Source organism: Lissotriton vulgaris, chromosome 4_1 (genome assembly GCF_964263255.1).
Source record: "Lissotriton vulgaris chromosome 4_1, aLisVul1.2, whole genome shotgun sequence".
NCBI lineage: Eukaryota > Metazoa > Chordata > Amphibia > Caudata > Salamandridae > Lissotriton > Lissotriton vulgaris.
In genome coordinates, this window is record NC_141691.1 from 685628655 (window position 1) to 685772833 (window position 144179).

The window sequence follows — 144179 nt, forward strand, 5'->3', positions numbered from 1 at the left end:
GGTGGGTGAGGGCTTCATAAAAAAAAAACAATAGGTGCCTGCTGACAATACAGTTCCGAGTCCTATAATATGGTCACATTTAACTAGTCCTTGTTGATAAATATATAAATCCCAGGGGATACGGACTAGCTTTCTAGTCCTCTCTCTCTCTCTCTTGATATGCCAATTTATTTAAATTACACACCACCATAAAATGATTAGAAAAAGTTGCATAGGCTGTCAAACTCATTTCTAGTTTGTTTTTGTGAAAAGTATGCCATTTTGCATTAACCTATAAAATATAGCACACTTACCTGATGGCTGGACGATAGAGGGCATAATTGCTGCAGTCAGTATGTCTACTCAAACAAGAGATGTGGTATTTTCAGTACTCATGATGAATGCCTTGGTCCTTACAGCAGCTGTAATCAAGCTGACACATACATATTTGAGCAAATAAATTTAAGTGTTAAAATAAGTTTAAGTGTTAATAGAAGACACTCTAAAAAAGTTTGAGCTACTCCTCTCTAGAAAACACAACATGAATTATTTTGATTGAAAAAATGAAATTTAAATAGAAAAGTTGGGTCATACACACACATTAAATAACATCTTAAAAAGGCTTCCAATCTATTAAACCAAAATCATGCATATTGAGATTGGTTACAACAAGAATGTTTGCTAAAATACATACTGCTAATATGTCATATAATAAATCAGAAGATTAGCCATTTGTGAAGTCATAAATATGTGAACTTACCAGTGCCACAATCTGCCAGTTGTGTGCTGCTTGACCAGTTGTGATGTCATTGCAAGGAGCAGACGTCACTCTTGCCTGAGACGGGAACTAGGGTGACAACACAGGACATATAAGAATATGGGAGGAATTCTCATTAAATACAACATTGACCATGTAAAACACATATACGCTAGTAACTGTTATGTTGAAAACCAAGTAATTGACATAAGAAACAATCTACTGAATGAATACAATTATGAGACAACAATGACAAAAATTCTTATTGGCATATTTGCTTACAAATTCTCGCTGGTGGTTGTGGGTGAACTGTCTATTGATGTTGACCTCCTGCGGCCGCATGGACTTCTGCCCAGTGGAAGAATTCACTCTGGCTGGATGAGAAAAATGAAGTGAAAATATTAAAAACAGTCACAACTATTTATGCCTTATTTTATAAATGAATTATGGAACACAAACAAGAGAAATTCAATGAGCCATTAATTACTGATATATCAAGTGACAGTTAGAAGACAGAGACATTTCACGGAACTTTGGGGCATATTATCAAGGGGGTTTATCTCCGCTTTTTTGGCTTTAAAAGCCAAGAAAGCGGAGATAAAATTATCTCCCTATTACCAAGCTGTCGCTAACACCAGTTAGCGACAGCTAGTAGGAGATAGCGACCATCTTGGGCCCCACTTTGCATGTCAGTGATATTTATCACTAATGAGATGCAAAGTGGGCGTGCCAAGATGTTAGAGACTGAAAACAGTCGCTAACATCGCTATCTCCTATTACCAACTTTTGGAGATATTCGCGCTAAGCGGGAATATCTCCAAAAGCTAACACCTGCCCTGAGCAGTTCTTAGCCATGTTATCCAATGGGAGGTGGATAACATGGCTAAGAGCATTTGCTCGATAATGCATGAATATCGCTGACTTTTCAGCGATATTCATGCATTTCGGCCGTTTTTTATCGCATTTGCGATAAACCTTGTTAATAGCAAGGTTTATCTGCGATAAAAATCGCCGATGTGCGGCGATAATTTTTGTCTCTAAACAAGTTAGAGACAAAAATTATCGCTAGTTGTTGGTAATATGCCCCTCTGTTTTTTCTTTCCAAAGAATGCTGGGACTCGTAGTGTGATAGAGAAAATGGACAACATAAGATAACCATTCACTAAAAAGTAAAGAACAAACATGGGCTGGCTTTGATAGTCACATATGCTACAATGAAAATTGTTATTTACATATAGAATGGAGTTTGGTCCCTAATGTATTACCTGGCACCACGCTACAGTCTTCTCTAGGAGGCAGCGCATGCAGCACGTGGGTGTGTGCACAGGAGGGGACATCCCTCTCAAGTGGGTAGATACGTAGTCGGGATCCAGTTTGTCCCTCAGGAAGTGCTCTAGTTACCTCTATCCTAGTGAACTTCTCTTTCACCCATCTCCTTTTATCTTGTCACTTTTTTTGATTTCACACACATTCTGGCTGTCATCCCCCAATGCAGTGACTCTATATGCCAACTACTGCCACAAGACTGCCTTCTGGGGCGCACTAGTAATAAATGTGGGCAGCAGACGTTTGCCACTACAAATCTGTCTCTTCTGCCATAAAATTTCTCTTCCTCCTTAGAGCAGGCAGCACCTTGGTAGGAAAATAGCAAGAGAGCGGACAGGTAGGAAAGGAGCAGACAGTTAGTGAACTGAGGGTGGAAGAAACAGAAGTTTAGTTGTGGGCTGCTTTTATGTGTTTTTTAATGTAAATATTTTCAGGTGCCAATAATTAATTTCAGGTGTATGTACTTACTAATTGAAATGAAATGAAAAACAATTTTTATCGCGCAACTAAGCCCGGTGGGCGTCAAGGCGCATAACCAAACAATACCAGCTATCAGAGTATACTCCTAATTACGGGTAGGCCTTGACAAAACACCAGGTCTTGAGCGCTTTTTTAAAAGAAGACAGTTTGCCATGTGTAGGTCTTACCTTCTCCGCCATGCGGAGCATCCACCCCGAGTGCCGAGCCTCTGTTCGATTGCAGTACATCTGCCCCAAATACAGAGCCTCCGCCTCGAGTGCAGAGATTCGACAGTCATAAAGATACTACCCGTACATGCCTTTCTGAATGCCAAAAAATCGTAAACTTACACATAAGTGTGAATCAGACCCTCAGACAGTTTTTCACTTTGGCTTTTTAAATTGAGTTCCTCTGTTCAGTTCTTTTTCAGCTTACTTTGCAGTTACTCCATAAGCTCCAAGATGTACTGCTCTGGGTGACAATGTGCTATATAAAGTTATTAGCATTAACATTAACATTGGCAAAGATAGAGTTGAATATTAGCACCAGGCTTCCCGAAAACCTCTTTCAATATATCTCAACTCTAATCTATGATATCAATAACTAAATCATCGTGTACAGCTCTGCTAAGTTAACTTGGACATGCAATAGCAGTTTCTGTTTTGGGACTGAATATATATATACATTTACCATTGTACAATCCACCTGACAGAATAGATGGAGCCCTGGATATTCAGAGCGAGAGGTCCCACATAATCAGAGTGAAAAAAGGGCCAGAGGAGACCTGCACCCATCACCAAGTAAAACCATTTCGAGATTACATGCTTCTTAGCAAAAACAGCAAAAATGCAGTGCCCTCTTCTGGCTCACCTGCATTCCTTATTTTCGTTACATATCTTATATCAATCTGGTTTCTAGAACACCTTTTTCTTTCTCTTGTTTGCTCACTTTCTCTATCTCTTACTCACTCACTCTTTCTCTCTCCCTGTCTCTTGTTTCCCCCTCAGCACTAAAGTTTCTTTCTTGCCAGCGTCTTAATGAAGCATAAATGTTAGATGACGCTTGCCTCTATCTTTTCTCAATTATAAAAGAGATTACGTAAATTATTTCTCGGTGAAAACATGAAAACCAGGAGCTGAAAAACATGAAATGTCAAACTGCATCCTAAAAGCATGTAAAAGTGTTTTTTTTAATATGAAAACAACAAAATGTAAACAAGAGAGAGAAGAAACAATAAAATTCACTGTGCATGTAAACACATTATAAAAAACAAACTTTAGTTAATATAGACATTGTGGTGACAATAACTGCTAATATGTGTTAAAATGAAATTATGTTGCATAATAAAGCTTCTGAAATGATTAAAATGCTAATTCCAATTATAAACTTGAGCTTTCTCTAACGTTGTATGCTAAAACGCACATTTCAGAGTGACAAGTTAATGTTTGCTTTGGAAAATGATGGATATGTAAAATATATTATACATTTTTCTTAGCAGTGCCTAATACTGACATGTAACTGCATAAGAAAAATATTGGTTTAATCAAGAGAAAACAAAATACATTTGTTAATGTGTGATTTTTAAATCTCATAACGTGGTAATGATTTAGTGATATTGTCATGTAGGCCTCAGATGCTTTTTCTTTCCTGCTCAAAAGGCAGAATCAGGATGGAGTAGTCACTTTAAATGCTGTGATAACTTTTCGTGAAGTTTCTATTTGTACTCAAATAAAATAGGTTCACTTTTGATTCTTCAACATTCTTGACAGAAATGTATCAATATGATTGCAAACCCAGAGAAAGCACCTGGGAAAGGATAGACTGTGAGTAAATGAAGTTTTGTACTTCTGTGGAAAGGATGAACATTTGGAACTTATTGACTAAGCAAAGGATTACTTAATGCTTCCGGATTTCTTAGTGAGGTATTGATCACACTATGAGCAGCCCACTGTGTGCAACCAATAGAAACCATATGGGTCAACAGAAAAGATATTTTGTGGGTGTGAACTATGAACTTTTGGAAGTATAATTGCCACTTGGAGGAGGTGCTGGTGTGGGCTATCATTTTCCCACTTTTCTGCCTGTGGGACTGAACTTCGATTTCCCTACAATGTCACATCCCTTGATCTGAACTTCCTGACTGTCCTGAACCTGCACTTTGCCAGCTGCTAAAATTGAGCAGGAAATAACCTTTAGGCTGAAGGTTTTAACTGCCTCCTTCGGTGATACAGTTCTGATTTGTCCAGACTCTTATTGAAGATGGACTACATCTTAACCATATTTGGTTTGTATGCTATAAAAACTGAATCTCGATTTTCTACTGTCTCTCTCCCTCTCTCTCTCTCTCTGTCTCTCTCTCTCTTTCTCTCTCTCTCTCTGCAACCAGCAAATGTTTATTTTTGAATCTGCCTTTTAATGTGCGGCTATTTGCACCAATTACTTATTATTCAAATTTAAAAGAAATATGATTTCATGTTCTATTCATTCAAATTGAGGCTTTCGATAAATGTTTTTGTGAAGAAATATTATCGAATGTGTGTCATTTGTATGTGACGTATCTTTTTGGCTCAAATTAGGTGGTTTTGAAATAACCAGAGAAAGGTGATGGAATAGATATATATTTGACATTTCATTATTTCAGGTCCTCATAAGGAAATTGTCTTGCGTTCTCTAAATATCCAAGTCCCTGTTAGCTCAACAAAAAGATCCACTGAAGGACCAAGGTTTGGTAATCATGACAGTGAATAAATTGTAATGCATTGATTAGTTTTGTTATGGGCCCTATTGAGATAAATGATGAAAATATGGGCCCGATGTAGGTAAACGCGATTTTCCGATTTTAAAATACCGAGGCGGGCCGAATCGGTATTCTGAAATCGGAAAACGAGATGTAGGGAAAAAAAAGCGAAAGAAAACCGAATCGGTCGGCATCGGTAATGAGAATCGGTACGTTCCGATTCGGCACCGTCCGAATCGGAAAGTACCGAATCGGCTAACAACGATTCGGAATTTACCGAATCGGCTACCACCGAATCGGATAGTCCCGAATGGGCGAACACCGATTCGGTAAAAGCCGAATCGGCTAACAACGATTCGGAATTTACCGAATCGGCTACCACCGAATCGGATAGTCCCGAATCGGCGAACACCGATTGGATAAAAGCCGAATCGGTAAAATCCGATTCGGCAATCAGAGATTCGTAGCCATGAAAACACACCCATGGCGAAAAAGCCCATAGGAATGCATTGAAGGAACCGAATCGGCTTTTACCGAATCGGATAATACCGAATCGGATTTTACCGAATCGGATATTACCGATTCGGTAAAAGCCGATTCGGCAAACGCCGATTCAGCCAATGAGGTGGCTCCCCCTCCCCCACCCAAACAGGGAGTGGCAACACTGGCAGGTGCAGCTAATTAAGAAGTTTCTGGAGAGCCAGCCTGAGCTCAACACTCACAGTTAGCAGCAGTGGAAGTAGGAGGTTGCCAACTGAACTGGAGAACATGGCAGAGCAGTCAGAAAGCCAGAAGTCCTCCCAGAAGAGGAAGCCGAAGTTCACCACCACCGAACTTCAGGTGCTGGTCGAGGAGGTGGTGAGGGTGCACCGCCAGCTGTTTGGCAAGCTGTCCCTCAACGTGCCAGACAGCACCAAGAGGAGAATCTGGGCCGACATCGCCCAGAAGGTGAATGCTGCGGGTGTCACCCCCAGGTCTGTAGAAGAACTGAAAAAGAGATTCTACGACATCCGCAGCCTCACTAAGAGGAAGATGGCTGAGCTACAGAGGCAGGCTGGAGGCACTGGAGGAGGCAGGAACCCGGCGCCACCCCTCACCGAGCTGGAGGACCTGGTCTCCAGCACCATTGAGAGGGAGAGTGTCAGTGGAATCGGGACCCTGGACAGCTCTGCGAGAGCAACAGCTACAGGTAAGAAGCATGCGCATCATGACACACCCTACCAGACACCTCCCCATTAGACACAATGCATAGGCAAACCCCAGCACAGTACTGTCACCAACATACAAGAGACAAGCATCATGGTACATGTAGTCAGCAGAAGTTAGCTAAATATGGCAGTGCAGAATCACAAGACAGGAAACAGTGTGACACAGTGTAAGGAGATGCAAGGACATGTGGAATGCTAAAATTTTACTGACTGTAATACATCGGCACTCAGTTTACAAATGCTTCTTTGTACCTAGGGGCCCCATCAGGCGGAACAACAGTGGCATCAGAGGGAGCAGCACCGTCCGACACTGCAGTCGCAGGGCCGAGCACCAGCCAGGCTGGCCAGGAGGAGGAGGAGGAAGGAGACACCCCAGGGCTAGGAATGGAGGGAGTCCTGGTCATTGACTTCGATGCACTGCACTCCCCAGTAATGGCCAGCACACCCCCCTTGCAGTTCTCCCCAGAGAACTCCCCTACAAGGGACACCATTCCGCCTACACCAGCTCCTGCCACAACCGTGGCCTTGCCACCTGTTCAACCTGTCCTGGGAGCAGGGGCTCAGAGACCGGCCAGCTTCACACCCCCACCAGTGGCACCCCAGCCCACTCAGCAGGCCGGAAGCAGCAGTGCCCGGCGCCGTACCATCACCACCACTGCTGCACCAGCACGGGAGGGCAGTGTATTCCTGGGCCTGGAGGGACAGATGGTGAAAATTCAGAGGCAACAGGCAAGATCCACTATGGCCTGCCAACGCCAGCTCCTGCAGCACAACATGCAGATGGGAGAGTTGGTCAAGGGATTCCAGGCCGTCGTGGAATCGAACAAGGAGGTGGCAGCAGGGTTAGGCAGGCTGACCACTGCCATCACCCACTCATGTAGCAGACAGGAGGAGCATGAGCTGGTGCGCAGGCGGGATGCCCGGGTGCTGAACCGCGCCATGGGCCGCCTTGCAGCGGCGACGGCACAACTGTGCCATCGCAGCGCCAACCAGGAATCTGTCCTTAGTCAGCATACGGCTGAGCTTACTAGGGGGATGGCCCGGATCACCACGGCTATGGAGGCCATGATTATTTCAAACACCGCCTCCAATCCTGCCCTGGACCTGGGTGATGCTGGGGACAGCAGCAGCCGCAGCAGCCCGGCCAGCGCTGCGTCTGAGCCACGGAGGAGCACCAGGCGCTCCGCTGATGCTGCTGGGCATTCAGAGGGGGCTGAGGGACACCCCAGTGGGTCTGGCAAGCGGGCAAAGAAGTAGCCTTGCAAGGGCGGGTGAGGCAACCAGTACCTTGGACTTTATTTCATTTACCATACACCATTTTTTGTTGCACATCAGTGCTGTAACTGTGTTGCAACACTATTAAAATTAGTTTTTTCCAATCAACATTTAGCTGTCTTTGCATCTGTACTCAGTCAGAAATAGTTCTCAGTGATCTCCTCACGTCTGTATCTGCCATCACTTGGTGTACACACCTGTTGGCTGTGTCAGTGGCACAGCTTCGTCGTCGTCATGGTCCTCGTAGTCAGACAACTCCACCTCAGTGCCCTTCTTCACCGCAAGGTTGTGTAACATTGCACATACAGCTATGATCTTGCAGCAGGTGATGGGGGTATACTGCCTTGCACCTCCACTCTTGTGCAGGCATCTGAATCTACTTTTCCAGATGCCAAAGGTCCGTTCGACAACATTCCTTGTGCGTATGTGGGCCCGGTTATACCTCCTTTGGCTGGGTGTGGAGGGGTTGAGGTAGGGGGTGAGTATGAATGAGCGGAGGGCACATGCACTGTCGCCTGGAAGAGAAAGGGGTCACATTAGACACATGCATACATGTATTCCACCTACCTACTATGTGTTATGGGGGTCTGATGATGTGTCTCACCTAGGAGGTATCCTTCTCCAAATTCGCCAGCCATCAGCCGTGCATATATGCCGCTTCGTTGGAATATATAGGAGTCATGGGTACTCCCTGGAAATTTTGCTACCAGGTCTGTGATGGTGCACTTTGCATTGCAGATCACCTGCACGTTGATGGTGTGTGTAGACTTGCGATTGCGGTAAATGTATTCGGTGTCCGCTGGTGGGCAAATCGGAATGTGCGTGCCATCTATGCAACCGATGATTTGGGGAAATTGTGCCATCTGGTAGAAGTCAGCTTTGGTTTGTAGCAGTTCTGCGTGGGTTGCAGGGAAAGAGATGTATTGGTCCATCCTGTCTATCATGGCGTCAAGGAATGTGTGGAAGAACCTTGACAGGCTGCTCTGGCTCACCCCTCCTGCTGCTGCAACTCCACTTTGATAGCTGCCAGACGCTAGCAGGTGTAGGCTGCATAGCACCTGGACGTGCGCAGGGATGGCGTGTGCCCTTGGGGTGTGGTGGTCCAAGAATGGTTTGAGATCCCTGATGAGCTCAAGTATGGTGTCAGAGTCCAGCCTGTATCTCTGTAGTATCTCTGCCTCTGTGAGCATGAACAGGGTTATCCTCTGTCTGTAGACCTGTTCATTTCTTAGCCATTCCCTCTGTCCTTCCTGCTGTAGCCGTAGCCGCCTTGCAATGACATAGAAAGCTGCCATCCTGCAAGTTGCAATGCATTTTGGGACTGTTTATATGGGTTGGAGTTGGTTACCACCTGATTGCAATCCATGGTAAATACCGAGTGAATTCTACCGATTATGAGCCGATTTCGGTGTTTCTGTGCCTCCCTACCTCTCCCCAACTGTCGGAATCGGGGAATTTCCCGATCGGCGATTCATACGAATCGGCATGTTTTCCGATTCGGCTCATGTCCGAATCGGTCTTTGTACCGATTCGGTACATGGACCGAATCGGTGATTTTCCGATTCGGTCTTTGTACCGATTCGGTACATGGACCGATTCGGTGATTTTCCGAATCGGTGTCACTTACGATTCGGTACATGGACCGAATCGGTGATTTTCCGATTCGGTGTCACTAACGATTCGGTACATGGACCGATTCGGTCTTTGCATCCGAATCGGTGTTTTTCCGAATCGTTACATATCCGATTTTGGGTATGTACGTATCGGATTCTTTCCCATTCGGTACTCATTCTGATTCGGTTTTCTATCCGATTCTTTATGTTTTTGGTTCCCTACATCTCGATGGCTGTTTACCGATCGGTAAGGGCCAAAAATCGGTATTTTCGGCCGTTACCGATCGGTAACACCCTACCTACATCGGGCCCTAAGTGTTATGCTGTTGTCAATCCAATCTCTGTCTTATAAACTTCTCTCTTTTTTTCATTTATTTCTTTCTGATCTCACTTTTCACTGCCTTCTCTTGCCCTTACCACTATTATATTCTCTCTCCTGCCTACCTTTCTCTCACCATCTTCTCCTACCATGCCTTGTCACACAACTAATTTCCACGTTTTGTTCTCATTATCCACATTTTTTCATATTGCTTGTCCGTTGCTACGTTTCTGCCTGTCTCCAACTCCTAACTTTTTGTTATCTTCCAATTGTGTGTGCAAAGTTTTCTTACCAACGTATGTGCACAAGTATGTTACAGTATCACTGAAACCATTATTGGTGAGTCGTTTGATGCTTGTAGGGACAATAAGACACCGCTGATCAAACTAGTATTCCCACCCAGAAGTTATGGACCTTCCTCTGCTATCTCACTCACCATCCACACTTTCTCAGGCATCCATGATTTGTAACTCCTGTCCGTCATTTATCATCATTTCCCCTTTCACACAGAAATTCCCCACAATCCCGTTTTGATGTCTTGCCCGAGACAGCTTTATCTGTCTGAAGACCTCAAGTCAACAATTCTTCAAAAAAGTACAATAAGAAGTACACTCCTAGGGTGAACTTTGGATCAGCCACTTTCCGTTATTGGCTTTCCTGTGTTTACATGATTTGCCACTGTTTAAGGGCTGCCCATCAAGGCCATGTCATTTCATTTATGGTTACATTGTTTCATTTATGTTGTCATTATCAGTGATGACGAGGTATTCAGCGGTCCTTCAGTTAGACTGCAGAACTGACATAACATGGAGCATGTAACTGAGAGTCAGTATGTGTTTTTGATATTTGTACATTTGTAACTTGCTCACTCAATATTTTTAAATGCTTATTTACATATTTTTTGTTTAGGACATGTGTGCTCTTTGGATGTCATAACCTTCCCAAAGACAAAGTTCTTTCGCTAATCGTCTTTTGTTTAACTTTGCTGTCATGATAACATGTTGGATTTACTGATTTTTTGTACCCAGAGTTAGGATATCTGCATAGACAAGGGGGCATATTTACAAGCCCATATCGCAACAGGGACGTCACTTTTTAGGGCGTTCCTGTGGCGATATGGGCTTCACCTTATTTGCAAGGCAACGTTAAGCTACTTAACGTGGCTTAAAGCTGCCTTGTAAATAACACAATAACACCCATTGATTTTGACTCAGCGTCCTATTTACAATGGAGGGGTAAATAGGAGGCAGTACCAGAATTAAGACTAGGGAAAACCTGGTTTTACCCTGGCGCACCGAGGAGAAATGTTTCATTCCTCCTCGTTTTTGCTGTTTTCATGTGTCCTCTGTTGTGTAGCACACATGAAAACAGCAAAAGGTCAATGATTGTTTATGTACATAAACAATAACTTTAAAAAATTGTTGTTTTGCAACTTCTGTGTGTGCAGCATTAAGCACAGCATTGAAAGATTGCTTATGTGCAGGAAGGGGAACCTTCCTGCACATAAACAATCTTCCCCTGCACGCAGTGCCTGTGTTGGCGCTAGGCTGCAAAATTTAGCAACAACGCAAGCGGAAACACAATGCTGCGCCATATTCTTGTAAATATGCAGCTCTGCTTTTCAGAAGTGGTGGACCGTGTTGTAAGTCAAAGAGGCTAACAACACCCTCCACCACTTTTTTAACATATGCCCCTGGATTTCTTAAGGATGGAAGAAGAATACTTTCCCTTGAAAATGAGACAGAAAGAAATATAAGGGGGAGAAGCAAAAAGAAGAGAGTTAGAAAAGGAGAAAGCAGAAAAGTTAGGGACAGAGAAAACGAGAAAGGATAAGAACACGGACAAAGGGCTGAGAGAGATATGGTGTGTGGGGATATAAGAGATGGACGAAGAGATCGATATGGCAAACCAAGAAAGGAGAAGAAGAAATAGTTTGATACAAAATGGGAAAGAGAGAGGGAGAGAAAGAGAAAGATGTGAGAAGAGAGGGAGAATGAAGGGGACGGGTGGGAAAAAAAGACAGAAAGAAATATAGGGAAAGGAGTTACCCACTTGCTGTTTCTTTCTTACATTTACATCTCTTTAAGTCTGGGAAAAATTAATGGGGAGCAGTTAAGAGATCCAAAGATAACTTTATGTTGGGCCATTAGAACAGATAAAGAGGACGCTGTCCGTGGAATAAAACATCCTAAAGGTGCGGGGAATGAGATTTTGATATCTTTTCTGATCCCCTAGATACCTATCTCATTCATCCAATTTTGGATCGATTATTGACTGTCATTGAGTAAAAGGCAAACCCACATAAGTTAAATCAACCCCATAGACTGACGCAACTCTGAAGAACCACTTACGACTGGTAAAGTTTAAAAAGTTTAATATAAAACCAGAGTCAATTGCAAATACAAGCCTCTCAATATAAGATTCAACAAGTATACAGGTACTAAAAGGAACATAAATTCCCTAAAGAATCTCAATCTACAAAAGAAAACAATCAAAACCAATTCTAAAATCAGCAAATTGAATAGCATAGACACAAAATGGATCTGATGCGTCATTTACAGAAAAAGAATGAAAACAAGTTAAAACTGTCCCTACTCTATACTAGATGACATCCCTACTCAGCAAGTCCTTTTACCTAAAAAGGTGTCAGCCGCTTGACTTCCAAAGAAGTTCAAACTCTCTTAGTCTCTGATGGAAACCTATGTCGAGAAACAGTACCCTTTCTGCCTACCCATCCGCTCTCTAAGGGTCCTCGGCCTACTGCTCTCGCTCCCTTGCTCTCAGGCCATCTGCTCTCTTCCGCTTTCTGCTCTCTGCTCTCTCTCCCCGGGGTGCTGTCCCTAAATACAAAATCACAGTATGGGTGGAACGCCCCTTTGAGACGCCCACCATGTGCTCATTTCACGTAGTCCCGCTTCTGGGTTTTTCCATAGTTTCGTCTTCTCCGAGTCGTCTGTTAAGTTGACTTTGCTTCTCGGCGCCGTCTCCATCATCGTGCGGGTAACCCCATGACATTCCAGTTGACACCTCCAGACCAAAGTCTATCACCTCAACAGAGCTCTATTCATTACAATTGTGATTGTAACCCCTTTTGGTCCTGTGAACAGACACTTCGAAACAAGACCCCAAATTCCAAGCGTCCCTTATCTCACTAGGCCATAAACTTCGTCCAGCATTGTCACTTTAATTTAACGAGACCTTTGACTCTTAGCTCGCATGTACAGATCAAAGCTATCCCCCTATTCCTGTGAGCCCACTAAATTATATGCAGTGAACTACTCTCTTGCGAACCCTTGGCCCGTTAGGTTAGAATCACATATGAACACATCATGCTAAAATTCCTACAAACTCTTCTACGCGGTATGACTTTTAACACACATGTATATATAATCGAATTAGCAAATCATTGATTATAATCGAATCCATATTACATAAAAGTACAACGCTATACTCTCGTTCTTACACAATGCTATATGGTCTGCACATTTCTTCGATTTACATTTCATCTCTTTCTCCGTTTAATTAATTGCATACATACATGAATTCTGTTTAGCACGTTCTACTGTTCTTAAACATTTTCACATATTTCTACTTTAGCCCATCCTATATACAGGTCTTTCTAATTCTAATGCACTCTCCAGAGTAAATACATATACATTTCCTATTACTTAAGTTACATATGCTAACTTTACGCTACAGTCTTGTAAATATGGTACGGACATATTTTTCATTCAAATTGCGCTCTCTCAGTTCCCCCCTTTGATGACCTCTAGGGGTCATCACTAACACCTCAATTTGAATGTTACTTTACACAGAACTAGTTACAAGGCTCCCTCTTTTTATCGTCTCGAGAGCTCTCAAACTCCTATACTGCTGATCTTGCAAAGCAGCTAATCTCCTTTCTTGCTCTCTCATGGACCTTTGCAACCGGTTTGTCCTATACCATTTGTACAGTCTCACTAAACCCCACAATATGATTATGCAAATCAATATTATTAAGACAGGTTTCAAGATGTACCAAACAACACTTTTACCGAGATTGGCAAACCAATCTCCAACCTTTCCCATTCCATGACCTACTTTTTCCCAAACATTTACTTTTGTTAAATCTTCGATTTCTTTATGTATCTCAGTTATGTTCTGTATAACCTTCTCAAGTGGTTTTGAATTGTCTGGAATGTAAGTACAACATTCGTGGACCTTCAGAGCCTTGCAGACTCCGCCCTCTTTTGCTAGCAGAACATCTAAAGCAAGACGGTTCTGAAGAACCATTGCCCTAATCGACTGCATCTCTCCTTCCACTAGCATCAATGACCTTGCAGTACTGGCAGACAGTCTATCCACAACTGTAGCTAGTCTCCTGATCTTAACATCGTTAAGTATCAAACCTAAAAGAGGAAACATGGCTCCAAATACGTCTCCAACTACCTCAGCATCTCCTACTTCTCTTTTCCCTCTTGTCGAAGCCTTTCCCTCTATGATCCCTAAATCTTTCGCATGATATATTTTGGGGAAGACAATTGCCAAATAACATGAACCATACCAATTGTCAGGCAATTTTACATAGGCATTTCTTCCACATACAAAATATACATTAGGAATCGCTTGCATCTCTTTCATGAAATCCTTCGTATAGAATTCTAACCTGAAAGCATGTTCACAACTAACTTCACCTACAAATACACTCTCGTAATATGTCTTGCTTCGAGTCAAGCATAACTTTCCTTTCTGCGTTCTATCCAAAGCTATTGGACCATTACTACCCTTCCTTTTGTGTGCCTTTTCCTCTTCGGTCCAATCTGTTTTCCATTGTCCTGACATTTTTAGAATCTTCTGCCTCCTGTACCGGTCATCTACTTGTCCAATGAATTTCTTCTCAATCTCTGACACTTTGCAAGTCAGATTATTTCGGCGTGCATATGAAGTATCTAATGTATCCCAAGGAAGAAAGAATTTTGCCAATCTATCTTCCATTTTGTAATAGTCCCACTTATTCATTTGTTTATAATTCGGGACTTCAGGCAGTACCGAATCATAATTTGAAAAGTAGTACTCAAACCCTTCTCGACCATAAAATATACTGAGCAATAAACTACATGTTATCCCATATGTCAGTGGAAGGTGATGATATCTGATGCCTTCATCTACAGAAGCCGGCAATTGCATGCAAACATAACAATCTTTGGCCTCCATGGCATCAATATACTCGTATAATAACTTAGCATATGCGTTTGATCTAAAATTTCCCTGCGACTCGTCTACGTGTAACCTACGGGCTTCATCTGCCAGTAACGCCTTTTCACGGATTTCATTGCTCTCCTCCTTCTTCCCAACAAGAGCAGGTTTCAAAGTCGTTACAGGCTTTACATCTGTTGTCTCCCTTACACTTGCATGTCCTACTATGTATGATATGGTAACTACTGTGATGATAAGAGAAATTACTACTGCTATTAGTGTGCCTATTATGCATTTGGCTTTTCGGTTTGGGTTGCCAGTCTCCATGTTATCAAATAACTTGGCTCTTTATTTTTCGAGGAAAAGTTTTCTTTTTCAAGTCTTTATTTGCCTTATTTGATTTCTCAGTCTGTGAAGCACTCTTAACCAAAAAAAAGTCTCTTTTATCCAACAATGTCTTTTTATCTTCAGCAACAGACAACCCTAACCCTTCTCCGTCCTCTAAATGTAATCCCTAATTTTATTCTTCTTTCCACTCGGCGCTAGGTTATCTTCTTCTTTATAACTTAATCACAAAGTCTTTATGCATCTACAATGATTCTAGTACCAGCAGCTCTAATGGCATATTCCAACAGTTCTAAACGAATGACTTTTTCTTCCTGTGCTGGTATTGGATGACCCAAAGTTGGAAACTCTAATCGATTCAGCACTAGGTCTTTGATCCGACTTAGGTAAAGGGGAACGGGGAGTGTGAAGGTCAGTAACCCCTCAGTCTCGATTCCAGGCGTCAACATCCATACCTCCACCGTCACAATTGGATCGAGATTGGTCACCTGCACCTCTCTCACTCTCCCAGATCTCTGTCCCCAAGACATCTGCTGCTAGATAGGTCCACTCAGGGGTGGCGTATCTTCTGCAGGGCACACATACTCTCCTTGATCTTCTCGGACTCTCAGAGCCTGAGTCCGTAACTCCTTCGTCTAGATCTGAATCTTCAGAGATCGGGACAAGGGTTCTCTCTGGATTTGCTCTCAAGGTTGACCTTCTCCTTCTTTCCGGCCAACTAGCTTCTCCATTCCTTGTCCTCCTGCTCCTTGTTCTTGGACTCATTTCTTGACCACTTACAGCTTGTTCGGTGTCTGACTTGAACTCCCAGCTACTTCCCTCTTCCGAGGCCGCTTCGGTCTCACTGGTGTCCTGACCGTCATCAGCCTGTTCCGACACAGGCTCAGCCTCTTCGATCACCTCTACAGCTTGACTTTCCCTCTCTGTGGCTTCTCCGCTTTCCGCTGGATTTTCATCCGAGAGAGGAGCTGTTTCTTCCAGAGGTGCTGGAACTCTTCGGGTGTGTGAGGCGTGTATCCAGTTGGGCAAGCCTCCACACTTTACTGCAGTGTTCGTAACTAGTATGACTTGGAATGGTCCACGCCAGCGCACATCTAGACAGTTCTTCCTGACATGCTTCTTCACCAGGACCCAGTCCCCTGGACACAGGTCATGGCACAGGTCCTGAGCTGATGGAACCTCTGCAGCCTGCACCTGAAGGGACACAGAATGAATGGCGTCAGATAGTCCCTTGCAATAGTCCAGGATCAAATCGTCTGTGATGTTCAACAGTGCTGCAGTCGGAACCGATGGCAGTCTCATAGCTCTCCCCATTAGCACTTCGTGTGGAGAGAGACCTGTCCTTCTATCTGGTGTGCTACGTATACTCATAAGGACCAGTGGAAGTGCATCAGGCCAACTCAAGGACGTCGATGAACAAACTTTGGCGAGTCTGGATTTAATGGTGCTGTTGATTTGCTCTACAATCCCCGAAGCTTCTGGTCGATAACTACAGTGGAGCTTTTGGTCTATACTTAAGGCTGAACATAGCATCTTCACTATTTCGCTGTTGAAATGTGTTCCTCTGTCCGATTCCAAAGAGGCCGGCACCCCAAACCTCGGTATCAGTTCTCTAAGCAACAATTTTGCTACTGTAAGTGTGTCGCACCTACGTGTAGGGTAAGCCTCAACCCATCTGGAAAATATACAGACAATCACTAAGACGTATCTGAGTCGATTGCACTTGGGCATTTCAATAAAATCCAGCTGCATTCTATTGAAAGGCCCCCCAGACCTCCCTATGTGGCTCAAAGTAACTGGTGTTCTCTTTCCTACGTTTAGCTGCTGACAGATCACACAACGCTGACATACTGCTTCTGCCGCTACTCTAAACTTCGGATTGTACCACGTTTGTCTGAATACTCTCACCATGGCATCTCTACCTATGTGTGCTGGTCCATGCAATCTCCTTGCCATTGGACTAACAAGTTCGTTTGGTAAAACTGCTCTCCCATCTGCAGAGATCCAAAAATCCATCTCACTTTTGGTACAACCTGCTGTTTCCCATGCCTTTTTCTCAAAATCAGGTGCATTCTCCTGGACACATTTCAGTTCATCCCACGTGTCTACAGTTTCTAACAACATAGTCAAATCAGTTCTTTCCTGTATTCCCCCCACTTCTACCTTGGTGAGAGAATACCCTTGTTCCGCACAGTAACGTGCAACTTCATCTGCGTATCGGTTACCTTGCGACACAAAATCTGTATTTTTTGTGTGCGCGGTACATTTAACAACCGCTATAGCTGCTGGACCTTGTAATGCCTCTAACAATAATCTCACGAATTCTCCATTCCTAATGGGAGAACCCGAGGAGGTCATGTAACCTCTTTGAGACCACAACTGCCCATAGTCATGAACTACCCCGAAACCATACTGGCTATCGGTGTAAATGGTGACTCGAATTTTATTGCCTGCCAAACAGGCACGGGTCAAGGCAATGATTTCAGCTACCTGAGCGGAATGTACTCCTTCCAGGCAGGCGGCTTCCACTACTCCGGTAATGGTACAAACTGCATATGCTGCTCTCAGCTGACCGATATCGTCTCTTACGCATGAACCATCAACAAAGAATATTTCATCAGGGTCAGCCAATGGCTCATCTACGATATCTGGTCTTGGTTTGGTGCATAGTTCAGTCACATCAAGGCAGTCATGATCTGTACAAACTTCATCATCAATTTCATTAGGAAGTGGCATCAAAGTAGCAGGATTCAAGACAGAGCATCTTTTTAGGGTCACATTCTCAGCAGCCAATATGACTTGCTCATAGCGTGTGAGCCTGCTATTCGTCAGATGCTGAGTCTTGGTCCTGGTCATTAACAATTCCACAGAATGCGTACATGCACCACTAACTGGTGTCCCATAACCACATTTTCACACCTTTCAATGCTGACACCCGTTGCAGCAACGGATTTGAGACATCCGGGCAACGCTGCGGCTACTGGATCTAAGGTAGCCGAAAAGTATGCAACTGGTCTACGGGCATTTCCGTGTATCTGGGCCAAAACTGACAAAGCACAACCTTCCCTTTCACAGCAATAAAGCAAGAATGGTTTCTCGTAATCAGGCATTCCCAAAGCCGGGGCACGACACAAGTCCTCCCTCAGCTGCAAAAACGCCATCAAACAATCTTTGTCCCATGGTACCGGATAACTCACCCCCTTGTGCGTCAGTTTTTGTAAAGGTTTTGCCTTCAGTGAAAAGTTGGCTATCCACTGCCGACAATAACCAACCATGCCTAGAAACATCCTGACTTCTCTTTGTGTTTTGGGCGCACTCATTTTCATGATCGCCTCTATTCTGTCTGGAGACACCTTCCGTTTTCCCTTTTCAATCCTGTGGCCCAAGTACTGCACTTCTGTCAGACAATACTGCAATTTACTTGGAGACACCTTGTGTCCGTTCTCGGCCAAGTGATTTAGTAAGGTGATGGTGTCTACTTTGCAAGCTTCCTCAGTTTCTGACGCCACAAGTAGGTCGTCTATGTACTGGACCAGAACTGAGTTCATGGGTAGTACTAGACTTTCGAGATTTTTCTTCAACAGCTGGTTAAAAATCGATGGGCTTTCTGTATACCCCTGGGGAATACAACACCAGGCTAAAACGCGATTTTCCAGCCTAAAAGCGAAAAGATATTGGCTTTCCTCATCTAAGGGGATTGAAAAGAAAGCCTGGCACAGATCTATCACTGTGAACCATTCAGCTTGGAACGGTATCTGAAACAATATCACTGATGGATTCGGTACCACTGGACAACATGAAACAACGATATTATTAATCTTTCGAAGATCCTGCACTATTCTGTATTTCCCACTAGGCTTCTGCAAACCCATAATCGGGGAGTTACATGGACTTCCCACGATTTCCTTCAGTATTCCCTGTTTAATCATGGATTCGATCACAGGCTTTATTCCTGCAATCGTCTCCGGTGTCAACTTATATTGTGGTGTTCTTGGATACTCGGCATTGGGTTTTACCATGATCTTTACCAGTTCTACCCCTTTGATCAGTCCTATTTCTTCTCCAGTAAAATCCCACACCTCAGCCGACACCATCTCCTTCAAGTCCTGTGGAAGCTCCTCCACCGTTAAGGTAGGGTATAGTTCCACGCATCCCTGCGAGTTTACAACCTTAAAGTCAGCATCATCATCGTTAGTCTGCACTTCTACTCCTTCAGGTGTGCAATATATGGTGCAGTTTAGTTTGCACAACAAATCTCTTCCTAACAGACACACAGGGCTTGAATCACAAATCACAAACTGGTGTTCATCGCTATATTTCTCTATCTTCACTGATACTGGTTCTGTCAGAGGATTCGTCATTCTCCTATTTGCGACTCCTACCACCTGGATCGTTTCTCCCGACATTGGCAGACCTGGGACTACCGCCGATCTCAAAGTGGATCGAGTGGCCCCCGTATCCACCAAAAAGGTCGTAGGACATCCAGCTACTTCAGCTTCCACGTATGGTCCTCTCTGATCCACCTCCAGGGCTGCTCCTAGGGTACAGTCTTCTTCCCTATTCACTCGTTGTCCCGTAAGGGGATCAACGTAGTAGCATTCCTCTCCTCCTATGAACAGTGGCAGTTGTCTATAGGATTTCCCTCCATTTGCAATTCGCGGCGGTTGAGGGAACTGAGCTCGAGGAGTCTGAGTCCCCCCTTTGATCAACTTTCCCTTCGGGACCACTGTTCCCTTTACCAGGCTGTTCTGAACCTCATCCTCCTCCTGTTCTAATTCCCCCATCTCGACATTATAGGGACACTCGCGTCTCCAGTGTCCCACCTCGTTACACTGGTGGCACCTAGTCGTCTTTTTCAGTGTCGCGATATCTACCCTAGGTCTCGGTCTTTCCTCCTCATCTCTGCTTTGATTATTCTGTTTCTTCCCTAGGGTTCCTGTTCCCTGTTGCCGCTGTCCACCCTTTCCAGCTGATTGCATCTGCACCAACATCAGCTTCTCCTTAAGTTTCTTTGCTTTCGTATCTATTGGATCGCTGCAATACCTCGCATACCTCAGGATCTCATCTAAAGGTTTGTTTTGCCAACAGATCAAATGCTGTTGTATCATTAGGCTTATGTCTGATCTCAATCCCAGGACGAACTTCGACACAAACTGTCCTATGTCTTTAGGATCCATCACGTCCAATCCACTATACTGTTTGAATGCTTTCAGCAATCTCTCATAGTACTCGTGAACGGTCTCTTTAGGTTCCTGAGTTGTTCGATCTATCTTAACCCAGTCTATGTCCTGCAACGGCACTTTCTCTTTCAACCATGCCATTACCCTCTCGTACTTCTCCATGACTTTCTCTGATGGTCCATTCGTCTGGGCATCCCTCTCTGGCTCACAAATGGGCCATTCAACGCTAAGCTTGCATGCCGTCCACAAATCTCCGGGTACTACAATGTCAAACAGGGTGTTCAAGTCGACCCACAGCACTTTAGAGATCTTCACGAACCTCTCTACCTGTTTGTACCATTCTACGGGATTCTTCTTAGCTTTGGGAAGGAATTGGTAAATGCCGCTAGATCCCCCCTACTCCAGGGCACATGCACGTAGTTTCCGTTCGCGATTTCTCACAAAGGGAAAGCTTCCATTCGCATTAGCCCTCCCTCCGGGGACCCCGCAAGTATACTCCTTCTGACGGTTCCCCTCTTGGACCATCTTTCCTCCCATTTATCCAGATCCCTCCACAATCTGATACTCAAGATCAGTTCCTTTATGTGTATCTTCAGCCCAATCGTCCTACGCTCATCTAGATCCTGATCCGTGCAATTTAGCCTATGGTTACCCTGTAAAGCTTTAGTTCGTGATAAGTCTATCATATACCTGTTTGCCAACTCAGATAATTTTTCATGAACTGACCTCGCTTTCCGAGTAACATCCTTAGCCATAAACAGTATTTCGTCCTGTTCATACAGATCGATCCTTTCCATTGGCAATGTGCCGTCTATTATTTCCTCCAAATCTGATTTTAAACTAATTACATCGAGCCGTTTTGCTTTTATCTCAGCTCTCAGTACTTCACTCCTAGGTGGTTCGTTTACATCCCTCTCACCCCCACTACGAGTCCTACGTCTAGGCACAGGTGAGTTATGAGGAGTCCTTCTTGCCTCTCTTTGTTCCCACCTCTCTAGATCCCAAGCTTTCCCATCTTCCCTAGGGGTATGGTGGAACAATGTTCTATTCCCCATTACTGCATTCTGTCTTTTTGGCTCGGTCTCTCTAGATGCAAGATAGGATCCTCCGTTCTGTTCTAAATCACTGCAATTCCCTTGCTGTCTGGTGTCACTCAATAAACGATAAGGTCCCTCACGGCCCTCCATGTTCCCGCGATCACGTCCGTGATCACCGGATACTTGGCGAGACCTTTCGCGACTCCCCATACTCTCGTGACTCCAATGTCGCACATTTTCGTCCGGGGTATGGTGAGGGCACCTGTAACTATCTCGGTACTCCTGTGTCCTTCGTTCTCCCTCACTAAGGATGGGGCGAGGCACTCCCCCACATCCTGTACTCTTGTCTTCACACATTTGTCTATTGCCACCGATGGTATGGCAAGTATCTCCTTTGCTTCCTTGACTCCCTCTCTCCCACTCCGGACTGCTTTCGCCAGCTCCGCAGTGAGAGAGGATCCTATCCTCTTGATCTTTCCATTCGGTTCCTGTTTCTATTCTTTTGTTCTGAGTCTCTACGGCAGCATCCCATTCTTTCAAGTACTCTCTTAACTCCTTAAAGGATTTCGGTTTCGGTCCCCTCAGGTCCATCTGTCCTCTCGGACCCCCCTGTTCTATCCAGGGATCCGTTACTGGATCCAATGGGGTACTCCGACTCCTTGGTCCTAGCAACTGCCTTTGGGAATTGATCGTATTGTTCCTACTTTCCATCTCTATCCTTTCCCTGTCCCACCGTGCCTGTTCCTCCTGCTGGGCTCCCTCCGGGTTATAAATTGACACTATAGGACCTATGGTGACAGGTACTTGTAGAGCATCGGGCAGTTGATACGACCTTGCACACTCCGTTTCTGGCACCTTCTGTACCACAAATCTTCCTACTACTCTCTGTACGGGACTAGATTGAGGTATTTCCTCACCTTTCTTGGGTTCCCACTCTGATGTGGGGAGCGGTTTATATTCCCCCTTCCTAGCCCCGTCCCCCTGCTGTAGTTCGGGACTTTCGGCTTCTCTGTTGTACGGAGGTGGTCTGTCTAATAATAGCCTATCTATCAGCATATCATCCGTCTCGCTGTCCTCATCCTCTTCTGGAGGTTTCTTTTCTCCCGTAGCCTCTAGCATTGGGTATAGTTTGTCTGCTTCTATTCTTTGCACCCTCCACTTTTTAGCTTCATCATCCCATTTAGCATCCTGCACTGCTCTTACCGATCGTCTCACTCTTTCTTGGCGCCTATTCAAGCTCCTATCGTGTGCCGCCTTGAACCATGCATTGAGGGCTTCGAACTGTGTTGCCTCGGTAGAGGTCTTGTTGCGAGCATTACCGCTTTCAGTTGATTCAATGCTTCTAACCTAAACGTCCCGTATCTCGGGAACGTCAGTTCCTCATTTCCTTCTGTTAGCTTACTCCACTCGGAGATCCATAGTATTGAGTGTAACCCAACATTCACAGCCATATAATAAGCTGGTGTGCCTTCCGGTGGGGCTTCTTCCCCTGCATACGAGTTTCCTCTATCTCTCTTAAAGATCGCCCTTAAACGTTTAAAACACTTCATTTTCAAGAATCTACGATTTCCCTTAATTCTCTTCCTTATTTACTTCTCGATGGCGAACCACCAATCCCTGCGCGGCTCTCGCTGACCAGCCTATCCCAGCGCGGCTCTACGCTGACGTCACTTGTCCCCTCTGCAGCAGTTCCCCTCCTTTCTCAGCTTGCCTCGCGGTCTTGCATGCGTCTCATTCATACACCGAAAAATGACTACTTCCGACCAAGCGATCACTTTTCTTGACTGTACGTCCACAGTCTAACTGTAATTGTCACCTCAACTGGCGAGACGTCTTCCTCTCACGTTCAGACGCTCGCCTTAACTGATAGGTTACTTACACACAGTAAACGTCCGACCAGCGTCCGTTACTCATACACTCACTCTGTCATTCCCCCTATCTCGGTCCTACGGGCGATCAATGGTACCTAATGACCCCCTTTACAATGGTAGACAATTACTCTGGATGTTCGATACACCCGAACCACTTAAGCCCTCTCTGGACTTAAGATTGTCCCCGGTTGCGCGCGCTCACAACCTTCGCACAATCACACTACAGGCATTCAACTCCGCTTGACATTACGACACAGGTACAACACAAAACACCGCAATCTGGCAACGCATGACCCTTATACTCACTCTCGACCGACTCTGCTGCTTTTCTCTCTCGCACCGTCAGCACCTTCTTCGGTAGGGACTCTTCTTCTGGTCGTCGATGACTAGGGGCCTTGGGGTAATCTAGACCTAACCTAGGTTGCCTTCCTCAAGAAGCCAACAATGAGATTTTGATATCTTTTCTGATCACCTAGATACCTATCTCATTCATCCAATTTTGGATCGATTATTGACTGTCATTGAGTAAAAGGCAAACCCACATAAGTTAAATCAACCCCATAGACTGACGCAACTCTGAAGAACCACTTACGACTGGTAAAGTTTAAAAAGTTTAATATAAAACCAGAGTCAATTGCAAATACAAGCCTCTCAATATAAGATTCAACAAGTATACAGGTACTAAAAGGAACATAAATTCCCTAAAGAATCTCAATCTACAAAAGAAAACAATCAAAACCAATTCTAAAAATCAGCAAATTGAATAGCATAGACACAAAATGGATCTGATGCGTCATTTACAGAAAAAGAATGAAAACAAGTTAAAACTGTCCCTACTCTATACTAGATGACATCCCTACTCAGCAAGTCCTTTTACCTAAAAAGGTGTCAGCCGCTTGACTTCCAAAGAAGTTCAAACTCTCTTAGTCTCTGATGGAAACCTATGTCGAGAAACAGTACCCTTTCTGCCTACCCATCCGCTCTCTAAGGGTCCTCGGCCTACTGCTCTCGCTCCCTTGCTCTCAGGCCATCTGCTCTCTTCCGCTTTCTGCTCTCTGCTCTCTCTCCCCGGGGTGCTGTCCCTAAATACAAAATCACAGTATGGGTGGAACGCCCCTTTGAGACGCCCACCATGTGCTCATTTCACGTAGTCCCGCTTCTGGGTTTTTCCATAGTTTCGTCTTCTCCGAGTCGTCTGTTAAGTTGACTTTGCTTCTCGGCGCCGTCTCCATCATCGTGCGGGTAACCCCATGACATTCCAGTTGACACCTCCAGACCAAAGTCTATCACCTCAACAGAGCTCTATTCATTACAATTGTGATTGTAACCCCTTTTGGTCCTGTGAACAGACACTTCGAAACAAGACCCCAAATTCCAAGCGTCCCTTATCTCACTAGGCCATAAACTTTGTCCAGCATTGTCACTTTAATTTAACGAGACCTTTGACTCTTAGCTCGCATGTACAGATCAAAGCTATCCCCCTATTCCTGTGAGCCCACTAAATTATATGCAGTGAACTACTCTCTTGCGAACCCTTGGTCCGTTAGGTTAAAATCACATATGAACACATCATGCTAAAATTCCTACAAACTCTTCTACGCGGTATGACTTTTAACACACATGTATATATAATCGAATTAGCAAATCATTGATTATAATCGAATCCATATTACATAAAAGTACAACGCTATACTCTCGTTCTTACACAATGCTATATGGTCTGCACATTTCTTCGATTTACATTTCATCTCTTTCTCCGTTTAATTAATTGCATACATACATGAATTCTGTTTAGCACGTTCTACTGTTCTTAAACATTTTCACATATTTCTACTTTAGCCCATCCTATATACGGGTCTTTCTAATTCTAATGCACTCTCTAGAGTAAATACAGATACATTTCCTATTACTTAAGTTACATATGCTAACTTTACGCTACAGTCTTGTAAATATGGTACGGACATATTTTTCATTCAAATTGCGCTCTCTCAAAGGCATATTACAAGTGATGCCATACACTGTTTGAAAAGAAAATATGAGCAGGCACGTAGTGGGGCACAAGGTGACGACACAAATTCCTCTCTCGTCGCCTCAGGCTAAGATGGCCTGAGCCCACCCTCTAAAAATAGTGGGCGGGAGTCCATGCATACAGGGGACCCTCAACTTGTGCCCTGATATCAGGTTTGTTTGTATGTGTAAGTAAAAGATTAATCATTGACACATCACGTGATAACACGAGAATGATATTGACCCGTAGGCTTTTATTATGGGTACCAAGAGTACAAATACTGCACACAATTCCATTCTAACTGATCATGAGGGGATCAGTGTCCCTGCACTCGGTATACCCGAGCGTTGGGACACAGGAGCAAATTTTACAGGTTGGCAATTCTGCCCAGAAAGAAAATATCGCATGAGGTTTTGACTACAGGAATGGTCAATCCTCATCCTCGAGTTTTTTTTTCTGGCCGGGGGAAAATGCAATGCTGGGCATTGCCATAACTAATCTGGCCCTTTCCTATTCTGATCTCTACCTCCACTCCCACTCCCCCCACCGCAGACAGAATGACTGCACAATATTACCACCTGCACACAGCAGGTGGTAAATATCTGGTAAATATGTGCATTAAACCCCACTTTGTTGGAAATTCTGCATGACTTTACGCCTGGTAAATCCACATCGAAATTCTCAATTCACAGGGTTGAATTCCTAATTGCACCGTACTTGTGTGTGGTGGTATTGCACAGTAACATACATTTTGGTTATGGATTTACCACTGCACCAGTACTGTGCAACTCAGAATAAGGTATTATTTGGAAAAGCCTGCACACCGGGTTATGTGTACTGATAGTTCATGAGTAACTTAGACAAGATAATTATAATAACAAATCATTCTCAACTCATAGAAATCTGATCAAGCTTGTTTATTTTTTGTGTGTGTTTGATATTTTAGTCGTTATTACTTATAATCATTTTTTTCTTCCTTTCTTTCTTTTGTTCTTTTTTTTCCTTTTTTTTCTTTTCTTATATCTACTCTTACTTATCTCATTACAAAAAACATGCTATACATACAAAACATAACAGATAATTTCACATTAAAACACTTTTTAAAACATCATCATCACTATTTAATATCACAGCAGAGTTGATTCCTTCCACTATTTAATATCACTGCAGAGTTAATTCCTTCAACGCGTTTCGGCCCGTTGCCTTCCTCAGGAAATCTGCCTTGTTTGCTGTTATGATACCCGTAGCTGTTTTAGTCTGTATTGGAGCGCCGTAACTATAATGGGTGTATTTCTGTACTTGTGTCCGAATTTTCAAGATCAGAACGAGAGGCATATCGCAAGGGCACCGCAGAGGATACATCAGACACACACGCTCAGAAGAATCACCAGGAGGTTAGAAAAGAGTCGCACCTAGGAGTCGACATTTAGAGTAAACAGTAAAATACTCTGAAGACTTGTTTCAGGTCACAAGCGACAGCCATCAAGGGTACACACTACCTAAATTAAAACATCGTGGTTTATCGGCAAGCGCAACGGAGCATATTGATAATCTGCAGGAAAAAGCATCTTTATCGGCTACAGTGGCCCGGATCTAAAAGTATCAGACGTTACATCTGCGGATAAAGACAGACAGACTTTTAAACACTGTCAAAGATACCCATAATCGAAGGTACTAACATCCAGTTCCTCGAAAATTCGGACACAAGTACAGAAATACACCCATTATAGTTACGGCGCTCCAATACAGACTAAAACAGCTACGGGTATCATAACAGCAAACAAGGCAGATTTCCTGAGGAAGGCAACGGGCCGAAACGCGTTGAAGGAATTAACTCTGCAGTGATATTAAATAGTGGAAGGAATCTACTCTGCTGTGATATTAAATAGTGATGATGATGTTTTAAAAAGTGTTTTAATGTGAAATTATCTGTTATGTTTTGTATGTATAGCATGTTTTTTGTAATGAGATAAGTAAGAGTAGATATAAGAAAAGAAAAAAAAGGAAAAAAAAGAACAAAAGAAAGAAAGGAAGAAAAAAATGATTATAAGTAATAACGACTAAAATATCAAACACACACAAAAAATAAACAAGCTTGATCAGATTTCTATGAGTTGAGAATGATTTGTTATTATAATTATCTTGTCTAAGTTACTCATGAACTATCAGTACACATAACCCGGTGTGCAGGCTTTTCCAAATAATACTTTACCTTGCTAGGGTTTATCCAATTAGGCAGGGGCCCCTATTTTTCCAGAAAGCAACTCAGAATAAGGCACTTAGGGGCAGATTTATGTTAACTGGCGCATCCCGAGGGATGCGCCAGTTAACATGCGCCACAGTGCGCCACAGCTACGCCACCCATGGTGCGCCGCATTTATGATGCGGCGCACCATGGGGCAAAAACGGCACAGATGCGTGACGCATCTGTGCCGGAAATGTGGCGCATTGCTGGAGTTGCGTCGCAAGCGTGACGCAGCTCCAGCAATGCTCTGAGGGGGCCTATTCTTTCAATGCTGCCTCAAGCCTTACGCCTGCTTCAAGCAGGCGCAGGGTTTTGACGCAGCATTGCCCTGAAAGTGACTGAGAGAAATCTCATAGATTTCACTCAGCCACTTTCAGGAGGCGTTCCTGCGCCGGAACGCCCCCCCTGCGCAGGAACGCCTCCTCATGGCGCAGTGCTGTACAACGTGACGCATCTCCTAGATGCGTCACGTTGTAAATAGGGTGCAGGGATGCGCCACGTTTCCGTGCCGTTGCGTCACGCAACGGCTGCGTAAACGTGGCGCAAGCCCTTCATAAATCTGCCCCTTAAAAAGTAAGCAGTTATCAGTACGAAACCGAACCCTTTTTATAAACCTAAAATAAAAGGAAAGATTGTGTTAAAACCTACAAGGATTAGAAGGTGATGCCTAGCAGGTTACATGCATACTTTTCAGTGAGTTGATTGCTCAGATAGGCTTTTTTAACTTGTGACATTAAGGTGAAATAAGAAACTCAGCAACGTGTGTGGATGTGTGCACAATAGGATACATGTCAACTACTGTTACCTTCTCTGAAAATTAGTACGGCACCTTCTCATTTCAATGGTTCCGAAATACTGAATCTAAATCCATCTACGTCAGAATTGAGGAGTTAATTTCAAAACCTTTGAAATAAAGATGTCCGGAGTTGACCCTTTTCTGAGTGTGGTAAATATCAAGTTTTGGACAAGGATATGTGGTATAACATATGCTTGTAATTTCTTGCACCAAATGTCACATATTTTGCTTTTTTTTACCAGGTATTATACCTGCTAGAGCTCACCTGATTTTAACTGGAAAAATATTTGAGTTGGGAGGGGTGGGGAAGGGGCAGCAGGGGTGCAATCTTTTTTGTACAACTCAGATTTCCGATCTCTACAAAAATGTAAAGAGATCAGAATCTAACCTCCTGGTTCTAGTCATCGGCTTGGTGTTTGTGTGTATACCCCCAGGTGCTGGTATTCTTGCAGCACACGCATTACGAATGAGTTGTTATTCTCTAAGTAACAAGAGGTTAGTCCAGTGTTTACAGGCATTTGCTTCCGCGCAGCTGTGATAGTCTGCTTTAAAATCAAAACAAAACAATGACACATAACCACAATCTCAGAAAATATATGCGCCGTCATGCTAGTGACCAGACCACATTTTCTTAAAGTCTGCAAGTAAAAGTAATATTCTCAGCCCCGCCGTTCCTCAATGCTCAAACATGTTGTAGACGATGAAGGTGTATTAAATTGTTTGTGGAAGGAAGTAAGTCACAAAGCTACCGAAGAAAAGGAAAGTTAACTGCCTTCCATTGTTGTTTTACCAGAAGCGAGGATTTAAGGTAGGATAGTACACTTACTATGCTGTCCTTTTTCGTTGCAACAGTACACATAGCAAGAGGAGTAATGTTCTCTATTTTGAAACCCTATTCAGCCGACCCCGCTCGGGATACAAATAAGACCACACACCACTCCACAAATAGTCCCTTCACTTGTCTGTCTCTACTGATGGATACCAAGTGGAACTTTGATTGATTTATTACAAATATGTGTAAAGTGCCTAACCCGCCAGGGTCTCTTGGTGCAGGTCTTAACTAAAGCATAACCAAATGAGTAGCACTTCAGCTTTTTGCTGGAATAAGCTTAAAAAGTGAGGTAAAGTGTTCAGGACTGAGAGATCTCTAGTTGGCTGTGCAGATAATTAACCTCACCACCTATACTGTTAGAAGGAAGCTGGAAACAGAATTTTGTTTGCCTGGTGCATTCTCTGCACCAGGGTATACTTAATACAACAACTTTAGGGTTCTGTAGCTGGAGACTTGCAGCCTGTGCAGCAGAATATTAAGGGCCTCTTTTCCAGAGCCCAATGATGATAGTGATGGCATTATTCTGGGTACATTGGAGCAGTGTATAAAGGTCCTTGGCCATGCCATCGTAGAGGGCCCTGCATTGTAGTCGTAGTGTATTAATAGCAGCAACGATCAATCGAGTTCTGTTGTTTTCAGAAAGGAATGAATAAACTGCAGGGGTCCCCCATATAACCCATAGGCTTTTGGGTATCAAACAAAGGAAAAACAAGGTGAAGCCTACGGACCACTATTATGTCTGTCTAGTTATAAGACTGGATACCATCAATTGTCCAATCTTAAGTTAATCATTCACAAAACAAATTAATTGCAATCATTTTTGACAAAGAGTATCTCCAAGCAGATAGCCAAATGCACAGAACAATCAAATGTGTAATTCAACTTATTTTTTATTTAAACCACATTAAACCTTGATTATTGGTATCTTACATTAAACAAAACTGTACACAATTCATATATACAAACAAAACACATATACATTTGTTTTACATATATACACTTCTTTTAGGAACCAAACTCACGGTTCTAATGCCCCACTTCTTTAAACAAGGATGTCAATGTATCATTCTTTAACATAACATTCCTTCACTTTAGATCACCAAAACAAAGCAAAACCTAAACCAAAAGGAGTGTGTGAGGTTTAACCACTTTTGACCTCTCTCAAAGATAGCACTCTCTTAAATAGATTTTTTTATATACAGTGTTCCACAATTTTTTGTTTTGGAGTCTTCCAAAGAGTGTGTCGATGCATTTCAGCCTCTGTTCAATCCAGGCCTCATCAGGACTACGAGGGCAAACATACTAGAACCCTAAAACAAACAAACTCAATTTGTATTGACCAAAAATAAATAAAGGAATGGCACAACAGATTTTAGCTTTTTCATTTGATTTGTGTTATATATGTTGTGGTAAATAAATATTTACAGTCGGAATTTCTATGCAGTAAAGTTCAATAAAATAACTCAATCGGAAATAAGAGGCAAAATCCGTGATATCTGAGTTTATAAGGGTTTTATTCCATAAAATGGAATGGTTCGAACCAGGGTATCATGTTCCTTTCACCATTAAGGATCAGGAAGGGATAGAGCAATACTTTATTGACAGAGTACAATATTTATAGTAAATGCATATAATGGTGATGGATACAGAAGGCGTAACAGCTGAGAGAAACGAGATAAGAACACATGTGCGTAACAGAAAGGCGTGCACGAGGGCGTACACAGAGGTGTGTGCTAGAAACGTCACATGAAAGTGTCACAAGTGGGTGGATACATAGTGGGATCTTGCAGTGTCAGCAGAAATCTGTAGCAAGGATGCGCGCGCAGCAGCATGACGTGTGACTGACGTGAGGCTGGAGGGTGCAGGGGTCTTGACATTTAGCACTAGAAGAAAGAGACAGAAGTCTGGCATGTCAGATCGACTCGTTCCTAAATCATATCTGATATCTTGTGTTTGGGGAACTATATTATCTAGGAGGAAAGGTCTCTTGGGCAGAGGCTACTCTATACTGACTATTAATGCGTGCATATGTGACTACGTGTCTGCGTGTAATGCGAGGGGCCATGGGCCTACCATGGTAACAGGAGCAATGAATTACTTGCATGGAGACAGAGAGGCCGGGCCCTTTGCTCTGCAGCCGGGGAAATGTTTATCTATTCTGCTAGACTGGAATGTGTTTTCGAGGAGCTGAACTCGGCTATACTGATAACTTGAAGGCAAAATACTGTCTTTGGCAGGCAAGCAGGCCGAACCGGGCACCGCTCGCCGCGCAGGGAGTAGGACAGAGGTCAGGGAGGCATCCCACGTTGCAGCTTTCAGGAGGCAGAGAACAGAAAGGGCTCGATGGCAGAAATCAGGGCCTAGCTCTGCAGGGCTAGGAAAACGTGGAAGTGCACCATGAAAAGACGTTGGCAAGGCATACTTAAGAACTGAATTATCGATCCATTCATGGTGGATCTGAAAGAGGACATGTTAATGTTGGACGCAAATGTATTTGCGTCTTCATAGCAGGTCGAGGAGGGAAGTTACATGCACTTTAAGCTCGTACATGGAGACGGTGGGGTTCACGTTAGGGGACACAATTGACCATAAAAATTCATATTACCTCATTCCCTCCTTGTCCCCTACGGACCCTTCATGATATATCTATCTTCATTAGTCCATCTATTTGTTCATATAACATCATTTGCTCTTCCTTTTTCAGGGAGGAATTTAGAACGTGGACTTGGATGAGGAAAACATGATGTGGCGCACAAGCCGCAAATCGCTGGCCCACATTGCATACATAGGCAACAACTGAATACTATGAGAAGGGCTATTCCGAGGAAGGATAGGACTTTTCATCCCCAGGCTGATAACACGCTCCAGAACCAACCGGACCAAGTCCAGGTACCTGGATTCTGATGTATCTGACTTACAATCTTATGGAGACGCGTTATGGCTCTATATACTGACGGTGCGTTTTCTGGAATGAAAACACAGCAACTCGATCCGATGACTCTACAGGCTCCGCCCCTATCGGCCAAGATGACGTCAAGAACAAGACGATTTTGAAGGACAACAAGTCTCATAGCGGACTGTTCCTCTGTTAAGTTGCCTAGGGCGGAAGTAGTTTCATTTACCACTGCTTCAAGGGTTCTGGTCAAATGACGTATTGATTTGCTATTGAAGATAGCTCCTAAATAGGGAAAGAAACCTTTATTGAAATCTGTATATTGTTCCCATGCCGTTTCAGTATAGTCGACAATCGGGAGTTCTCTCTTGGGTCTATTAAGTACTAGACGGGAGTTCTTATGATAATCAGGTGGAGCTAGAAAAACAGGTGGCAGAAGGAATGCAATGTAACATGTCCCATCCCAATCTAGTGGCAAACGTATATAGGCTGTATGACCACAAATGAAATAGGAATGGCGGGTAGCTTTGAATGTAGACTTGCCTTTATCACTGAAATCGATCACAGTAGTACATTTACTATGACCTAGGGGTACTGAACCATTCTTTCTGACACATAATTCGCCTTTGACTGGTAACACTGACATAGAGGGTAAGTCTGGTCCTGTATCGGACTGAACATTCAGAATCATGAAGTTAAGTGTATAATTACCTAATCCATATACTTCATTTTCTAGATCGGTCCCTGTCCTTTGCGGAAGACCCTCCTTGTTAGGGTAACATGCTTTATGCAGAACTGTGTTCAGATTTCCCCATACCCAACTGCCTTTGTAGACTATGGAATCAGAGTCTAAAGAATTTATTAAACTAAACCAGGCACCACAGGAACCATTATGTGTGAAAGGATACGGGAAGAGGGGCAGGACTCCCTTGTATTTCTGATAGGGAGGAAGTCGGCCACATATCCAACAATTGGTAGCATTGCTGGTCTGATGGGAATGATGTAACATACTAATAAAAGTATTGTTGCGCAGCGCAAGCCGGTAGGATAACTCGTGCGGGGGTAGTTCGCTGAAAGTATGCTCGACAGTGCTATTTGGAAAGAAATGTGCATGTATGGAAATAGGGAAATACATGTGTAGCAGTAAACTGGCAGCAATAATCGTAAGACTCAGAAAAAACATAATCAATAATGTCACTATACAGTGACTACGAAGAGATTTACAATATTCTCGTTTCTTGAGCTGTTTCTGTCTATCTCTCTCTCTATTGGGATCTAGCTTGTACATGTCAGGAACCTGTCTAACCGCTTCACCTAGGGGAGGACTTAAACAATTAAACTGTCTGACTTGCTAGACCTCAACTTTAAACGGTACTCCTGTTGAGGAGTTTTCTCTACCAGTGGGAGTTTAGATTCAGTCTCTGGGACGGGGCTGGGCTGAGAGTCTGATTTTGGCTGAAGTCCATTATATTTTTTTATATGACTTGAGTGGAGCCAGCCCTTGCGGCCCTCCACTTTCACGGCTGTCCTTGTAGTTAATAAAACAAGCTTCGGCTCCTGCCAGCTCCAGCGGACTCCTCCTGTCGAAGTTCCTCACAAAGACGAGGTCCCCCGGTGTAATCTCGTGCGGCTTCACCTCGGTGTTGTCGGGAAAGGCTGCAGCTACCTGTGAACGACAAGATTGTAGTGCAGACATCAAGGAGGCAAGGTAATCTGTCAACATGTTACTATCAACATCGGTTATTTTACGAGGCAGAGGCGTCCCCCACATATTCGGTGGCCTCCCAAAGACCACCTCATACGGGGATAGCCCTGTTCTAGAGTGTGCAACCATTCTCATGTAAAACAATGCAACTGGCAAGGCGACTATCCAGTCTACCCCTTTCTCGGCACAAATCTTAGCAAGACGTGTTTTCAGTGTCTGATTGTGGCGTTCCATGAGACCTGCTGCCTCGGGATGTCGGACGCAGTGGAATTTCCACTGATATCCTAGCAGGAGTGATACCTGCTTCATTAACTCGGACGAGAATGGTTGGCCATTATCTGAATACACGACACGAGGCAAACCGTACCGTGGGAAGAATTCACGAACCAACTGTTTGGCAGTGGTCGGAGCAGTGTAATCTGGGACTGGATATGCTTCTGTCCAACGGGAAAGTGCACATACAACTACGAGGACATATTTGAATCCTCGACATCGTTCCATCTGGATATAATCCATCTGGAGGACTTCAAAAGGGTGATCGGGAGGATTGAATCCACCTTGCTCTACAGGAATGCTTTTACCTGGGTTGAACTGACAACAGATCATGCAAGTACGCACTTTCTGTTTTGCTGCTGCTCGTAAATGTTTATTGTACCAGAGATTCTGTAAACTGTCTAACATGGCCTTTTCTCCCAAGTGTGCTGGACTGTGTGCAGTGTTGATCATAACTTGAACCATAGAGTCGGGGAGAAACCATGTGGCTTTTCCCTTCGTCATCCATCCCTGATCTGTCTGGATCCCTCCTAGTTCAGTCCATTTCTTAATTTCATCTGGGGTAGCATGTGTCTGTATGTCAATTACATCTAGTGCGGGATCCTTAACTGTCATGCAATGTGTTGGTGTCGGAACTATTGTCTTTGTCATGTCAGCTGCATGTGTATGAGTCAGAGCTGTGTGTTTCGCGATTCGATCGGCCAGGTCGTTACCCAGGGAAATAGTATCCTTAACTTTAGTATGTGCCTTGCACTTCACGATAGCTATGGCTGATGGCAAATGTATTGCTTCCAATAATTCTTGAATGAGGGGACCATGTTGGATTTTGGCTCCGTGAGAGGTCAAGAAACCTCTTTCCTGCCAGAGTACTCCAAAGTCTTGTACGACTCCAAATGCATAACGTGAATCTGTGTATATGTTAACGTTCCTGTTTTTGGCTACTATACAGGCTCGGGTCAGAGCAATGAGCTCTGCAGCTTGAGCAGACAGAGTATCAATACGGTGTGTTTCTTTGACTTCAGTTTCAGTGGTCACTGCATATGCGGCCACTAATTCTCCTGTGCTTGTTCTCATACATGAACCATCCACGTAAAGTGTCAGGTCTGGGTTAGTTAGTGCAACATCTGTCAAATCTCGTCGGGGCTTTGTTACTGCATTAATGATCTCTATACAGTCATGGGGAGTTGGTTCTGTAATGTTCGAGGGTAACAATGTGGCAGGATTGAGTATATTACAGCGTCTGATTTCTATGTGTGGCTGGAACAATGTCAATTCATAACCTGTCAATCGTGCTATAGTCAGGTGTTGAGTCTGTGTTCTGTTTAAAAGAACTTCCACAGAGTGTGGAACTTGTACTGTCAGGGGATGTCCTAACACTATGGAATCACTTTGTCGGATCGCTAAGGCTGCTGCTGCAACTGATTTTAAGCACGCAGGCAGAGCCTGGGCTACTGGGTCTAATGTACTCGAAAAATAAGCACACGGCTTATGTGATTCTGCTTGGTCTTGCGTGAGGACAGATAATGCTGTGCCATCACGTTCTGTAACAAAAAGTTTAAAAGGTTTGCTGTAACATGGTGTTGCTAAAACTGGTGCTTGACATAATGCTTTCTTTAATGCATCAAAAGCCTGTGTGTGTTCCTGAGTCCAAGGGAGGACAGTCGAAGTCACTGCCTCCTGTGTTGTCAACTGTATAAGTGGCTTGGCTAGAAATGCGTACTGGGGAATCCATTGTCTGCAGTAAGAGGTGAGGCCAATGAAGGCCCGCACTTCCTTTTGTGTCTTGGGTTGCGGTAAGTGTGCAATTAACTCAATGCGGTCAGGTGTTAGCTGTCTCCCCCACTTGGACAGCAAGTGCCCAAGGTACACCACTTGCTGAACACAGAATTGTAACTTTGAAGGGGACACCTTGTGTCCCTTGTTAGCCAAGAAATGCAAAACCGTCAGTGATGCATGTTCACATTCAGGTTCGCTACGAGCGGTGATCAACAGATCATCGACGTACTGCAGTAGGGCAGTGTTAACTGGCATTAGGATACTGTCAAGTTGTCTTTTCAATGCTTGGCTGTAGATGCTGGGGCTTTCCGTGAATCCTTGAGGTGCGCGTGCAAATTTGAAGCTACGGCCATTTAAACAGAATCCGAAAAGGTATTGGCTTTCCGGATCAATGGGGACACTGAAGAAGGCGTTCTTGAGGTCAATTACAGTAAAGAACGTCGCTTCTGAATCAATAGCAGTCAATAATGATGAGATGTCGGGGACCACAGGATACTGTGGCACAATGCATTTATTTATTTCTCGTAGATCAATCACCAACCGATAAACTGGTGGTGCATTCGGGTCAGTACGTTTAAGAATCGGAATGATAGGGGAATTACATAGATTGGATTCGGTTTCTACAACCACTCCCTGTGCAATGAGCTCTTCAATGATTTCCAGTAAAGCCACTACAGCATGGGGTGGTAACTTGTATTGTCGGATTAGGGGCAGTACAACTCCTGGCTTGAGTGTCACTCGGTATGGTGTAATGTGCATACAACCTACATCAGTTGGGCCTTTCGCCCACAAATGTTCTGGTACATTTTTCAATCTGACATCAAAATCTCGTAATACATAGTGACCTTTAAAGTCACGCAAAAACAGTCTAACTCCTTCCGGAGAACAACATATTACAGTTCCTAGAGCTTTCAGTGTCTTGATACCTAACAGGTTTTCTGGACATGACTTCGTGAGCAATAAGTCTGTAGTACGTGACAATGGACCAACTGCTAGGGGAACAGGTTTTGACACTTCATTAACAATGGGCTGTCCCAAAAATCCAAGGGAAACATTCTGTGAGCCTGAGAGGGGTGCCCCTGGAACCTCGTCGTGACTTATTGTTGTTCGACTTGCCCCTGTGTCAATCAAAAACTTTCTATCCCTTCCTAATACTTGACTATGTACATAAGGACCCTCTTGATCCACAGGAACCTCAATGAGAGGCAAGCCAACCTCCCTCTCTAGGCTGTTTCATGAGTATCGCTGATAGTCGGGGTAATCAGATTGTGCATACTGGTACATCTGCTGTGAAACTTGCTGTGTCGCGGCAATGGGCTGTGCATGTGGTACCGCTACTGTCTGTCCTGTCTGTTGTGGAGCAGTCATCGACTGTACGTTCTGTGGAATATGTTGCTGAACTTGGTGTTGGACCTGGTCTTGTCTAGGCTGACGTGGTCTCTCTTTAGTTTTTCCTGTTGCTATATTGTATTTCAGAACCGTACATTCATTCACATAGTGACCTGGCTACTTACAATAGTTGCATGTCCCTTTAACGGGAGCCGCCGTATTCTTTGACTGTGTCATACCCTTTTTCTGACCGTCTGCTGGAACTGACTGAGCAACTAACATCTTCATTTTCGTATCTTTCATACGTCTCTGTTCGTGATCTTGTTCTTCCCTAATTCTATTCTGGTGGTACTGTAACATCTGTAACATTTGGGATGGCGTATTTGCTTGCCATGTACTTTCTACTTTCAAAACACGGTTCTTAACTTGAGGCAGGGAATTCTCTACTAATTTTGATACAAAGAGGTGTGAGTATGACTCGCTACTTGTTTTCAGGCCACTATTAATAATAAAACATTTCTCGAATCTAGAATAAAAATCACTAGTGTCTTCATCGTGTTTCTGTTTACAGGCTGAGATTGCGTCCCAGTCTTCCTTTTTAGTTGCTAACAGTCTAGGCAGAACCTGTACTAATAAACCTGGTAATGCTTTAGCTTTATCCCCAAGGCCTAAACCTGCGGTACGACCATTTTCTTCAACTTCTAATGCAGCCCAATCAATCTTTGTGTCTCCCACCTCCCATTCTTTCTCCTTCAGTTTCTCGTAAATTCCAGCAGGCAGCAGTTCTTTTAACATTTTCATTATATCTGTATACGTGTAATCGCCCATGAGTAACATATCTTTAATCTCTCGGTGATAACCTGCGGGGTCTTTATCATGACTAGGCACTATTTTCTTCATTTCCAATAATTCCATTTTAGTGATGGGTGTATATACAAATACACGTTCTAGCGTATTATCGTCTTTTCTGACCGGATGTACTTCCCGTAAGGGATTCTGTCTGTCAAAGTAAAACATTTTTCTTTCTGAGGGTGGTGGAGCTGACATAAACTGAGGTTTCAGAAAAGCACTATATTTGTGTCTATGTTCTAGAATTACTTTAATTAAACCAGTACCTAGGCCTCTCCATCTATTAGAGAGCAGTTCTACTAATATGTCCGGTAAGGGACCTGGATCAGAATGTTGGCTTTTAAACAACGTAATGAGATGCTGAATCATGTATACACTAGCTAATTTCTGTTCATCAGGGGAAAGGTTCAAAAACGTCTGAGCCACTGCATCATCATTATATGTACTGGAATCGTTAGCCCATTGTACTGCGGACCGGGCTAATTCTTGCTCATCCATGGAATTGAGTACGTGGTACCCCATTCGATCTTGAAGTATTTTATCGGTAGCCTGAAACATATGTTCAGGAGAGCTTGGGTTTGATATAGCAGAGAGAAAAATTCTTTTGCTTTCTGGACGTATTTTTTTCTTAAGGTATTTTCCCTTACCTACATATGCTATCAGCTCTTTGTCTGACTGTTGTGATGTTTCTGCTACATTCTCTGTTTCCGCCTCCTCTTGCGAGGAAAGTGGATCGTCTAATTCAAAATCTTCCTCAGGTTCTCGCTGGGCATGTATGTCTATTATTTCTTTACGGATCTTTTTAACCATAATATGTATACTGTTCTCCTTCTCATGTTTACCCTCCGCCATGTTCTGGCTCCATTTAATCAGTCTTTTCATCTCAGTTTGCGGAAAGCCTGCCTGATCTTGTTCTCTTATTAAACAATTAACCAAAAATCGCATTATAAAACCTTTAGTCTCAACTTTCTGACGTGACATGGCGTCACCAACAGACTCCGGTCCTTCTCCTGTTCTGATAAAATAATACAATTTGTCTAGATGTTCTGGCATTTCTGGTAGTAGCATCAAATAATCTGTAACGCGTCTCAAACGTATGGACGCTAACAACATGGGTCCTGACGTACCAGGCACTGAGTCATATCTGCAGTCTGTAAGTTCTCTTCTAAGTTGTTCGGTCGAAGCCGTTTTCGGTGTCCGAGCCTTTGCTAAATCTCTCATTGTAACTCGGTGTATCTGTGGGGGGGTTTGATAACCTCCTGTAGCACCTCCTGAACCGGAGGCTTGAGCATAACCTGGCTGTAGGGTCGGTACTTGCTGTAGCTGGGTTGGACCCTGGACCACGCCAGTCCCAAAAGGATTTAATGGAGGCAGTTGTTGGATACCAGGGGGGACAACGGGAACGGGTGCGGGTAGCGGAACTGGAGGGATCTGGTGTTGCGGACCTGGGGGCGGGTGATCTTGGGGTAGGAGGCCGTCAGCAGGTGCAGGTGATACGGGTACATGGGCAGGTGCAGTAGTATATGTAGGAGCTACATCGTCTAAATAGGAAGAAAGAAAAATGTCTGCTGCAGTCTTGTGACGTAATTTAGTCGGAACCAATGGAGGGGGCAGATCTTTTGGTATTTCCGGAGTGGCCTTAGGTAAACCCTCGGCCAAAAGAGGATACATACCATTCACAAGGGTGTTTCGTTGTCGGTCTACTTGCTCTGCTTTAACTCGTATTCCTTCTTCAACTAGTACGTTTTCTCGGGCTTTTTCTGGATCTTCTCTATGTTTCTCTGCTTTTCTAAGTTCTTTCTCTGTACGTCTATGCGATTCTTTACGCCACAATTCTATGGCGTCTTTCTGAGATTGTCTGGCCTTCTTTTTCCATAGCGCTTCTTCTACTCTAATGATGCAATCTGCATCCCATGTCCCTGTAACGGGCCATCTATATTTCTCGTCTAGGTTCTTAGTATAATCGGCCCATAAATCTAGATATAAGATGGCATCTAAGCCATGCTTATGGTACATAAAATTTCCGGGAGTGTCCCTAGGTGGGACAGGAATCGCTTCCTCTAGTATCCCTTTCCTAGTTCCTATCTGTCTTAATTTGGAAAACAATGGCATCTTGATATTTGGTACTTGATACTTACTCGAACCTGAACACACTTCTGACACAGAAACACGGTAATGTATATCAAACAGTCACTCACACCACGACATTAATCACATAGAAACATTTTGCACACATATTAACTATACTTGAATTCTAAAATGAGAACATAAAATCGGACTCTTGAAGACACTAATTACTTGATATACTGCTAAACAGTACAGATACACTGCTAAAACAGTGCAGACCGGGTCTGTGTACCCAAACCCGTCTTGACCGGATACATAGTAATGCACCCGTCTAGATGCGTCCCCAGCAACGGTACTCACCGGGAAGCACGGAACGGAAGGCCTCGGAAAACTCGTCTGGACTGGACCGGACTGGACTGGACTCGACTCGTGACGTCACAGGCACGTCGGAACTGGTGGGCCTCTAAACACCTCGGATCTTGCTCTCTTGGCTAGGCTCTGGTCGGGATCCTCCGCACTCCTTACCGCCTCGTCTGGGTGTCGATCGCAGTCTCAGTCACCTCCGTTGGCCAGAGGGAGATACAGGAAATCCTGCGGGTACGCGTAATTGTCCGTCTCGGCTGTGGCAGGGGGCTAGGCTTGCAACGCACCGCCGGCGCGTAAGGTGGGGGAGGGGTCCCTGTTCGGGCGCCAAATCATTGTGGTAAATAAATATTTACCGTCGGAATTTCTATGCAGTAAAGTTCAATAAAATAACTCAATCGGAAATAAGAGGCAAAATCCGTGATATCTGAGTTTATAAGGGTTTTATTCCATAAAATGGAATGGTTCGAACCAGGGTATCATGTTCCTTTCACCATTAAGGATCAGGAAGGGATAGAGCAATACTTTATTGACAGAGTACAATATTTATAGTAAATGCATATAATGGTGATGGATACAGAAGGCGTAACAGCTGAGAGAAACGAGATAAGAACACATGTGCGTAACAGAAAGGCGTGCACGAGGGCGTACACAGAGGTGTGTGCTAGAAACGTCACATGAAAGTGTCACAAGTGGGTGGATACATAGTGGGATCTTGCAGTGTCAGCAGAAATCTGTAGCAAGGATGCGCGCGCAGCAGCATGACGTGTGACTGACGTGAGGCTGGAGGGTGCAGGGGTCTTGACATTTAGCACTAGAAGAAAGAGACAGAAGTCTGGCATGTCAGATCGACTCGTTCCTAAATCATATCTGATATCTTGTGTTTGGGGAACTATATTATCTAGGAGGAAAGGTCTCTTGGGCAGAGGCTACTCTATACTGACTATTAATGCGTGCATATGTGACTACGTGTCTGCGTGTATTGCGAGGGGCCATGGGCCTACCATGGTAACAGGAGCAATGAATTACTTGCATGGAGACAGAGAGGCCGGGCCCTTTGCTCTGCAGCCGGGGAAATGTTTATCTATTCTGCTAGACTGGAATGTGTTTTCGAGGAGCTGAACTCGGCTATACTGATAACTTGAAGGCAAAATACTGTCTTTGGCAGGCAAGCAGCCCAAACCGGGCACCGCTCGCCGCACAGGGAGTAGGACAGAGGTCAGGGAGGCATCCCACGTTGCAGCTTTCAGGAGGCAGAGAACAGAAAGGGCTCGATGGCAGAAATCAGGGCCTAGCTCTGCAGGGCTAGGAAAACGTGGAAGTGCACCATGAAAAGACGTTGGCAAGGCATACTTAAGAACTGAATTATCGATCCATTCATGGTGGATCTGAAAGAGGACATGTTAATGTTGGACGCAAATGTATTTGCGTCTTCATAGCAGGTCGAGGAGGGAAGTTACATGCACTTTAAGCTCGAGACGGTGGGGTTCACGTTAGGGGACACAATTGACCATAAAAATTCATATTACCTCAATGTAATGCACATAACAAGCAGCCAAATGGCTGCCCGCGTGTAATGTAACACTGAAAGATATATGTCATTCATAGGGTAAAAACACAGCGTTAACTGTTTTGTAGAGCATAGCGTTTATCGGATGTCAATGAAGAACATCACATTTAAAACCCAGTTATTCACTACCTTGACATAAGACCAGTGAAAAACTGCTTTTAAGCCGGAGAAGTGCAGAGGGGTGTAGGAAATGACCATCTCTATTATGATTTCCACCATTGTCATCTCTATCTGTTTTGCTGGACTTGGAACTCTGTGCATGGTGACTGAGTACCCTGACCCCCAAACTCTCAGTCCGCCCGCCAATTTGGAGGTGTGCACACCTCCAGATATGCACCAATGGGCTAAAATTTCAATAAACATTTCACCAATGAACGAATAAGGGCTGAATGTTTGCAACACACTAAGCCTGAAAGGGTATTGTTTTGAACTATTATTTGTGCTCTCTGTGTCTGGAGAAGGTTGCACCTCTTTGAAGAGCTACAATGATAGCGAAACATGTGCACAATTCACTTTTATTAATTCCAGGTAGGCTTGGGTGGTATTTTACCAATTCAAAGATGTAATACTATGCCTGGAGTGGTAAAAGGCGTTTGTCATTTTACAGCTCAACATGAATGGTACTGTGCTAATCCTGTGCTTAAAGGATTCGCTGTAGAAGTGTCCAAAGACTATGGCTCTTTCTATCTCAGCGTGGATTGGATGGTACTCTGCTAATCCTATGGCTAAAATCCTTGCTGAATTGTGTAGAAGGAGCAGACTTAGAGTGTCACTGGTTTTGTATGGTGCTCTATATAGGAGCTTCTCTCCACCTAAACTTTGCAACTACCCAGAGGTCTCCGCATCTTTTTTTGTATAATTTACGAGGCACTCTCAGCCTGAAACAGTAATGTTTGGACTTATAATGGGTGTGCCCTTGTGTCTGGACAAAGCTAAACCTCTCTGAAAAGCTAGAATGATAGCGAAACACGTGTCTGGGGTTGCTGTTAATCATTTCAGGTTGACGTGGATGGTATTTTACCAATCCAAAGCTGTAATACTGTGCCTGGAGTAATAAAAGGCATTCGTCATTTTACAGCTCGGCGTGGATGGCACTGTGCCAATCCTATGCTTAAAAACAATGCTGAAAAAAACAGACCATTGAGGTCAGCAGATTTAGAGTGTCACTACTGCTGAAGGCTGCTATATACCGGAGCTGCTCTACACATAAATTTAGGAACTACCCAGAGATGAGACACTCAAAGCTATATATATATATATATATATATATATATATATATATATATATATATATATATATATATATATATATAAATATATATATATATATATTACGGAGGTATTCGAAACGCGTCTGACAACTTAAAATAAAGACCTGCTAAATCCACGTGAATTGGAGTCTGTATTTCGTTCCTTTGGCTGTGTTCCGGCTGGGCACTGCAGAGGGGATTCGGAGATATTCTTATATATATATTTATATATATATATATATATATATATATATATATATATATATATATATATATATATATATATATATATATATATATATATATATATATATATATATATATTCACTGAAAAAACCATAGGTTTCCCACCAGTTATAGTTAGCTGGAAATTTTACTGACATAAAACCATTGAAATTCCCACGTTATAGTTAGTTGAACTCACTATAACTTGCACGTGCAATGCACTGCTGATGACGTCACATATTACATCACTCATGACATGGTCAGTGACATCACTGATGACATCACTGATGACACCATCCAGTGAATGTGTGTCTTTCTGAAAAATAAATATTAGTGAGTAATGTTTAAATTTTTAAATATATGTATTAGTGTTTCACTTTGTGTATAAGTGGCTGCATGGGTTGGTGAGTAGCTACATGTGTATGTACATGGGTTATTAGATGTTTTTCTTAGTATAAGTATGAGTGTCTATATGGTTTGGTGGGGGTGTTACTTAGCACATAGATGCATGATTGGCTGACTCTCTGTTTGTATGTGTTTTGAAGACAGCATATGTGCAGGACTATGAGTGAATGAGTGTGTATATGTGTGTGTTACTGAGTGAATGACTGTCTCACTAGTGTCTTTATCAGTAACTACATATGTTTTAATCTAGTATATGTGAATATTGATGTATATAAGTGAGTATATGTGAGAGTAAGAGATTGTAAGAGTTCCTGTTTAAATAAGTATGTGTTTCTATAAGGGATTGTTTAAGAGAATAAATATGTTTAAATTTCAATAGAAGTAAGGTGGTAGTGTGTGTATAGCTCTATATGCAAATAAACGGATGTTCAATTGTTTATTTGCATGTGTGAGTAACTTTTGGATGACTGTCGGTGTGTAACAGGATGTATAGGTGTATCACTACATATGATGAGTAAGTATATGTATGAGTGAGTATATTGAACTGTTTGTGAATGAGTAGATGTGTATATAGATAGTGGAATTACTGAATTGGTTGTTGAAACTGATATGGTTATCTCAATTTTTTTATAAATTTTAGTTTCTATTTTGAATATGTGTTTCAAGGGTTACATTACAGTGAAAGGAGGTCTGTCACTCTGTCACAAGGACGGTGTCATCAGTGATGTCATGAGTGATGTCACTGACCATGTCATGAGTGATGTAATATGTGACGTCATCAGCAGTGCATTGCACGCGCAAGTTATAGTGAGTCCAACTAACTATAACGTGGGAATTTCAATGGTTTTATGTCAGTAAAATTTCCAGCTAACTATAACTGGTGTGAAACCTATGGTTTTTTCAGTGAATTTCAAAGGTTTTTTAAATGCTAATTCCTAACTATAAGTCTCAGTTTATAAGTAAGACTGTTAGCGCTCTAGTTGTTCTTTAGAACACTCTGGGACATTCTGTCATTGGGCTATATTTGGGCTACATCTGGCTGATATTTGGGCTACATTTGTTTTTTTTGTCTCTGGTGGCCAATATATATTTTTTCAAAGTTAATTTTCGTAAAAACCACCTGAGCATATATCTTGAGACATAGCAAAGGCACATCGGAATACCAGTCCCTACAATTTTGCCCAAATTTTTTTTTTTATAGTTTTTTTTTTTTTTTTTGCCTTGGAGCGCTCCCGGTGCGCGCCTCGGTGAGCGCCCCGGAAAGCGTAGTTTTATGAAGCGCCCCAGGACACGCACCGGGGAGCGTCCCATAAGCGCCAATTTCGCGAACGAAAACATGATTGTGACGTATCTCTTAGCCGCGATCGCGTGTTTTCGCACGGCGTAAACGCACCCGGAAGCACTCGAGCGAATACGATCGCGCAATGTAGGCGTCTGACGCGCTTACGCGATGTACCCTTTGCCGTGCCCCGGGCGCGCCCCGGGGCGCGTAGCGTAAGCGCGTCGGGTCATGTGACCTGAAAATAACACTTTTCATTGGTTCATAACAGTTTTGGTTTCATAATGATGGAGCCCCTGGTCATGTGACCTGAAAATAACACTTTTCATTGGTTCAATACATTTTTTTTTTCAAAAGGATGAAAGACCCCACCTTTTTTCCTTATTCTGACTTTGTCCTTTGACTTAGGAAGACCTGTTTGTACCTCTCTGTACCTTTTTGATCTTTATAATGGCTTCTGTAGCAGCAGCAGCTGGTGCATCTGCACCACCACCACCACCACCACAACCACCAAGAGGACCACCACAAGATATCATTGGTGGTCAACAAGAGGAGGAAGAGGAGGAGGAGGAAGAGGGGAGGAGAAGATGGCTTGAAGAACAAAATACCCATACCAGCCAAGACCACACATTATATGGGAGTTTTTTTCGATCCCACAGGGGAAGAGAAAAGTAAATGCAGCCAAGGTGACTTGCAACATCTGTGGCGTGGAACTTTCCAGGGGAAACCCAAATAAGAAATATTCATTTGGAAACAACACGATGATACGCCACATGCAGCACAAGCATCCAATAAATGATTCTGCTGCAGAAATGAGGGAACTGGCCAGTAACCCTCCCCAATCCGCAAGCACCACCTCAAAAAGGAAGCAACCTACTCCGTCAGCACCAGAGGAAAGTGAGACGATGCCTTGCATTCAGCCACGATTTACAGATTTCCGAATTATCTGTAAATATTGTGGGAAGACCATCTCCTACGGAGAACAGAGCGTAAAGCTCATCGTCCTTGCTGGGGACAACCACAAATGCCCCAATAAACCCTAATTATTTCTTTTCTTTTTTTTTTTGCTCCAGTTGAGCCATTTTCAATTCCCTGTTTTTTAATTTCTCCCCATGAAAAATAAAAAAAAAACAGTTCAGAAAACCCAAAAAAGCAAAAAATGTTAAAAAAAAACAATAAAAAAATATAAAACAACAAAAAGAAGAAAAAAAACAGTTCTTTTTAGAACTACCTCCAATTTATAAAAAAAGGCTACATTTTTAAAAACTCTATTATTCATTTTCCCCATGGGACGCTCCCCGGTCCGCTCCCCGGTGCGCGTACCGGGCGCTCCCCCCGCGCAAATCAAAAAAAATTTTTTTTTTGCCCTGCTGGGCCCTTTTATGGCCCCCACATCAAACCTAGTGGGTCAGGGGGGGTCTATCCCTGCCCCCTTATGGTCATTTCCCCCTTTGATTTGTCCACCTCTTATGTCTCGATTTTACCGAGACACAAGATGGCGGCCGCTCCGGACTGTTTCGAATGTTTACAGACACCCGAGAGCCAATCAGCTTTCTGTGCGCAAGTCACTTGGCGCGCCCGGAGCGCGTACCCGAGCGCGTACCGGGGCGCTGCCATAGATATATATATATTTTTTTAACCTAAATTACTCAAAATCCACTGGAGCACATATCTTGAGACATAGCAAAGGCACATCGGGCTACCAGTCCCTACAATTTTGCCATGTTTGGTGGAAATCCATTCAGCCGTTCCGGCTAAAAGTGAAACCGACCGCCCTATGGAAATGAACATGGGGAAAACACGTTTTGGGACCCCCCTTTTATCTCGGCCCCCACTTGACGAATCCCCCCCAAACTTTCAGGGAAGGAGCGGAGCAGAGCGGGCCATTTTCTTGGAGAAATTCGTGAAGATTCGTCCACCGGCGCCAGTTATTCCCAATAGAATGTTGTGGATTTCCTATGGAAAGTAGATCCTAACTATAACTACCTACTGGCGACCGCCAGTAGGTAATATATATATATATATATATATATATATATATATATATATATTCACTGAAAAAACCATAGGTTCTAGACCATATATAGTTAGGGATTAGCATTTACAAAACCTTATTTTACTCGCACAAAACCATTGAAATTCGCATATATAGTTAGTTGCGCTAACTATATATCGCGCACCCGCAATCCACTGCTGATGATGTCACATATTACATCATTCATGACATGGTCAGTGACATCACTGATGACATCACTGATGACATCTCAAATGACATCACTGATGACATCTCATTTGACATTACTCATCACATCACTGATGATATCCTTCATGTGATAATACGATGAACCTCTTCAGATTCTAATATAACCTTAGATACAATCAGTGTAAACAGACACTCACAGACTGTCACTCATCCATGGAGTTACTCACACACCTAGTCACTCATGCAGAAAATCAATCACACCTCCATTACCTCAACTATACAGTTATACACACCTTACTTATTCAAACATATACTAACACATATTTACTCTCTTATACAATCCCTGATACAAGTTTACAATGATCCATACAGCCACTCACACATTCACTGGCTCTTATGCACAGTCATTTATATATGACAACTCTCACATGTACTGTGTTTTACATATGTACTTACTTTGACATGGTAGCACTGAGATATCCATTCACTCACCAATACACTCATGCACACAGTTAACCGCCCATACAGCTGTTTCCACATGCACTTTTGAACCCATACATCTAGTGAATCAACTGCTCACACATCTATGCACAGAGTCATACACCTCCCAGCCACCCACACACACACTCAGTCTCCCATACAAATACTTGGGCAACCAATCAATAACCCATATAGTTACTCATATAGCTACTGATCAACACATGCAGCAGTTTACAGAACAACAGACATAATGATGCACAAATTAAGACAGTTTAGTCACCAACTCATGCTCTCAGTGAGACACATTTAATCACTCACTCATACAGTCAGTCATGCACCTACTAAATCCTTCATCCAGACACTTATACATCCACTCATTCTTCAATATGTAAGACATATTTTAACTTTACAGAAACATACAGTCACTGGATGTTGTCATCAGTGATGTCATCAGTGATGTCACTGACCATGTCATGAATGATGTAATATGTGACATCATCAGCAGTGGATTGCGGGTGCGCGATATATAGTTAGCGCAACTAACTGTATATGCGAATTTCAATGGTTTTGTGCGAGTAAAATAAGCTTTTGTAAATGCTAATCCCTAACTATATATGGTCTATAACCTATGGTTTTTTCAGTAAATTTTCAAGGTTTTGTAAATGCTAATTCCTAACTATATATGGTCTATAACCTATGGTTTTTTCAGTGAATTTCAATGGTTTTTTAATAGCAAATATCAAAAGCTGTCAAATGTCAAGTATGTGATAGGTAAAAACATTTTCGTGTTTATGCACGCTGATGTGCTTTGAACGCTGCCCCCCCTCCCCCCCCCTCTTTTCTCTTAGGAGTACTCTCTCTTTGCAGATAGTGAAGGGTAGTTAACGCAGGCCTTTGCCCCCGTTGTAATCCGTCGTGCCTGCTTCTCTCTCCATTTGATTGATTGTTATCCAAGCATTTACTGTTTTAGAATTGGTTCTCTTTGGTTCATTCTCTATTTACAAACAAGCACAGAGTCGCAATAATCTGTTTAGTCTTTGCAGATAGTGAAAAATCGTTTAAAAAAACAAAAGGAATCGAGCAAAATCAGTAGGCCACTAATGGGATCTCTTTTTGACCTCGCTAAAATAGAAACATTAACAACAACCCCTCATGAGAAATACGAAACTAGTGAGATGAACTGAGCTCCACACCATGATGGCTGCAAGACAGCTCGGCTCCGCCACCCACCCCACCCAAAATAACGACAAACCCTATGCAAATATTATAAATATATACAACACACCAGCAAAGTAACAGGGTAAAACATTTTATTAAATAACTATTTACATAACTATTTTATACTTTTTGTTGCCCGATCCGGCTAGCTCAATTGATCGAGCATGAGACTCATGCACTCTGATCTCCTTGGCCTCAGTCAAGCATCAATAGTAAGATTTTCATACATGAGTGTACGTTCATGGTTTTGGTCCCTGAGTTGCTTCGATGTCACTGCCTTGCACAAATGGCATAAGTCCTGGATGTTGGTTGCCATAGTTCAGAGTTCTGAGCAGCGCTTGTAACACTGTCTGAAGCTTGTTTGCACCTGCTGCAGCTTCACTATTCTCAAAGTAAGTGGGGGCCGTTTGTGGACCTGACTGCATTTGAAAACAATGTGATGCAGTGCCTCCCTAAACCGCTCAACGGAGGCCCCCGAGGGGCGGTGTGTTGGCGCGGACTCGGAGGGGGCGCTTGGCTCCGACCCCCTCCCCAAGTCTTGTTGCCCTGGTGTGGCCTGAGATCGCCCCCGACATAGGCGGCCGGCTCCCGGGGTCAAGCGGAACTTTTTGCCTTTTGGTGACTCTTCCATTCTGGACCTTGTCCCACAATCCGTTCGACCTGAAGACACGTCCTGCGGTGCCCTAGTCCGACCATCACATATTCCTGCGCCAGGAAACGGCGTGGGATGCACTAGAAGGGAGAGGCGATGCGAACGAGCCTCCCCCACCTCCCCAGGTGGAGGTTTTTCAGGTACACCCCAGCGCTTTACGCAACCAGCTGAGTTGCGCCCGCTCTTGCGGCTACAGCGTCTCGCCCACCATCCACTTGAATTTCGCCCACTCTTGCAGTGCAGTGATAAGCGGCTGCCACAGGACTCTCAAAATGGCGGCCGGCTCTTCGGATTTAGGCCTGGCCCACTAAAATGGCCCTGGGACACCTTGGAACTCGGACGCTTGACTGCTAGGGCATGGACCCCATTCCCAAAAGCGTCCCCTCAGCCTTGAAGATTCTACAAAAGTCACCGGGGCCCCCGACTCCTGCAGACTTCCGGTGGTGAGCGACTGCCATGATTGCCCGCGGAATGGCCACGACGTAGCCATGGGGTGCTCTCATGCTGACGCCAGCTTCAATCTGAAACATCCAGAAACACTGTAGACTACCAATTCGATCAGTTCCGGTGGAGCCCGAACGTGACCCGGTAGAAAAGAACTTGCCCTCCCCTTTTTTGAGTGATGGTTCTTGTTGCCTGTCCCTTCTGTTGTCATTTTACAGAACTTTTTGGACTACTGAAAGGGGTTGTGTTCCGACCGCTGGTTGGTGGAGACATTTTGACTATATTCTGGACCTACGTTGTCGCGTAATGCGTCATATGAAGCGTCGCGTTAGCGCACCCGGAAGTGCTCCGGTGCGCGAGGCGCAGCTTCCCGGAAGCGATCCAGAGCGCGGCGTGTAACGTAAGCATAACAGGTCATGTGACTTGTTAATAAAACGTTTCATTGTTTCATTTTACTTTTGTTATTCTAATGATGAAAGGCTTGGTCATATGACCTAAAAATAACGCTTTTCATTGCTTTCGAACATTTTTTTTCCCAAATGATGAAAGCCCCACCCTTTTTTTTTCTCACTCTGACTTGTAAAGCAAAGGACCCAGATGCATTTACGGTTTATCACTAACAATGTTCCAGGCTAATGTATTTTCAGGGGAAATTTACAACTGTCCTGCAAGTAAAATATTCCTTTTTCGAAAAAAGGGCGTTTCTTCGTCCCATGAGGGAACCGTTGAGCAAAAGAGGCTCGGCCTGCTGTCTTAGTCGCTGATAGGCATGAATATCAGATTCTTATCGATCACTTTATGTTGCAGGAGTAGAAAACACAACAGCCCTTGACCATTTATCTTTACTGCGTTCCTGCGTATTATACCTTTTAACCGTCATGTAATTGGACTGCTTTATTTCACTTGCCTTTTACTGATTCGAAAACAGAGGCTATTATTCAAAACGTTACCAATGTAAGTACTACTACCATGTTTTGTTTTAAAAACCTTTATTGTGAAAATGTCAGTATACAAATACGGGCCTATAACCACGTGGGCCGGCCACGGAGCAAACTGGAATCGTATATGATGAGGGGACATTTACACTGTAGAAGAACGTAACGGGCGGGCCATTAGGTTGCAAGAACTAAGGTGTCTAACAGTTGCGGAATCGATGGACGTACATTTTATAATTAAAATACAACAAGCCAGTTACAATAAAATTATCTAGATATACATTTGCGGGCAAGTACCATGGGTGACATTAATTCGAACTTTCAATAGTACAGTAATCAATAACACATCAGAACTTAATATCAATAGGGATGTCGAAATGTTCAATCAATTCTCGTCCCCGCCCGCCATGTGCTTCAAAACTGCATACGTATCTCGTGATATCAAGGTTGGGCAACCAGTACACAACAAGGATTTACGAGTCCCCTTTATACCGGCGCCATTTTGGGCGAGGCCGAGCAGGTCCAGGATATAGTCAAAATGTCGCCACCAACCATCGACTATGATGATGTTCATAAGCTCTATTGATTAGACTAACACTCCTCTCTCCACATGAAATTAATTTGCCGCAAGTTAAACATGTCATTTTCATTTGTCCAAAGTTCTTCTGAAGATTTAGAACCGTTTCCCTTGCCTCTGATGCTGTCACTGCCACTTCATTGGTGGATGTACTGGCAGGTCGGGGGTTATCCACCGAATCTCGAATTTGGGCAGCACTATAATTAATCGGGTGCCACCTCTCCATATGACGATGCATGGTATAATTACCATAACTATATTTTTTTCGGTTCCTCTGGAGAGTACATCGTGGCAGATGAGGCAGGTAACGTACCGGGCATTTACCTTTTTTGCATGTGGAGGAAAGGAAAAAAATTCGAGCGTCCGAGTTCCAAGGTGTCCCAGGGCCATTTTAGTGGACCAGGCCCAAATCCAAAGAACAGGCCGCCATTTTGAGAGTCCTGTTGCAGCCGCCTATCGCTGTAGCAGCAAGAGCGGGCGAAACTCAGCTAGGCGGCGCCCCACTGCAGATGAAGTGCCTCCACCTGGAGAGGCGGGAGAGGCTCATTTGTGCCACCTCCCCCCCCGCAGCATTGTAGGATGGCCAAACCAGTACGGCAACTTGCTGGACACCACCTCGGTGCCATCCAGATCTCGGCGCGTTGTGCTGCCTTCGGCCTACTGTAGCCGCAAGTGCGGACGCAACTCAGCTGGATAGCGAGTGAAACACCAAGGGGCGCCCCACTGCAGCCGAGGAGCCTCCATCTTGGGGGCGAGGCACCGCATCACATTGCTTTCCAATGCAGTCAGATCCTCAAACAGCCCCCACTTACTGACGCCACCTCACAGGCCAACAGGGCACCCCACGGCGACTTTCGGCGCAGCATTGTAGGATGGCCACACCAGTGCGGCAACTTGCTGGACACCACCTCGGTGCCATCCGGATCTCGGCACGTTGTGCTGCTTTCGGCCTATTCGCACATCGGTCCGCTACTGACGCCGCCTCACGGGCCACCGGATTTTTTTGGCTTTTTATAGCCCAAAGCCGCATAACAGGTCATGTGACTTGTTTTTAAAACTTTTCATTGGTTCATTTTACTTTTGGTTTCCTAATGATGGGAGGCTTGATCATATGACCTAAAAATAACACTTTTCATTGGATTAAAACATTTTTTTTCCCAAACGATGAAAGCCCCACCTTTTTTTTTCTCACTCGGCAATCCAAAAAGGTTCTGTTAGATGACAACAGAGGGGACAGGCAACAAGAACCATCACTCAAAAAAGGGGAGGGCAAGTTCTTCCCTACCGGGTCACGTTGGGGCTCCACCGGAACTCATCGAATTGATAGTCTACAGTGTTTCTGGATGTTTCAGACTGAAGCTGGCATCAGCATGAGAGCACCACCATCTCGTAGCTCCGTCGTGGCCATTCCGCAAGCAATCATGACAGCCGCTCCCCACCGGAAGCCTGCGGGAGTCGGGGGCCCCCAAGACTTTTGTAGAATCTTCAAGGCTGAGGGGATGCTTTCGAGAATGGGTCCCAAGCCCTAGCAGACAAGCGTCCGAGTTCCAAGGTGTCCCAGGGCCATTTTAGTGGACCAGGCCCAAATCCTAAGAGCCTGCCGCCATTTTGAGAGTCCTGTGGCAGCCGCCTATCGCTGCACCGCAAGAGTGGGCGCAACTCAGCTGAATGGCGGATTTTGGCACAGTGTACCAAAAGCGGGCGGAATGGCAACTGAAACGGTAAAGGGGCGCCCCACTACAACAGACGAGCCTCCACCTGGGGAGGCCCGTTCACGCCACCTCCCTCCCCCCTCCCCGGGGCGCCCCACGCCGTTTTTCGGAGCAGCATTGTAGGATACCAAAACCAGCGCAGCAACTTACTGGACATCACCTGGATGCCATCCACATCTCAGCGCATTCTGCTGCCTTGGGACTATTCGCACAACAGACCGCTACTGACGAGGCCTCTGCCCCCCCCCCCCCCCGGGCGATCCCACGCCGTTTTTCGGAGCAGCATTGTAGGATACCAAAAACCAGTGCGCCACCCAGGTGACATCACCTGGGTGCCGTCCAGAACTCAGCACGTTGTGCTGCCTTGGGACTATTCGAACTGGAGCGCTATCCGGGACGCTGTCACAGATATATAATTTTTTTAAAACGTTAATTTCTCAAAATCCACTGGAGCACATATAATGAGACCCAGCAAAGGCACATCGGGCTAATAGTCCCTACAATTTTGCCAAGTTTCGTGCAAATCCATTGAGCCGTTCGAGCTAAAAGTGAGGCCAAACGCCCTATGGAAAACTCAATGTTAAAAACGCGTTTTGGGACCCCCCTTTTTTTCGGCCCCCCCTTGACGAAACCCCCCCACATTTTCAGGGGCTGCTCAGAAACAAAATGTGCCATTTTCCTGAAAATTTCAGCCGATTCCGTCCACAAACGCCAAAGTTATTAGACATAGAATTTTCAAAAGTTACATAGATAAAAAATCCTAACAATATATACCTACTGGCGACCGCCAGTAGGTAATATATATATATATATATATATATATATATATATATATATATACTAGCAGCCCGTCCCGACGTTGTCCAGGTATTAATTGCTGCCGACCAGTAGTTTATTGTTTTGTAGGATTTCGTTTGGATAGCATTTCTTATCTATGACAGGCTTGTGAAATGCTCCGATTCACAGTGTACTGCTGATGCACTTAAGAGTGCGCGTTCAGTAGTGTGAACTCAAGTTTCCCTACTTTATTTTCCTTGCAATATTATATAGCGCGAACTCAACAACATGGCATGAGCACAATTTACATTACAGAAGAACACATTCATTTGTGGAGGGCAGGGGGAGAAAAAGCGATTTGCCTGGAATCACAGGAAATTGAGCTGATTCTGAGATTCGAACGTAGCTCCCCAGCTCTAAAGTTCGCAATTCCAGAACTTGTGGCGGAAGGTGTGTCTAAAAGTGTATGTCGGTGCTGGCCATCAATGAGAGAGACCTGTGCATTTTTTAAATGGGTGGTGAAAAAATATGAGTATGTTGCTGGAGATGTGGGCTGCTGTGCCACCAATGTACTTACCGGGGGAAGGGTAAACACCCATTATTCCGCAACTTTCTTTCCCCATACCATCACTCCGCATACTTTCATTATGAAAGTACCATGACTCCGCAATGCCTTTATAACGCATGGCATTACATTTTATATGCTTTTACCACGCATACATTTACAACGAAATTCGTTGTAAATGCATGAATGGTAAAAGCATGTTTTTTTTAAATGTTTGGATAAGGTAAGTATGGGTATAGGGGTATATGTTTTGGGGTACTGAGGTATATGTTTTGGGGAGTTTGGGTGTTTTAAGGGTTCAGATATAGTTTTGGGTTAATGGGTACAGGGGTAGTTTTAGGTTGTAGGGATAGGTATGGGTTTTGGGGTACAGGGGTATTTTTAGGGTTCAGGGTTAGGTTTGGGTTTTGGGGTATAGGGGTATTTTTAGGGTTCAGGGGTAGGTTTGGGTTTTGGGGTACAGGGGTACAGGGGTATTTTAAGGGTTATGGGGTAGGTTTGGGTTTTGGGCTAGAGGGCTAGAGGTTTTTTTAGGGTTCAGGGCAAGATTTGGGTTTTGCAGTACAGGTTTTTTTCGGGTTCAAGGGTAGGTTTGGGTTTTGAGGTACAGGGGTATTTATAGGGTTCAGGGCTAGGTTTTGGGGTTGGGTTACAGGGGTATTTTTAGGGTTTAGGGATAGGTTTGGGTTTTGGGGTACAGTATATATTTATAGGGTTAAGATGGGTTAGTGTTTAAGGGTGTTGGGGTATTTTAAGGAGTAAGGGTAGGTTATGATAATAGGGTGCAGGGGTATTTAAAGGGAGCAGGGTGAGATTAGCACACGATATGAGACATGGCATGAAGGGCGGAACGTTCCACACGCCCCCAGCATTTGTCACGCCCCCAGCACATGCCCACAGCACAACACAGAAACGCCCACAAGGGACTACTTTGCTGGCAGGGTTCTTTTACCTTTTAAATGTATATGGTGGGCGTCTGCATAGCCTATGTCCTTCTGCTGCAACTGCCCTTTCCAACGCTGTAGTGGGTGTTGTGATTAGTGCTGTGGTTCCTGAGATTACCCGCCTCAAAGGTTTCGGCTCTCTCTTTATTATATTAGTATGGATATATATCTATACTACTATTATAAAGAGAGAACTGTGTCCTTTGAGCTAGGTAAACTCAAAAAGTACACCACTAATCGCAACACCCAATACATCGTTGGAAAGGGAAGGTCCTGTAGATGGACATAGGCTATAAAAAAAATAAAAATAAACGTTATTTAAAAAATAAACAATAAAACAAAAGTAGTCCCTAAGAAGTAGCGCCGGCCATGTGCACTAACAACGTGAACGTGCGTGCTGACATCATCTAGCGCGGGGAGGAGCGGCGGACAACAGTGGTGAAGTCGGGCTGAGATACATGAAGCGCGGGGAGGAGCGGAACGTGTGCGGCTCAGAGAAGCGATGGGAGGCGGCGGAACGAGGAGCGGTGATGTTGGGCTGATGGGAGGAGGCGGAAAGAGGAGCGGTGAAGTCGGGCTGATGGGAGGAGGCGGAACGAGGAGTGGTGAAGTCGGGCTGATGTGAGGAGGCGGATCGAGGAGCGGTGAAGTCGGGCTGAGGTAGGTGAAGCGCGGGAGCGCTGGGAGGAGGCGGAACGTGTGCGGCTCAGTGAAGTGCTGGGAGGAGGCGGAACGTGTGCGGCTGAGTGAAGCGCGAGGAGGAGTGGAAATGTCGTGGTGGGCGGGGGCCAGGGCGGGAGTGCACGCAAGCCTGAAATGCGGCCCCCAGCCCCCTTCTGCCCCGGGCAACGCTGGGGCCGGCTGCTAGTATATATATATACATATTCACGGAAAAAAACATAGGTTTAACACCAGTTATAGTTAGCTGGACATTTTACTCATACAAAACCATTGAAATTCCCACGTTATAGTTAGTTGGACTCACTATAACTCGCGTGCCCGCAATCCACTGCTGATGATGTCACATATTACATCATTCATGACAAGGTCAGTGACATCACTGATGACATCACTGATGACATCTCAAATGACATCATTGATGGCATCACTGATGACAACATCCAGTGTCTGTGTGTTTCTGTAAAGTTTAAATATGTTTTACATATTGAAGAATGAGTAAGATGTATAAGTGTCTGGATGAAGGATTTAGTAGGTGCGTGACTGACTATGTGTGAGTGATTAAATGTGTCTTACTAAATGCATGAGTTAGTGATTAAGTAGAAGACTGCAGGCCTCATTTATGAGGCCATGCGTCACTTTTACGCCACCGGTACGTCACTTTTTGTGACGCACCAGTGCTGTAAAAAATACACCTTCTTGAGTCATATTTACAAAGTGACGCATCTAGGTAGATGCGTCACTTTGTAAACGCCTGCGCCACATTATACCTACGTCAGGTGTAATGTATGCAAAAGGGGTGTATTGACGCGAGAAAGGGTCGTAGAGGTGACGCAGTGAAATCTATGAGATTTCACTGCGTCACTTTTAGGACGTCATTGTGTCAAAATCTTGCGCCTGTATCACAACAGGCATAAGACTGATGCAGGCCCTTTCACATGGGCCTGGCCCCATGTGAAAGGATGCATTGCTGGAGTTGTGTCACTTTTGTGACACACTCCAGCAATGCATCACTTTTGCGCTTACAGATACGTCAGAAATACTGACGTATCTGGAAGTACTTGCGACATAATGCGTCATATATTTAATATGACGTATGAGTAGAAGACTGAAGGCCTCATTTATGAGGCCATGCGTCACTTTTACGCCACCGGTATGTCACTTTTCGTGACGCACCAGTGCTGTAAAAAATGCACCTCCTTGAGTCATATTTACAAAGTGACGCATCTAGGTAGATGCGTCACTTTGTAAACCCCTGCGCCACATTATACCTACGTCAGGTGTAATGTATGCAAAAGGGGTGTACTGACGCAAGAAAGGGTCGTAGAGGTTACGCAGTGAAATCTATGAGATTTCACGGAGTCACTTTTAGGACGCCATTGTGTCAAAATCTTGCGCCTGTATCACAACATGCATTGGAGGAGTTGTTTCACTTTTGTGACACACTCCAGCCATGCATCACTTTTGCGCTTACAGATACGTCAGAAATACTGACGTATCTGTAAGTACTTGCGTCATAATGCATCATAAATTAAATATGACGCATGAGTAGAACACTGAAGGCCTCATTTATGAGGCCATGCCTCACTTTTATGCCACCAGTGCGTCACTTTATGTGACGCACCTGTGCTGTATAAAATGCACCTTGTTGAGTCATATTTACAAAGTGACGCATGTAGATAGATGCGTCACTTTGAAAAACCCCTGCGCCACATTATACCTACGTCAGCTGTAATGTATGCAAAAGGGGTGTATTGACGCAAGAAATGGTTGTAGAGGTGACGCAGTGAAATCTAAAAGATATCACTGCGTCACTTTTATGACACTGTTGCGTCCAAATCTTGCGCCTGCTTAACAGCAGCCGTAAGATTGACGCAGGCCCTTTCACATGGGACTGGCCCCATGTGAAAGGATGCATTGCAGGAGTTGCGTCACTTTTGTGACACACTCCAGCAATGCATCACTTTCCTCTAAACACTCAACATTATTTTGTACTCTATTTTTTACACTGTTTTCCCCGTGGTGCACTCAGGGTGCGCGTACCGGAGAGCGTACCGGGGAGCGCCGCCAGCACTTACCCCGCGAAAATTTTAAAAAATAAGTTTTTTAGCACTTCAAGGTCCTTCTATGCTCCCCTCAGAAAACCTAGGGGGTCAGGGGGTGTCTACTCTGCCCCCTTTTAATTATATCCCCCTTTCTTTTTTCACCTCTTGTGTCTCGATTCTCCCGAGACACAAGATGGCGGACTCTCCGGACTGTTTAGAATATTGACAGACACCCGTCAGCCAATCAGCTTTCCGCTCGCGCACTCCCATAGTGCGCCGGGTGCGCTCCCCGGTACGTGCACCGGTGAGCGCCCGCAGCGTGCCTATAGATATATATGTGTTTTTGAAGTTTATTTTCATAATAACCACTGGAGCAATTTTCACCAAACATAGCAAAGGCACATCTGCGTAACAGTCCCTACAATTTTGCCAAGTTTGGCGTAATTCCGTTCAGCGGTTCAGGCTGTAGACTTGTCAGACCGTCCTATGGAAATTAACATGGAGAAAACACGTTTTGGGACCCCCCTTTTTTCTCAGCCCCCACTTCACGAATCCCCCGAAACTTTCATGAAGGAGCGGAGCGCAGCGAGACCATTTTAAGGAAAATTACAGGCAGATCCCTCAATCGGCGCCAAAGTTATTCCCAATAGAATGTTCGGAATTTCCTATGGTAGCCAATCCTAACTATAACTACCTACTGGCGACCGCCAGTAGGTAATATATATATATACAGGGGTGTTATAGTTAGATTCAGATTTTAAACACACAAAACCATAGAAATTCAGCCATTATGGTTATACTAATCTCAAGAAACTATAACTTGTGCCCTAATGTAACTTGAACTCACGCCCCTGCCATGCACAGTTTTCTCATTAATAATTTTACAGTAAATGTTGCAATGATATTATCAATAATGTCATAGAAGATGTCGTGAGTGATGTAATGTGTGTCGTAATTAGCAGTGCATAGCGAGGGCACGATTTATAGTTAGGCCTTGACAGAGTTTCACTTCACGGAATTCCGCAGAGTTACTGAAAAACTCAGCGAGATTCAGCAGAGTTCCATGAGCCGGCAGAGAAAGCAGTGCAACACAGCTTGGCCGGACTGTCTCATCTGCCAGAAGCCGTGTTGCTTGAAATAGTAAGTGCCAACCAGAAACAGCATTATAAAGTAAAACTAGTGCTGCTTGGAAGAGACAGGACCAGAGAAGGCATATAATGTGCCACCGTGGTAGAAGCAGGTCAGGGGGGAAGGTGAGGGAGCAGTGCACTATTAAATTTGAGGAATTATGTTGGAAGGTGCAGACTGGGGTACTTGACAACAGATTGTACCAGGGAATGTCAATAATATGCCACCAGAGAGAGAGAGACAATGTGTGCTGTTAGGAAGGGGCAATGGATACTTCTCGGAAGAAGTAGTGATCAGTAAAAACGTGGAGCATCATCGCTACAGGGGAAGGAATAGACAAGTTTCACAACACACTGTAGAGAAGAACAGCTCAGTGCCAAGGAGAATATGCCTTTCTGGTGATAGAGCATGCACATCTTACATTATTCAGTGGGCGCAGCAATCTTGGGGATGTCTATGCAGTTTATTGCATGCTCCATCCATCTCCGGTCTCCCTTACTGGCCCATTTTTTTCCAATTCACACTTTAATTGTATTGGATAGTGACACTGATACACTGCAATATTATAGCTGCTGAAAAGAAACTCATTATGTTTTGTGAAGCAACATCATTGAAATAGTGAGTACCAAAAGATGAAGCTACACTAATGATTAGAACATTGTTTGGCGTATATATTTCCACAGTTGTTCAACCGCACAACTCACTTCTGCTAGATGACACAAGGTGAACTGGTGCAACATGTACCCAACCCACTAGTGTGTTTATTGATAATTCATCAAGTGGTACAGCCAGAGTGAACTCTCAGAGCACCAAGAGGTGTGAGCTCACGCTGGTGTCACACCTAGCACACGACAAGACAGTTGGGTGAGATGGACCCAATGCCAGCTCATTGAGTCCATGAGGCAGGGACTCACCCTGGCACCTGCGCCTGCAGTGTAGTTTTACACCCTTTCATGCATGCCCGAGCCCTCATCATAATTATATCAAAATGTAGCCACTACCAGCACTTCAGTAGCAGTTGTGCTGTCAGTGACGTGGCACAGAGACAGGTGTCAGCAGTAAACAAGAAATCTGCCCTCTCCCTGGGGCAGGGGTTCAGGGAGAATGAAAGGGCATCATCCAAATAACTCTGGGGCACATTACCAAGCAATAGCGATAATTATCGCTATTGCTTGGTTAGAGACAAAAATGTACCGCTGAGCTGCGGCGATTTTTACCTCAAATAAACCTTGGTATTACCAAGGTTTATCGCAAATGCGATAAAAATCGCCGCAATGCATGAATATCGCTGAAAAGTCAGCGATATTCATGCATTACCGAGCTAATGATCTTAGCCATGTTATCCACCTCCCATTGGATAACATGGCTAAGAACTGCTCAGGGCAGGTGTTAGCTTTTGGAGATATTCTCGCTTAGCACGAATATCTCCAAAAGTTGGTAATAGGAGATAGCGATGTTAGCGACTGTTTTCAGTCGCTAACATCTTGGCACACCCACTTTGCATGTCATTAGTGATAAATATCACTGGCATGCAAAGTGGGGCCCAAGAGGGTCGCTATCTCCTATTAGCTGTCGCTAACTGATGTTAGCGACAGCTAGGTAATAGGGAGATAATTTTATCTCCGCTTTCTTGGCTTTTAAAGCCAAAAAAGCGGAGATAAACCCCCTTGATAATATGCCCCTCTGTCTGTAAACTCACAGGGGAAAAAGAAGGACAGCTACGCAGGATTTATCATAATATTATCTATCACAGACAGATATATAGATCATTGTCTATTGGCATGAGAAATTCATGCATAGCTTGTGGTAACAGCCTCAGAGTACATAAACACCTGTCACATTGATGCTGAGGGGATGGAGGTGTAATGATGACCTCCCTAACCGAGAAACTATAAAAAGTTTCCAAGTCCAGATTTCCAGATAGTCTGGTTTGTGTGATCCTGGCTACATCCCAATAGTTCTCTCTTACCCTGTCATATTTGTGAGTGTGCAGATTAGATGAATGCCTTCAGAAAGTGGTTTTGCAAACCTGGACATTTATACAATGCTTTTCTCACCCCTGAGAGACGTGCAGAAGGGGCAGTAAGTGCCATGGGTCGTGAGAAGCCCAGGGACAAATCAGGTCTCAGTGTGCAGGATGCAAATCCCTTACAATATTATTAAACAGAAACATGCAATTATACTGCAGCAGACTTAGAGGCACAAGGCAGTTTTAAAAGAGCCACTCTCAGCAGGTTCCAGGCCTCCACTACCTGTCCCTTGTGCTGTAGACCCATTTGATCAGGTCTCTGCCCTTTGCACACGCCTGTAGCAGTGGCTCCATATCCAATCTCAACAACACATCCTTGCAGGCACTAACACAACCCAGAGCGCCCCTCTCACCCAGCAATCAGATGTCATCTACAATGGAAATGGGTATCTGGAGGAAATAGGTGGCTGTTTCTGTAAAAGCCAATAACATCCCTAAAATGAATATGTTGGACAAGACCTATTTGAAGCAAAAAACAGACTTGAAATGCAAAGTTCTGGTGTGCCATAAATATGACTCTGACTTTACTGATCATGATCGTCATTGTGCTGCCGGTAAACTCTGCCACGCAATGGTTGGCAGAGTTTTTGCTAAACTCCTCGCTCAAGTGGAAAAACTCCACAAACTCTGCCAGAGGAGCGGAGTTTACCGCCCACCACTAGTTATAGTTACTTTAGGGCACAAATTATAGTTTCTTTCGATAAGTTTAACTGCTGAATTTCCGTGGTTTTGTGTGTGTAAAATATGAACCTAACTATACTGTCCCAGTAACCTTTGTTTTAGTGAATGTCTAAGGTTTTTTAAATTCTATTTCTTAACTATAACACCCCTGTAACCTTTGATTTTTCAGTGAATTCCTATGGTTTTATTTCACATAAAGTAATATTTAATTATCAAACGTTAATCCTACAGTCGCCGCACGCAGTCATTGGCAATGCATGGCGGGAGTGGCCTTGTGTCCTACCCTCCATAGGTAGCCAACCAGGGAGGGGGGCATGCAGCTCCCTACCTGGGCTCATTTTGGTGCTGGGTACCCCATTCCCAAGGGCCTGTCCATATTGTAATTAAGGAAGGGGGCACACATCCCTCTCCCTGAGCTGATGTTGGGTCCCGGGGACCCCATTACTCGGGCCTGACTAATTAAACAAGGGGGATGGTGCCTGGCCAGTAAAGTGTGGGTGCCCTGGAGCCAACCCAGGGCACTCACTGCATATTTGTTGGGGGCTGCAGGAGGAGCCCCAATGCCCACGCAGCCCTAGCTGGCTCCTAGCCTCCAGCAGAAGCCAGCATTGCTTCCATCCATAGGGAGCAGCTACAATGGCTGCTCCCTCTTGGCAGGAGCAATTTTTTTACCTATTTCCCTGGCTACAGATGAAAGTCCACTTGAGGCAGGCAAGAGCATTTTTTATGCTCCCGCTTGCTGGGGGCTGAATTAAGGGCACTTCACAGATTTTGACACAATGGTGGCACAGGCAGTACTCCTTATCTACACATTGCGTCCAAAAATACAATACGCCAGAGCCGTCTGCTCCTCACAGAGACTAAAATATGCAAGGTAGGTTTTCCCCTATAAACCCTATGTAAAACTAACACAGTGATATTTATGTTTTTTTTAAATTTTTCACACATCATTGGCAAGAGTCGCACAGAGCCTGAAATATATTTATTTTATTTATGTCATTTCTAGTGCGCATGAATCACTCCAACTGGGGTATCTCCGCGCTATGACGGCTGTAGACAGCTGAACCAGTAAATTAGAACAGCGAGGTTTTTAATTGTCTTCTGAAAGATATGTAGCAGGGAGAGAGACAAACGTTTATGGGAAGTTGATTCCAGAGAGAAGGTGCAACATGCGAGAATGATGCACCCCCAGTCGGGTTTGTTTTATGCGATGTACACAGAGAAGCTCTTTGGCCCCAGAGCAAAGGGTCCTCGAGGGGATATACTGGGCCAATTTATCTGCGATGTAGTTGGGTCCTAGTTTAGTCAAGGCTTTGTATACCATGCAGCAGATCTTAAACTTGACCCGTTTCCGAATCGGTAACCCGGGAAGTTTACGGAGTAGAGGGAGTGAGGGGGTTCAGGGGGAGCATTGGTCACCAGTAGGACCGCTGTGTTCTAGACCCCTTGCAATCTGTGAAGGGAGGATTCTTTAGCGGAAATCGGCAGAGCATTGCAGTAGTCCAGACAACTAGTGACCAATGCTTGAGTCAGAGTTTTCCTAGTGGATATCGGGAGTAGGGGGAAAACTCTGCGGAGTAGACTAAGCACGTGGAAGCAGGTCTTGGAGGTTGTGGTGGCATGTTCCTCCAGGTTAAGTTTCTGGTCAATTTTTACTCTTAGGTTCTTTACCACCATTTAAGGGGAGGGAGTTGGGCCCAAGTCTCCCGGCCACCAATTTGGAGATCGACTTGTTACTGCATCTCTAAAAAGCATTATTTCAGTTTTCTCAGCATTCAGCCGGAGAAAATTCTTGTTCATCCATTCAGTGATGGATCTCATTCCCTCTGAGAAGGTGTTCTGAACATTGGCACAGTTTTTGTCAAATGAGAGTAGTAGTTGTGTGTCATCAGCGTAAGAAATTGGGAAAAAAAAGTTTCTTATTTAATTAGCGAGTGGAGTGACATATATATTGAACTGGGTAGGGCTCAGGCAAGAGCCCTGAGGAACCCCCTTGGTGACCATGGTAGTTTGTGATCTGAAGGGGCCTAGGTTGACTGTGTTCTTTCAGCTAGGAAGTTGGTCATCCACTCTAAAGCTATCCCCTCCACGCCTATGTCTCTGAGTCTGCCTGCAAGATCTGGTGGGAGATGGTGTTGAATGCAGTAGACAGGTCAAGCAGTATGAGGAGTACTGCCTTACCACTGTCTGCTAGCATTCTGATATTATCTGTGACTGTCACTAGTGCTGATTCTGTACTGTGTCTGGGTCGGAATCCTGACTGTGAGGGGTCGAGACTGTTGGAGGATTCAAGGAAGTTGGTCATGTGTTTGTTTATGTGTTTCTCTAGTAATTTACTTTGTAGCAGCAGTAGAGAGATGGGTCGATTGTTAGTGACGTCTTTAGGGGGGAGTTTGGCATTTTTCCTGAAGCTGCCTTTCATTCCTTCGGGAGTTTGCCTTCCCTTATATAGCTGTTAAGGATGGGGCAGATCGAGTCAGCCAGCTAGTCTGCTAGTAGGGCGGGGGTTTTGGCTGAGATCAGGTCTGCAGGAGAGCCGGATTTGGTTGTTTTTAACAGGGTTTTTGCTTCTTCAGTGGAAAGCGGCGGACATTCCTCTAGTTTGTGCAGACAGGGTAAGGTGGAGGGCGGTGTGTGGTTATCGTTTAAGTTACTGCCTTTAGTTCTCATGATTTTGTTGTAGATATTGTCAATTTTGGAAGTGAGATGGCATGCAATGCTATCACATAGTGTCTAGGAGGGTTCTTCTTCCGTATTGCATGCTTTTGGTTGATGAATGTGTTGAGGACCTGAAATAGTGTTTTGGAGGAGTTGTTTGCTTGATCAAGCAGGTTAGTTATGTGCATTTTCCTAGCTTTCTTGATGCTGCTATGATATTTGGAGAGGGCAGATTTAAATCTCTCTGTATCGTGATGGTCAAGTGTGCGCCGCCAGTGTCATTCTAGTTTCTTGCATTTGCTTTTTTCAGTCCGGAGGTTTGTAGTGTACCAGGGGGTGTGTGGGCGTTTAGGGGTTGCCTTCAGCGTTTTCAGGGGTATGAGCGTATCTATGGTGGATGTTATGGCAACTTGGAATTTACTAAGGCAGGATTCAACACTGTCTATGTTGGTATACTTTGGAGAGACATAATTTTCTTGAAATAGAGTGGGGGACAGTTTGTGCCACTGTCTATTTTTCTTTAGGTTATGACACTTCCGGATGTTTTGCTCTCTGGGTCATGTGATGCAGAATTCAATTTTGGAGTGGTCTGACCAAGTTAGGGGGTAGGTTGTTCCACACAGGATGTTGGGTGAATTTGAGAGGACTAAGTCTAGTGTATGCCCTGCTGTTTGAGTTGGTTCTTTATTAACTTGGATCAGTTCAAGTGTCTCGAGCTCTGCTAGAAGGGAGGAAGCATCGGGATCAGGGTTTCTATGTTGTCATTACTCAGTTGGTCTAAGATGGTAACCTTAATGGGATCTTTATAAATAATCGCTACCCCATCCCCTGTTTTTAGTGGTCTATCAAGTTTTTGGATCTGGTAGCCATCGGGTAGGGCCATGGCTATCGCTGGGTTAGATGTGGGCTTAATCCATGTTTCTGTCAAAAACCCAATGTCTGGGTGGGAGGAGGAAAGCAAGTCCCATATGTTAATAGCGTGCTTAGGAAGTGACCGCACATTGGCTAGGAAGCAATTCCAGCTGCCCGTTTTTATGGTAGCATGTGCCAGACATGGTTGATTATTGTTGGATTGATGCGAGGTGTCATTTATGATGTTCGGATCTGTGGAGTTGCTTTTACGTTGTAATGGTAGCCCACACTGGTGGCCGCATTTGATGCAGAAAAAAAGGGCCTTCTGCAAAAATAGAGGAGGTACTGGGGTTGGTTGCTTGTAAATCGCTCCCATAGCTATTATCCCTGATTTTTTGTAGGTCGCATCTAGTGTAAGTGTGGAGTTTACCCGAGCTGGCTACCTGCTTTCCAGCACGACAAGCAGGGGATCTGGCTCCAGGCGATGTCCAGGCGCAGACGGGCGCAGACGGGCTTGCCTTAGGCGCACCTTTGGCGCGCCAGCGGCGCGCCCGCTGCACGCGTCTGCTGTGCGCCGGTCTACCCATGCGTTTTATACTCCAGGCAGCTAGACTGCTGACCGAGGGATAGGATCTACACGTTACTTCCGGTCTCCCTCCACTCAATCGGAACACTCCTTGGTGGAATGGGGAGACACCAGATGACGTGAGAGGTGAGTGAAAGCAAAGGTCGAACTGTGTTGTTTTTAAAATGTGATTCTTTTAAGAACAGTGGCGCACATAAACAATTTGCATCATCATTCCTGCACATCAGCAACCCAGGCATAGGTAATAATGCAGTGTCTGTAGAACATAATTACAAGACTCAAAGAACAGTTTGGCAAGCTGTACTACGCCATGAAGGTGCTCATTCCGCAGCTGAGATTTGCAAGGAGACCCCCACCCCCACAATAAAGGTGGCACAGAAGAAGGAAGCGTGTATTTCACCAGCAGATTAGCCTCATCTAATTCAGGGAGGATGAGGTCATCAGATACTACAGACTCAGGAGGGAGTAATAGAACTGTCTAACCAGATTGCGCAAAGGCTCCAGCCAATGAATGCCAGGCCCACCAATATCCCTCCGCAGGGCAAGCTGATGGCAGTCCTCCATATGCTTGTATGTGGTTCATTCCAGATCACAACACCCAGAGTGTGAGGAATTATGCAGCCATCCTTTTCTGTCTACCTACCCTCTGTCCTGGATGCCATCATCTGCCTCACACCCCAGTACCCCCTCTTTCCCAAAACCCAATTAAAGCAGCTGGAGACCGAGCAAGGTTTTTATGCCATTACATGATTTCAACATGTGAAGTGCCATGGTTTCCTCTCCTGAAACATCACACCTGTACACGAATTGGAGGCACATCTACTCAGTCAATGTCCAGGCCATCGTGTACCATCTGGGGATGTTCACCAATGTACTGGCACAATACTAACGGATTGTGCATGCTGCCTACATCTTCAAGCACTGCATAATCAATGAGCGCTTCTAGAATGGGTGATGGGATTGGCCTACTTGTTGGTAAGCACATTTGAAGTACTTAACACACAGAGTAACAGCCAGAAATGTATGACATAATACACATCTATATATCTGTCGAGGGAGTGAGGGTCATGTCTGAGGGGTATATCACATATATGCACCATGCATCATGGTACATGTGTAATGCACACCCCCAAGCCACACATGTTAAGACACTCAACGCCACTTGTGTGCCTTTGAATTGCCTAAATGTACAGAACAAGGATATGATGTGCAATGCTGTGTAACGTCACTGAGTGCAAGGGTGGAGTTCCATGGGCATTGCAGGGGTATCCCCATGTAACTTCCATGGTTCATGAGGCACGTCATGTATCCCACATCAGATAACATTGGAAATTGGACAACTCAATTGTTCTCCTAAGGTGATGTGTAACAAGGAATAACAACTTAAGTCATGAAATAACAACGTAAATTATCCAAATCTGTCCTGCTTCCTATGTGTGCTGTATTTTATGGCACAGACACATAAAGGATCAGGCCTATGAGGGTACTTTATGTGCAGGAGGTCCCCTCCTGCACAAACACAATCCCACATGCAATGCAGGCACAAGAGCACCAAGGTGCAAGTGTGCCTGTGTTTATTTGACGCAGCACATTGTGTGCCTATGTGGGGTGAATGCTCAGGACTGTGCCGTATTGCCTAAATGTTGTGCACAACTAAATGCCCTTTCTCAGTGACTCAGTGCAGTCCAGACTGGTGACTAACTGTACTGCACAGTGCCACTTTTAGAAATATCTGGGCACTAGTGTCATGTGCACATAGCGGGAACAATGCACTTCAACATGTAGACAAAGATATACCACATTTACACTTTTTCGTAATAACCTGTCAATGGCAGTAGTAACAGAACGTCAGTGAGTAGCAATGTCTCATTTCGCTCTGTGTGGATGGAGGGAACTAAATCAACTGTACTGTGTAATATTTCACCAATTAATCCATGCGGCATGACAGACAAGCCAATATTAGTACAAAGTGTGAGATGAGGGTTTCCTCAATGGTGTAACTTATCTTTGTGTCAGTCAAAGGTAAACATGGTCAATGCATTGAAAACAATCATTCTGGAAATGAGCAATTGTGCCACACATGGCAGTATACTTGTAGAGCCACACAGGAAGAAATATGTGGAAAGTGCATGTGTGGCATGCCCTGTCACTGCAGGACCCTGACGTGTGCAAATATCAGTACTGGATAACATTGTGGCACCAACAGTACTAAACACTCATATGTCTTAGCAATACGAACAGTCTATGTACACACATACACGTGGGTTGACAGCCGCATTGACTGATGTAACCATTGTGATGGGCAACCTGTCCTGTGGAGTAAATAGCCTAAATATAAAGCATATGAATCCAGCAATGTGAAACTCACAAAGTCAAACACAATGCTTGCAAACATGTTATACCTACGTCATCAACATAGAAATAAATCCAACCTGGAAAAGGCACCACAGTGTACTCTGAATACCTGTCTCCACATTCATGTGCAAATTTTGAAAAAAGGGGACCCCTACATAACCAATGGCCTCGCTATACGTAGGGATTAAACAATGTTACTGAAAAAGGGAAGAATATAGAGAAAGCATCTATTGTAAACGCCAAAATGTTCTAGGTGAAAATTCAATGAACAAACCCACTCATAAAGTTCCACAAATAGACCCAGACTATCATATATTTAGAAAAATATATTTGTAATTTTAATGAAAAATATAACTCATTTTGATAAATATTTATACACAGGTTTCATTTTAGTGTTATTTTGATTTATTTCATATAAAACAGTTGAATATATAGTGTCAATAAATATAAATAGAAAAATAGGGGAAAAAAGTACTAAATCCTATACATCCTTAACCATCATGACAAGACGTTTGGCAAATTCATATATAGCTGCAATAATTTTAGTCCAACAAAACAAATGATGACAATACGGTCGATGAATAATTGACGGAAGCAATGCGGTAGATGGAAGCTACGCACGTTTCGGCAAAACTGCCTTCATCAGGAGACCGTCTAATGCACAAAAGCTGAGTGGAACATAAAGAAATAACATAAAACACATGGGCTACCACTCTATGTTATACATATATATATATATATATACACACCTAGAGAATTGGTCAAGACTTTAAATTTATCAAAATCATAGATTATTTATATGTCAACATTTTATATATGGCTAGTTTCTCCTTACATTCAAAAAGATTCCAAATCAATGTTGATAATACACATCTTATCTTCCATTATATTAGTGTCGGACACTACCTTTGGGCAAATGTTGCAACATGATAATTTACTTCATAAACTCATACATCTATATACATACAAGTCCTATGTTAACATAGTCATCTAATCAATTAATATGTTACTACTAAATACATAATTATCCCAAGAAAAGGTGCAAACAAAAATTTTATCACGTGAAAAATAGCTACACATTATTTACCAGCAAGAACCTCTAGAAAGATAACTTAAATATAGAAAAGAATAAAGAGAAGAAAGAAGGAAAGAACAAGAGATTTCAAATAATATTTTCAGAGGCCCAGTGGTTTACAGCATCATGCACTTAGCATTTAGCAAATCATCAAGATGTTATCTATCTGAGAGATCTGCTCACATTGGTTCTGGCGTGGGTTGCTAATGAGGCATCTAATTCGTAAAATGCCAAATGTTATAAAAGCAGAAAGCGACTTTTATTTTGTATGCATAAAATTAGATTTAAAAGTTAAACTTACATGTATATCTTTGCCACCTTGATAAAGAGGACTGATGATGACAAGGTTAAGATGAAAACAAGAAAACCACTGGAAGGGAATGTTTCTAAGATGTAAATTACGGTTTTTATACCATTCTATATATGAGTGTTAATTTATACTGTATTTTGATCATAGGGATACTTACTTAACAGGAATAAAAATGTGTGTCTCATCAGTCAAAATAATATTCGAGGCTTAGTGGCGGGTTAAAGCCTTAATCTGATTGCATTCTCTAATTTTGGGGTACCCCCTCTATAGGGAAACAATGAATAAATATATATATATATATATTACCCCGAGAAAAGATGCCACTGATTCCAATTTTACTACTGATATCATACGTAGCATGGAAGATATGTGAACACAGGATAGCCAAAGTAAGAAAAATATATACCCCCATGTCTAGACTCCCTATAGATCAACACTAACAACATCTCAGATTAGTAGACATCATAGGTTGTACAGTGCTCTTAGTGTATTTAATGGGCATCTAGCTTTTGCAACAATGTTCGTATATGTTTTTAAAAAGCTTCAGCAATTTAACACAATGAGCCCTACCATGTAATCTCGAGAGATGGCAGTGATCCCTTTATTACATTCATAAAAATGTCTAAGCTCTTTGTTAAACTCTATTAACTCAGGTGTACAGAGCCGACATAGTTAATGTAACAAGGCTAACTGAGAAGATCTGTTATTACTGGTACTAGGCTTATTGCACAGAAACATGGGGCCTTATTTATGAAGGCCTTGCACCGCCGGTGCGTCACTTTTAACATGGGTAAAAGTGACGCACCGGTGGCGCAAGGCTTTCATAAATGAGGCCCATGGTCTGTATTTATATTAGATATTAAAATGCTGCTTACATGAGTCACTGCAGCTTCTTGGAAGTATGTGTTTTTAATACCAATGTTTCAATCTTCATCTTTTTTGTGGCCGAATATTGCAAATCATTCTTTAAATTCTATAAGAAAGGGGCATATAGTTGGAGATTATAGTAACCATTTAACCACATCTCCATTACTCCTAACATAGGAGATTCTATTGTTTTCTATCCGAAAGGCTGCTCTATAACACGCAGTAACGTATCTTGATTTTTAAATGATGGCACCGCCACAAGAAAAAGCTGCCGCCGTTGAATATACCGCAACCTTAAATGAGGCCGCATAGCTGCTTGGCTCCTATATTTATACCTCTTTTTTGCTCGCAAAAAAAAATTCTAATTGCTTGTAGAACAAATGAGACCCAGTGTTTATTTATCAGTAATGTCATCTTTGGGTGGCGATCGGACGTTTATAAAGATAAAAAATTGACTTAATCCTCACTAAACATAGAAAATGGACTGCCTCACATATTAAACGGGCTTCTTTCTTACCAGACATATAGAGCGGACTTCCTCACTAATCGCGGAAAGAAAGATTCCTCCTATCTGATTGTGAGCCTCCCTATGTTGTTATCTGCATTCTATAGTAAAAGGGAACCATTCATAAAAATACCAGCGCCATGTTTAAAATAACAAAAAAGCACTTAAAGAAGCTTCAAAGCAACCAAGGCTGTATTGAAAATGCAGATTTCAACTGTATTCGAGTGTAATGTCTGCTAACTGTACGGATATATAATAAGCATATTGGGTGAATATAGGTACATGCTTCTACAAAACCTACATAAATGTAACATAGGTGATCAATCACAAATTAATCCTGAAAGATAAAGAATCAGCTCTTAGATTTCTGTCGCTCACAAACACAAGTAAGCAACATATATCTAAAGGTCAACATCGATTACAATATATACCTAATTAAAAAGATGACGCTCTTAAGTTGCAAGTCACTATTTCATTAGAACTATAGTAAGGTGGACAAATAGTGCATTGTCCAATTATTTAAATTGTTTTCCAATAACTCTTATTACTAAACAGGAGCAGATCTCTTCAATTTTAAGCAAATAATAGAATGAGTATTCAAAATTAGATAATAGCCAGTTCCCAGGGTATTTCTAAATTCAGCCCCTTGTTGTTAAGAATACTCGACACCCATGAGTTCTTAACTTCTTTATTCATGAACCAACACGGATGCTCCTACAATGTGGAGCGTAGCTGCAGTCAGTTCAGCGATCAGCTGGTAACTGTCAAGGCTGACAGTTATCAGCTGGTGACCTCACTGCTGTGACGGTTTCCTTGCAGGGACACTAGCGAGCACACCAGGTATGGTGTCCTATGGAGGACACACGTATAATAAACACAGCACATCTCCCTCTTAGGGTAGTAGTGGAACCAATAAGAACAGGTAGGGAGCCTAAGGCTCCGCTATCCACATATATAATCCTTAAGTTTAGCTGGCAGTCCCAACAGTCTACCAGCCCTGCTTATGTCCACAGGTGGCGCCCGGTCACTAACTGGGATGGCAGGTAGCCTGCGCCTTGCGCCTGCAGGTCTGGATGAAGAGGCCGGAAGGTCCTCTGGTTGAGTGTCTTCATGCATACCACCATCGCTTCTCCGCACTGGGGTTGCAGGAAATTTAATGTCAGATTCAGTGTCAGAAAAATAAAGTCTTGCCATACTCCGCAGTAGCATCTAAAGGTGTGTTGTCCACTCTATCGTTTCCGGGATGTTTGTGGGCCGACAGTGCTGAGAAATGCCAGACCTTCCCATCGCTCAGGCGTGCAGAATTACAGTACACCTCATGAACGGTAAGAGGTTCGGTGTATCTCTCTTGACCCTTGCCAACGTGTCCGCTCCTTCTTACCTTCACCACATCACCTGCCTTGATTTCCACCTCCTTACACCCATGTTTTTTGTCGTAGTAACTCCTGCTCCTGGATTGTGCTTGAGCCAGTTTTTCTTTCACCACTTCTGAAGACCAGTGTACTCTGCGGGCAGCCTTTACCCAACCCACATTGTCCTTTGTAAGAGGAGTCCGTCTGCGCATAAGTTCGAATGGGCTGTGGCCAGTAGACTCGCATGGCGTTATTCTGTAAGCCCACACTGTCTTCATTATTTCATTCTTTCAGTCCAGTTGGTTTGAGGTGGCTATCTGTATGATACCTTTAAGTACTCTGTTAAATCTCTCTACGGCTCCATTGCCTGCTGGGTGGTATATTGACGTTGTTTTGTGTTCAATGTTGTGCCTTTTCATGTAGTCATCGAACAGGTCTGAGGTGAATTGCACCCCGTTGCCGCTTACTACTTTTTTTGGTAATCCCTCACGCGTAAAAGTGTCTTCCTAGAATTGGACCACGTGCTGTGAGTCTGCCTTTCTGGTGATTTTCACTTCAGGCCATTTCGTGTAGTGGTCTATTATAACAATTATGTATTGTGGTTTCTTCTCATCAGACACCGGTCCCATTATGTCTATGCCAATTCTCTCCCAAGGCATGGATGGGCTCTGTATTGGCTGCAGAGGAGGTCTGTAAGTCACTTGAGTTTTGTCTGCTTCCACACATAACTTACAGTTCCTCACCTTTCTTTCTACATCTCGGCTGATGCCCGGCCACCAATACATGTTTTTCACCCTGTTTTTACTTTTCGCAATGCCCAGATGTCCTTCATGGCATATTTCCAGTATTTTTTCCCGGATATACATCGGCGGTACATATCTTCCGCTTCTCATAAGTAGTCCATCTTCCACGGATAATTTGTCCTTCACCACCCAGAAAGGTTTCATTTCATCTTTTAGTTGACCATCTGGATTACCTTACCTATGTTCTTGTCCATCATTTGTCCATCCAACCATTCATTCCTTGTTATCCTACTGGAATCTTCCCACACATTAGCTATGCATGACTCATCTATTTCGTTTGTTTCTGTTTCATTGTTGGTCTTGATAGGCATTCTACTTAGAAAACCTGCCACCACGTTCCTTATGCCAGGCACATATTGTATGTCATACATATATTCAAACAGTCGCACTGAAATTCTCGCTAAACGCGGTGAGGCTGCGTGTAGACCCTTTGTGGTGAGCACTTTCGTTAATGGTTTGTGGTCTGTGCACAGGTGTATCTTCCTTCCCCAGATGTATTGTGTAAAATGTTCAAGGGCCCAAACGCAGGCCAATGCTTCCCGTTCAATTACAGAATATTTATCTTCGGCTGGAGTAAGGGAACGTGATGCAAAAGCTATTGTATATTCATTTCCTTTGGCATCCTTCTGTGTTAGGACTGCTCCAATGCCCTTGTTGCTGGCGTCAATCGTCACATAGTTGTCCAGGGTAGGGTCAAATCCCTGCAAAGGTAATGCTTTGCTCATATCGCATTTCAAGTCTTGGAATGCTTGCTCACATTCATCTGTCCACTCAAATTTGTTTTTTTTTATTTTCAGCTGTTGCCTCAAAGCGTATGTTTTTGTGGAAAAGTTTCTGCTAAACTTTGAGTAGTATTCTACTAATCCGAGGAATGACCTCACCTCATCCCTGTTGGTGGGTACCGGCGCTTCCTTAATTGCTTGGATTAGTTCATTTTTGGGGCTGATGCCATCTCCTGTTATCTGATGTCCTAGGTAGTTGACAGATTTGCATGCAAATTTGCATTTGGAATGCTCAGCCATTAACCCCTTTTTGTTCAATATGTCCAGGACTTGCTCAACTCGATTGTCATGTTCTTTTTTTGTTTTACCCATCACTAGTATGTCGTCCTGGAATAACAGTATTCCAGTGACGCCCTGAAAAATGTTAGTCATCAGTCTTTGAAACATTGCAGCGGCTGAGGCTAACCCAAAAGGAGCACGAGTGAACCTGAAACAACCGAATGGTGTCACAAAGGTGGTTAAGGATTTGCTCTCTCGGTGCAGCTGGACTTGATAGTACGCTGATTTTAAGTCAATGGTTGTAAACCACTTTACTCCCTTGGTGGTGGACAGCATCTCGTTTATTTTGGGGAGTGGGTATTGCTCTACAATGATGTTTTGGTTAAGATCGCGAAGATCAATGCAAAGTCTCAATTTCCCATTGGGGCGTCTCGCTACAACAAGTGGAGCGACCCACTCAAATGCCTACACCCTCTCTATTATTCCATCAGCCAACAGTTTCTCAAGTTGTTTCTTAACTTCTTCCTTTATTGCAAATGGTATGTTCCGCGCTTTATGCACTGTTGGTGTGGTGATAGGTTTTAATTGTATTTTATGCTGATATCCCTTAAGTACCCCCACATTGCCACTGAACGCTTTTGGAAATTTTGCCAGTATTTGGCCTGCGTAGTCGTCGGTGTCTGACATGCTAAGCACAGGTTCATGGCTGTTTGGATCCAGCTTTATTCCCAGACTCCCTTGGTCCATCCATCCAAGTACAGATGGTCCTACTTTTGATATATATAGTTTACATTGAGCCTCTCTACTCTTGAATATGAACCTGAGACTCCTGTACCCTAATATTTCAATAGGTTTCTCATTGAATGATTTAATAATTATGTCAGGTTTATTGAGTCTTCTACCAATTACCTCTTTAAATTTTGCTTCCCAGACTTTTTCGTTCACGATAGTGTAAGGTGAGCCTGAATCTGCCGTTATGTTTATTTCCACACCACCAATAGTCATAGTGCACATCGTTTTTTTGTCTTTGCTCCTTTTCCAGTTCCCTTTACTCCTTCTTCTTCATCGTCTATGTTGAGGATGTACATGTTGGTGTCTTCATCAGTGTCATCACTCAACTTATCTTCTTCTTCTACTACTGCTCTCACATGTCGTGGTTTTTTTCTATTACATGCCTTGTTAAAGTGTCCAATTAGACCACAGAATGTGCACTTTGCTTTGCGGGCTGTGCATCTAAAGTCATATGCCATATGTGCAGTGCTTAGGCATCGGTAACAATATCCTTTTCCCCGTTTCTCTTGCATTCTTTCTGGTTGGATAGCGTCTTTTTTTCTTACCGTTTGCTTGCTGTCTTTCCAACCTTTTTGATCAGACACTTTGCTGACATAGTCACTTTCTTTTTTTATTTTATTGTCTATTATGTTCTGCAATGGGTACTCCCCTTTTGCCCAAAGATTATCTTGAATGTTTTCATTTGAGCCTTGCATTACTATTTGATTCCTTATTAGTTCATCGTTTAGTCCTCCGAAACAACAGTTAATTGCTAGGTCTTTTAGAGCAGATACATAATCGTCTATTGTCTCCTCCTTCCCTTGTTTCCTATGAAATAATTTGTATCTGTCCACCCCAACACACACTGTAGGTTTATAGTATGCGTTTAGGTCATCTATAGCGTTGGAGAACACATCACCATCATTTACACCCCTTGTTTTCTTGTTTATAGAATTATAAACTTTTATTCCACCTGCACCTAAGTTGTGCATGAACATCTTGTACTTCTTTTCAGGTTTTAATTCTGCATCTTCTTCAATTGTGGAAATATAATTGAGGAAATAGTCCCTCCACTCTTCCCACTTTACAACTGGTACACTACCAGCACGTAGAAATGACTCAGGGAGTGACAGGTTCCAAATGCAACCAGTTGCTAAGTCACTCATACTGATTGTTATGTGTAATGCCTTCTCTAATATGACTTCTTAATGTATTGCCACTACTGCACTAATGCAAACTTTATTTTCCTGAAGCTAGGTTGTTTTTTACTAAAGTCCCATGTGCGTTTTTTTTCCTGCTATTCTATTTTTAGTCACTGTATTCTTTTGCAATGATCCATGTCACTTGATTAATTAGAAATTACAGTTTTTCTTCTTTTTCTTGTTGTTACTTCGATACCCAGGTACTACTCCAGTTTCTGTAGAGATGTGCTTTGTTCGCGTTGTGTTTCCACTCTGCGTTCACTTCCTCGTTCTTTTACCTGAAGAACTAGACCGCTGAGTTCATATTATTCTTCAACAACACCTAAAATGGCCGCCAACGTCAATTTCGTTTACGCGATGACGTAGTAGCCGGCTCCGATTCTCCTCAGCTGCTCGTTGACAGTTCACTGCTGCGGCCGTTTGTTTCGTCCGTTGGCTTGGCAGTTGAACGTTTTCTACACAAGCGCTTAGTTCCAAAGTACCAGATTTATTTCTTTTTTTCATTCATTTTCACCGCTAGTTGCTGCCAGTAAATGAACTTCTGCGCATATGTTTCCACACACTCTGCCGACGCGTCAGTTCACTCACTGTTATTTCGGCTTCTTTTTCTTTTTTTTTCTTCAGCTATTCGCTCTTAAATATATGCGCTTGAATTTACAATAGAATGCAAATAACGACGGAGAGACGCTCACAATTAGATAGGAGGAATCTTTCTTTCCACGAATATTGAGGAAGTCCGCTCTCTATGTCTTGTAAGAAAGAAGCCTGTTTAATATGTGAGGCAGTCCATTTTCTATGTTTTGAGGATTAAGTCAATTTTTAATCTTTATAAAGGTCCGATCGCCACCCAAAGATGACGCTACTGATAAATAAACACCAGGTCTCATTTGTATTTTTATAAACATATACGACCATTGTCGCAAAAGCTAGATGCCCATTAAATACACTGAGAGCACTGTACAACTTATGTTGTCTACTCATCTGAGATGTTGTTAGTGTTGATCTATAGGGAGCCTAGACATGGGGATATATATATATACATATATATGTGTGTATTCATTGTTTCTCTATAGAGAGGATACCCCAGAATAAGCGAAGGCTTTGACCCGGCACTAAGCCTCGAATATTATTTTGACTAATGAAACACGCATTTCTATTCCTGCTTAGTAAGTATCCCTATTATCAAAATACAGTATAAATTAACACTCATATATAGAATGATATAAAAACTGTAATTTACATCTTGGAAACATTCCCTTCCAGCGGTTTTCTTGTTTTCATCTTAAACTTGTCATCATCAGTCCTCTTTATCAAGATGGCAAAAGTATACATGCAAGTTTAACTTTTAAATCCAATTGTATGTATACAACATAAAAGTCGCTTTCTGCTTTTATAACATTTGGCATTTTACGAATTAGATGCCTCATTAGCAACCCACGCCAGAACCAATGTGAGCAGATCTCTAAGATAGATAACATCTTGATGATTTGCTAAATGCTAAGTGCATGATGCTGTAAACCACTGGGCCTCTGAAAATATTATTTGAAATCTCTTGTTTTTTCCTTCTTTCTTCTGTTTATTCTTTTCTATATTTAAGTTATCTTTCTAGAGGTTCTTGCTGGTAAATAATGTGTAGCTATTTTTCACGTGATAACATTTTTGTTCGCACCTTTTCTTGGGATAATTATGTATTTAGTAGTAACATATAAATTGATCAGATGACTATGTTAACATTAGGACTTGTATGTATATAGATGTATGAGTTTATGAAGTAAATTATCATGTTGCAACATTTGCCCAAAGGTAATATCAGACACTAATATAATGGAAGATAAGATGTGTACTATCAATATTGAATTGGAATCTTTTCGAATGTAAGGAGAAACTAGCCATGTATAAAATGTTGACATATAAATAATCTATGATTTTGATAAATTTAAAGTCTTGACCAATTCTCTAGGTGTGTATATATATATGTATAACATAGAGCAGTAACCGATGTGTTTTAAAATATTTATTTATGTTCCACTCAGCTTTTGGGCTCCTGATGAAGGCAGTTTGGTCAAAACGCGCGTAGCTTCCATCTACCGCATTGCTTCCATCAAATATTCATCGACCGTATTGTCATCATTTGTTGTGTTAGACCAAAATTATTGCAGCTATGTATGAATTTACCATACGTCTTGTCATTATGGTTAAGGATGTATAGGATTTAGTACCTTTTCCCCCCTATTTTCTATTTATATTTATTGACACTATATATTCAACTGTTTTATATGAAATAAGTCAAAATAACACTAAAATGATACCGGTGTATAAATATTTATCAAAATGAGTTATAATTATCATTAAAATTACAAATATATTTTTCTAAATATATGAAACTCTGGGTCTATTTGTGGAACATTGTGAGTGGGTTTGTTCATTGAATTTTCACCTAGAACATTTTGGCATTTACAATATATGCTTACTATATATTCTTCCCTTTTTCCACATTCATGTGCTGCAGCAATGAGTTAAAAAGATCAAGGCATAGAAGTGCATAATCCCCTACAAGTTAGAATCATGCACATACAGGTGAACAACCAACGCATTGTGTCTACTTTTGTAATAGAGAAATACTTGTAAATACATCACTGTGTCCCACTTAAAGCTGGCCCACATTATAATACATGCATATAAATAAATGTGCCCCATGACAACTTTTATGGCTAATATATCAGTTGAAGTCAGACAATAAATAGCATAACAATCCATGTGATAGTTTTATACTGCACCACATGCATGAACTCAAGACACATGATAAAGTAAGTTAACCATGAAACAGCAATTCCAATATCATGTAGGCCACCAACAATGTCAGTGGTTTAACATGGAAATATGTGTGAGTGTAAAGCATGTTTGCAATGTCACTACCAACCTACTGAGGATCAGTTAGCCTACAATCTGATCTTTAATCTGTCACTTCACACATTTTTTGGGTGCACATCACATAGAGTGATCTGGAACATCTCTAATACCTCTGAGAGTAAGTTACTGGCTAAACATGAAAGACAGGATTATAAAAGTGTCAAATGTTTCAGACCCTGCTAATCATTTCCCATTACACAGACTGTCTAAGTAACACATATTGCGAAATAACATAATAAATGTGTATGAGTAAATCAGTAGACATAACCCACGTGGACAGGAATGTAGCTGTAACAGAGTGCAAAATCACTGGCAGTTGTAACTCAGCAATAATTATTGATTTTGTTTTGTTAACAACATAACAGCCCTGCACTTATAATGGACAATCATTTTATAATGTTTTCAATCCATTTGTCTTACATGTCATCATCAAAATAGCTTTATTCGACTAAAACAGTCGTAAAAGCACATACAAATAAAAACAGAGTTAAATATTAGAACAAGGCTAAAAAAGAACACGTTGATTGTAATCGATCACATGTGACAGATTTAGGCTTAGATGAGCCCCACTTAACCTGGTTGGCCCCCTTATTCATGTTGGATAGTACGTGGTTTCATTGAGGACAATTGCTAGCCCAAGTTAATTTAGAGCAAATCTGCCATATCCACCTCAAAAACTTGGCCACAGAGATTGGATACCTGGGAGAAGAATTAGAGCTTAGAATTTGCAAGGCTACGTTATGTGCTCGTGTGCCCGGATTCTAACAGAGCTGGGCCAGCCAAACTTTCTGCGGACTCGTGTAAGCAGGACAGGCAAAAAGCACATGGGAATATGATTCAACTTGTTTAACACAGGCAGGGCATTTATTATCCCTGTTGGGAAACCATTAGGATGAGAAAGACCTCAATGGCAAGGAGCCAGATATAAATTGGAAGTAGAGTTTCTGATCCAAAGGCTTTGTAATTGTATCCCAGTATGGCTCTTGGCTCAGGCAAGCTTTGGTTTGAAGGAAGAGCCCAGTGAGTGAGGATGAGTATTGGGATCTAAATTCTTCTTGTACGACCAATTCTCAATAAATTTCTTTAAGAATATTTTTGAAGGGAATGTCGAAGTAGAGGGGAGATCCCACAAGTGTGATAGACCCATTTTATGAAATGTGTCTCTCAGATCTCGCAGCCAGCTAATTTTGCGAAATTGATCCAAATTGATAACATCCATTAAGGCCTAAGTGTATATTGACAATTCCTGTGTAACTCATAGTCTTCTCCAGTATAGAATTGGGCAAAGTCTAGCCTAGTCCTTTAGAGCTTTCCTACCCATATCATTTCTTATGGGGAGGGTGGGTTTGCTCTGTGGGAGGCTAGTAACCACATAAAAAACATGTTTTCTGCTAATGTGAGCTAATTCAGGTTTTCTAAGCCCCTCAGTTCCGCCCCGTAAAGGACTGAGCTCCCCACTTTACTATCATAAATTTAAAGAACCGGGCTTATGGGCTTCATTGTACATGCACACTCATCGATTATCACTGAAAAGTATTTGTTTTCCTGCCTACTTAGTAGTATGTTGGTCTCCTTTTCCTTCTCTTTCTTCAAGTGTGTTTATGGTTCTTCCCCAGTTGTAGCTTGTGTAGTAGGTGTGTCTAATAAATCCAGCCCATAATGTCGCATCCAGTTGCCCCACACACTTTGGAACTTTCCAGAGCATCCTCTACTCATAAATGTTACCCTCTCTAACACCATATATATACTTTGTAACTTTCCGCTGACTATACAGCCCATGGTCATGACCCCGATTGCACATCCCCACACTGAATCAGAATGATAGGACAACCAGGCATTGGTAAAGACCCAGAACATCATCGAGGGAACCTTTGGTGTGCTGAAGTCCTGGTTCAGATGCCTAGACATGTCAAGGAGGAGATTGCTATACCCTACCCCTGTAGTCTGCAAGATCATTCTAGTATTTGCCATTCTCCACAACATGTGTATATGGACAAATGTACCATGGGATATGGACCATGATGAGCAGGACCCAATGGAGGAGGATGAGGAAGAGGAAGATAGAGGAGAGATCTAACACACAGTGGCTGGTAGTCGGCGACCTCACCACATTGTGCAAAATGTCTTCACTTATAATACATGTCCTTTGATGGACAGAATGTCAGAACATAAGAGAAAGGTATAGCACAGAACAAAATGTTTGGATTCTTTAAAAGTGTTGGCTTCTCTGTCACAGTCCCCATAAATATCAACTTACTCACATATCATCAATTAGAACTAGGCCTCGAATTTTAATATTCATGTCATCAAACCTGATGAGCAACATGGGGCCATGCCACTCATCTATCAAATCCACATATACAGAAATCCAATGTGAAGCAGAGTACTGCATAATAGGGACAGGTCAGGCATGCCACATTTCCAATTCTAAATAGATCCTTACTAACCCCTTGCACTTGAGCAGTGCAGAGCTGCACAGCTAGCATTCTTGCTGTGTATTACTGCAGCAACGTTTATAACATATGGCACTCAGCGAAGTATGGAACACAAACCACCACCTACCATCCCTGAGAAAAACCTCACAATGATTTACCATGCAGAAGGGCTACATTTTGCTGGAACTAATGTTGTTGCAGATAATATCATAGAGAATGAGTGGCACTAGTCATGGACAAACGTAATGTGCATGCGTTAACTAATCAATGTGAAAAAATTCTGACATCCAGGTATATGAAAAAACAAGGTGAGTATGTGTTACTCAATCACAACTTAAAACGCCAAGACTGTGCCAAAGTGTGTAAATATTCTGTGATTTATCGATGTGTATTAAACAGCACACAAGTGTTAATGCGCCTAAGTGGTAAAACAGAGTGTGCCTTACATTAACCAAACACATTGTAATGCGAGGTGTCTGTATAATGCGCCCGTGTAAAACAGCAAGTGCGAGCGAATCTAAAATAGTGCACAAACTGAACTAAGCGCGGTGATCGCGTCGCATAAAACGTGCATAATGCGGAAAGGCTGAATATTAACTTACATGTAGGATGATGTGTATAAGTTCAATGAAAACGCTGTGATTCGGCTCAAGCCGGGTGTTTGAAATCTGTACCAAATATGCACGGGACAAGTGATCGACATAACTGGGGGACTCAGTTTTTAGAACTACTAACAAGCTTGGAGGCATAGTGCCATCTTAAGCTGTGTGTGAAAGCTGAAGGTGAGATATATTATAAATAAGCACAGGAACGAAAGATCTTGTGCGGCCAGCTGAATCTTACACTGACCAGTGTGTGCGATATAAAACAGCAGTATCCATGTGGACGCATGAGTGTAAAGTGTGATTAACGAATAAACTGAACACAACAGTCCCCTCTTTTTAACCCCATGGAGGCTAAAACACGCGTTTGACACAGTAAAATCATGAGTGCGATCAGACGCATGACTTGCAAACTAATGAACGTGTGTGAATAAAAGGAGTCAAGTGTAAGTCGCTACTGCTCGAACAGCCAGGTCTTGAGTTGTTTCCTGAATGAGAAGTGGTCCAGGGTCAGCTGTTGGTGAGTGGGGAGGGAGTTCCATGTCTTGGCCGCCAGGTAGGAGAAGGATCCTCCCCTGACGGTGGATTTGCGAATTCGTGGGACAAAGGCGAGGGCGAGGCTGGCGGATCAGAGCTGGCGGGTGGGTGTGTAGAAAGTGAGGCGGCTGTTGAGGTATTTCAGGCCCATGTCGTGGAGAGCTTTGTGTGCGTGGGTGAGGACTCTGAACATGATCCTCTTGCTGATGGGGAGCCAGTGCAGGGCTTTCAGATGGGCAGAGATGTGGCTGTGTTGAGGGATGTCCAGGGTTCTGGAGTTTGGCTGTGGTGCCCGCGTAGAGGGTGTTCCTGTTGTCCAGACGGCTGGTGAGAAGGGCCTGGGTGACCGTTTTCCTGGTTTCGGTGGGGATCCATCAGAAGATCTTTCGGAGCATGCACAGGGTGTTGAAGCAGGAGGATGAGACGGCGTTGACCTGCTTGGTCATCGTGAGGGAGGAGTCCAGGATGAAGCCCAGGTTGCGTGCATGGTCCGTTGGCTTGGGTGCGGTGCCCAGGGCAGGGGGCCACCAGGAGTCGTCCCAGGCAGAAGGGGATGGTCCCAGGATGAGAACTTCCGTCTTGTCTGAGTTCAGTTGCAGACGGCTGAGCTTCATCCATTCCGCGATGTCTTTCATTCCTTCCTGGAGGCTGGCTCTGGCGTTGGCGGGGTCGTTGGTGAGGGAGAGGATCAGCTGGGTGTCGTCGGCGTAGGAGATGATGTTGAGGTTGTGTTGACTTGCGATGGCTGTGAGAGGGCTCATGTAGACGTTGAAGAGGGTGGGGCTGAGTGAGGATCCTTGCGGAACGCCGCAGATGACTTCAGCGGCTGCGGGTCGGAACGGGGGGAGGCGGACTCTCTGGGTTCTTCCGGCGAGCAACGAGTTGATCCACTCCAGGGCCGCTCCTTGGATTCTGGTGTTGCTGAGGCGCTGTATCAGGGTGCAGTGGCATACGGTGTCGAAGGCTGCTGAGAGGTCTAGGAGGATGAAGGTAACTGTTTCCCCGTTGTCGAGCAGGGACCTGATGTCGTCGGTAGCTGCAATGAGGGCGGTCTCGGTGCAGTAGTTTGCTCGGAAACCGGACTGTGAGGGATCGAGGGATCCATTGGTCTTGAGAAAGGCGGAGAGTTGTCTGATGACGGTCTTCTCGATGACTTTGGCAGGAAAAGGGAGGAGCGAGATGGGGTCCGCGGTGGATTTCTTCAGGAGGGCGCTCAGCTCAGCATGTTTCCAGCTCTCCGGGAAGGTGGCGGATGCGAAGGATCTGTTGATGATGTTCCGTAGTTGGGGTGCAATGATGGAGTCGGCTTTGTTGAAGATGTGGTGTGGCCAGGGGTCGGTTGGAGAGCCGGAGTGGATGGTGTTCATCAGGCGGGTGGTGTCTTCGGTGCTGGCAGGGGTCCAGGTGCAAAGGGTGGTGGTGGGGGGCGTTGGTTCAATGGTTGGGTGCGTGGTCAGCGCGCCGATGCTGTTGTGTATGTCGCGATCTTGCGGTGAAAGAACGAGGCGAGTGAGTCGCAGAGGTCTTGCAAGGGTGTGATGTCATTGTTGCAGGCGCTGGGGTTGGAGAGCTCTTTTACGATGCTGAAGAGTTCCTTGCTGTTGTGGGTGTTGTTGTCCAGTTGTTCCTTGAATGTTGTCCTCTTGGTGGTGCGGATCAGCTGGTGGTGTTTGCCGGTGGCGTTCTTGAGGGCTGTCATGTTTTCTGTTGTCTGGTCGTGGCTCCAGGCTTTCTCGAGGGTGCGGCAGGTTTTCTTGGAGTTTTTGAGGTCGTTTGTGAACCACGAGGCTTACCTGCTGCCGGGTCTGCTGGGAGGATTCTTCAGTGGTGCGAGGTCATCTGGTGGTGCTGGGAGGATTATTCAGTGGTGCGAGGTCGTCTCCACTACTGCAAACTGTAGTTGGGTGACGATTCCCTTTGAAGTGGACGTATATGTCTGATTTGATGTTCCAAGTCCAGATGTTGCTCTTGTGTTCATTAATTCCTGTCTTGATTTTTCTTTCCGTTTTTCCGGTGTATACCAATCCGCATGTACATTTTAGAATATAAATTACGTTTTTGGTATCACAGTTTGCATTCACTTTGAGTTACATTTGGGTGCCCTTCATGGGGTGTGTGATAGTTGACCCCTTGATGATATTGTTGTAATTGCTGCAGTTATAGCATGGTGTGTTGCCTTTGAATATTGCAGATACAGTTGGCGGGATGAGTTCTTCGATGTTTTTACCCTGGTTGTATACAAAAATAGGTGCTTCCTTAAAAATGCCTTTGAAATCTGATTTCAATGCTATGATAGGCCAATGTTTCTTTATAGATTTTCTGTACAAGTGGCTCATTTTAGAAAATGTGGATACCACAACTGCATGTTGAGATGCACTCTTAGATTTGATGGTGAACAAATATGTTCTTTTTCTCTTGTTGCAACTTTCCTTTGCTCGATCAAGGATGCTTTGAGGATAACCCCTCTGTTGAAATCTCTGCAACATTTCAGAGACTTGTTTTTCCTAATTCACCGGATTAGATACGATTCTCTTAACTCTCAGCTAATGAGAGTATGGTAGGTAGTTTTTGAGTGGAGTCTGGTGGGAGATTTGATAATGTAAGAGATTATTGCGTCAGTGGTTTTTCTGAAAATGTTGGTTTCAAGGGTATTGCCAGTTCATGTTCATGGGTGAATTGTATCCATGTTATTCATGTTGTTCAAAGCATTGAGTAAACTTTCAAGTGACCCTTTCCATATTATGAATATATCATCAATGTATCTGAGAAAAGCTGTAGCGCGTGTTTTCCATGCGACCTTGTTCAAAATGCGGTTCTCTTTGAAATTCTTCATAAATATATTGGCATACGAAGGGGCAGCACAGTTGCCTAATGATGTACTGGACAGTTGAAGGTAATGTTGATCTTCCAACCTGAAATAACTCAGGTACAGAGTGAAGTGAAGTAACTTCATTAGAAATACTTGAAAAGCCGGTTCAAGATCAGAATGTAATATTATGTTTTCAATGGCTTCCATCCCTAGATCAAACCTAGGAGTGAATGTCAGCGCGCAGCTGTGGTATCCACATTTTCTACAATGAGCCACTTCTACAGAAAATCTATAAAGAAACATTGGCCAGATTTCAAAGGCATTTTTCAGGAAGCCCCTATTTTTGCATACAACCGGGGTAAAAACATCAAGGAACTCATCACAAACAAATTTCCACCAACTGTATCTGCAATTTTCAAAGGTAGCACACCATGCTATAATTGCAGCAATTGCAACAATATCATCAAGGGGTCAACTATCAGACACCCCATGAAGGGCACCAAAATCAAACGCAAAGTGAGTTCAAACTGTGATACCAAACACGTAATTTATGTTCTAAAATGTCTGTGTGGATTGGTATACAATGGAAAGACGGAAAAAAAATCAAGACAGGAACTAATGAACATAAGAGCAACATCCGGACCGCGAACATCAAATCCGTCATATCCGTCCACTTCAAAAAGAATTGTCACAACATCAGCCACCTACAGTTTGCAGTAGTGGAGATAGTGGAAAAACGGGAGGGCTGAAACAATAACAACTTTCTCCTATAGAGAGAGTACTATTGGATCAAGTACCTGGACTTCATGAAACCCACCGGTCTCAATGATTACATGGAGTTTTCATGTTACCTATAAGATGCATTCAACTGTGTTATGTCACTCGTTTGGTGATTAACTTTCTCTGTTGTATCTCCTTTGAATTTTATTTAGACACACCTGTTTGATACACCCAGTGATACACAGTTAGCCCACCATTGGTTTCACACATCGCATACAATGCTTAGTTTATGATCATTTGTTCATCTTTTGTGCCCTACAAATATTGTCACACTGAGCCATTGTTCTTGTTGTATATTTTCATCTTTATCAATACTTTTGTCATGAACAATGTCCATTACACTTGACTCCTTTTATTCACACATGTTTATTAGTTTGCACGTCATGCGGCCGATCGCACTTATGATTTTATTGTGTCAAACGCGTGTTTTCGCCACTATCGGGTTAAATAGAGAGGACCGTTGTGTTCCGTGTATTTGTTATTCACACTTTACCCTCATGTCTCCACATGGATACTGCTGTTTTATCGTGCACACACTTGTCAGTGTAAGATTCAGCTTGGCACACACGTTCTTTCGTTCCTGTGCGTATTTATAATATATCTTACCTTCAGCTTTCACACACACCTTAAAGATGGCGCATATGCCTCCAAGCTTGTTAGTAGTTCTAACAACTGAGTCTCTCGTTTATGTCGATTACTTGTCCCTTGTATATTTGGTACATATTTCAAACACCCGGCTTGAGTCGAATCACAGCATTTTCGTTGAACTTATGCACATCATCCTACATGTAAGTTAATATTCAGCCTTTCAGCATTATGCACGTATTATGCGACGCGATCACCGCATTTAGTTAAGTTCATGCACTATTTTAGATTCGCTCGCACTTGCTGTTTTACACAAGCACGTTATACAGACACCTCGCATTACCATGTGTTTGGTTTATGTAAGGCACACTCTGTTTTACCACTTAGGCGCATTAACACTTGTGTGCTGTTTAATACACATCGATAAATCACAGAATATTTACACACTTTGGCACAGTCTTGGCGTTTTAAGTTGTGAGTGAGTAACACATACTCACCTTGTTTTTTCATATACCTGGATGTCAGAATTTTTTCACATTGATTAGTTAACGCATGCACATTACGTTTTATTCAAGCTGGTATCACAAAATTGAGACAAATACCATCTGGTGTACTGGTGCAGGGTGCACACATTTACATTTATTTTATCCCTATTTCAGTTGGTGACCATTTTTGACATTACACGCTATTTGTTTCCACAGATACTTCCTCTGATGAAGGGTGACGCGCCCGAAATGCACAGGGAAGCAAGTATATATGGATTTATAAATGCAACATAGAAAATATTGATTTAATTTGAGAGACACTTATGAGCTCATGAGAAAGAATAAAAGATTCGGAAAATGACCCATTGAATAACCGTGTGAGATAACCTTTGTTTGAACGACCACTATCCTGCATCAAGCGGGTTTCCTGCTGTGTCTAGGGGGCTGTCGCTGAGTTAAGCGCCGCTGCCAGAGAGCATTTTCTTCCACACCCCTGTCAGAGGGTGATACACCAGGAACATGCAACAATTGCACATTTTTAGAGCAACTTCCTGGTGTGTGTGTTTACACCTAATGATTGCCAACATGTTGGTCATACTGGACAGTCTGGTGGCCAGGAGGTGCTGTTTCTCCCTCAGGATTGAAATTACAGTAGGCTAATGGAGAACTATGCTAGACATTAACATGAGTAACTTTGGCTGACGTACAGACTTTATTAACACCCCTTTTCTGTTCTATATTAATGTGTATGACATATGTTACTCATAGGAATTGAGGACAAGTTGCACTGTAGTAGCCTGTCAGATGACAATATATCTACTTTATTGACACGGCCAATGTATGACAAGGGTGTGTTTTTGTGTCATATTACACATTGCAAAATTGTTGCACAGCTTCCTGGCTTGCCCAGCCTCTAAGTGTACGTTGAGGTAAGATCCACATCTGCCTTGGTGATTGGTTTTCTTTCCTATGATGGCTATACTGAATGGAGTTTCACTTACTTGACACCTCTACTCTGCACATTGCACCAAGAAACCAGGCTGCCAGCATTCCCTATGGCCACTACTCAGCCCACAGCTCCTGGGAAAGTGATGTGGGTTTGGTTAAGTATTTGAATTGATCCTGGATTCTGCCTTTCACACAATACATTACACCAGTCTGCATTGTTGTCCAGTCTTGCATGCACATTGCGCATTCATGTGGCCAAGGGCTCATATTTCACATACATCCGCACAACTCTAAACAACTAGCACCCTTGCTACCCTTCAGGAATATGTAAAGGCATGTACTTACCATGGTTTTCCTTTTTGTGTATACAAATTGGATTGCATTACACATACACAGTTGTCTCCATAGTTCACTTTAGTAGGCACAGTGTATCCAATGTAAGGGATTAGGCCCAGTCAAACATGGAAGATTGTTAACACTGACACTCACCCCTTTTCCTTATTGCCAGAGCTGGTTATCTGCAGAGTATCACACAACACTTAACTCAGTGCTGCTCCTTTGTACCTGTACATGACTTATATGGCAATCATAATTTGACCCAGGTACTCAACTTACTGTCACACACTGATGGCACACAGATCATACATTTACTCTCATGTCACAACACCACCACCACCAATGTAAGTCACTATATATAATTGACCAATATGCCTGCTTGTATTTGAGGGTTATGGTTCAATCTGTGGCCAACATGCTAGTAGTAAATATATTCTGTGACCTTTACCTACCCAGGTTGCCACACATAGACCTCACCCTCCAACTGTGCCTAGCACCTCCTCATCATTGTGGAAACCTAACTCGTCCTGTCACTTCACTATTCCCTGTTCTCCATTATGGACTCCCAAATGGCTTCTTTCTTACCTAATGGCATTTTCAGGTGACAAAGATTTGATGTTCATGCTTTGTCACATTTGTTACTAAATTTTAATTCTCGCCCTCACTAGAATTACTCTTTCTATTCCCCTGGGGTTCTGTCTGAACATCCTAGCTGGTGTTAGGGTTGCTGGTGCTTTTACACTGACTGATGCTTCCTGATCCATGTCTCCTTTGTGAGGTTTTGGAAAACCTTTTTTTCCAATGCGTCACTTTTTAAGGGGTTTGTGATGCATATGCACTCCATAGTGGCACAAAGCTAGTTTGCAGCATGTAAGCATTGCTCACCGACACACAAAGCAGTCTAGCAACACTTTAGCTGTATATGCATCACTTTTCTCTGCGGTGTCAGTCCTACGACTGCGTCTTATTTTTTGACGCACCCTGGAACCTTACAACATGGTGTTCTGTACCATAAATACGGCACATCCATGGCATTTAAAACTGTCGCACCACAGCACAACTTTCTGTGATGCATCACTGCCTCACCACAGTGATGCATCAGTTCTCATAAATGAGGGCCTTAGTGTTTGCTCTCACTTGGCGGGAGCTTTGAAATAACTCCCACCAAGTAAGAGCACACACAGGTTTCCCAGCCCGGGCCAGTGCAGGCAGGGAAACTACTATGTCCCGGGGATGGGCCCCCGGGACACACCTGGAGCCGGCCCTGGTGAAGGGCAATTTATAGCTCTGTAAGGGGGGCCACGCAGCCCCCTCACCATTTAATGCTCATCCAGGCTCCTGGGAATGGGGTCTCTGGAGCTGCAAACAGCTTGGGGAGGGGTCTGCATGGCCCACCTCCTGGTTTTCAGTGCACAGCAAGGCCAAGGTGGATGCTGGGCCCCAATGCTGAAATCGACTCGGGGGTGTTGCTCGCTGAAAGTGGTCTAGGAAAAGGGGAGGGCCATGTGAGCCTCCCGCCCAATTCTTTTACTTAAATTTCCCCAATTACATGGACTGCCAGGTGGGCCAAATACAAACAAGTGTGGAGACCGTGCTTGTTATCAAATTTTTTTATTTTTGACGCAGAATCGTGGAACATCTGAGAATTTCCAGCCAATTCTTTTTTTTTTATTGTTTGTCCCTGTGCAACCTCATCATTGGGCCTAGGGGGCCAGGGTATTCCTACCTTGCCCTATTTTGTTTATCTTTTTCTTGGGACTTTTTCTTCATGTTAATTTCCATTGGGAAACGTTAGACATGGCTACAGCTGGAACTGCAAAATTGAATTGCACCAAATTTGGCAGAAAGTTAGCTCTTTTTGTTAAATGGTGCAAATCTGTTCAGAAGTTGATGAGAAATGTAAAAAAATTTCCAGTTGTGTATATATAGGGACATGGTGGAGCCGCGACCCCTCCCGATCTTGTGCTGGTATCTGATTGGCTGCCAACACTTCAAACCAGGAAGTGTTGGCAGCCATCTTGGGACTCAGTTGAACCGAGTCACAAGAAAACATGTTAAAAACACACAGGTCACACAGGTACCCCCAGGGCCAAAAATGCATTAAAAAATCCTTTTGGCAGGAATCATGTTGAATCTGCGACTCCTGCTGAAAATTGTGAAAAAAACCGAAGCGCAGGCTCTCGCACTTTGTTTACTATAGGCCCCCGGGTGGCCCAGGTCCCTGGGCATGATAGTGTAGAAATTGGAGTGAGTGTATGAAAGGTAATATGGAGGTGTCAGTGGGTGCATCGGAGATTATCACCAGGACTTCACAGCCCACAACATCCAGTGGCAGGAGCCGATCTCGTCATCAGGCCCATTTAAGCCGAGCTAGGTTCCCGCAGCGAGGGACGTGTGCGGGCGTGCCGGAGCGCGCCCAGGCGAAGCCTGGGCCAAGGGCAGGCCCATCTGCACCCGTCAATGCCCGGATAAGGCTGGGCTGTGCCACCTCCATAAGGCCCACAGCGGACGTACTTGGTATTTACGATAGGCCCAAGGTACAGTGGCTCCTCGCTACATTAATGCTAAGAGAGCAGTGGCTGATTGTGTTTGCCTACTCTGCTTACCCCATTTCTGTGTTTGATCTAAGTTCCCCTTCTAGCTAGGTCCTTATAATGGGTAAGAGAAAGGGTGCTTCAAGTGTCTCCAGCATGCTACCACCCCCGTATGCACTCGACCATAGACAATTACTTAACACGAGCTGTGGATATTGTTTCAAACGAGATCCGTCTGGTAGAACATCGCCTTTCTCTTACTACTGAAGAGATAACTCTTCCACAGATTAATCTGAACTGTTGTGATCCATTACCAACTCAGAGCATTTTAGGGAGAACATGCCTTCCAGAGGCATTAAGGACCCTGACTTGCTCTATGAGACAGGTCCATAGTGAGGGTGAAGGCTCAGCCTGCGTGGGGGATGTGCCTGGAGGAGAACTTGAGTCTGGCCCAACATCCACAGATGTCGGCACCCAGTTTTGAGGCCAGTTGTGCGTTTCTGAAGGGGAGAGTGGCCCAAAAGCCAAGCGGAGGAGAAAAACTGCAAAATCTACTAAGCCAAGATATTCTGGCAAAATTCCTTTGCATAACAAGGCTGCAGATGATGTATCGCCTGGGGGCCCGGTTGAGGTTAACGAGAATACCTGATATGATTTGAGCAAATGCCTAGGTGACCTCTTGGACTCCAAGTTACGCCCCATTCTTGATCGATTGGCAAAAATTGAATCTAACCTGGCGAGGTTGCCTGATCTCAGGACTTCCAATTCCACTTGTACCCAGTACTCCGCATCTGACTTTACCTCTACCATCTAAGTTCAAAGTAAGGGTGCTTCCCATCCATTTGACATCTTACCAATATCCCAACCTGCCATCCAACAAGTAGCCCGTACCCCAAACCTGGCCGTTCTTCCTCTAATAGACCTTCCCCCAGCATCTGCTCCATTTGTTGTGGTATTGGCAAATGTGCCCAGGCTCACAGAAACCAATATGGAAACTACCAGAGGACTAATGAATAAACAACGTTACTGGTAACTGGGACACATCGAAAGACATTCTGATGGCTAGAGGGGTGAAAGACATTGCTCATTGTGGTAAATTTCTGTTCGTCTAGGATAGTTCAGAAAATATTGTATAGAGCAAGTATGGGAATTGTCAAAACTAGCTCTATTAATATAGTCCCTCTTTGCTTCTTTTATCAGCATTTGATGTGCCAATCTGGTACTTCTGGTAGCCTTGTGCCCAGTGTCTCTGTGCCACCTGGTCCCCCCATCAGCATCACTCCACCTGTCCAATTGATTTGCCCCATTTGCTGGGATGGAAGAAATCGATTGACGGTTTGGGGAAGGGTCTGTCTGTTGGGTCCTTCAGGAGGAGGACAGGTAATTTGTCAATCTGGCACTTGTTGTCCAAATGCTACACACTCCTGTTATTTTCATTCGCCCTTGGTGTCAGGTTTAGAGGAGGAGGGCGGGGTTTCTTGTAATCCCAGCCCTGTTGTGCTAGTAAACAATAATCTCCCACAGGACCATTTGAGAGTAGGACTTCATACAGTGAACCCTACGGTGGATCTTGCTGATTTAATCTCTGTCTCCCAGCCACCCCCTGACTCCTTATTGAACACTCCCCCTTCAGGGGAAAGTGTGTGCTTCGGCACAGATGAAGGCCAAATAGACAATGAATGCCTGAAAATCTTAAATTGGAATGTAGTGGGTGTAGCCTCAAAGATCGCATTGGAGGGATGGCGAACTTTCATTTTGTCCTATGACATAGTTTTCATGCAAGAAACTTGGCAGTGCAAGGATATTGTATTTGATGGGTTCATGTGTTTTAGCCTACCTGCCACTCCATCTATCGCAGGTTGAGCTAAAGGGGGTCTGACAGCCTGGTTTAACTGGAAATTGCTTGCCTGATTGTTCAGTTATTTCAGGAACAGGGGGAGGCACAGGCTTTTTGTCTTTCCTGGAATGACTCTTCTAAGTTGTACTTGATACATTTCTATAACAAGTTTACATCTAAAGGTGACTTCCAAGGTATTTTTGTGCTGATTGGCATGCTTGCAGAGAGAGAGGCTCGTGCAGATCGCCCCTTTAAATCGTTGGTGGTGGGGTATATATAACACAAAATTGGGGCTTCTTATGCCCCTTTCTCCAACCACCTTTGACCCAATTTCCCCTAAACTGGACCACAATGAGATGGATGCTAAGGGGCGGGTTCTATTTTCCCATTTGCTAGAGCGGGGCATGGTTAATACAGCTTCGAAATTGACTGACCAGAATATTTCCACGTTTATAGGACAAGGTGCAGGAAGCACCATCGATTAAATATTTGTCACCTGGTGCATGCTTCCTCTTATTAAGGACTGTGAGGTTCTTATCCAGCCATATAGCAATCACAATCCCATCTCTGCCAAGATAGTGTTACCACATAGGGGACAGTAGCCTAAGCCTCTATCTATCCAGGTATTACCCACTAAGGATGCAGGGCATAGGGTGCTTTGGGGTTCAGTGAACATGAACAGCATAATATCCCTAGAAATACCGATTAGTTCTGCCCAGGTGCATAGTTGTAATTGCATACCATGCATGAGAGCCCGTATTATAGGTAATTTTGCTATCTTATTAGATAAAGTCAAACATTTATTTGTTAGACCGATTATCCAGGCTTGATAATGCCTATAGAAAAGCTCATAACACCTTACATATGGCTTTAAAGCAAAATCTCACAGATCAGACTGTGATTAGAGAAAGTAGGATGCTGAACAAGCTTGCTATAAAAAAAAAGAAAGTCATCCTTGAAGGAGGAGAAGTGGGATTCTATAGTGGGAGCCTGTCATTCCAAAGGTTCCCAAGCCTTCTGGAAAGCTGTACCGTCAATTTTATCTCCCACCCTACCAGCTGATAAAGTAACCGTCCATATATCCCCTGAGTCATGAGTATAGCACTACGCTAGTCTTTACTCTGCTGATCTTTGTGCCGCGGAGGCCTTAGTTCAGCTAAATTTAACATGTCAAAACCTTGTTTTTAATAAAGGGGAAGTCCGGAAAGCAATTGACAATAGTAAAGATAAGAAGGCACCGGGCCTAGATGGTATCCCATTGGATTTATTCAAGGTCCTCGGTACTCACCGCACTTTTTAATTCAGTCTGTAGTGAGGGAGTGCCAAAGTCCTGGCGTTTATCTGTTATAGTGCCTGTTTTAAAAAAAGGTAACATGCACAATCCTAAATGTTATTGACCGATATCCCTTCTGGATTCTTCTTCTAAAATAATTGAGAGAGTTGTGCTAGACCGCCTATTGGACTGGTTTAACCCCAACCATATCTTGGAACCCAGTCAGTATGGGTTCAGGAAGGGGCTAGGCACAATCGAACAGTGCCTTAATCTTCAACTCATCATGGCTAAATGTAAATACACGAAGGGCATCTCTACCGACCTGGCATTTATGGATCTGACCAGCGCGTTCGACTTTGTCTCACGCTCTAACCTGTTGGACATTTTAGTAAATATTAGTGTCAACGCAGGTTTGATCTCTTTTCTGAGGCTTCTCCAACATGATCTTTCCGCTTCAGTGGAGTATGGTAATGCTGGAGAATGCTCAGAGTTGTTTAGCATTAAGGGCTGGGAACCCAAAGGTTGCGTTCTTGCCCCAATCCTATTCCTCCTTTATACCAACAATTTGGAGAACACTTTAGTCAGGGTTGGGGCTGATGTCCCACAAGTTGAGAAAAAGGCTTTGCCAGCACTTCTCTATGCGGATGACGCAGTCCTTCTGGCAAGGACTGCGAACGGCCTTCAAAAACACTATGCCAGTTATGTCAGTTTTATGAAGGATCTGGGGCTGGAGCCGAATTATAAGAAAACTTTTGTATTGATTTATGGCCATAAAAATACCAAATCCTGTAGCCTGAACATAGAGGGCAAAAATTTGGATAAGGCTAGTTCCTTCCTGTATCTAGATCTTGAATTCGATGAAGGTTGTACGTGGCATAAAAAACAAAATAACACGAATTATGCGTGCAGTTAGTACTAATTTTTCCCTTGCTACGTCCATAGGTAAAAAGCCCATAGCCCCAATTTTAGAGAGTTATATTCGTAAAGGTATACTGACTTTAACACATGGCATGGCATCTGGGGATGGAGAGACGTATATGCTATGCAATCAGTGGAGAATAGATTTTGTCGCAGAGTTCTAGGAGTTCCCCCTTCCTTGCCGCACTTCTCCCTCCACTTGGAGTCAGGTCTTGTTTATGTTCAAGATACAATAAACACGGCACCTCTAGCCACCTGGTGTTCCATCTGGACAAATGAAGAAGCTGATCTCAATCGGGTTTTTTTCAGAGACTGTCTAAATTGTACTCAAGGCCTGTCTATCCCACGGGTCCAATATATCAAAACCTGCCTCCTGGAACTTGGTTATTCCTCATTCTTTGAGCACCCAAATTCAATTGGTAAAGGGGATTGTCAGAGGGTTTTGGCTAGCTTCCGAAAACACAAAACATTGTCGAGGGAATTGCTTGAAGTATCTAAGCCCTCTGTTAGGGATTTTTGCCTGATACAAGTACCTCCTTCCATTGCCCCATATCTTTAATATGTAAATAATGTCCACAAAAGGAATTTGGTAACAAGAGTTAGGCTGGGTCTTTCTGCTGGTTGATATGCTTTCCCCTGGGCCAGTATTCTTCTGAATCTAATACTACTTGCCCTTGTGATGAATATTCATGCCAAACCATTTTACATTTTGTATTTTTCTGTCAATTTTATCTTCCATTTATTAGGAAATATTTAATACCACTTTTGCGCAGGGACACATTTTCTAAGTGTAAAGCAGAGCTGTATTTCCTCCTGCAACTCAATGATTGTGATGTTTGTTTTGCCTGCGTGGGTTTTCTGAAGTGCACTTTAGCAAGGAGGAGTAGGTTGTTTTAATATCTATGCACTTTATTAGTTTCTGTATATATTGTATTGTATTGCTGCTAAAACGTTTATTGCTGCTGCTAACTTGTTTATATGACAGATTTTAACTAAATATTTGCTGCTATTCATTCGGTTTCAGTCTATTTGCACATCACTTTACTTACGATCAAAGTACTGTTTTTGTCTGCGGTTGTACTTATATTAAGTGGTAAATGCGTTTGTAACTTTCTGTGATGTGTTTGATCTTAATGATGCTTGCTATTATGTGTATCTTTTATGACCTGTCTTTGTAAGGTCGAATAAAGAAAGAATTGATTGATTGATCTCATCAGTGATGTCATCAATGATGTCATGAATGATGTAATTTGAGATGGCATCAGTGATGTCACTGACAATGTCATGAGTGATGTAATATGTGGGGTCATAAGCAGTGCATTGAGGGGGCATGAGTTATATATAGCTCAGCAAACAATAAGAGCTGAATTTCACTGGTTTTGTACAAGTGAAATCTGACCCTCACTATAACGTCCCTGTAACCTTTGTGTTTTTAGTGAAGATAGATAGATAGATAGTGTAATGACCTGAGTGTCATCATGATTCTCATTGGATTGTGCAGTGACCTGTGTAACATGTCATCTTGTCCCTTTACCTCATTGAGTCTAGTGTTCTTGATTCTAGAGTCTTTATCTTGTTTGAGCTGCACTAGAACTCTGAGGTTTCAGTTGTTGCTGGCGCATAGGGGATGGGACGTCTTGTCTGTAGACACTTGCTGCTCTTCAATAAAGGACCTTTAAACCCAGATCTGTTGACTGAGTGTGAGTGTTTGATTGGTTCAGATGCTTCATCCATCACCACCCCCTTTTGTACTGCTTTGTTCGCCATAAGTTGGCAGGGTATGCTCAGACGTGAGTCCCTTGCTCACGGTTCCTACCCAAGAGCTCTGCAACACACTCAACTCTTTTTTCTATGATAAAATATGCAAGATCAAGCAAAGCATTTCTACTACTCAGTCCCCTCTATTATTTGCTGACACCTGCTATAACCCTGCCACTTTAGACTCTTTCCCCCCCATAGACGATATCAAGCTACTCAAATTACTAACCAAAGTCAAAACAGGCTCTCCTGATGACATTTGCCCCCCTCACATCATGAAAGAAGTGGGCACCAATCTCCCTGAGTGCTTACTTTCTTTACTGAATGGGTCACTTGCACAGGGCAAAGTCCCACGCAAATTGAAAAAAGCCCTCCTCGTTCCCCTCATAAAAAAGGCAGGTGCCAACCCGCTAGATCCCATCAACTACAGACCTATATCGCTGTTACCATACTGTGCCAAGTTGCTGGAGTCACATGTGTGCGAAACTATCTCCAGCTTCTTGGAAAAGTCTGAATATCTGGCACCGAATCAAGCAGGATTCCGCCCTTGCCACTCCACCGAGGCGGTTATCCTCTCGGTGTTAAACACTCTGAGGCGGAATGCAGACGCAGGAACCCACCAGGCGCTTGTACTATTGGACCTCTCTGCTGCGTTCGACACGGTCGACCACACCATCTTGGTAGACCGTGTCGAGCAGGCAGGTCTCAGGGGCCCTGCACTGAGCTGGATCCGCTCTTTTATCTCGGACCGCACACAATCAGTCAGACTCGGCTCCTTCACCGCTCCCACTATACCCACCACCTGTGGGGTACCACAGGGCTCCTCGTTATCTCCCCTTCTTTTTAATGTTTACTTACGCCCTCTTTTGCACTCCTTGCGTCATGCTAATGTAACCATCTTCAATTATGCGGATGATTTGCAGCTCATCTTCCCTCTCAACAACACTGACTCAGTGGACGTATTCCAAAGAACCATGTCCCACATACTGAGTTGGATGAGCTGCAATCATCTGAAGCTCAATCCGGGCAAGACCGAGCTGGTCCTGCCCGGACAGAGCCCACTAAGCTGGAACCCTAACTTCTGGCCCACTAACATGGGAGCCCCCCCTACTAAATCTCCCGTGGTTAAAAGCCTAGGCATTTTTATCAGCGAGGATCTCTCGCTAAAAAGACAGGTTGGAGCGGTGGTATCTTCCAGCATTTTTCAATTGAAGAAAATAAGAAAAATTGCCCGCTTTTTCTCCTCAGCAGCCCTTACACAGATTGTCCTCTCCTTGGTTCTATCCAGGCTGGACTTCTCTAACAGTCTTTACCTCGGCCTCCAAATTGGTGAGCTTAAACGCCTCCAGCTTGTTCAGAACCAAGCTGCCAGGCTGCTGCTGAATATACCCAGGAGGCAATCCATCAGACCTGGCCTTAAGCAACTACACTGGTTGCCAGTTGAGCAACGTGTGGCCTTTAAGACTGGGTGTATTCTGTTCCGCTCTCTGAACGACTCTGGCCCTTCCTTTATCAGAGATCTTTTCAAAAAATATTGCCCCTCCCGTCACCTTCGATCCACCTACAAATCACTCTTGACTGTGCCTCCTTTCAAGAGGAAACGCCACGGAGGCAGCTGCTTCGACCACCAAGCTGCTGTACTCTGGAATTCCTTTCCTCTCCATATAAAGCAGATTGATAACATACTTAGCTTTAGGCAATCTCTGAAGACCTGGCTGTTTTCTCAAGCTTACTACCGATAGCACTGCCTGTCCTTCGACTGTCCTGTTTGGTTCCTTCTACAGCGCCATGAAGCCTCCGGGCGTACGAGCGCTTAACAAATCCCAACTAACATTAACATTAACATTAACTTTGCCACTGGATTCAAGCAAGTCTGGCTGAAGACGGCTGTAATACCAGAAAATGGTCCTAGGAAGCTTGTTTTCGGTCCAGGGAAGGCATGGCTTGGCAGTTCGGGCTGGACTGTTCCCATGAGGCACAGGGCCAGACTGATTTGCATATGGCCATGTCTGAACTGGGAGGGCAGAGTGGGCTAAAGAACGGTGATGGATTAAACCCAGATCTGTTGACTGGGTGTGAGAGTCTGATTGGTTCAGATGCTCCGTCCATCACCAACCCCTTTTGTACCGCTTTGTTCGCCATAAGTTGGCAGGGTATGCTCAGACGTGAGTCCCTTGCTCACTTTGCCACTGATTTCAACCAAGCCTGGCTGAAGACGGCTGTAATGCCAGAAACCGGTCCTAGGAAGCTTCTTTCCGGTCCAGGGATAGCATGGCTTGGCAGTTCGAGCTGGACTGTTCCCATGAGGCACAGGGTTAGACTGATTTGCATATGGCCATGTCTGAACTGGGGTGGCAGAGTGGGTTAAAGAATGGTGATGGTTTAAACCCAGATCTGCTGACTGGGTGTGAGTGTTTGATTGGTTCAGATGCTCCGTACATCACCACCCCCTTTTGTACCGCTTTGTTCGCCATAAGTTGGCAGGGTATGCTCAGACGTGAGTCCCTTGCTCACTTTGCCACTGGATTCAAGCAAGCCGGGCTGAAGATGGCTTAAATGCCAGAAACCGGTCCTAGGAAGCTTGTTTCCGGTCCAGGGAAGACATGGCTTGGCAGTTCGGGCTGGACTGTTCCCATGAGGCACAGAGTCAGACTGATATGCATATGGCCATGTCTGAACTGGGGTGGCAGAGTGGGCTAAAGAATGGTGATGGATTAAACCCAGATCTGTTGATTGGGTGTGAGTGTTTGATTGGTTCAGATGCTCCGTCCATCACCACCCCCTTTTGTACCGCTTCATTCACTGCATGGTTTGTAATCAAGGAGCGTTATCTGAAATGTGTAGGGCCAAAGCAGTAAAAAGAGAGGTTTGTCAAAGGGGCTGCAAACTCCTCTCTAAGAGGCGCTGTGCATCCAGTATCCAGTGTGGGCCTCCTCATATCAGGCAAAAGTGTTGGATATATATATAAATAATTAGGCGATAACAAGGGCGTTGTTGTGAAAAATTCGGACAAAGGTGGGAACATTGTTCTTTGGCCTAGGGAACAATGGCCCACATGCATCAAGCATTTTTTGAGTCACAAACGGTGCAATTCCTTAAAATCGGCCATTTGCAATTCCAAAAATGCTTTTTGAGATGCATCATGCTTTTTTAGAACTTTTTTGCAATTTCTAAAATTGCGATAGCATTTCAGAAATCGCAATTTTGCGATTTCTAAAATGCTATGCATCATTTGATTTCAAATTGCGAAATTTGAAATTGCAAGTGCAAATTACCACGAAGTTGAACCTCGTGGTAATTTGCGAAATTGTTTAAAAAAGCAGAAACATGCATTTTTTAAACTGTAAAGTTACAGACACACATGTCCTTAGGACATGTGTGTATGTAACTTATACTCAAAAATACATTTCATCGGTGAAGGGGAGGGTCATCTGGACCCCCCTCTCCACCCTTGAAATGCATTGCTGAATTGCGATTTCAAATTGCGAATTCGCAATTCCCATTCATTCTTATGGGCATTTTAGCCCATAGGAATGAATGGGAATTGCGAATTCGCACTTTGCTAATCGCATAATATTTGAGAATCGGTAAAAATTGCGATTTTAACCGATTCTCAAATATTTTGTGAAAATGTACATGCATCCCATTTTGCATTTCCTAATTTGCGATTCCCTAAAAATCGCAAATTAGGAAGTGCAAAATGAAACAATGATGCATGTGGGCCATTATGTACAGGAAGCCATGCGACAATTAGACAACAACGATTGTTATGAAAAATCCACAATGAGGGCTTATAATGCAGCTAAAGGGGCTTTAAAGAAGGAATTACAACACAGGAAACAAGAAGGGTTGATATCGGCAGACGAATATCACTTCATGTTTAATGAGCACCCAGTCCTTCCTTTCCTGTATTTATTGCCGAAAATCCACAAAGGAACGCTTCCAATACCAGGACGCCCCATTATTTCGGCGATAAAGAGCATGACCGAACAAGTGGGGCAATATGTGGATTTCTTTTTACAGGACTTAGGAAGAACAATACCCTCTACACTGGGGATTTTTTAACCAAATTGAAGAACATCACGTGGACTAACGACATGTTTCTCATAACTCTGGATATAGAATCTCTATATACCAGTATTGAGCATTCCTGTGGCATCAATGCAATTAAGCACTTTCTGAACTCGAGGCCCTGTGACTACTTCCTGCACAACAGAATGTTGATATCCTTAATAACCTGGTGCCTGGAAAACAACTATTTTTTATTTGGCAAAGATGTGTACAGACAGATAGAGGGTGTTGCCATGGGGGCCTGCTTCTCCCCTGGCTACGCGTGTTTACACGTGGGCTATTGGGAGGAGCAGGTCCTCAGGATACAACACAAAGAAATGTTTGACAACAGAATTGTGCATTGGTTGCGTTATATCGATGATGTTTTTATTGTGTGGAATGGAGATATGGACAGCGCAGAGGATTTTATCAAAAGAATTAATGATAACCATTTTAATCTTCATTTTACATCACACATCAGCTCAATCAAAATTCAATTGTTAGATGTTTGCATTTATGTTAGTAACAATAAGTTAGTTACTACTGCTTTTAGAAAACCAACAGCAGGGAATGCAACACTTCACGCAACTAGTGCACACCCTAAACACTTAATTGGCAGCATCCCGTATGGGGAGATTTTAAGATTAAAACACATTTGCAGCTCCCCAGAAGACTTTGAGAGATGCCAAAGTGAAGCTCTATCCAGACTAAAGAAAAGAGGTTATACAAACAAAGCATTAACAGATGCAGTACTAAAAGCTAGTAAGAGACCTATGGCATTACTCCTACCACAAGAGGAAGTAGAGGAAGGATTAGACAGCACACCAGAAGACCCACCTAGGCTTATTACAACATTTAGTCGTCAGAAACGGAAAATCAGAGCAATAATCAACAAGAATTGGCCTTTCATCCTGACAGACAATATTCTTAGCAACAAACTGCCAGATAAACCCACCATTACTTTTAGGAAACCTCAATCCATGGGAGGGCAACTTGCATATAACAGTCCTGAGTTAGAGCATATGACATCATGGTTGACACCAAGAAAAGGTTTTTACAAATGTACAACGTGTTGTGCATGTAAATTTGAAGTTAACACAATTCAATACATAACTCCATTCAGAGAGAATGAACAAAACATCAAAGGCAGTTACAATTGCCCCACCGATTTTGCGGTTTATGTCCTCACGTGCGGCTGAGGTATGTGGGAAGTACCAAGCTCCAGATGCATGTGAGAATATTACAACATCTCCGGGCCATCATCAACAGCGATCCTGAATATCCGGTCGCTCGTCACTTCAAAGAAGTACACAATAAAGACATCAATTGCCTATCCTATTTTGTCATTGATTCTGCGCCTGTGCCATGGAGAGGTTGCAACAGAGAAAGATCATTCAGACAATTGGAAGCTAAATACATTTTAGATCTTGACCGTAAATTTCCAAATGGTCTCAATAATACAGAAGATATGCACACTTTCTTATAGACCATACGTCACTATATCTGCAATCCATGTGAGAAATTTGTTTTAATCTAGGAGATATTGTGTATAATATAACATTGTCATTCCCACAGGCTTGTGGGACATAGGGTCTCCTAATGACCAAGAATGACACAGCTGAAATGCAGATAATGAATATTAGAATGATCGTCCGAATCTGCCTCAATTTTAACAATTTTAAATGTAAATCTTTTTCATTGGTATATTCTTTGCACGTATTTTTTGCACTAGACACTTTTTGAATCTATTGATTGCACAATAGATGATCATCAAAACATATATTTGTATCATTTGAGGCTTCGCATATGCGTGTATATCAATGTCATAGTGATGGAAAATTGTTTTTATTCTGCATTATGAGCATTAAAGAATTAAGGGATTTAGATATTGCAATGATGAATTGCATGAAACACATTAACTAGTTTCAACATAGTAACTAAACTCATCTGAGAACATCTATACATTATGCAGTATTTTGCACATACCTTTGCAAAGTTTGCACAACAATTTCGCATTTAGGCGGTAATTTGCACTTGTGTTTGCATATTTTGCACAAGTCATATTTTGCATGATTTGCACAAACAAACATCCCTGCAGGATTGTATTTTTTATATAAAGATACATTGCAAATTTTGCACAGATTTTTTGCATATTTTGCACATACCTTTGCATAGTGTGCACAACATTTTCGCATTTAGGCGGTAATTTGCATGTGTGTTTGCATATTCTGCACAAATCAATTTTTGCGTGATTTGCACATATAAACATCCCTGCAGAAATGTATATCTTTTTAAAATAAGGATACGTTGAGAATGTTGCACAGATTTGTTGCGTATTTTGCACAATGTTGCGCATTAATGCGGAAATCTGCACAATTGTCCACACAGTAGGTATAAGTTTCTTAATGTGTGACTTGTAAAAAATACAACCCTTAGAATTCACGGACACTGTGTTACAAGGGACACCTTTTGCAAGAATTTGCACATCTGAGTGGCATGATGTATACATTTGCGTAATTTGCACAAAGGATGTCAATGTTCCTTTTGTGTACTGTAGACGGGTGAGCTTATTAGAAATGGATTGCACATATTTTGCTTTCATATGAAAATTAAGCATGGGCGGAAAATCCGTTACGCTCGCGGATTTTGCGGATTTTCGGGAAATCCGCAATCCGCGAGATTTGCGAATTTCCCGCAAAATCCGCAAATTCGCACGCAGCGGATTTTTTTGGCGGCGCGTGGCGTTGGTGATACAATTTTTGCGGCGCGCAGCGTTTATCATCGTTTGCCGAGTTGTTTTTTTCGATAGTTTGCGAGTGCTGCGCCATTTTGGATCTTGCTGTGTGATCCCGCGGGAATTGGCGAGCGCGATTACGTCATCGCGGCTTGCCAGCGATAGTTTGTCAACGCGAGTACGGCGAGATCACGTCTCGCGGTACTTCGCAATTGCGAGATTTGAGATGCGGCGAGCGAAAATATAAATTTGCAATTCTGCACAAGAAATCCACCAGCAAGCAGCATAAACCTTCTAGAAATGATGATTTTTATCTGAATAACTCCTTAGTTTGACATTTGCCTGCACTTTTTTAGCGAGGAGTCCATTTTGGGGAGGGGGGCAGGGGGGTGGGAGGAAGGAAGTGCCCCACAGTCTTCAACTTCCTGTTCCTGTTCAGCAGGCTCCTCCCAGTGCTTTGTCCATCTCCTGGTCACTTTTCATTTGGGTCTGGAGCTGGAAGGATTACTTTTTGTGGATGCTGCTGGATATTTGGATTTGAGGCCTTTTTGACTTTCTTTGGATCACTGTTGGATTAGAAATTTTACAAGTAAGTGTGTTTGGGGCATTACAGTTGCTGCTATTAAAATTTTGGAATTTTCGATTTTTGGGCTGTTTTGGGGCCTTTTGCCCAGGGGTACTCAGTGGTGGGTGGACTGAGTCTTTCTGTGGGTTGTCTTGAACTTAAACATCATGGAGGCCATGGATGAATTAGGATTGTACTGATTTTTCAGTGATTTTCGTTTTTTGGGGCTGTACTTGTGGCCTTTTCACCAGGGGTATTTGAGTCTAGCATGGGCCTAGTCTTTCTGTGGGCTGTCTTGAACTTAAACATCATGGAGGGCATGGATGGAATGGGATTGTGCTGATTTTTCTGTGTTTTTCGATTTTTGACCTGTTGTTGGGGCCTTTTGACCAGGGGTAGTGAGTGGTGCATGGGCCTAGTCTTTCTGTGGGGTGTCTTGAATTTAAACATCATGGAGGGCATGGATGGCATGGGGATTGTGCTGATTTTTCTGTGTTTTTCGATTTTTTGGATTGTTCATGGGGGCAGGCCATGTGGGTGGGGGCCATTTTGAGTGCTGGTACAGGTAGGCCCTGGCCATGTGCTAGGAGGCAAGTGGCCATTTTGAATGCAGGCTTTGTTGTTAGGCCTCCAACCATTTTGCCTACTTTTCAACCTTTATTTATGCCCAGGGGTAGTGAGTCTTGCATGGGCCTAGTCTTTCTGTGGGTTGTGTTGAATTTAAACATCATGGAGGCCATGGATGGAATGGGATTGTGCTGATTTTGCAGTGTTTTTCGATTTTTGGGGGTGTTCATGGGGAGGGACAGGCCATGTGGCTGGTGGCCATTTTGAGTGCAGCTACAGGCACTGGCCATGTGCTGGCAGGCAAGTGGCCATTTTGGATGCAGGCTTTGTTGTTAGGCCTCCAACCATTTTGCCTACTTTTCAACCTTTATTTATGCCCAGGGGTAGTGAGTCTTGCATGGGCCTAGTCTTTCTGTGGGTTGTCTTGAATTTAAACATCATGGAGGCCATGGATGGAATGGGATTGTGCAGATTTTTCAGTGATTTTCGTTTTTTGGGCCTGTACTTGTGGCCTTTTCACCAGGGGTATTTGAGTCTAGCATGGGCCTAGTCTTTCTGTGGGCTGTCTTGAACTTAAACATCATGGAGGGCATGGATGGAATGGGATTGTGCTGATTTTTCTGTGTTTTTCGATTTTTGACCTGTTGTTGGGGCCTTTTGACCAGGGGTAGTGAGTGGTGCATGGGCCTAGTCTTTCTGTGGGGTGTCTTGAATTTAAACATCATGGAGGGCATGGATGGCATGGGGATTGTGCTGATTTTTCTGTGTTTTTCGATTTTTTGGATTGTTCATGGGGACAGGCCATGTGGGTGGGGGCCATTTTGAGTGCTGGTACAGGCAGGCCCTGGCCATGTGCTAGGAGGCAAGTGGCCATTTTGAATGCAGGCTTTGTTGTTAGGCCTCCAACCATTTTGCCTACTTTTCAACCTTTATTTATGCCCAGGGGTAGTGAGTCTTGCATGGGCCTAGTCTTTCTGTGGGTTGTGTTGAATTTAAACATCATGGAGGCCATGGATGGAATGGGATTGTGCTGATTTTGCAGTGTTTTTCGATTTTTGGGGGTGTTCATGGGAAGGGACAGGCCATGTGGCTGGTGGCCATTTTGAGTGCAGCTACAGGCACTGGCCATGTGCTGGCAGGCAAGTGGCCATTTTGAATGCAGGCTTTGTTGTTAGGCCTCCAACCATTTTGCCTACTTTTCAACCATTCTTTATGCCCAGGGGTAGTGAGTCTTGCATGGGCCTAGTCTTTCTGTGGGTTGTCTTGAATTTAAACATCATGGAGGCCATGGATGGAATGGGATTGTGCTGATTTTGCAGTGTTTTTCGATTTTTGACCTGTTGTTGGGGCCTTTTGACCAGGGGTAGTGAGTGGTGCATGGGCCTAGTCTTTCTGTGGGGTGTCTTGAATTTAAACATCATGGAGGGCATGGATGGCATGGGGATTGTGCTGATTTTTCTGTGTTTTTCGATTTTTTGGATTGTTCATGGGGACAGGCCATGTGGGTGGGGGCCATTTTGAGTGCTGGTACAGGCAGGCCCTGGCCATGTGCTAGGAGGCAAGTGGCCATTTTGAATGCAGGCTTTGTTGTTAGGCCTCCAACCATTTTGCCTACTTTTCAACCTTTATTTATGCCCAGGGGTAGTGAGTCTTGCATGGGACTAGTCTTTCTGTGGGTTGTGTTGAATTTAAACATCATGGAGGCCATGGATGGAATGGGATTGTGCTGATTTTGCAGTGTTTTTCGATTTTTGGGGGTGTTCATGGGGAGGGACAGGCCATGTGGCTGGTGGCCATTTTGAGTGCAGCTACAGGCACTGGACATGTGCTGGCAGGCAAGTGGCCATTTTGAATGCAGGCTTTGTTGTTAGGCCTCCAACCATTTTGCCTACTTTTCAACCTTTATTTATGCCCAGGGGTAGTGAGTCTTGCATGGGCCTAGTCTTTCTGTGGGTTTTCTTGAATTTAAACTTCATGGAGGCCATGGATGGAATGGGATTGTGCTGATTTTGCAGTGTTTTTCGATTTTTGACCTGTTGTTGGGGCCTTTTGACCAGGGGTAGTGAGTGGTGCATGGGCCTAGTCTTTCTGTGGGGTGTCTTGAATTTAAACATCATGGAGGGCATGGATGGCATGGGGATTGTGCTGATTTTTCTGTGTTTTTCGATTTTTTGGATTGTTCATGGGGACAGGCCATGTGGGTGGGGGGCATTTTGAGTGCTGGTACAGGCAGGCCCTGGCCATGTGCTAGGAGGCAAGTGGCCATTTTGAATGCAGGCTTTGTTGTTAGGCCTCCAACCATTTTGCCTACTTTTCAACCTTTATTTATGCCCAGGGGTAGTGAGTCTTGCATGGGCCTAGTCTTTCTGTGGGTTGTCTTGAATTTAAACATTATGGAGGGCATGGATGGATTGGGATTGTGCTGATTTTGCAGTGTTTTTCGATTTTTTTGTGCTCTATAACTGAACTGATGTTCCTCTGTCTTCCATTTTTTTTAGGTGCACAAGACTCAAGAGAACCACCAGTGCCAGGAAGAAGTCCTGCAGCGGTGTGTGTGTGCAGCATAACGTCACGCGACGTCACGTCTGGCCTCAGACAACTCTACAATTCGTGCAACTGCGGCCTGCTGTCTGACCTGCTCTGAAGAAGATGGCCCCAAAGAAAGGTCTCCGTAGCTCCTCTAGCAAGAAAGTTGCTAGTAAGGAGCAGAAGAAGCAAGTTACCAAGGAGGCTGGTGTGCCACCCGCCACGTTTTTTGGGAGAAAAAAAAAAAGTACGCCTGCAGCAGCAGGATCTGCTGGGGACCAAGCTGGGAGCAGCACCCCTGCTCCATTGGGTTCAGTGCCTCCACCACCACGCCAACTTAAGTCAAAGCCCTTGAGTGCTTCAGAGGCAGTCAGTGTACTTCTCCAATCACCATCGACCAGTGATGTTGGCTCATCGCAAGAAAGTAGCAGCAATGTCCCTGAATCAACACAGGTTGTTGTAACTCATCTGACAAGTGTTGAACAACCACAGCCGCAACAACAACACCATGTGCAAGTACACGCCCAAGTACATGTGGAAGGAGAGGCAGCAAAAGGAGATGCGCAAGCAAAGGTGCATGGAGGTTCACAAGTGCCTAGCAAGGAAAAGATCAAGGGGGGTGTCTACATCTTCTTCAAGCCCACCTCGTTCTGATGCAAGTGATCTGTCTTGGGAACCACAACTGCGGTCTGACAGTGAGGCACACCATGATCTGACACCGGTACCTAAGCGTAAAAGGAAGGTCGTCCAAAAACTCAAACCTATGGAGTGTGATGAGGCTCAACAAGAAGTGACAGATACTGCTGGTGATGAAGCCTCTCACGATGACGACGAGCCAGTCATCACAAAGGTCACTGCAGCCCCACCGGGCATGCAGCAAAGAGACATTTTGACCCTATCCCGAGAAGCTGCTGAGCGTGATGATGATGTCGGCGAGGAGGCAATGGAAATGGAATCATTAGATTTGGAGTTAAGTAGTACACCAAAACCTACCGCTTCCATATTTCTTCCTCGCAAGAAGGTACCCACCTCGTCCTCGACCTCAATTCGTGGTGGTGAAAGTGCAAAACGTACTGAAGTTCGGCAATCCACATCCACCACTTCATCTGGCATTAGCAGCAGGACCACCACCACCAGAATCGCCGCCTCCTCCGGCCCCAAAAGACATTTCGAGTCTCCAGTTTGGGACTTCTTTAGTGTTTGCCCAAAAAATGAAAACGTAGCCATTTGTAGCATTTGTAAGCTTCGAGTTAGTCGTGGAAAGTTGGGTACCAACTATGGTACCGGAGGCCAGAGAGGTCATCTTAGGAGAACGCACGATGTCCAATGGTTTGCGCACCTACACGCGATCAAGGAAGCCCGAATTGCACGCAATGAAAACGTTGATTTTTCATCTGATGATGACGAGGAGGAAGAAGACGATTCAAACACTTCACTTACACCCAGTTCCCCTGTCAGCAGCACACCCCATGGGAGCCACACTAAGAGTGTGGGAGAGAGTGAGACATCAATGCGGAAAAGTTCATCAGCGAGCGTAACTGGGTCGAAGATATCATCATCATCCCGTAAATCCTTGGTCCAGGGCAACATTAAAAAGATGTTGTTTACAGAAGCGCAATATGAACGCAACCACCCAATGACGCGTCTGTATAACACTAAGCTGGCTAAAATGCTAGCTCTGGACCTTCTCCCTTTTTCTTTTGTAGAAGGGGTTGGTTTTCTAGAATTAGTGGCAGCGCTCTGCCCTAAATGGAAGGTTCCTAGCCGGTTCTATTTTGCCCGAGTTGCGGTTCCAGCACTACATGAAGATGTTCTGAAGGTGATTGGGGCAGCTTTGCAGAAGAGTGCTGTTCACACTATGCATCTGACAACAGACATGTGGACCAGTGGCGCAGGCGCTGATTACATGTGCATCACTGCACACTGGGTCTCTTTTTCAGGGGCTAAAGCAAAGCTAAACACAGGTGTTGACACGAACATTGTTTTTAAAGCTGCTCGGAAACATGCAACACTAGCCATGTTTGGTTTGGAGAAACGTCACACAGCACAAAACATTTTGGATGTCTTTAACACAAAGGTCCTTAACTGGCTGTCCCCACTAAAACGCAAGGTTGGTTATGTTTCCACGGACAATGCTTACAGAAGGTCTTGCAATATTAAACAATTACTCAAATCAAAAATGGTAAAGACTTCTACCAACTTTAAAGGGATGAGAAAATGCCAGAACTGTATACATCGCAATAATGTGATTGTTGCAGACTCAGTCAAACACCCACACACGGGTGAAACCATCCCTCTCAGGGTAAATGCGGATTGTAATTCCATGAACATAATATATGCTATCAAATGTCCCTGCGGTCTTTTGTACGTAGGGAAAACAGAGAGGAAAGCAAAAATCAGGATTTCTGAGCACAAGAGCACTATTCGGAATAAGAATACCAAAAGCAGCCTGGCAGTGCATTGGGACAAAAATAGACATACCATTGCTCAACTGAAATTCCAGATCCTAGAAATGGTGACCTCCACACCCGGGAAAAGTTTAACAAAAACTTTATTACAAAGAGAAATTTTCTGGATCAAGAGGCTGCAGACACAAGATCCCAAAGGGATCAATGATCGAGTTGACTTTAGTTGTTTTCTCTGATACTGCACAAAAAAGTTCGCCTAGAGGCTGATTGTCACATGTCATTAATTTTTTTGAATCCATGTAACCTTATGTGTACATCATACAGTATTATTTAGACCTTAGGAACGCATTTTCTGCATATTGCACATGTTAAGATGGCGCCCATGGTTTTGTTTCCGAACACCACGCAGTGATCTCAGTCCGTTGTTAGTTTTCACCTATGCGCATGACTACCGCGTCATAGGGGTAGGTGTTTAAGAGACGCGGGATGTTATTGTTTTGTGGACCGATTGCCGGGACCATTACGAGAGGCTAGCCGTGGAACGAAGAATTTAGAAGAGACAACCGGGAAAACACAGGTAGTTATTTCCCTATCACGAGGCAGGCATGGAGGTGTCTTTAGGCGTTACGCTCGTATCTGAACCAGTTTTCTCCTTCTTTTGTAGTGGACCGCGAGCGAGCTTATAGTTACCAGTGAGGGACCGAGAGTATTGTTAAAACTTGCAACTGCAGTTGATAAGAGGTGTGTACTGTGTAATTAACGCTGGGGGTGATATCATTTGTATCAGGTAGTACGCTCTTGTTGTGGGTCGAGTTGTGAAGTTTAATCTCTCGCTTCCGCATGTTTTTTTAGTCATTTGGAGTGACCGTCCGGGTCCAGTGCTAGATAAACCAAATTCGTGTGGGACCAGTGGTCGTTTTTTCAAGTTGTTGTGGTGTAGCACTATCTGCGTGATTAATAGTAAGTAGAGAGGTACTCCCCATACAGTCGCTGGCTAGATTTGTTTGAATTATTCTTGTAACATGGTCCTAAAGACGCACCGTTTTTTTCACGTTTTAGAAACGGAGAGAAGCCTCCACATTCATACCTGTATCTGACCGTTTCTTCCTTCAAATCAATACATTGCCTATATGTGAGTATGATCATAGAATACTGTTGACAGGTTTACAGGACAACGAATTAACTAGCACAAGAGTAGATTCAATGTACGCACTGAGTGACTTGCGGTGTACTTTGCATATTTAAAGAACCTTTTTTGCATTACATTAAAGTGGATTTTTTTGTTTTTTTCTGTTTTTCAGGCATTGCCCCTGACGAAGGGCCGGTTGGCCCGAAATGCATTGGGCAGGGAATATTTGTATAGTATCCTGTTGTTGATGTATTTGGAAATGAGTTGTTTGTAATGCATAATCTTGCTTTTCGGTACCAATGAGAACCGTTTTACAAAAAGAATGTTATAAGTTGATTTAAGAGACTTGACAGTAAAGATTATAATCAAACACACATAAATTGTAGAGTGTTTTTGCATTTAAATGTTTTGCATTTAAACAGAATTTAACAATATATGCATCCCACTTTCGGGATTTGCAACAGTGCGCAGAGGGCAAGCGGTATTGCTTGATGTCTTTGTTCCACGGACAATGGCGCCAATATAGTTAAGTTTTGGGTAAGTATCAGGGACCCCCTGTTAAGGATCTAGCTCCTGGGTCAGGGAAACAATAATTTTTGAAAAGGTATACACCCAGGCAGACTATAGCTACAAGGAACTGGCTAAATCGCAACACATCTTAATAACAACATATGATAAACGCAAAAAATGATAAAAACCAGAAAAATCAACAGACTGCTATGATATCAAAAATACATTTTAATTTCGATTAGTTTTTTTTTAAAAAAATTGATCTAATAAGAGGTTTAGTAAATATCACTGTGTATACATGATGTGTATAGTCAAGAAATTGATACATTGATTAGGAATGACATTTCTAATACATTGTTAAAAACCAAAACACAAAAGAGAACAAATTAAAAATTAGTTTCAAGATTGTTTCTCCAAATTTTTGTTAGACTTGGGCTGTGTCAACGCGTTTCGACAAATCTTTTGTCTTCATCAGGACTTTAGAATATGCAGCCACTTTTTTCTATAAAAAGAAAGAATTTTGTAGTGACCTTCCACTGTAGTCTTTTTTTGGAAGACTGTACAGGAATGATGTGGGGAGTGAGGTACTTTCTCTATATTTTGACGTGGACGGTAAATGCTATCTGAGAAAGCAGTAATCGCTGCGTACTTCTCACTTCTATGGCCCAGGGTCGGTTTCTTTAGCCGTCGGCAACAGAACAGTCCACTTAATTGTTTACAAATGGTATGTTCCTCATCTAGTGAGCGCAGTTGTTCCAAACCAAAAGGTGTGTGATGAAGAGCTGTGGTCTTTCAAGTACGTTTTTCAGTTCTAGCCGCTCCCTGTGTCTAGCGATTAGCGATGGTAAAAAATCGGAATACTATCAATATCGAGAAGTTAAAACCACCCTTTTGGATTCAATACGATATGGCGACGGAAGATGGAGTCGTTTACATATCTTTTTGCTTCTCAGGGGCTTGTTCAGTGCGGTTACTTCATATGGGTATCAATTAAGTTAATCAGAGGTGCCCGGGACGGTGCAGCCTTGACTCGAAATCGTTTCCTGGATGCCAAAGCGCCGTACGTCTCCTTCCGTCAGGGGTTCAAGTGCAAAAAATGGAAGATTAAAAAAAAACTAATCGAAATTAAAATGTATTTTTGATATCATAGCAGTCTGTTGATTTTTCTGTTTTTTATCATTTTTTGCGTTTATCATATGTTGTTATTAAGATGTGTTGCGATTTAGCCAGTTCCTTGTAGCTATAGTCTGCCTGGGTGTATACCTTTTCAAAAAAAGCCAATATAGTTAAGGCCATGAGGGACGGTTACTATTTCAGAGTGCCGTGTTTGGCGCACTGTATAAACCTGGTTGTCCAAAAATTCTTGGGTAATAAAGGCAGTGCAGCGTACAGTGTATTGGAGACCTGCCGAAAAATGTGCAAGCATTTCAGCCATTCTTTTAAGGCCCGGAAGCAGCTGAGGAGCCTGCTATATCAACGTCAAATGCCAGTGAAAGCACTCATCCAGGAGGTGGTAACACGTTGGAACTCAACCTTCTACATGCTTGAGCGTCTGTATGAGCAGTATACGGAACTCGATCAATATTTCCTTAAAGAGGGTACAGAGGAGCTGAGGATGGGTGGGCCGCAATGGAACATAGTTGAAAGCCTGACACGCATGCTTCGTCCTTTTGAGTTCTTCACGCGTGCAGTCAGCAAGGAAGACTCTAATTTGGGAAAAGCTATCCCATTGTTGTACATGCTGGAGGACCAACTGAAGGAGGTGTGTTCTGTGTTTGGAAAAGATGACAAAAACCAAGACTCTTTGCTTCTGGCTGAGCAATTATTAGAGCTCCTACAAGGTGATGAACGTCTTAAAAAGATCCACTCAGAGCAGCATTACATTTGTGCTACTATTCTGGATCCACGCTACAAAAAGGCGCTGGCAGGCCAAGCATTCTTTCCTTTTGATGATGAACATGTTCCAAAGTACAAACGTTGGCTAGCCTTGTCAGCCAAGAGGTTTGAAACAGAACGGCTGGAAATTGAAGGAAATGGCAGTACATCAGCAGGCCATCCCCAGTCAAAACAATCCACTTCTGCACCTGTGGCTGTGGCACAAGTGACCTCTCAGCCGTTAAAGACACCGGCAACCGGATCATCTGCACGAAACACAACAGAAACATTGGAGGCTGAAGAGGATTGGCTAGCTCTGCGTGGGTTTGGTTCTCAAAAGGTCAGAGGCACAGCAAGAGCTAAGCAAAGTGGAGGAACCTTGGATGAGGACCTTGAGTCGATGGTGAAGGACTATCTGAATGACTCAACAGAGGTCTATGTTAATTCTGACCCATTGGCGTATTGTCATGGGAAAAAAGAATTGTGGCCACAGCTCACCAACCTGGCTTTAAACTACTTGTCTTGCCCACTCGCAAGCGTGTCTTCTGAACGGGTTTTCAGTGCGGCTGGTGGGATTGTAACTCCCAAACGGAGCCGCCTCTCGCCCAAAAATGTGGAGAGGTTAACAATGATCAAGATGAATCAGCACCTCATACCACCAGATTTCAGAGTACGAGAGAGCGTGCCGGATGAAGAGGAGGTGGCCAGCAACATAGATGAGGGAATTTCTACTCTGTCAGGTGACACTGAGCTCACCCTGCCTGAATTCGCAGAATATGATGACGAAGCCTTATTCTTATTCCTGGACCGTGATACCGAGCCCTGAAAATGAGACAACGAATCAATAACTTTCTTTTTCGTCCCTATTCACTTTTATTCCTGTGTGTCTGTCTTTCTTTGTTGTGCACAGTTAATATATTTCAAACTTTAGATAATCACAAAATCAAGCCCATCAGCAGAACTGTCTTCGCTGGTTTGCTAATTGATTTGAAGTGGCCGCAGTCTGCATTCCTCAGGTTCACAAGTTCAGAAGAACATGCTCCTCTATCCTCCTCCTCCAGACTCCTATTTCCATCAAACCAGAGGGCTGGTTTACGCCCAATGAAGAAAGACTCAGCACTTGTGGGGGTGTTGTTGTACCTCTTTGCAGGTGAGTTGACGGCTCTGGGACCATTGTTGGGAAGCTCTAATACCGGATAAAAGTGTTTTGGACCAAATCCCAGGCGGAAAATCTTTTGTGTTTTTGATGACTTGCTTGCCTTTGAGGTGCTCTTAGGGGGGGTTCCGTCTGTTTGTGGGTGAGTTTCGTGGTCTGGGAGCACTGCTGGGACACTCTAATCTTGATTGCATTTGCTTTTCAGGAAATCCGTCGTGGCAACCCCGACTTATGGCCTAGCTACGCAGTGCGTTTGGACCGAAGGCCGAGAAATATTGCAAGTATGAGATTTTGCTTTTGGCCTGTTTGGGGGTGTTATGCTTCTTGGCGGATGGGTTGGCGGGTCTTGGGGCATTCCTGGGAAGGTCTAATACCGGGTAGAAGTGGTTGGGACAAAATCCAGGCCGATTTTTTTTTGGGCTATTTCTGACATTTTGCTCTATGTAGCGTTTTCGGGGGCCTGTTTGGGGGGCTTCCTGGTGTTTGTGGGTGAGTTTCGTGGTCTGGGAGCACTGCTGGCTATATATACTTTACTTTGCAAGAGGTTTGAAGCAAATCCATGGTGGCAGAGGGGAGTTAGGGCCTAGCTGCAGAGCGCGCGCGGAGTGATTTGGGAAATTTGTGAAAAATTGACTAAGTCCCCATTTTTGTACTTTTGCTCTTTGGCTGTTTGGGGGTCTTCTACTCGTTTTCTCCTGGGTTGAAGGCTCTGGGGCCATTGCTGGGAAGCTCTAATACCGGATAAAAGTGTTTTGGACCAAATCCCAGGCGGAAAATTTTTTGTGTTTTTGATGACTTGCTTGCCTTTGACGTGCTCTTAGGGGGGGGTCCGTCTGTTTGTGGGTGAGTTTCGTGGTCTGGGAGCACTGCTGGGACACTCTAATCTTGATTGCATTTGCTTTTCAGGAAATCCGTCGTGGCAACCCCGACTTATGGCCTAGCTACGCAGTGCGTTTGGACCGAAGGCCCAGAAATATTGCAAGTATGAGATTATGCTTTTGGCCTGTTTGGGGGTGTTATGCTTCTTGGCGGGTGGGTTGGCGTGTCTTGGGGCATTCCTGGGAAGGTCTAATACCGGGTAGAAGTGGTTGGGACAAAATCCTCGCGGAAAAGCCTTTTGGCACTTTTTGTAACTTAGGGTTCGTTAGGGTTAGCCCTAGCAGCAGGATTGCATGTGTTTCGGGGTGTTCTAGATTTTTCCAACTGAGTTCTGGGGTCTTAGAGCACTCGTGAGAATGTGTAATTTTGGTTGCAAGTCATTTGAAGAAAATCCATGGTGGGAAAGGGGGGATTTGGCATAGTTAAAGAAAGCCTTTGCCACTATTCTTAACTTAGGGTTCGTTAGGGTTAGCAGTATTTCTATTGCATGTGTTTGAGTGGGGGGGATTTCGAGTCTTGGAGCGATGCTGGCTATGGCTACTTTTGCTTGGTTGCTTGCAAGTGGTTTGAATGCAATCCACGGTGGGTAAGGGGTAATTAGGAAGGGGGTACTTCGGCCTACTTTTACTTTCAAAGTAAGTTTTGTCACCAGTTTTCTGCTAGGCCTCGTTTTTTGAGATTTGATTGGGGGTCTTCTACATTTTTGCGACTGGCTTTAGTAAGGGTCTGGGTGGGAGCACTGCTAGGAAGATCTAATTTTGTTCTAAAACACAGTTTACAGTACACCTAGCTTGAGGGGCAAGATCCGCTACATTAATTTGCCCATACTTATTTATCCTTCAAAAGGTGACTCAGAGTACGCACTTTCAAAAATATTGTACTGTCTACTAGGGAAATCAAATTGTGACTTTTTGCACTCCACAGCCTACATACCTTATATTTATTTATCAGTGGTGTTGTAATATTATATCACTTCCTGTTTTTCGTTGAATAATTACAGGCCGGGTTTCAGTCTCTGCAATGGGGAAAAAAGGATGGAGTCAGGCTTCACAGTAGCGAGCCACAATTCAGCATCAGGCAGGCAGTGGACAGGGGGTCTTCTGGTGACCAACATCGATGGACGAAGCGTTGGCTGCAATGGAGGAGTGCCGCTAATAGGAGGATTTCTTTTCTGCAGGCAACTTACTTACCACTTCCAACAGGACCACTACAACCACATAGATACAGTATCCCTTGCCTTTTTCTCTGACTGTGACTGCATTTCTTGGATCTCTCCCTGCTTCTAAATTGATCCCTTAACACATCACTTAGTCCACTCCACTATCACATCTGCACCACACATAGTCATTTGTAAGTGCTCCTACGTAATTCGCAAGTCGCAGCACGCCCCAGGCCGTAGAGGACTGGGATGGCCCCAATGATGAAGCATGTCACCAAGGGGCAACCCTGGTGAGTGAGGGGACACCTAGAAAACAAGCAATTTCTCCTTTTCTATCTACTATACCTTCCAGACCAACCCCACTGAGTGTTGTTGTGAATGGATTTATAGTGACCAGCAAGGCTCTCGGGTATCTGGCTAAGTACAGAGACCTTATGTTGAATATCGTTATCAATAATTCCACACAGGCCCTGTACTGTCGCATTCTTTCTTCCACAGTTGTCGAATGTACTACTTACTTTTCACTGACATGCATGCAGTAGTTCATGCACTTTCAAAGATTGATGGATAGGTTTGTACCCAAAGAATTGTTTATGTTCCATTGTTTGTCTATGCTGTGCTTCTTTTTACAGGGTGTCTTCTGGTGACCAACATCGATGGACGAAGCGTCGGCTGCAATGGAGGAGTGCCGCTAAAAGGAGGATGTTTTTTCTGCAGGCAACTTACTTACCACTTCCAACAGGACCACTACAACCACATAGATACAGTATCCCTTGCCTTTTTCTCTGACTGTGACTGCATTTCTTGGATCTCTCTCTGCTTCTAAATTGATCCCTTAACACATCACTTAGTCCACTCCACTATCACATCTGCACCACACATAGTCATTTGTAAGTGCTCCTACGTAATTCGCAAGTTGCAGCACGCCCCAGGCCGTAGAGGACTGGGATGGCCCCAATGATGAAGCATGTCACCAAGGGGCAACCCTGGTGAGTGAGGGGACACCTAGAAAACAAGCAATTTCTCCTTTTCTATCTACTATACCTTCCAGACCAACCCCACTGAGTGTTGTTGTGAATGGATTTATAGTGACCAGCAAGGCTCTCGGGTATCTGGCTAAGTACAGAGACCTTATGTTGAATATCGTTATCAATAATTCCACACAGGCCCTGTACTGTCGCATTCTTTCTTCCACAGTTGTCGAATGTACTACTTACTTTTCACTGACATGCATGCAGTAGTGCATGCACTTTCAAAGATTGATGGATAGGTTTGTACCCAAAGAATTGTTTATGTTCCATTGTTTGTCTATGCTGTGCTTTTTTTTACAGGGTGTCTTCTGGTGACCAACATCGATGGACGAAGCGTCGGCTGCAATGGAGGAGTGCCGCTAAAAGGAGGGTGTTTTTTCTGCAGGCAACTTACTTACCACTTCCAACAGGACCACTACAACCACATAGATACAGTATCCCTTGCCTTTTTCTCTGACTGTGACTGCATTTCTTGGATCTCTCTCTGCTTCTAAATTGATCCCTTAACACATCACTTAGTCCACTCCACTATCACATCTGCACCACACATAGTCATTTGTAAGTGCTCCTACGTAATTCGCAAGTCGCAGCACGCCCCAGGCCGTAGAGGACTGGGATGGCCCCGATGATGAAGCATGTCACCAAGGGGCAACCCTGGTGAGTGAGGGGACACCTAGAAAACAAGCAATTTCTCCTTTTCTATCTACTATACCTTCCAGACCAACCCCACTGAGTGTTGTTGTGAATGGATTTATAGTGACCAGCAAGGCTCTCGGGTATCTGGCTAAGTACAGAGACCTTATGTTGAATATCGTTATCAATAATTCCACACAGGCCCTGTACTGTCGCATTCTTTCTTCCACAGTTGTCGAATGTACTACTTACTTTTCACTGACATGCATGCAGTAGTGTATGCACTTTCAAAGATTGATGGATAGGTTTGTACCCAAAGAATTGTTTATGTTCCATTGTTTGTCTATGCTGTGCTTTTTTTTACAGGGTGTCTTCTGGTGACCAACATCGATGGACGAAGCGTCGGCTGCAATGGAGGAGTGCCGCTAAAAGGAGGATGTTTTTTCTGCAGGCAACTTACTTACCACTTCCAACAGGACCACTACAACCACATAGATACAGTATCCCTTGCCTTTTTCTCTGACTGTGACTGCATTTCTTGGATCTCTCTCTGCTTCTAAATTGATCCCTTAACACATCACTTAGTCCACTCCACTATCACATCTGCACCACACATAGTCATTTGTAAGTGCTCCTACGTAATTCGCAAGTCGCAGCACGCCCCAGGCCGTAGAGGACTGGGATGGCCCCGATGATGAAGCATGTCACCAAGGGGCAACCCTGGTGAGTGAGGGGACACCTAGAAAACAAGCAATTTCTTCTTTTCTATCTACTATACCTTCCAGACCAACCCCACTGAGTGTTGTTGTGAATGGATTTATAGTGACCAGCAAGGCTCTCGGGTATCTGGCTAAGTACAGAGACCTTATGTTGAATATCGTTATCAATAATTCCACACAGGCCCTGTACTGTCGCATTCTTTCTTCCACAGTTGTCGAATGTACTACTTACTTTTCACTGACATGCATGCAGTAGTGCATGCACTTTCAAAGATTGATGGATAGGTTTGTACCCAAAGAATTGTTTATGTTCCATTGTTTGTCTATGCTGTGCTTTTTTTTACAGGGTGTCTTCTGGTGACCAACATCGATGGACGAAGCGTCGGCTGCAATGGAGGAGTGCCGCTAAAAGGAGGATGTTTTTTCTGCAGGCAACTTACTTACCACTTCCAACAGGACCACTACAACCACATAGATACAGTATCCCTTGCCTTTTTCTCTAACTGTGACTGCATTTCTTGGATCTCTCTCTGCTTCTAAATTGATCCCTTAACACATCACTTAGTCCACTCCACTATCACATCTGCACCACACATAGTCATTTGTAAGTGCTCCTACGTAATTCGCAAGTCGCAGCACGCCCCAGGCCATAGAGGACTGGGATGGCCCCGATGATGAAGCATGTCACCAAGGGGCAACCCTGGTGAGTGAGGGGACACCTAGAAAACAAGCAATTTCTCCTATTCTATCTACTATACCTTCCAGACCAACCCCACTGAGTGTTGTTGTGAATGGATTTATAGTGACCAGCAAGGCTCTCAGGTATCTGGCTACAGAGACCTTATGTTGAATATAGTTATCAATATTTCCACCCACGCCCTGTACTGTCGCATTCTTTCTTCCACAGTTGTCGAAAGTACTACTTACTTTTAACTGACATACATGCAGTAGTGTATGCACTTTCAAAGATTGATGGATAGGTTTGTACCCAAAGATTTGTTTATGTTCACAATTGTTTGTCCATGCTGTGCTACTTTTTCTTGTCTCCCAAAACCTTTCCCAAAAACCCCCGTACCCATCCATTTTTCAAACCCTAACCCTCTTCCCCCGGGCTGTGTGGTTTTGATTGATGTGTGACTAAATTACAGCAATAAATCCACACACTTGCTGGGGAGGATAAGGTGATAGCAACAGGCTGGTGAAGAAATCCGAGGATATATTCTTACTCTGCTTGACAAAGAACCATTGCTAATGTGAAAGAACTTCAACCGAATTAGTAGTTATACATTACCATTTGTTAGGCTACAATGTGGCACTGTTCTACTGTACTTCTGTCACCTGCTATATTCTCAGTTGTACCGTTGAATTGCTCAGGAGGACAAACCAGATTTCATTTTCTTTTTTTTCATAGGCATGCAACTGCCACTGTGTCACACCACTAGTACCACCGCTATGAGGAAATTTTATCCGACCAAGATTGCCAACCTTATTCGCTGTTTCCCGTGGAGCCAGCCCTGGGTCTAGCCCTACTTTCAAACACAAATTACAGGTAAGATAAGTGTTTGGTGGTTTGGGGGTATAATGGAGTATTAGTACGAGAGACGAGAGACTGAAGGTAGTACTACTAAAGTCCTAGGACTCGTGGATTCACTTCACTTAGTCTGTGAGAGGCACTTAGTGTTGAAAACATTTGGGCATTTACACTTAAAGGAAGAAAATGGAACTAAACTTTCAGGAAAACAAAGTCACTGTTAAACCCCCACCCGCCAGGCAAGCAGTAAGAAACGGGTATGCTCAGATAAAGTTTGAAAAAGTATATTTATATCCCTAACAAAATAATCTCCCGCAAGACCCTCCCTAACCCCAACGATTGTCCTTCAAAAGTCCCCAAAAACCCAACTCCCAATTCCCACCCCCCAAAAGTCTCTAAAAAAGGGGCAAGGGACACTATGGGTGGATGCTGGCAACTTTTTGGGCCAGGGCATCATGCTCCTGGCGGAGCAAGGCGTGCTCTACGCGGAGCCCCTCCAACTGGTTGGAAAAGTGGTGGAGCTCCTGCTGGAGGCGGGACACCATCAGGGTACTGCGGCGCAGGCGTGCCTTCAATGCCTTGTAGGTGTAACGGCTGTGAGAGGAAGCTGTAGCTGTTGTCCTTGCTACTCGGCGGTGGCGTTTGGCTTTGGCAGCCCGGCTCAGTCTGGGTGGACCACTGTGCTGGGTGGCACTGGCAGCCCGTGGGGGAATGGAGGCCGATGCAGACGACGTAGTTGTTGTGGTCGACTGCACACTTTCTTCGTCCTCCAGGGCCACCAGCCGCCGATATTCGGCCACAGTGGCATCGATCCGCTGTTGCCGGGCCGCTCTAGCCAGCTCCTTCCTCCTTGTTCGTTTGGAAGGAGAACCTATATGAAGAAAGAAAGACATAGTCTGTAACCAATGCTCTTTAAGATTAACTCAATCATTCAGCAGAAATTTGTGTTGCACTACAACTAGCAACTTGCAAACGCATTACATAACTATTGAGGCCAGTATCTATCTAACCTCACACTTCTTCATCCTTGCTCTAACATTAGTGGGAGTTTAAGGAACAAATTCTACGAGCACTATAGACTTCCATTGGAGTCGACTATGAAAGTACACCAGTCTTATTCTTCTTCTTGTCTCTTGTTTTGGAAAATTGGTACGTTATCTTCTGCAAGCCGGCATAATGGCAGCGCAGTAAACTTGCACCCGAGAAAAAGAGACGCACGCCATGAGGAGTGACCTAGACTTGCGTTGCGTTACTGTACCCGTCCAGTACATGCAGGTGGTGAAGTTCTTACTTTTCTATTACGGGTGGCACTGAGAATACTCTGTTACAACTCAAGGGCTACTGCTTAATTAATTTAACTTTCACCCTGCAGTGGAAATGAGTACTAGAAATGGAAAATTGAAGAAGATAAATAATCTGATTATCTATCACTTCACATGGGATGTTTTTGCTTATATATGGGATGACTTTAGGTGCTTTGCTTTTTATTGAGTGACCAGTGATACATCCACACATGAATGACTGAGTACTACTAAACTTATTAAGAGAGGTAGGGAGTGGCCACCGTAATAACCGGATCTATGCAGTGCTTGCAATACAAACTACTGCTACTATTGATGGTAGTATTTGGACAAAATTAAAAGTTCTTTTCCTTGCCTTTCCTACACTGGAACGGACGTGCGGGTGCAGTGTTACATGCTCTTCAAAGTTACACTTAGTTCATCCACTGACCGTCTACTCTCTCTAGATCATGCGTACTCACAAACTTTCTCTCAGGGGCTACATTTACAGTGTAGTTTGGGGCCGAGGGCCGCACTGGTGGGGGCGGAGTCAGAGGGGGCGGGGCTAAAGCAAAACGATAACTTGTGACCATGAGGTTGCACACAGGTCCCTGCAGCAGATGCCCTCATCCACTGAGCCACCAGACCCAGCATTTACATACATCTCTCTCCCTCCTGCTCTCCCTCCTGCCCTCCCTCTCCATCTCTCTCTCCCTCCTGCCCTCCCTCTCCCTCCCCCTCTGTCATGTCACTGTGTGTGTGTCTATCTGTGTCAGCCTTCAGCCCGGGTTGAGACCGCTTCCTCAACGCGCACACACAGACAACAACACCAAAGTACTTAACAGGTCTTTAAAAGACCATTAACATATTATTGAGGCTTTGTTTGTTGTAGCGCCCCTGCTTCTCCACCCTGACAATCACTGCTTGCCCGGCCCCACAGAGCAGAGGCTTTGTTCTATTTCACCTCTTTGTGGCCTTGCATCTCCACTCTGCTCTGTGGGGGCCGGGGGAGCAGTGATTGTCAGAGTGGAGATGCAGGGGCGCTAACAGGTGAAATACAAAAAAGCCTCTGCTCTGTGGGGGCCGGGGGAGCAGTGATTGTCTGCAAGGTCTGCGCACCGCCAAGGAAGGCTTGCCGGGCCACCACCGGCCCGCGGGCCGTACTATGAGTACCCCTGCTCTAGATACACATATGCTATCTAAGAGTCAGATAGTAGCATGATCCAGGTATATGGACACATACAGTTTCGGTGTCACCCACCCAGGCTGTTGTCCTTCCACCCATCATTGCTTCATCATTCACCCAGCCATGCATCTCATATTCTTGCCTTCCCAGCTAGTCTTCAATCTCAATAAGTAAGGAATATATAAGAGCTTACCTCTGGCCGCCACCACCACCATCTCAACTCTCACAGCCGCCGCCTCCTCCCCTGAAGAATCGCCCTCCGCCTCCGTGTCGAGCACCACCACCTCCACACTGGACCCGCCACCAGATGTTCCACCTACAAAGTACATTTAAGAATGTTAGAATAAAGCACTCACTAGTCTTTGGTCTGGGAATGAAGACATGTGAAAACAATGTAATTTGTGACAGTCTACGTTAAAGTTAAAAAAAATGTCCCTTTTTCCAGGGAAGGTTGTCTTGCTGCACTTTTTGGCACAACTGATGAAGGCTGTTTTTTTAACACGCACCATTTTTCTCCACACAGACAGAAGATGGACTTCTAACAACAAGAGCAAGTTGAAACGAGGTGAGAGCTCGGCTCGACCACAAGAAATGTCTTCAATTAATCGTCAGCACTAACCACTTTTCCATTATCAGTTAAACGTTTAGTTTTATTATGACTTCATTTTAATAAATGTGTTTACTTTTAATAAAGCTTTTAAACTTAAATACAATCTGTGTTTTTTGGTCCAGACTAGAGTGACTGAGCGAAAGGTTTTGCAATTTTTGCAAGCATGAGTCCAGATAGAACACTTCAAAAGACATTATGGACAATCCCAGAGGACTGCACTAAGTTGATAGAGCTATTGCTGACTAGAATCATGGGAGTTTCGCCAACCGTGCAATCTTAGTTAGCTACACAGACAGACTAATAAGAATAATCTAGTAATACCACAGGGAGTCATAGTAGAGGCAGGATAAGAATTTAGATACAGTCTACAAGAAGAGCAAAGACAATTTTGAAAAAAGTCAAATGAGGAACGCTAGGAAAAATAGGTACTAGTCTAAAATGAAAACTTACTGGGGCCAGCAGAGGAGCCCTCGCCTGCCCGATCCTGGCCCTGTTGAACAGCATCCGCCGCCTGCTGCTCCTGTGTCCTCCTCTCGCCCCTGGGGGGAGCTGACGTACAACATGAAAGAAAGAACAGAAAACATGGATGATTGTTGCCTGTCAATGTCAACCAAATCAAACATTTCAAAAGAACAATAACAAAATATTTCCGCGAAATTATATTGATTAGGGTTAGTTTTCATTTATTTGCGGACCTGTGACTTCGAAAGTCACGTAACTCACTAAACAAAGTACTGAAACGTTCACCTAGGACTGGCAGGCAGCAGTCCGCAGGCAAGACGCAAAGTGACAGACAAACTCCATTGTGATTTCAGTCAGATCAGTGACAACACTAACAGTTGCCTGCTACATTACCAGTCATTTAAATAGTCAAACTATCAATCCACCGCCACTATTTTTCTTATTGTCAGGGGTACAAAGGAAGGGGCAGATTTAAGCCCCTTGCGGCTCTTTTGCGCCGTTCTTGCGTGACTTTTGTGACGCAGCAGCTAAACAAAAAAGGGCGCCATGGTGCGGCGTATAATATTATAACAACGTGACGCATTTGGGAGATGCATCCCGTTATAAAGCCCTGCGCCATCAGGGGGCGTTCCGGCGCAAGGGAGGGCATTCCTGCGCTGGAACACATCCTAATAGTGGCTGAGGGAAATCTACAAAATTTCAATCAGTCACCTTTAGGACAATGATGCGTCACACAAACCCTGCACCTGCTTGAAGCAGACGTACGGCTTGACCCAGCATTGGGGAGATAGGGTACCCCAGAGCATTGCTGGAGCTGCGCCATCGTTGTGACGCAACTCCAGCAGTAAAGCTTCGGTGACGTTTTGGGCCCATGGTGCGCCGCATTGCAAATACGGCGCACCATGTTTGGTGGTGGTAGCGGGCCGCACAATTATTGGCGCATCCCTGCTACTTTGCAGGGATGCGACGGTAATTGCAATTCTGCCCCTTAGGGGCATACTTACTTACGCGTTCTGGCGCATCTCCAGAGATGCGCAAGATCAAATGCGTCACGCAAAACTACCCTTGCGACACGGCAGATGCGCATCATTTACAATGCGGCGCGCCCTGGCGCAAGGGTAGGCACTTGCGTGACGCATCTCGTCACGTAAGAGCGGCGCATCGCTGGAGTCACGTCGCCAACACAATGCAACTCCAGTAATGCTCAGGGCCACCCAATACTTAACATGCTGTGTCAGTCCTTTAGCCTGCTTCGAGCAGACATAAGGAATTGAATTGACGTAGCAGCGTCGCAGAAGTGCCTGCGTTAAATCTTGTAGATTTCACGCAGGCAATTTTGCGAGGCGCACAGCCGCCGGACCGCCCACCCTGCATACTAGGAACGCAACCATTGTGGTGCAGGCCCATGGCTTTATAACGTGACGCATCTCCCTAGATGCGTCATGCTGTAAATGACTCGCAGGGATGCGGCACGTTTACGCCGCTGTTGCGTCACGCAAGGCAACGTAAACGTGGCGCAAGGGGCTTGTAAATGTAATCTGCCCCCTAGTGTCTAGCATTACGCAGTTCTGTAAAGTACACTCATACATAATAGTTACTCAGGCCAATGAGACCACGAAATAGAAAACAAATAAGCATAGTAGCAACGCCACTGAGAAGGAGAGCAGTGCACCTGAAATGCACAGAAGATTTTGAAATATAATTTAACTACAATGTAATCGTCATCAGCGGCATTATTGGCTTGCTCCATGTAAAAAACAAATATTTGCAATACAACAACACAGAGCAGGAGAAAACATCATAGTAGTGAGTGATTAAATGGCTAATACTACTCACCAAGCCCGGGGATCTCCAAGCCGAGCTGGTCCAGCAGGTCGCGCTCGCGGTCCAGGAGGTCCGTCCAGCGATGGGTGACCTGGCTGTAGGTGCGCTGGACCCCGTAGAGGTGGGATATGGCCCAGCACACCTTCTCCCACCGCTTCCGGCGCTCCCGCATGTTGTAGCCGCCGGCCGCGATCCTGCCGCCTCCCGCGATGGTCCTGGGCAGGCGGCGCTGGACGAAGTAGACCAGCGCGCCCACTTCCTCCGGGCTGAATATCTCCCGTCGCGTCACCTGCTCCCCCCTCAATCTCCCGCATGCTGTCCTGGCACTGGGTCCAGCACTACTCCCCGCCGCCGCTGCGGCCCTCAAGTGCCTGGGCAGCTTCACGGCGCCTGGCTTGACCATGGTCTGGGCAGGTAAGGTAGGAAGAAGTAGAAAAAGAAGTAGAAAATTAAGAAAGAATAGGATAGGGAAGAAGAAAAGAAAAGAGTTTAAAAAAGTAGTTTAAAAGTAAAGAAAAATAGCAGAAAAGACAAAAATATACAGCTAGGAAAAGAGAGGGATAGATAAGAAGCAAAATCGTAAAAAAAAAACTGAAAACAAGCAAAGGATGGCAAAGATACCAAGAGGATTAAACACCATGCCCAGACACAGGAAATGAATGAAAAACAAGATGGCCGGTGCCCGTTCACGAGCGCGAAAGTAAGTTCGCGCGAGATTTTCCTCGCGATCTCGTGCGAACCTCTAGATTTCCCACGCGATCTCGTGCGAACCTCTACTCGCAATGCGCTTACTGCGCGAGATTATACATAGCGGGCGGAAACGGAAATACGTCACGCAAACAAAATGGCCGCGCCCGTACTCGACCTTGGGGTAAATTCGCGTGTTGCGCTGCAAGCGGCTCGCGAATACTGCAAAAAAACTCACGAAACAACAAGCCGCAAACAAATAAAATGCTCATTCGCACGAATTGGCGGCTTCCGCGGTCGGTTTCACACGACGCCGCGCCCCGCGAATAGCACGAAAAAACCGAAAAACGATTTCAGCAAAAGCAAAAGCAATGAGCAGGTGCAAAAGGTCAACCTCATGATTTGTAACGATTCTTTGTAGTGCTTCCTGAGGGGGCCCTCCAGAATTCGGTTTCCTGCTTGCAACTATTGTGTGACCCTGCTCTGACCTTAACTGTATGCCACAAAGGTCCTGATTTACAGCTAAAGGAGCAGACAAGCAGGTGCCAGGCTGGAACTTGAAATTCTTTCAGTGACACATTAATTAGCCCCTAATTCACTATTGTCAGTTGGGGCAGGGCAGGTGTTGTTAATAAACTAACCCCAAATTAATTCATGTCAGTTCAAGCAGGGCAGGTGGGCTTGCTTTCCCCCCCCATCTTCTACAGTGATGATGAACCAGAGGGTGGCATTGATGTAACAGAGGGTGGCATGGGTCAAAGAGAGGGTGCCAGTGGTGAAACAGAGGGTGCTGGGAGGCTGTGATGATGAACCAGACGTAGAAACAACATAGTCGCGACCGTTGCGAGCCGACAAGTAGGTTCGCAATTGCGAACTAGTACCAAATCCTCGCAAACTGGCAGAAACAATTGCGAACACACAAAAAAAAAAATCGGAAAATTCGCGGGAATTCGTGGATTTTGCGGATTGCGAGTTCGCAAATCCGCAAAATTCGCGAACGCGAGATCCGCAAAATTCGCCCATGCTTAATGAAAATCCCTTGCTTTTATCACATAGCAAATAGCCTCACAATACAAATGTTTCTTCACTGTCTATTATCATGTGGTGTAGCAATGAAAAAAAAGCATGTATAAAAAACAATGACGTATCACTATCTCACTATGTGATCAAGGGTACTTGATGCCCGAAACACGTCATGTGAGGAGTGAGGAAAAGGACAAATAAAACTTACCTGTCATCTTGAGCTGCCTGGTGGTCCATTGATTTCCACGTTCGCCGAAAGGAGGTGCCTGGAAGTGGTTGTTGGTATATCTATCTATCTATATATATATATATACATATATATATATATCCAACAAAGTTTGCCCTGAAGCATGAAGACGCTACTCCACAAAAGAAAGTTCATCAGAACTATTTATTTTTCAAACCAGCTTGCACATCCAGATTATTTCAATCCCTTTCAATCCCTTACGCGTTTCAGAGCTCCTGCTCTTTCATCAGAGGGAAGCCAAACAGTCTCTGGTCTCTGCATCTTGCACTTATACTCATTTGCATTTTTCTTAATTGGCCCACCTGGGAGCCTCATGAGTCATGTTCTCATTTGCATGCCTCCTGGGTTTTGTAGTTCATGCTGCAGAGCCTCTCCCATTGACTGCCTGCTGGCTATTATGAATGTTTTTTAGCCCTCCAGTGGGCCTCCGAGTGTGAACCCAGTTTGTGCTTTTAATTCCTTTGTGCTGCTGATAGGAATTCTAGTAGTTAGAAACCTGCAGACCTGTAGTTCCTGGCGGTGCATCTTCCACGGCCAGGCTGCCGTGTAAAAATCCAACAAAGTTTGCCCTGAAGCATGAAGACGCTACTCCACAAAAGAAAGTTCATCAGAACTATTTATTTTTCAAACCGGCTTGCACATCCAGATTATTTCAATCCCTTTCAATCCCTTACGCGTTTCAGAGCTCCTGCTCTTTCATAAGAGGGAAGCCAAACAGTCTCTGGTCTCTGCATCTTGCACTTATACTCATTTGCATTTTTCTTAATTGGCCCACCAGGGAGCCTCATGAGTCATGTTCTCATTTGCATGCCTCCTTGGTTTTTGTAGTTCATGCTGCAGAGCCTCTCCCATTGACTGCCTGCTGGCTATTATGAATGTTTTTTAGCTCTCCAGTGGGCCTCCGAGTGTGAACCTAGTTTGTGCTTTTAATTCCTTTGTGCTGCTGATAGGAATTCTAGTAGTTAGAAACCTGCAGACCTGTAGTTCCTGGCGGTGCATCTTCCACGGCCAGGCTGCCGTGTAAAAATCCAACAAAGTTTGCCCTGAAGCATGAAGACGCTACTCCACAAAAGAAAGTTCATCAGAACTATTTATTTTTCAAACCGGCTTGCACATCCAGATTATTTCAATCCCTTTCAATCCCTTACGCGTTTCAGAGCTCCTGCTCTTTCATCAGAGGGAAGCCAAACAGTCTCTGGTCTCTGCATCTTGCACTTATACTCATTTGCATTTTTCTTAATTGGCACACCTGGGAGCCTCATGAGTCATGTTCTCATTTGCATGCCTCCTGGGTTTTGTAGTTCATGCTGCAGAGCCTCTCCCATTGACTGCCTGCTGGCTATTATGAATGTTTTTTAGCCCTCCAGTGGGCCTCCGAGTGTGAACCCAGTTTGTGCTTTTAATTCCTTTGTGCTGCTGATAGGAATTCTAGTAGTTAGAAACCTGCAGACCTGTAGTTCCTGGCGGTGCATCTTCCACGGCCAGGCTGCCGTGTACAAATCCAACAAAGTTTGCCCTGAAGCATGAAGACGCTACTCCACAAAAGAAAGTTCATCAGAACTATTTATTTTTCAAACCGGCTTGCACATCCAGATTATTTCAATCCCTTTCAATCCCTTACGCGTTTCAGAGCTCCTGCTCTTTCATCAGAGGGAAGCCAAACAGTCTCTGGTCTCTGCATCTTGCACTTATACTCATTTGCATTTTTCTTAATTGGCACACCTGGGAGCCTCATGAGTCATGTTCTCATTTGCATGCCTCCTGCGTTTTGTAGTTCATGCTGCAGAGCCTCTCCCATGGACTGCCTGCTGGCTATTATGAATGTTTTTTAGCCCTCCAGTGGGCCTCCGAGTGTGAACCCAGTTTGTGCTTTTAATTCCTATGTGCTGCTGATAGGAATTCTAGTAGTTAGAAATCTGCAGACCTGTAGTTCCTGGCGGTGCATCTTCCACGGCCAGGCTGCCGTGTAAAAATCCAACAAAGTTTGCCCTGAAGCATGAAGACGCTACTCCACAAAAGAAAGTTCATCAGAACTATTTATTTTTCAAACCGGCTTGCACATCCAGATTATTTCAATCCCTTTCAATCCATTACGCGTTTCAGAGCTCCTGCTCTTTCATCAGAGGGAAGCCAAACAGTCTCTGGTCTCTGCATCTTGCACTTATACTCATTTGCATTTTTCTTAATTGGCCCACCTGGGAGCCTCATGAGTCATGTTCTCATTTGCATGCCTCCTGGGTTTTGTAGTTCATGCTGCAGAGCCTCTCGCATTGACTGCCTGCTGGCTATTATGAATGTTTTTTAGCCCTCCAGTGGGCCTCCGAGTGTGAACCCAGTTTGTGCTTTTAATTCCTTTGTGCTGCTGATAGGAATTCTAGTAGTTAGAAACCTGCAGACCTGTAGTTCCTGGCGGTGCATCTTCCACGGCCAGGCTGCCGTGTAAAAATCCAACAAAGTTTGCCCTGAAGCATGAAGACGCTACTCCACAAAAGAAAGTTCATCAGAACTATTTATTTTTCAAACCGGCTTGCACATCCAGATTATTTCAATCCCTTTCAATCCCTTACGCGTTTCAGAGCTCCTGCTCTTTCATCAGAGGGAAGCCAAACAGTCTCTGCATCTTGCACTTATACTCATTTGCATTTTTCTTAATTGGCCCACCTGGGAGCCTCATGAGTCATGTTCTCATTTGCATGCCTCTTGGGTTTTGTAGTTCATGCTGCAGAGCCTCTCCCATTGACTGCCTGCTGGCTATTATGAATGTTTTTTAGCCCTCCAGTGGGCCTCCGAGTGTGAACCCAGTTTGTGCTTTTAATTCCTTTGTGCTGCTGATAGGAATTCTAGTAGTTAGAAACCTGCAGACCTGTAGTTCCTGGCGGTGCATCTTCCACGGCCAGGCTGCCGTGTAAAAATCCAACAAATATATATATATATTACCTACTGGCGATAGCCAGTAGGTATATATAGTTAGGATTTTTTCCCTATGGGATTTCTGAAAATTCTATGTCTAATAACTTTGGCGTTTGTGGACGGAATTGGCTGAAATTTTCAGGAAAATGGCACATTTTGTTTCTGAGCAGCCCCTGAAAATTTGGGGGGGGTTCTTCAAGGGGGGGCCGAGAAAAAAGGGGGGTCCCAAAACACGTTTTTCCCATTCATTTTTCCATAGGGCGGTTGGACTCACTTTTAGCCCGAACGGCTGAATGGATTTGCACGAAACTTGGCAAAATTGTAGGGACTGTTAGCCCGATGTGCCTTTGCTAGGTCTCAATATATGTGCTTCAGTGAATTTTGAGAAATTAACGTTTTAAACAAGATATATATCTGTAACAGCGCTCCGGGCAGCGCTCCGGTTCGCGTACTTTTCGCGTATCGGAACTTTGCGATGCGAAGCTGATTGGCTCTCTGGTGTCTGTCAACATTCTAAACAGTCCGGAGCGGCCGCCATCTTGTCTCTCGGTAGGATCGAGAGACAAGAGGAGGCCAAAACAAAGGGGGAAATAAAGGAAAGGGGGCAAGGTAGACCCCTTCTGACCCCCTAGGATTGATGAGGGGGATATTATAGAGCCACGCGGGGCAAAAAAAAAATTTAAAAAAAATTCCGATTTTTTTCGCCGTAGAGACGCGTCCCGGTACGCGAACCGGGCAGCTAACCGGGCAGCTAACCGGGCAGCTAACCGCCAGCGTAACGGGAGTCTGAGGAGTAGCTGATTGGCTGTCAACATTGTAAACAGTCCGGAGCGGCCGCCATCTTGTCTCTCGGTAGGATCGAGAGACAAGAGGAGGCCAAAACAAAGGGGGAAATGAAGGAAAGGGGGCAAGGTAGACCCCTTCTGACCCCCTAGGATTGATGAGGGGGATATTATAGAGCCACGCGGGGCAAAAAAAAAATTTAAAAAAAATTCAGATTTTTTCGCCGTAGAGACGCGTCCCGGTACGCGAACCGGGCAGCTAACCGGGCAGCTAACCGGGCAGCTAACCGGCAGCGTAACGGGAGTCTGAGGAGTAGCTGATTGGCTGTTAACATTGTAAACAGTCTGGAGATCGAGAGACAAGAGGTGGAAAAAAAAAAGGTGTAAATGAAGGAAAGGGGTAAGGTGAACCCCTAGGATTGATGAGGGGGCTATTAAAGTTGCCCGCGGGGCAAAAGAAAAAAATATTGCGATTTTTCGCGGTAGAGGTGCTTTCCGGTACGTTAACCGGGCAGCTAACTGGCAGCGTAATGGGAGTCCGACATATTGTTTTTTTTTGGAACGTTTGTGATATGTGCACGTGTGGATTTTGTCTAATTAAGGTAAAAAAAATATATATATATCTTTAAGCGTGCTCTGGCGCGCTTACGTTACGGGTTTGGTTTGCGCTGCAGAGACGATACGTCACGGTTATGCGATGCATCATGAGGCGTCTCACGGGCTACGTGATACGTCACGTAATAAAGAATATATTTTACAGCTATAGATATTAGCTTTTAAAAAACCAATGAAATTCACTGAAAAAACCATAGGTTATAGACCATATATAGTTAGGAATTTGCATTTACAAAACCTTGAAAATTCACTGAAAAAACCATAGGTTATAGACCATATATAGTTAGGGATTAGCATTTACAAAACCTTATTTTACTCGCACAAAACCATTGAAATTCCATATATAGTTAGTTGCACTAACTATATATCGCGCACCCGCAATCCATTGCTAATGATGTCACATATTACATCATTCATGACATGGTCAGTGACATCACTGATGACATCACTGATGACATCTCAAATGACATCACTGATGACATCACTGATGACATCTCAAATGACTTCACTGATGACATCACTGATGACAACACCCAGTGACTGTATGTTTCTGTAAAGTTAAAATATGTCTTACATATTGAAGAATGAGTGGATGTATAAGTGTCTGGTTGAAGGATTTAGTAGGTGCATGACTGACTGTATGAGTGAGTGATTAAATGTGTCTCACTGAGTGCATGGGTTAGTGACTAAACTGTCTTAATTTGGCAATCATTATATATGTTGTTCTGTAAACTGCTGCATGTTTAAATCAGTAGCTATATGAGTAACTATATGGGTTATTGAATGGTTGCCCAAGTATTTGTATGGGAGACTGAGTATGTGTGTGGGTGGCTGGGAGGTGTATGACTCTGTGCATAGATGTGTGAGCAGTTGATTAACTAAATGTATGGGTTCAAAAGTGCATGTGGAAACAGCTGTATGGGCGGTCGACTGACTGCATGAGTGTATTGGTGAGTGAATGGATATCTCAGTGCTACATGTCAAAGTAAGTACATATGTAAAACACAGTCCATGTGAGAGTTGACATATATAAATAACTGAACATAAGAGCTAGTGAATGTGAGAGTGGCTGTATCGATCATTGTGAACTTGTATCAGGGATTGTATAAGAGAGTAAATATGTGTTAGTATATGTTTGAATAAGTAAGGTGTGTATAACTGTATAGTTGAGGAAATGGAGGTGTGATTAATCTTTTGCATGACTGAGTAGGTGTGTGAGTAACTCCATGGATAAGTGACAGTCTGTGAGTGTCTGTTTATACTGATTGTATCTAAGGTTATATTAGAGTCTGAAGATGTTCATTGTATTATCACATAAATGATATCATCAGTGATGTGATCAGTAATGTCAAATGAGATGTCAGTGATGTCATCAGTGATGTCATTTGAGATGTCATCAGTGATGTCATCAGTGATGTCACTGACCATGTCATGAATGATGTAATATGTGACATCATTAGCAATGGATTGCGGGTGCGCGATATATAGTTAGTGCAACTAACTATATATGGAATTTCAATGGTTTTGTGCGAGTAAAATAAGGTTTTGTAAATGCTAATCCCTAACTATATATGGTCTATAACCTATGGTTTTTTCAGTGAATATATATATATATATATATATATATATATATATATATATATATATATATATATATATGGAAGAAAGGGTTGCCCCATGGTGGGAATGCACTTACGGGTAGGAATTAATGCCACCGCAAGGGCGCGAGCCGCGAACAAAGTCCTTTTCCTGCCAGACGCGTTTCGGGCCAACGCCCTCTTCAGTGGCAGACCATGTGACATGACGGCAAGCGGCAAACACCAGTAAATACCCACAGTAATTATACGCAGGTGTAACACCTGAAGCAATGCTTTCTGGGACTGGTAGTTTATAAGTAGAACCCAAGTGGGTCGCCGCCGCCATTCACATATAAAAAATTATTAAAAGGATTGCCAATGTCCCCGCAAGCACCCCGCAAGTAAAAGGCACCTCCCGTACCACAATACGCTGCCCAAATATATATATATATCCTCGCTTCCAACATCCACGGATCCTTACTCCATAAAGAACGTAGCACACGCAGGGGGTAGTTCCACAGAGAAATTTATTTCGGGAACTTTACAGCAACAAGACGCGTTTCGCCTTCGGGCTTTGTCAAATTGTGCAGAGAGCCGAGGCGCCCGTCTGCCTTAAAAGACATCATTCAAGTAGTAAAGTGCAAAGAAGGACTAAGTTACATATTTCTAAAGTGGCCGCCATCTTATGACGATGCGAATAACTAATTAGTAATCACTCATGCAGCTCAAGATAAAATAACCAGGACTCCTTACATGGCCAAAATAGATACATATATGCATTAGCTCCACAACGGTCCATAATCCGAACACACTGTTCATAACGCCCTGGATGGGCTAAGATAGTCCAAATAGATGCACAAAAGAATAACAATAAGAATCACGCCCAGGATGGGCATATCTAAAGCACAAACGTCATTCTAGAGATAGAATGCGGAAAGGGCTTAAGTACATAGTACAGAGAGTAACTACCCTCTAGTGACACATAAGAAAGCTCCAATCACGGGTCACAGCATAAAACAACAAGGTTATAGATATAACGATTGCAAGTGCGCAGATGCGCTCCAAGTGAATAGGAATACAGTAATAGAGCTCAGATGCAGCTACTACTGATGCCCAAAAGACCGCACTCAAGTATATCTTGCCCTGGATGGGCATATCTAAGATGACTTCTTCAAATATATGATTCATCTAACAATCAGAATGACACATAACATTTAAAATAGTAGTTCATACATAATATTCATAAATCAATCAACATATCACCAAAGTTAATCAATACAGGGAAATCCGAACAGTGTGTTCTGACGAGCATCTCCTATCATTCCTCTACCCCTGTGCTCTGGTCAGATCATTTTGTTGTTAAATTCTCTATTAAAACTTGTGTAGCTGAGACCTTCAGACCAGACCCTCCCCATAAAGCTAGCAGGAACTGGAAACGCCTAGATCTAGATAAGTTAAACTCTCTCCTTGCCAACTCTACATCGTCAGTTTCCAACATAACCATCAAAGAGCTACCCGCCGTTAGGTCATGGCTAACTACAGCTCTGGACTCCTGCCTCCCTACCCAAAAAAACAAATCTCAAGTTCATCATTCTCCGGCTCCCTGGTTTAATGACTCTTTACGCCTTGAAAAATCTAAATGCAAAAAATTGGAACGTCTTTGGCGTTCAAAGTATAACCCTGAGCATAAAGTTAAATACAGGTCAGCTCCTAAAACCTACCATGCAGCATGTGACATCGCCAGAGCTAACTTTGCCAACAACACCATACTTACGGCTCAAAACAGGCCCAAGGCCCTGTTTAAAATAGTTAAAGAGCTCTCAGGTGCTTCCTCTGTTCCTAAAGATCCTTGTCTAGACACTACCCAGTGTAATGCTCTAGCCAACTTCTTCCGTGAAAAGATTGATAAAATCTATGCCATTTTTAATTCCACTCCTACCGCCTCTACTCACGTTGCTCAAGATCCCAACTACCCTCCCCTGGACGCTTCTCCCTGTTTCTTGCTCACCTCCACCCAACTGTGTTCTTGGGATCCCATCTCCCCCGCGCTTCTAAAAAAGTACCTCCAGGGCATCAAATCTGGTTCCCCCCTTGACCCTCTGCCCCCTCAAGTTATGTGCTCCCTCGACCCTGCCCCACTCCACATTATTTTGGATCTCCTGAATGCATCCCTGGTAGAAGCAACTGTTCCCAATGAATGGAAGCACGCAATGGTGGTACCATTACTAAAAAAGGCCAACGCAGACCCTAACAATCCCTCCAACTTTCGCCCTATTTCGTTGCTTTCTTGCTTCTCCAAGATTTTGGAGAAACACGTTAATTCTTTACTTAGCTCCTTTGTTGAATCCACCAATTTTCTTCATGGTTCTCAATCCGGGTTCAGGGCTGGCTTCTCCACAGAAACTACTCTTCTTGGCGTGTCAGAAACCATCAGACGCCAAGTGGATAATGGTGAGACGGTGGCACTCATCTTGCTGGATTTGAGTGCCGCTTTTGACACCGTCTCCCATTCCATCTTATTGTCCACCCTGGAGGCAGTTGGTGTCGGTGGTACCGCCCTGGCCTGGATTGCTAACTTTTTGTCTGACCGCACGTTTCAAGTTTTTTCCTCCACATCTGTATCATCTACTCTCCCTTCCGCCCACGGTGTTCCCCAGGGGTCTATTCTCAGTCCTCTTTTTTTTAACCTGTACGTGAGGCCTCTTGCGTTCCTGGCTGAACAGGCTGGCCTCACAATTTACTCCTACGCTGATGACACGCAAGTCATCTACTCACTGTCTACTAATAAAAACCTCCCCTCGTCCTCTCTCCAAATTGGGCTGAAGCATATATCGGACTGGATGCTGAAGCACAAACTAAAGCTTAACGGGGATAAAACAGAGCTGCTCCTGTTTGGCCCAGACACCTCTCTCTGGGGCCCACACCATTGGCCTCCGGAGATGGGTCCTCTACCCACTCCATCAGTGTCTGCTCGCAATCTCGGTGTGATCTTCGACAACCAACTTACTTTCAAACAACACGCTGTGAAAGTTGCAGCCACCTGTACTACCATCATCAGGTGGCTGAGAAAGATCACCTGGATGTTGCCTACAGACACCTTGAGGACCGTCGTCCAGGCGCTTGTCATCTCACGCCTGGACTATGGGAACATCCTTCTCTTAGGTGCTGCCAAAGAGGTAATCAGGAAGTACCAGGTGGTACAGAACATGGCAGTCCGCCTGGTTTGTCATCTTCCTGCCAGATCCTCGGTCACTCACCACAGGCGGAACCTGCACTGGTTGCGCATTGAAAGCAGAGTGCACTTCAAAGCACTCTGCTACATGCATAAAATCATGACTGGTAGAGCCCCTCGCTACCTCTCTGCTCTGGTTCAGCAATATATCCCCCCCGTACACTCAGGTCCTCGTCGCAGAACAAATTTACAATTCCGCGTACCAACAGAGCCAAAATGGGAGGCCGTTCGTTCGCCCTGTTGGCCCCATCCTTATGGAATTCTCTCCCACAATCTCTGCGCACAGAATCGTGCTTTCTGAAATTCCGTAAGGGAATAAAAACATGGCTTTTCAACAACTAGTGTCCCTTCCTCCCCTTCACCGTTCAGTTTGCCCTAGCGCCGGGAAACCTCCGGGTAGCTGCGCGCTCAATAAATGTAATAATAAATAAATATAAATAAATTATGGACCGTTGTGGAGCTAATGCATATATGTATGTATTTTGGCCATGTAAGGAGTCTTGGTTATTTTATCTTGAGCTGCATGAGTGATTACTATTTAGTTATTCGCATCGTCATAAGATGGCGGCCACTTTAGAAATATGTAACTTAGTCCTTCTTTGCACTTTACTACTTGAATGACGTCTTTTAAGGCAGACGGGCGCCTCGGCTCTCTGCACAATTTGACAAAGCCCGAAGGCGAAACGCGTCTTGTTGCTGTAAAGTTCCAAAAATAAATTTCTCTGTGGAACTACCCCCTGCGTGTGCTACGTTCTTTATGGAGTAAGGATCCGTGGATGTTGGAAGCGAGGATTATTCAAACGGGCACACCCCCATTTTGTGTGCACCCGCTCACGTGTGCATCTGGCTGGTGTTTCGAAGCTGCTGTATTATTTACCGGCTGCACCGAGTTTGCCCTGGAGGAAGTCCCGCATTGCTGATACCCGGAGTTACTGCCGCAACAGGTTTACCACACTCGGAAAGGCAGATTCATTTACTCTGGTAAGGCGCGGTGAGCGCATCAAAAACTTGTTTCTTTTACAGACTTTGAATTTTGGGCATTTAACTCAGAGTGAAGGGGGACACAGCGTTTATATTATTGGTAGTTGTGGCTGCAATACCATTAAAGTATGTTTTGCGAGGCAGAGAGAAGAGAAGCGGAACAAGGAATGTTCAAAAATAAGAAAAAATCAAATGGCACACAAAAGGCAGGCACTAGTCAAGCGAGTAGGGGAAGTACGACTCTGAACACCAAACTGGTCTCATTGGAACGTCTGTACGAACGAGGGATTAGGAAATGGTGGGAGGCGACATCATTACAAAACTACATCGATGTCGACCGTGTCCCCAGAGGCTTGAGGATCTATACTATCCCAGCATATGAGAACCCTGATCCCCAGTTGCTGGATGCATGGGCCGAACACACGGCAGCGTCATGCAAAGGAAGTTTGAAAATACTAGTCCGCTTTGCCTGGAGTGACAGGGAAAAAGCATTGGTACAGATCAAGGACCTTGAGGATGAACTAACTAAGGAGGAGGACCAGGTGAACCTGGAAGAGAAACGTGAACAGATTAAAAAACGTCTAAAGAAATATGAACAAAAAATCAAACAGCGCAAAGAAGAAAAATTTGAAAGAGATGAAAATGATTATCAAATGGGAAGAGTTCTGACCTTTGCCAAAAAGTACAAGAATACTAGAAAGCAATTAAAAACAAAGGCAAGTGGACCAGTAACTGTTGAACCTGCTACATCGGAATCGGAGGCCACTGCTGATGAGGCGGTCAGTGAGGATGGCACTGAAGATGCTTCTTCTTTTCATGTAGAGTACAAAGTCATGCGAAAACAACAGCTAGAGGGAGGCAGGGGAAAGCCTCCGGACAACCAAGCGGCAAGAGGAAGACGCGGCGGGGGGCTGCGGCAAGAAATCAATTAGGGTCCCCACCCGTCACACGCAGCAGGAAGAACTTCTACAAAAAGAAAAATTGAGACTGGGCCATGACAATGATAATAATGATAATCTGACCATCATTAATCTAACAAATAAAGTGTTGACCAAAGAAGAGAATTCAATATTGAAATTGGGTTTATCTTTTTGTCCACGAAGAAACTTTGAATACGCGCAAACAAGGATCGACGTTTTTAAATTTGCAAGAAAATGAAAACTCCACAAATTTTTCAAATTGAAGCCACATTGTGACAACATTGTATTGGCTAACGACACTGGGAGTGTAGAATTGAGATGCAGCGATCTAGGGGTCCTCAGAGCCATAGAGGGCCTACATCAGGAAATCAACATAGGAGGTGATGGTGAGGTAACTAACACCCAAATGTTGGAAAACTCTGAAGTGCAACAAAAAGGCGGGGCCAGTGCTTTTAAACCGGCCTCTACCTTTATGCCTATCATGGGAACGGATGCCATAGACACCTTCTCCGATGCCGTTGTGAGGGATCTCGCTAGGCTGAGAAATACGAAAAAATACATACCGCGGAATGACAACCTCACCAAACAACAACAGATGGCATTCAAAACTTTGTGTGAGGACTCTGGTTTGGTATGTAAGCCCTCTGATAAGGGGTCAATATTGTCCTCCTCACAGCCACCCAATATGAAACGGAGGCTTTGCGTCTGTTGGGAGACATTAACACCTACATGACTGTGCATGAAAGAGTGTATAATCAGAGTGTGATAGGGTATCATGATATGATATTAAAATGGTACAATGTCAACATGCTAAACACTGATGAATACTTATTCTTACGTTGTTTGAGTCCTGTCATCCCAACTTTTTACTACCGCCCCAAGGTTCATAAAGACATGTGCAATCCACCTGGCAGGCCCATTGTAGCATCAAATGGGAGCCTCACAGAGAACCTTTCTATTTATGTAGACTCGTTTCTTTCCCCTCTGGTTATGTCTTTGAATTCTTATTTAAAAGACACGAAGTATTTTTTGAACTGCATTGATAAAGTCATCTGGAAAGATACATACTGTATAATGGTGCTAGACCTCACCAGTCTATAAACGTGCATAGCACATGGTGATGGTCTTAAAGCGATGGCAAGTTTTCTTGAAAGACGTCCAGTAAGATTTTATGAGCACAACAAAATGTTAGTAGAATTTATGACGTTTAGCCTGAATAACAATATATTTCTTTTCGGCAAACAGTTGTATAAGCAGATGCCGGAGTTGCGATGGGTGCCTGCTCCACCCCTAGTTTTGCGAACTTGTTCGTAGGATGGTGGGAGGAGCAGGTGGCCTGGAGCAGTGACAATCAGGAATGGAATTATAGGGTGGCATCGTTACATTGACGATCTTTTCATCATTTTAGAGAGCCCTATAGAAACAGCCAGCACTTTTGTTGATGCTCTAAACAGAAATGATGTGAATCTTAGATTTTCTGGTCATATTAGTCGGACTTCTGTGAATTATTTAGACCTTACAGTATACATAGACAAGGATGGTAAAATGCAGACTAAATTGTATAGGAAAGAGGCTGCGGGTAATTCCACACTCTTTGCTACAAGTAGTCATCCCCGCCAATTGATTGACAGTATTCCTTACGGAGAACTGTTAAGGTTAAGACGAAACAATTCCAATGATGGTGATTTTGAGAAGGCGGCCAACGCTAGCCTGCAGAGATTCAGGATAAGGGGTTACAGTGATAGCGTATTGACACGCGCCTATGAGAGAGCTAAAAAGATGAGAAGAAATGAGTTGATACAGCCTAAAAAGACAGTGAAATTCAAGAATGGGTCTTTTCGTCTCATCACTACCTTCTCACAGAATGCAGGACAAATCAAGAAGATATTAAAGAAAAACTGGAATATCTTATTGTCTGATAATGTAATTAAGGGTGACTTACCAGCCAATCCTCTAGTCACATTTAGAAAGGCCAGATCGCTTAGGGACCATTTGGTCTCTAGCCATTACCAAGCTCCGGAGGTGACCCCGAAATTGCCTGTCCTCAGTGGTTTCTATCCGTGTGGCCGTTGCAAGGCTTGCAAATACAGTAAGCGGACGCTTACTTACAAGATACCTGGCTTGGCAACTCCTAAACGGATTACGAAATTCTTGACATGCTCCACGCCATATGCCATCTACTGCCTCACCTGCCCTTGTGGCCTGAATTATATCGGCAGTACAACCAACACAGTTAAGTTCAGAATTTTAGAGCACATGCGTGCAATTGCCAAGAAAGATGAATCCTACCCTGTAGCCAGGCATTTTGGCAGGATGCACAGAAGTAACAGGGATCTGTTATCTTATGTATGCCTTGACAGTGTACCGGCCAATATCAGGGGGGGTGACCGCCTTCTTGTAATGCTTGGCAGGAATGTTGCCCCAGAAGTACCAGGAAGGTGATGCTCTTTCCCAGTCTCCCCTAACCGGTTCACCACCTGCCAGAATTATATCACTGCACAGGAATAGTGATGCCCGCCAGAGGAACACAGGGAGACAAAACAAGGAAAGTGAGGGAAAAAAGAAAATACAGATGTCGTCTTTGCACCTGGAGAATAAACTGTTATTCCTGGAACCACAAAACGTCTGAATACCAGCTTCCTAGGTGGATGTAAAGAACATAGGGTTAGTGCAGTAATACTAAGTGTAACAGACAAGTGCACTGATAGAAAGAACAGGTACCTACAGGATGTTTGGATGAGAAAAGCTGTGAAGTTGTAGAATATGGAAGGAATGGCATCCAGGAACTGTAACCTCTGTCTCCTGTGTAATATAATACAAGGTGAACAGCCTGTCTCTACCTATGCAGGGAAATGTGTCAATAATCACTACTGCCTACCTGTGTATTGTAAATAAGGGAGCCTCAGAGCCTGGAACTAGAATCAACACTCCTCTAGTTCCAGGTAACAATGATTCAGTGCCAGGACTAGTATCAATGCTCCACTAGTCCCGGTTAGACACCAAGTGTTAAGGCACACTGACTACTAATTCCATCTATCCTCCACGCACCGCGTGGAAAATCAAATTAATATTCAAATGAGAAGCTAAACAAATCCCTTACACTCAGGGAAAGCTTCGAGACTCCACTAACTAAATCAACTTAAACGCGTGTATGAAAGTACAAACATGCTTCAGAAATAACTAACGAATGCGCACAATCAGACTCCTTTAAGAGACAATGGTACCTTACTGGAGAAGGACCGACGCCCGGCAAAGATCCGACGGATCCCGCATCTCGCCACCACCGTGACCCAGAACCGCAACACAGGAACTACCACAATACCGGAACGGAACGCGAAGCGTTCACTGCAGGAAAGGGGGGTGGTTAAATGACGGGTCTGGTCTCTCTGCGCATGCGTGTCTCTTCACGCATGTGTCGTGCGCTTGCCAACCATCAGGGGCTGACGCTTGCCAACCACACATTTCTATGCAAGCACGACAGTACACCCCCCTACTACTCCGCCAATAGGTTTGGGTTTGTTGGGATATCTTCGATGGAATAGGCGTAACAATCGGGGTGCATCTTCATAGATGGAGGCAGGTCTAGTTGTAATGCTACAGGATTAATTACCTTTGTTACCTGAAAGGGTCCTATAAACTTAGGTCTGAATTTACAAGAACCCCGCAAAGCTAAATGTCTAGTTGATAGCCACACATTGTCCCCTGACTGGTACACAGGTTCTGGCTGTCTATGGGTATCTGCGTCTTTCTTATATGCTGCCTTTGCCTTGTCTAGATTGTCTTGTATGAAAGCATGTATTGTCTGCAATTGCTGAACCAAAGAGGTGACTGATGGAGTGTTACATGTTACTGACAGAGGAATGGGTAAAACTCTGGGATGGAAACCATGGGATCCAAAAAAGGGAGTAAACAATGTAGAAAAGTGATGACTGTTATTGTACGATAGTTCAGCTAACCAGATCATTTCATCCCACTCTTGATTTGACTGAAGGGACTGGCATCTCATAAATTGTTCCAGGCTTTGATTGACCCGTTCGGTTTGTCCATCCGTCTGAGGATGATGACTAGAGGACAACCGAACGTCAATCTGTAGCAAAGTACACAATTGTCTCCAGAACTTGGATACGAATTGTGTTCCTCTGTCCGTGATAAGAACAGAAGGAATGCCATGAAGTCTAATGATGTTATGTAGAAAGACTTGTGCCAGTGTACTTGATGTAGGGAGGCCAGATAATGGTATGAAATGGGCAAATTTAGTGAACAGATCTACCGCTACCAATACAGTGTTATTACCTTTCTTAGTGCGTGGCAATTCGACAATGAAGTCCATGGACACTGTGTGCCAAGGGCCTGGTGGAGAGGGAATAGGACATAAAAGTCCTACCGGTTTGGTGTGAGAGGCCTTGCCTTGTGCACACATAGCGCAGGTTTTGACATACTGTTGTACGTCCTGATTCAGGGTTGGCCACCAACAATAGTGTTTCACCAATTCAATTGTCTTCTTATACCCCGGATGACCCGCTATGCCTTGGGCATGGCACCAATTCATAACTGTCTGTCTCTGTTGAGCTTCAGGTAAGTATAACCCATCATGTACATATTGTAACCCTTGTTGTGTCTGAGTGTTCTGGGTCCTGAGAACGGCGTCAGCTTCTTCTCTTTGCTGAGCACTAGCCACCTCCTTCAGAAATTGGTCTACCGTGACGGTACCTCCGATGATTTTATTAGTATCTATGATGGAGGGAGGATGTTCATCTATTGGGGGACTATTAAACCCCAAACGGGACAAGGCATCGGCTTTACCGTTCTTCCTTCCCGTCTGAAATGGATTTCAAAATCATAGCCATCAAAAAACTGAGTCCATCGCAGCTGTCTCATGGACAAAGCTTTCGTGGTCTTGAGATACTGTAAATTGCAATGGTCTGTGATGATGGTGACCTTATATCTGGAACCCATTAGGTATTGCCTCCATTCCTCCAGTACCTTCTTTATTGCAAGCAACTCTCTTTCACCAATGGCATAATTGATTTCTGCAGGCGTGAGCTTATGAGAATAATAGGCTACAGGATGTAA